At 44.2% G+C, this 121,896-nt stretch overlaps 2 protein-coding genes across 3 annotated transcripts; both read left to right on the top strand.

Annotated features, from left to right (window-relative positions):
- The first annotated feature begins 15,146 nt into the window (after window positions 1–15,146).
- LOC138667030 (oocyte zinc finger protein XlCOF22-like) lies at window positions 15,147–82,016 on the top strand. Its single transcript, XM_069755278.1, has 4 exons — window positions 15,147–15,266; window positions 15,350–15,447; window positions 16,246–16,336; window positions 79,728–82,016. The coding sequence occupies exons 1-4, from the start codon at window positions 15,182–15,184 to the stop codon at window positions 80,894–80,896; spliced, it is 1,443 nt and encodes a 480-aa protein (XP_069611379.1). The 5' UTR covers window positions 15,147–15,181; the 3' UTR covers window positions 80,897–82,016.
- A 24,601-nt stretch (window positions 82,017–106,617) lies between these two features.
- Window positions 106,618–113,873, top strand: LOC138667011 (oocyte zinc finger protein XlCOF22-like). 2 transcript variants are annotated; one of them, XM_069755241.1, is made up of 7 exons: window positions 106,618–106,667; window positions 107,120–107,269; window positions 107,399–107,578; window positions 107,661–107,784; window positions 107,863–107,960; window positions 108,905–108,995; window positions 112,456–113,873. In XM_069755241.1, the coding sequence occupies exons 1-7, from the start codon at window positions 106,641–106,643 to the stop codon at window positions 113,628–113,630; spliced, it is 1,845 nt and encodes a 614-aa protein (XP_069611342.1). In that variant the 5' UTR covers window positions 106,618–106,640; the 3' UTR covers window positions 113,631–113,873. The 2 variants fall into 2 exon arrangements, with proteins under 2 accessions (XP_069611342.1, XP_069611341.1); XM_069755240.1 differs by having other exon boundaries at window positions 106,630–106,667; window positions 107,099–107,269.
- Window positions 113,874–121,896: the final 8,023 nt, after the last annotated feature.

Below are 121,896 nucleotides of genomic sequence, written 5' to 3'. Positions count from 1 at the left end.
ATCTCTTCATCGTAAGACTTGTTTCCCTGGATCTGCTCTGCACTCATCTCCGCTGCTGGACTGTTCCCTGCTAGGAGGCCTGGCCTGGTCTCCAGGTCTCTGGATCTGACATACATGGACTTCCACGGTCTGTGCATGTGCTTACTGCTTATCCAGCTCTGTCTGCTACTAACTTGCTGTGTCATAGCTTTTTACCTGCATACCATCATAAATATTACTGAACTCTTAACCTGTTGTCTCTCGGCCTCTTTTCTGACCCATGATACTGATCTCCACTGCACTTAGCACTAAGTTTACAACAGCATGTTAGGTTAGGCTATGGGTTGAACTAGATGGACTTATAGTCTTCCTTCAACCTTAATAACTATGTAACTATGTAATATACAGTATGATGGTCCCAGTTCCTCCATATATAAAGTATGATGGCCCCAGCCCCCATTTATACAGTATGATGGCCCCAGCCCCCATATTTACAGTATGATGGTCCCAGTTCCTCCATATATAAAGTATGATGGCCCCAGCCCCCATATATACAGTATGATGGCCCCAGACCCCATATATATAGTAGGATGGCCCCACAGACCATTTATATAGCAAATAATGAAGTTTATCCTCAACACATCCTAATTCCTGGCACCGCAACTTCTGTCTTCTCTTCTGGCCTGTAGAGCAGGGTGAGACAATGACGTCATCGCAACCCCTGCATGAGCACGCTGAGGTCTCACAAGCCACGGTCTGCAGCTTATGAGAGACTGATGCGCGTGGCCGTGTCTGCTGCCGGCCACAGCACACACGGCCGCGTGCAGTTTGCTGTGTGCGGCCATCAGGCGGCCAGCCCTGCACAGCTGCTGGGGTAGCAGCCTGGGGGGCATTTGCCTCCCTGCCACCCGGCCCAGCCCTTGCATATACTTTAACTTGCTTTGTTTTACGTTACGATGGTATTAAACTCCAAAAAAAACGCTGAATGCTGCAGATGACCAATTTTTTTGTATTATTAAAAATAAACTTGGTTTCAAGACACCTAGTAATTAGAAAATGCGGAAGGCATGTGGTAAGGGACAGAGAAGTGGAAGTGCTCTGGATGGTGCATACAGACGTGAAGCAGACACCAAACTACACCTGTTGCTGGATCACAAGAAACACTCTCATCCACGACATATAGGTTCCTGTCCCACTTTGCAGGGAGGCACGGTTAATCACTTCTGAAGTCACACCAGTGTGATCAGGTAGGCGGTTGGATAGCAGACATAGCTTCCAGCATGCTTGGCAGCACCACCCAGTATTCCACACGTTCGAGTTCAGTCAAGAGTCTGGGTCACTTAATCCTCACCTTGATCCCCCTTACTCCTACAATGTGGAGTCCCACGAGACTAGTGTTCCCATGCTAGGACACTCCAAGGAGCTATTTGTAACATTTCTTGATTGTGGCCTCTCACTCTGTTTGTTCCAAGAAGGACAGGAGGGAATGCCGTTAAATGATGCACAAAACTTATGGCAGTCACGGCCACAAGAACATGATGGTGAGGAACAGCATATTTGGGATAAGGAGGAGGATTATTATGATCAGACACAGTTGCAGCTAATTATTGTTGTTAAGCCTGTTGCCAAGCCTGCTGGAAGCATTATCTGCTATCTAACCAACTACCAGTTCACACTGCTCTGGTGTCAAAAGTGGTGTACTGTGCCTCCCTTCAAAGTGGGATATGAACCTATGTGTCGTGGATGGGCATGTGGCTTGAGCTCCAGCAACAGCAGTAGTTGCACATGCCCCACGTCCTTGGCACCTGCATGCACCATCATCAGCACTTCCACTTCCTCGTCCCTTATTGCACGCCTTACGCATGTTGTATATGCTAGGTCTCTTTGAAACCAAGTTTATGTTTAATAAAAGGAAAAAACCGATCACCAACAGCAATCAAAGCAGCTTTTGTGAGTTAACTCCACCGTCATGTAACGGCCGGGGTCAGACTTAACGTATAAAAATACGGTCCGTTTTTTATGGCCGAGATACGCAGAAAAGTTCCTGAACAGTGATCTGTATTCAATGCAAGGATACAATTTTTTTCTCCATAAAGTATCCGTGTGGCATCCGTATGGCATCCGTACGGCGAGATTTTCTCGCCGGCTTGCAAAATGGACATATAATGGATCCATGGGCTCAAATATTCGTGAAAACATAAATACAGCCTATATATATATATATATATATATATATATATATATATATATATAAAGCCAACCAGCACTCCCAATGTGAACACATGCAATCTGCGAGCTGTATCATATAGATATGAAAGAACACAGCAGCACATGTACATGAATCTAGGCCATGTGAAAACACAGACAAATGTTTGATATGAATCATACTACTCAAAAATATTTTATCATAAACATTTTTTCTTAAAACTTACAGTTATAGATAAAATGAAGATTCTTAGCGCCTAAATTGGCCAATTCATGTGTGCCCATCAACCACGGCAAGGTGATCTCCCCCTGATGGGTCCTACTCTACTGTACATGCCACTCTTGGGCCACCAGCCTACAGCTTTGGACAAACATGTCACTCTGGGCTAAACCTATTGTAGGTTTAGCCCAGAGTGACATGTTTGTCCAAAGCTGTAGGCTGGTGGCCCAAGAGTGGCATGTACAGTAGAGTAGGACCCATCAGGGGGAGATCACCTTGTCGTGGTTGATGGGCACACATGAATTGGCCAATTTATGCGCTAAGAATCTTCATTTTATCTATAACTGTAAGTTTTAAGAAAAAAAATTTTTTGAACATTTTTTTATGATAAAATATTTTTGAGTAGTATGATTCTTATCAAACATTTGTCTGTGTTTTCACATGGCCTAGATTCATGTACATGTGCTGCTGTGTTATATATATATATATATATATATATATATATATATATATATATATATATATATATATATATATATATATCAGTGAGACACACATATATACAGTGCCTACAAGTAGTATTCAACCCCCTGCAGATTTAGCAGGTTTAATAAGATGCAAATAAGTTAAAGCCTTCAAACTTCAAACAAGAGCAGGATTTATTAACAGGTGCATAAATCTTACAAACCAAAAAGTTTTGTTGCTCAGTTAAATTTTTATAAATTTTAAACATAAAAGTGTGGGTCAATTATTATTCAACCCCTAGGTTTAATATTTTGTGGAATAACCTTTGTTTGCAATTACAGCTAATAATCGTCTTTTATAAGACCTGATCAGGCCGGCACAGGTCTCTGGAGTTATCTTGGCCCACTCCTCCATGCAGATCTTCTCCAAGTTATCTAGGTTCTTTGGGTGTCTCATGTGGACTTTAATCTTGAGCTCCTTCCACAAGTTTTCAATTGGGTTAAGGTCAGGAGACTGACTAGGCCACTGCAACACCTTGATTTTTTGCCTCTTGAACCAGGCCTTGGTTTTCTTGGCTGTGTGCTTTGGGTCGTTGTCTTGTTGGAAGATGAAATGACGACCCATCTTAAGATCCTTGATGGAGGAGCGGAGGTTCTTGGCCAAAATCTCCAGGTAGGCCGTGCTATCCATCTTCCCATGGATGCGGACCAGATGGCCAGGCCCCTTGGCTGAGAAACAGCCCCACAGCATGATGCTGCCACCACCATGCTTGACTGTAGGGATGGTATTCTAGGGGTCGTATGCAGTGCCATCCAGTCTCCAAACGTCACGTGTGTGGTTGGCACCAAAGATCTCGATCTTGGTCTCATCAGACCAGAGAACCTTGAACCAGTCAGTCTCAGAGTCCTCCAAGTGATCATGAGCAAACTGTAGACGAGCCTTGACATGACGCTTTGAAAGTAAAGGTACCTTACGGGCTCGTCTGAAACGGAGACCATTGCGGTGGAGTACGTTACTTATGGTATTGACTGAAACCAATGTCCCCACTGCCATGAGATCTTCCCGGAGCTCCTTCCTTGTTGTCCTTGGGTTAGCCTTGACTCTTCGGACAAGCCTGGCCTCGGCACGGGAGGAAACTTTCAAAGGCTGTCTAGGCCGTGGAAGGCTAACAGTAGTTCCATAAGCCTTCCACTTCGGATGATGCTCCCAACAGTGGAGACAGGTAGGCCCAACTCCTTGGAAAGGGTTTTGTACCCCTTGCCAGCCTTGTGACCCTCCACGATCTTGTCTCTGATGGCCTTGGAATGCTCCTTTGTCTTTCCCATGTTGACCATGTATGAGTGCTGTTCACAAGTTTGGGGAGGGTCTTAAATAGTCAGAAAAGGCTGGAAAGAGAGATAATTAATCCAAACATGTTAAGCTCATTGTTCTTTGTGCCTGAACTACTTCTTAATACTTTAGGGGAACCAAACAGAATTCTGGTGGGTTGAGGGGTTGAATAATAAATGACCCTCTGAAAAGACTTTTCACAATTTAAAAAAAAAATAAACAAAGAAATAACATTCTTTTTTGCTGCAGTGCATTTCACACTTCCAGGCTGATCTACAGTCCAAATGTCACAATGCCAAGTTAATTCCAAATGTGTAAATCTGCAGGGGGTTGAATACTACTTGTAGGCACTGTAAATACATATATATATATATATATATATATATATATATATTTTATACAGAGTTAGACAGCATAAAAGCCGGTAATTCAATTGCCGCTTTTGCTAACTCCTTACTAAACCCGACAGGACATGAGACATGGTTTACATACAGTAAACCATTTCATATCCATTATATTTTTAAATATTCCTCACTAATAATGTTAGTAGTGTGTGTGCAAAATTTTGGGAGCTCTAGGTGGTAAAATAAATGGTTAAATCACGGAAAAACTGGCTTGGGCTCCCGCACAATTTTCTCTGCCAGAGTGGGAAAGCCAGTGACTGAGGGCAGATATTAATAGCCTGGAGAGGGACCATGGTTATTGCCCCCCCCTGGCTAAAACATCTGCCCCCAGCCAACCCAGAAAAAGCACATATGTAAGATGCGCCTATTCTGGCACTTAGCCACTCTCTTCCCACTCCCAAGTAGCGGTGGGATAAGGGGTTAATGTCACCTTGCTAATGTAAGGTGACATTAACTCTGGTTAATAATGGGGAAATGTCAATAAGACACCTATCCAATATTAATCCAATAGTAGTAAAGGGTTAAAACACACACACATTATGAATAAAGTATTTTAATGAACTGAATAAACACATGGGGTTTTAATATCTTTATTGTACGCTCAGTCCACCTGACGACCCTCGTCTTCTGAAAAAAAAAAGGAAAAAAAAAAGAACAATATCCCAAACCTCTGTCCACCGTACAGTTATGTCCCACGCTGTAAATCCATCTGAAGGGGTTAAATATATTTACAACCAGGAGCCTGCTAATGCAGCCGCTCCGGGCTGTAAAAGACCAGGGAATGAATGGAATGTAGGGAAGCTTTGGTGACTAGCAGTGCGGTCACCGAAGCTGTGCCTATTACGGACCTGGTGGTTAGGAGCACCCGGAAAGACCTGATGGGTAAATGAACACAGGACAAGCTCTGGGATGTGGGAACTCTGCTGACCGCAATCCCTAATCCTATCACACACACTAGAAATAGCCGTGGAGCGTACCTAACAGGCCTAGACGCCTCGTCACAGCCTAAGAGCTAGCTACCCCTAAAGATAGAAGGTAAAGCCTACCTTGCCTCAGAGAAATTCCCCAAAGGAAAAGGCAGCCCCCCACAAATAATGATTGTGAGATAAGATGAAATACACAAACACAGGAATGAAAGAGGTTTCAGCAAAGGGAGGCCAGACTACCTAAACAGACAGAGGATAGAAAAGGTAACTTTGCGGTCAGCACAAAAAACTACAAAAGACCACGCAGAGTGTGCAAAAAGACCCCCGCATCGACTCACGGTGCGGAGGTGCCACTCTGCATCCCAGAGCTTCCAGCTAGCCAGACCGAATCATATTAGCAAGCTGGACAAGAGACACAAGAACAACAAAATAAACTAGCAGGGACTTGGCTTCTGCTGGCATAGACAGGTCACCAGAAAGATCCAAGAGCGAACTGAACCAGTACTGGAACATTGACAGGTGGCATGGAGTAATGATCTAGGTGGAGTTAAATAGAGCAGCCAGCCTAAGAATAAACCAGGTCACCTGTGGAAGGAATCTCAGAACCAGCAGCTCCACTCACAGCCACCAGAGGGAGTCCATGGACAGAACTCGCCGAAGTACCATTCATGACCACAGGAGGGAGTTCCAAAACAGGATTCACAACAGTACCCCCCCTTGAGGAGGGGTCACCGAACCCTCACCAGAACCCCCAGGCCGATTAGGACGAGCCAAATGAAAGGCACGAACCAGATCAGCAGCATGAACATCAGAGGCAACAACCCAGGAATTATCTTCCTGACCATAACCCTTCCACTTGACCAGGTACTGGAGTTTCCGTCTCGAAATACGAGAATCTAAAATCTTCTCCACCACATACTCCAACTCCCCCTCGACCAACACCGGGGCAGGAGGGTCAACGGAGGGAACCATAGGCGCCACGTATCTCTGCAACAACGACCTATGGAACACATGGATGGCAAAAGAAGCTGGAAGGGCCAAACGAAATGACACAGGATTAAGAACTTCAGAAATCTTATAAGGACCAATGAAACGAGGCTTAAACTTAGGAGAGGAAACCTTCATAGGAACATAACGAGACGACAACCAAACTAAATCCCCAACACGAAGTCGGGGACCAACACGGCGACGGCGGTTAGCGAAACGTTGAGCCTTCTCCTGGGACAATGTCAAATTGTCCACTACGTGAGTCCAAATTTGCTGCAACCTGTCCACCACAGAATCCACACCAGGACAGTCCGAAGGCTCAACCTGCCCTGAAGAAAAACGAGGATGGAAACCAGAATTACAGAAAAATGGCGAAACCAAAGTAGCCGAGCTGGCCCAATTATTAAGGGTTAACTCAGCCAAAGGCAAGAAAGACACCCAATCATCCTGATCAGCAGAAACGAAGCATCTCAGATATGTTTCCAAAGTCTGATTGGTTCGTTCGGTTTGGCCATTTGTCTGAGGATGGAAAGCCGAAGAAAAAGACAAATCAATGCCCATCTTAGCACAAAAGGACCGCCAAAACCTCGAAACAAACTGGGAACCTCTGTCCGAGACGATGTTCTCCGGAATGCCATGCAAACGAACCACATGCTGGAAAAATAATGGCACCAAATCAGAGGAGGAAGGCAATTTAGGCAAGGGTACCAAATGGACCATCTTAGAAAAGCAATCACAAACCACCCAGATGACCGACATCCTTTGAGAGATAGGGAGGTCTGAAATAAAATCCATGGAAATATGCGTCCAGGGCCTCTTCGGGACCGGCAAGGGCAAAAGCAACCCACTGGCACGAGAACAGCAGGGCTTAGCCCGAGCACAAGTCCCACAGGACTGCACAAAAGAACTCACATCCCGTGACAAGGAAGGCCACCAAAAATATCTAGCCACCAAATCTCTGGTACCAAAGATTCCGGGATGACCAGCCAACACCGAACAATGAACCTCAGAGATAACTCTACTAGTCCATCTATCAGGGACAAAGAGCTTCTCCGCTGGACAACGGTCAGGTCTATCAGCCTGAAACTTCTGCAGCACCCGCCGCAAATCAGGGGAGATGGCAGACAAAATTACCCCCTCCTTGAGAATACCAGCCGGCTCAGGAACATCCGGAGAATCAGGCACAAAACTCCTTGAAAGGGCATCAGCCTTCACATTCTTAGAGCCCGGAAGGTAAGAAACCACAAAATCGAAACGGGAGAAAAACAGCGACCATCGAGCCTGTCTAGGATTCAACTGTTTGGCAGACTCGAGGTAAGTCAAATTCTTGTGATCCGTCAAGACCACCATGCGATGCTTGGCTCCTTCAAGCCAATGTCGCCACTCCTCGAATGCCCACTTCATAGCCAACAACTCTCGGTTGCCAACATCATAATTACGCTCGGCAGTCGAAAACTTTCTAGAAAAGAAAGCACATGGTTTCATCACCGAGCCATCAGAACTTCTCTGAGACAAAACAGCCCCTGCTCCAATCTCAGAAGCATCAACCTCGACCTGAAACGGGAGCGAAACATCTGGCTGGCACAACACAGGGGCAGAAGAAAAAACGACGCTTCAACTCCTGAAAAGCCTCAACGGCCGCAGAAGACCAATTGACCACATCAGCACCTTTCTTGGTCCAATCAGTCAACGGCTTAACAACACTAGAAAAATTAGCGATGAAGCGACGGTAAAAATTAGCAAAGCCCAGGAACTTCTGCAGACTCTTCACAGATGTAGGCTGAGTCCAATCATAAATGGCCTGAACTTTAACAGGGTCCATCTCGATAGTAGAAGGCGAAAAATGAAACCCAAAAATGAAACCTTCTGAACTCCAAAGAGAGATTTAGACCCCTTCACAAACAAGGAATTAGCACGAAGGACCTGGAACACCATTCTGACCTGCTTCGCATGAGACTCCCAATCATCCGAAAAGACCAAAATATCATCCAAATATACAATCATGAATCTATCCAGATACTCTCGGAAGATATCATGCATAAAGGACTGAAACACAGATGGAGCATTAGAAAGCCCGAATGGCATCACCAGGTACTCAAAATGGCCCTCGGGCGTATTAAATGCTGTTTTCCATTCATCGCCCTGTTTAATACGCACAAGATTATACGCCCCTCGAAGATCTATCTTGGTGAACCAACTAGCCCCCTTAATCCGAGCAAACAAATCAGTCAGTAGCGGTAAAAGGTACTGAAATTTGACCGTGATTTTATTAGGAAGGCGGTAATCAATACAAGGTCTCAAAGAACCATCCTTCTTGGCCACAAAAAAGAAGCCTGCTCCCAACGGTGACAACGACGGGCGAATATGCCCTTTCTCCAAGGACTCCTTTATATAACTCCGCATAGCGGCGTGTTCTGGCACAGATAAATTGAACAGTCGGCCCTTAGGAAACTTACTACCAGGAATAAAATTAATAGCACAATCACAATCCCTATGAGGAGGTAGGGCACCGGACTTGGGCTCATCAAATACATCCCGGTAATCCGACAAAAACTCAGGAACTTCAGAAGGAGAGGAAGACGAAATTGACAGCAATGGAACATCACCATGTACCCCTTGACAACCCCAGCTGGACACAGACATAGATTTCCAATCCAATACTGGATTATGGACCTGTAGCCATGGCAACCCCAAAACGACCATATCATGTAGATTATGCAACACCAAAAAGCGAATATCCTCCTGATGTGCAGGAGCCATGCACATGGTCAATTGGGTCCAGTACTGAGGCTTATTCTTGGCCAAAGGGGTGGCATCAATACCTCTCAATGGAATAGGACACTGCAAGGGCTCCAAGAAAAAACCACAGCGCCTGGCAAACTCCAAGTCCATCAAATTCAGGGCAGCGCCTGAATCCACAAACGCCATAACAGAATAGGACGACAAAGAGCAAATCAGAGTAATGGACAAAAGAAATTTAGGCTGTACCGTACCAATGGTGGCAGACCTAGCGAACCGCTTAGTGCGCTTAGGACAATCAGAGATAGCATGAGTGGAGTCACCACAGTAAAAACACAGCCCATTCTGATGTCTGTGTTCTTGCCGTTCAGCTCTGGTCAAAGTCCTATCACATTGCATAGGCTCAGACCTATGCTCAGAGAATACCGCCAAATGGTGCACAGCTTTGCGCTCACGCAAGCGCCGATCGATCTGAATTGCCAAGGACATAGACCCATTCAGACCAGCAGGCATGGGAAATCCCACCATAGCATCCTTAAGGGCTTCAGAAAGACCTTTTCTGAAAATTGCCGCCAGGGCACACTCATTCCACTGAGTAAGCACAGACCACTTTCTAAACTTCTGACAAAATACCTCCGCTTCATCCTGACCCTGACATAAAGCCAGCAAGTTTTTCTCTGCCTGATCCACTAAATTTGGTTCATCATAAAGCAATCCAAGCGCCAGAAAAAACGCATCTACATCACGCAATGCAGGATCTTCTGGCGCAAGGGAAAATGCCCAGTCTTGAGGATCACCACGTAACAAAGAAATAATGATTTTTACTTTTTGAACTGGGTCACCAGAGGAGCGGGGTTTCAAAGCAAGAAACAGTTTGCAATTATTTTTGAAATTCAGGAACTTAGATCTATCCCCAGAAAATGAATCAGGAATAGGAATTCTTGGCTCTAACATCGGATTCTGAACTACAAAATCTTGAATGCTTTGTACCCTTGTAGTGAGATGATCCACACAAGAGGACAGACCTTGAATGTCCATATCTACACCTGTGTCCTGAACCACCCAGAGGTAAAGGGGAAAAGAAAGACAAAACACACTGCAGAGAAAAAAAATGGTCTCAGAACTTCTCTTATCCCTCTATTGAGATGCATTAACACTTTGGGCCACCTGTACTGTTACGGGCCTGGTGGTTAGGAGCACCCGGAAAGACCTGATGGGTAAATGAACACAGGACAAGCTCTGGGATGTGGGAACTCTGCTGACCGCAATCCCTAATCCTATCACACACACTAGAAATAGCCGTGGAGCGTACCTAACAGGCCTAGACGCCTCGTCACAGCCTAAGAGCTAGCTACCCCTAGAGATAGAAAGTAAAGCCTACCTTGCCTCAGAGAAATTCCCCAAAGGAAAAGGCAGCCCCCCACAAATATTGATTGTGAGATAAGATGAAATACACAAACACAGGAATGAAAGAGGTTTCAGCAAAGGGAGGCCAGACTACCTAAACAGACAGAGGATAGAAAAGGTAACTTTGCGGTCAGCACAAAAAACTACAAAAGACCACGCAGAGTGTGCAAAAAGACCCCCGCACCGACTCACGGTGCGGAGGTGCCACTCTGCATCCCAGAGCTTCCAGCTAGCCAGACCGAATCATATTAGCAAGCTGGACAAGAGACACAAGAACAACAAAATAAACTAGCAGGGACTTGGCTTCTGCTGGCATAGACAGGTCACCAGAAAGATCCAAGAGCGAACTGAACCAGTACTGGAACATTGACAGTTGGCATGCAGTAACGATCTAGGTGGAGTTAAATAGAGCAGCCAGCCTAAGAATAAACCAGATCACCTGTGGAAGGAATCTCAGAACCAGCAGCTCCACTCACAGCCACCAGAGGGAGTCCATGGACAGAACTCGCCGAAGTACCATTCATGACCACAGGAGGGAGTTCCAAAACAGAATTCACAACATGTGCTCCCTGGTGGCATAAACTCATTTGAACTGTAGCGTGGGAATTTTTCTGAATATTTTCTCACGCTACAGTTCAAATGAGTTTATGCCACCAGGGGGCGCAGCTTCGGTGACGGCACCACTAGTCACCGAAGCTTCCCTGCATTCCATTCATTCCCTTCTTTTACAGCCCAGAGCATAACAGGTGCCAAATATGCAGGGCAGGGATTCGAGTTTTCACTTGTGAGCTGACAATTGTTCGCCAAGTAACGAGCACATCGGAGCACCGTTATACTCAAGTGATAACCGAGTTTCACCGAGCACATTCGCTCATCTCTAATGTTGATGATGCACAATTATACACATCTCCTGACATCACTGCCACCTTAATATAAAATACCATCTGTCCGCTGTTTCTATATCTGTGACCTTGTCTCCCAGCACCTACCTGCACGCAACCTCCGATCCTCACAAGATCTCCTTCTCTACTCCCCTCTTATTTCCTCTTCCCACAATCGCATACAAGATTTCTCCCACGCATCCCCCCTACTCTGGAACTCTCTACCACAACATATCAGTCTCTCGCCTACCATCGAAACCTTCAAAAAGAACCTGAAGACCCACCTCTTCCGACAAGCCTACAACCTGCAGTAACCACCGCTCGACCAAACCGCTGCACGACCAGCTCTATCCTCACCTATTATATCCTCACCCATCTCTTGTAGATTGTGAGCCCTCATGGGCAGGGTCCTCTCTCCTCCTGTGCCAGTCGTGACCTAGATTGTTTAAGATTATTGTACCTGTTTTTATTATGTATACCCCTCCTCACATGTAAAGCGCCATGGAATAAATGGTGCAATAACAATAAATAATAATAACAATAATCATGTCCTCCCTTTATCTGAAACTGAATTTCTCCAAAACTGAACTTCTCTTGTTTCTGCCCTCTACTAACCTACCTATACCCAATGTTGCAATTTCCTTGGATAGTTCAAGCATTACTCCCAAGCAGTATACTCGTTGTCTTGGGGCCATATTTGACACACAATTTTCCTTTATTCCCTATATCCAATCACTTGCTCGCATATGTCACCTCCACCTCCAAAAAATCTCCAGAATCCTGCCTTTTCTCACCACTGAAACTGCAAAAACTCTTACTATCGCTCTTATTCATTCTCTTCTAGACTACTGCCGCTCTCTTCTGATTGGTCTCCCTTTTAACAAACTTTCTTCTCTCCAATCCATCTTAACTGCAGCAGCCAGAGTCGTGTTTCTGTCCAGCCGCTTCACCGATCCTCCACCTTGTGTCAGTGTTTGCGCTAGTTGCCCATACATTAAAGAGTACAATATAAACATATAATTCTCACCTATACATCTCAGCACCACGATACATCTCCTCCCTCAGCTCCATCTCCCACTCTACCCGTGCTCTCCGTTCTGCGACAGATCTAAAGGTACCGTTACACTAAACGACTTACCAACGATCACGACCAGCGATACGACCTGGCCGTGATCGTTGGTAAGTCGTTGTGTGGTCGCTGGGGAGCTGTCACACAGACAGCTCTCTCCAGCGACCAACAATCAGGGGAACGACTTCGGCATCGTTGAAACTGTCTCCAACGATGCCGAAGTCCCCCTGCAGCACCCGGGTAACCAGGGTAAACATCGGGTTACTAAGTGCAGGGCCGCGCTTAGTAACCCGATATTTACCCTGGTTACCATTGTAAAAGTAAAAAAAAAAAAACAGTACATACTCACATTCCGATGTCTGTCACGTCCCCCGCCGTCAGTTTCCCGCACTGACTGTCAGCGCCGGCCGTAAAGTAGAGCACAGCGGTGATGTCACCGCTGTGCTCTGCTTTACGGCCGGCGCTTACAGTCAGTGCAGGGAAGCTGATGGCGGGGGACGTCACACACGCCGATCCAGCGATGACGGCGGGTGATCAGCGACCAAAAAAAGGTCTCGATCATTCCCCAACAACCAACGATCTCCCAGCAGGGGCCTGATCGTTGGTCGCTGTCACACATAACGAGATCGTTAGCGGGATCGTTGCTACGTCACAAAAAGCGTGACGTTGCAACAATATCTTTAACGAAATCGTTATGTGTGAAGGTACCTTAAGACTAACATCTTACATAATCCGATCCTCATACCTACATCTTGAAGACTTCTCTCATGTTGCGCCAGTTTTCTGGAATGCACTACCACGGATGATGCGACTTATACCTAGTCCCCACATTTTTAAGCGTGCTTTAAAAACATCTCTTTAGACACCTATCACCTCATTTCACTAATCTATCTCTCCCCTGCTCCCTCAGTCTCGTCCCTTCTATCTGTCTCCGTATCCTCCGTGCACCAATAGCACTTGGTGACTGCACATAGACAGATCCTGGCTGATGACCGGATCCTGCAACTTTATGTGAAAACCCCTATTTATCATACTGATGGCTGCACCGTACATGACGGCACGTCCTATGTGTTGTGTCCCCCTATTTCCTTATATTGTAGCCTGTGAGCAGCCGGACCCTCACTCCTCCTGTAACTGCTGAACTATGCGTTACTCTGTATTGTCTTTGTTGTCTGTACACGTCCCCCCTTATTTGTACAGCGCTGCGGAATATGTTGGTGCCATAGAAATAACATTATTATTATTATTATTATTATTATCACAACCAGCACAGCAGAGTTCTGCAGACACTGAGGCCCCTGATCATGTGACCCCTGACTCCTCCCCTCCTGTGACCTCATCACAGGTCCTGTGCGCACAGAACAGCCATATATGTGGTGTGCGGCTCTGCAGGTGGAGGTAGGTGCTGGAGATTCCCCATTACTGGGCGCAGGGGACATTAACCCCCTCAGTGCTGCGGTCACATTCCAGGAGACAGAACGTGTTCCCGTCTGTGTCGCTATATCAGGGTCTCTCTGTATTGGATTACATTGGGTCACTTCCCTCCTGACGCCGCTCGCTGCTCTGTTACTGTACAGTCTCCATTACGGCCCTCACCCGCTCCATGTTGTCACTATCAGGGAACATTAACCCCCTCAGTGCTGCTATATAACTTACTGATGGAGGTTTCTTCTCTTTCTTCTTTGTGTTTCTGCCGGTCTCCATATTTCTGGGGTCCCTGTGACCTGAGCGGCTCCTGTAGTGATAATTTCTACCACTCCCCGTGCAGATTCTGGGGGGACGGACATAAAGCACATGGTGTTCAGGCCTCCCTTCATCTGGTATCGGTGACAGAGCTGCCTTCATATGATATTACATGTTTCCATCCATACAAGAGAGAATACAAAATCTACACATTATATTTCCTCATATGTTTACCCTTATTTTTTCCAGTAATTGTGATATTACATTGGATCTTTATGATGTTACATCGTCATCTTCTCCCCATTCAGGTCTCTACAATATCGGATCCTCTCAGTGGAGATCTTCTATATAAGAGAATTCTCCTGAGTGACCCTACAAGGATGGATCGGGACAGAGACAAGATGGCGGAGAGGATATTACACCTCACCCTAGAGATCCTCTTCCGGCTTACTGGAGAGGTGAGAGATTCTGATGACGTCACATTACATCATTCTTATCTATGGGAATAACAGATGGACAGAACTGGAGAGGTGAGGACTCTGGAAATGTCTGTAGTGAGGTTTATTAATGTGTCTCTCCATAACCAGGATTACACAGTAGTGAAGAAGACCTCTAATGAGCGCTGTCAGACCCCTGTGTCTGAGGGATGGGGAAGACCCCTAAGCCCAATCACGGGGCCTCCACCTCACCCCCTGATACACGAGGAGATCAATGACCAGAAGATCCTAGAACTCGCCTACAAGATGATTGAGCTGCTGACTGGAGAGGTGACACTGCTGGGAATGCTGGGACATTATACAGTAACGCTATGGAGGGATCGGGGATGACGGTATCATTGTATGTGTCAGGTTCCTATAAGGTGTCAGGATGTCACCGTCTATTTCTCCATGGAGGAGTGGGAGTATTTAGAAGGACACAAACATCTGTACAAAGACGTCATGATGGAGGTTCCCCAGCCCCTCACATCACCAGGTAATAGACAGCACTAAATACACACGGCCCATAATTATCTGTATGTAAAGAATGAATTCAGTTCCTGTATGTGTTTCCTCCAGTTCTATCCAGTGAGAGGACAACACCAGAGAGATGTCCCCATCCTCTTCTTCCACGGGACTTTAAAAAAGAAGATCCCAATGTTCCTCAGGATGATCAGGTAGATGGAGAGGTGTCATGTAATCTCCCCTATGATGTGTAGACGACTGTGAAGGTCTCCTGCTCAGTTTTTTTTTTATCCACCAGAATTATACACTGAGTGACCAATTTATTAGAGACATAATTAAAATTTCTGTATATGGTAATTAGACCAATGACAGATTTATATGTATATTGTATCAAGACTCTACAGTGAATATTGCAATTGATAATAAACTTCCATTGAAAGGGGATCATGTGGATATTAAAAACTCATAAAAAAGATATTAACAACCGTTCTCAGGAACAATTGGTACACAACTTATGCAAAATGCAACTGAATCCATAACATAATAGGAAATTCAAGTGAACTGGTCATTTCAGTCTGGAAAAGATGGAGATCTTACCTAAGCATTGTGGACGACCAAGTTCATCATTTCGTGGCAGCTGTTTACCCTGTGGTAGGAGGACAATGCCCCATGCCCCAAAGTAAAAAAAAGTATCCTGGCTTCATTGGCCAACATTTCTACACCAAGTATAATCAACAACAACAACAAATTGCTTAGATTCTGATGGCCATGGTAACGTGACGGGATAAAGCTGACCGTAGAAATTATATGTTCTCTGGATCTTCTCGCAATTTTCTGGTTATAGAAGCTTTTGGTTAGAATTAACAGCCAACAGGTTGGATTTATACAGTCTAGCAGCTCTTGATGTCTTCTGCTGTCGTCATTTGTGGTCATCTTTTGAATTTATAATCTTTTCTATTCTTTCACACAGCTTTTCCATCTGTCTGAGACTTTTCCAATTTTTGTTTCAGAGTAAAGATCTGCCCCATATTAATACCACAGAGACATATGTGAGGGGTGATGAGCGGTGTGAAGAGAAGATTCCTACAGATAACCGAACAGGTTAGTAGTGACCACTAAATGCTGAGAAGTCACAGATTTTATTCTTCCAGATTCTGATACAATTATGTGATTAATTTTTAGGGTGCATTACTCACCATTTTCATACTTGTTTTTTTTTATATTTACTGTACGTTTTTTGCAAAATGTCGTTAGGCAATATTGAAATGATGCTTTTCAGAATAAATAGAGAGAGTAAATCTCTGTACATTGTGTTCTGGATGTGCAGAAATACGATTGTTGCGTCCAATCACTGGTCACAGCAACAATTCATCGGTCACCGCTGAGGTTAGTAAGAGGCTGAAGTGGTCCCAGTTATCAGGTGAGTATGCCTTATTATTTTTTTCCTATCGCCACGACAGCACCCACAACGAGAGAAGGGATCAGCCCACCTTCCGGACAGGAACCTACAGGTTAAGAAGGGGCGGTCCCTCTCGCCCTCCAGTTTGGGTTCCTGTCCGGACGGCGGGAGCCTACAGGTCGTTTTGTCTTACCCGGGTCCGCCAAGCCTCTGTGCGGTGTCCGGGGAGAACGGCAGAGTCGGGGGAAGTCCTGTGTCCAGCTTCCCCCCTCGTCTGGCAAGGAGCGGTGACGTTCCCGGGGGAAGGCACGCCGCCCTGGGTCGTTCACACGCGCGTGACGCTGCAGGAGAAGGTCGGCGCTTATGACCCGGAAGTAGAGTAACAACTTCCGGAGGAGACCGGGAGGAGGAGCGCGGGACTTTTGAAAAGAAGCAGCGCTCAGGTGAGACGTGTGTGCGGCAACATGTCTTCGGCAGGAGACGCCGAACACCGACAGACAGGAGAGCACAGGTCTCATAGCGGTGAACGTGGGCAGCAGGACCCTGGCAAACCAGCGTCACGTCGCACCTCACCCCCTCAAAAACCGGTACTCTACATTTTCCAGCAGTGGTGAGTGTAATATGTAGACCATTGCCTGATACAGCTGTTTTTTCTACACTATGCTTTATTGTAGGGGAAAAAGGTCTCCAAATCTAAGCATAAGCAGTGTGCTGTATGCACAGAGCCTCTACCTGACACCTATGTAAAGAAATTATGCCAATCATGCATATGTCGTATGTTAGAAGAAGAGGCCCCTCTCCGGGTATCGGATTTGAGGGAGGTAATTAGGGAAGAAATAAAATCATCCCTTAAAACCAGACGGCATGGAAAAAGCAGTGTGGAGTTGGTGTCCGATTCCAGCCCATCGGTACAAGAGGGCGAATGTTCGGAAAGTTCTTCGGCATCCTCTTCAGATGAGGAGGGAATGCCTTGCTTTTCCACGGATGGTATGGAGACCTTAATTAAGGCAGTCCGTACAACTATGGGGGTTGCAGACAGTAAAGAACCGAAAACAACCCAGGAGATCATGTTCGCAGGGTTGAGCCAGAGAAGTCGGAAAGCTTTCCCAGTGGTGGATTCAGTTAAAGATCTGGTCAGACGGGAGTGGGACAAGCTGGATAAGGGGTTTTTACCTGCAAAAAGAAGGTACCCCTTTGAAGATGACACTTTATCCCAGTGGATGAAGGTTCCGAAAATAGATGCGGCAGTAGCCTCTACTTCGAAAACAGCCTCACTTCCGTTAGAAGATGTAGGGCTCCTCAAGGATCCTTCAGACAGAAAGGCTGACATACTCCTTAAAAAACTATGGGAGTCATCATCTGGAGCCTTTAAGCCTGCTATCGCAGGCACCTGTACGGCCAGATCAATTATGGTCTGGGTGACTCAGCTGGAGGAGCAGCTTAAAGCGAAGGTACCCAGGGATAAATTGTTGAATTCCCTGTCTCAGGTCAGAGAAGGAGCAGCTTATCTAGCAGATGCCTCGATTGATTCTCTGAAATTGGCCGCAAGATCGGCAGGTCTTTCGAATGCAGCCAGACGGGCACTATGGCTAAAGACATGGAAGGGGGATGCTCAGGCTAAAGTTAAACTTTGCTCCATTCCATGTAGGGGTGAGTACCTATTCGGCCCGGTGCTGGATGACATCCTTGCAAAGGCAGAAGATAGGAAGACGGGATTTCCTAAAACGTTCAGTCCCACTTTTAGGAACGCCTTCTGAAGACGCATGCCCTTCAGAAGATTCCAGGCAGACCAGCAGGGATATAATCGCGACTGGGAAACATCAGATCAAAAGAAGAAAGGTGGATACTATAAGAACCCTTCATCTTTCTCAAGACGTAGGCGTAATTACAGATAAAACAGATCTACCAGTAGGGGGAAGACTAAAGTTCTCAGATAAATGGAAAAAGATTACTTCTAGTGCCTGGATAATGGGGGTGGTTGAGTCCGGATTAAAATCAGAATTTTTGAGAACTCCCCCAGATCATTTTGTGATAACATCACTGGACACTCCGGCCCAACAACAGGCCTTAGAATTAGAGATTCAACAATTGCTTACAAAGCGAGTTATTGAAGAAGTACCAAAACATCAGGAGAAGTCGGGTTTTTATTCTCCGCTATTCTTAATCTCTAAACCTGATGGGTCCTTTAGGACTATCATAAATTTACGTAAATTGAATAAATATCTTCAGTACCACGCTTTTAAGATGGAATCCATTAAGTCAACAACTAAGCTTTTGTTTCCTAGGTGCTACATGTCGGTCTTGGATCTAAAAGATGCGTACTACCATCTTCCAGTTCACAGAAATCACCAGCAATTCCTCAGGATGGCAGTATGGGTAAACCATCAGATTAAACATTTTCAATTTTTGGCAATGCCCTTTGGCCTGTCCATGGCACCTAGAGTTTTTACTAAGGTTGTTTCGGAAGTAATGGCCCATATCAGGGAGAGAGAAACTCTTGTGGTGCCCTATCTAGACGATTTTTTGATAGTAGGAAATTCAATTGACCAGTGTACGTCTAGGGTAAATGCCATAATATCACCCCTAAAGGAACTCGAATGGATAATCAACTGGGAAAAGTCAAAACTGGAACCCACAAGACGTCAAATGTTCCTAGGAGTTCTTCTAGACTCAGAAGATCAGTCATCCTTCCTACCAGAAGAGAAGAAGCGGAAGATCGTTCAAAGGATCACGGCAGTAAGGACAGTTACAAACTTAAGTCTAAGAGACGCAATGTCTCTACTAGGATCTTTGACTGCGTGTATATCGGCGGTAAGATGGGCTCAGGCTCATACCCGAATGCTTCAATACGAAGTTCTTCAAGCAGAAAAAGATCTTCACGGTGCTCTGAGCAGAAGGTTCAAATTATCACCCGCCACTCTTCACGATCTGAGATGGTGGCTCAATCCAGCACATTTGTCAAAAGGAGTTCTCTGGACCATCACTCCGAACAATATAGTTACAACAGATGCCAGCCCGTTCGGTTGGGGAGCCCATATGGGAGACATTCTAACCCAAGGGCGATGGTCGATTCAAGAGTCCCAGAATTCCTCAAATCTAAGAGAGCTTACTGCAGTCAATCAGGCTCTTCTTTCCTTACTACCATCCCTGAGGAATATGCATGTACAGATACAAACAGACAATATGACTGTGGTAGCCTACATCAATCATCAGGGGGGGACAAGGTCTCGATCCCTGATGACCACTACAGCACAGATATTGTCTCTGGCCGAGAAACACTTACAATCCCTGTCGGCAGTTCATATAAAAGGGGAACTCAATATAGAGGCGGACTACCTCAGTCGCCATTCCCTTCGTCAGGGAGAGTGGTCCCTAAACCAACAGATATTCGATCAGATAGTCAATCTGTGGGGGTTGCCGACAATAGATCTGTTTGCTACGAGGAAGAACAGGAAGGTCAGAAGGTTCGCATCTTTACACATAGCAGACCAACCATTTATAGTGGATTCCCTTCGTGTCCGTTGGGACTTCCAGCTGGCATATGCCTTTCCCCCAATGTGTCTGATTCCGATAGTTCTCAGGAAGATCCGGGAGGATAGAGCCAGAGTGATCTTATCGCCCCCTTCTGGCCCAGGAGGCCTTGGTTCTCTCTCCTCAGGACAATGTCTGTGACCGATCCCTGGGTGTTGCCAGTGGTTCCGGAACTCCTCTCTCAAGGTCCATTTCATCATCCAAATTTGGAGACTCTTCACTTAACGGCTTGGAACATGAGAGGGAGCTTCTGAAGGAGAGGGGGTTCTCTTATGCTTTAATAGCTACCTTATTGAAAAGTAGGAAGGAGGTCACTACAAAGATCTACACAAAAATTTGGAAAAAATTCCTTATGTTTTATCAGCAACCATTAGGAGATAAGGCTCCGATTTCAGCTATTTTAGAATTCCTTCAGAAAGGCTGGGAATTGGGCTTAGCAGTCAACACTCTAAGAGTTCATGTTTCAGCCTTGGGGGCTCTGTATAACAGTGATATAGCTGGTAATAGATGGGTTGCTAGATTTATTAAGGCATGTCAGCGTTCTAACCCAATCCATATTGTAAGAATACCCCCTTGGGATTTAAATTTGGTGCTTGAGGCGTTGACTGAACCTCCGTTCGAGCCATTAGACTCTATTTCAATGAAAAATTTAACCTTAAAAACAGCTCTACTCTTAGCATTTACATCTGCCAGGAGGGTCAGTGATATACATGCGTTGTCAGTAGATCCTCCCTATCTAATAATTCTCCAGGATAAGATTGTCTTAAAACCTGATCCCGCATACTTGCCGAAAGTAGCAACTAAATTTCATAGAAGTCAGGAGATTTATTTACCATATTTCTATGAAAATCCAGGTTCAGAAGAGGAGAAAAAATATCATACCCTAGATGTAAAGAGGGCGATATTAGAATACCTGGATAGGACACAAAGCTGGAGACAGAGTAGGGCTCTGTTTGTTTCTTTCCAGAGTCAGAAAAAGGCTTCTGGTGTCACGAAGAACTCTATCGCTAAATGGATTAGAGAAGCGATATGTCTTGCCTATTCTGCCAGGGGAGTAACACCACCAGAAGGCATCAGGGCGCACTCCACTCGGGCCATGGCATCATCCTGGGCGGAGAAGGCAAATGTCCCCATTGAAATGATATGTAAGGCGGCAACTTGGTCATCACCTTCCACCTTTTATAAGCACTATCGCCTTGATCTATCTGCTAATTCCAGCTTACAGTTTGGCCGTTCAGTACTTAGTGCTGTGGTCCCTCCCAGTTAAATAGTCTTTGAAAGTCTCTCGTTGTGGGTGCTGTCGTGGCGATAGGAAAACCGGTTTTTACGTACCGGTAATAGGATTTTACAGAGTCCACGACAGCACCCATACATTCCCCCCCGTATTAGTTACTTATTCCTGCACTCTGTTGGAAGGTGTGCCTTAGAGATCACTCTATAGAGGTGGTGGTATTTAGTATTGTTTAAGATAATATTGTCATGTACTGATGGATTGGCGGTATCCCTTGTACTCTGGAACACAAACTGGAGGGCGAGGGGGACCGCCCCTTTTTAACCTGTAGGTTCCTGTCCGGAAGGTGGGCGGATCCCCTCTCTCGTTGTGGGTGCTGTCGTGGACTCTGTAAAATCCTATTACCGGTACGTAAAAACCGGTATCATACGCAAGACCATAGTTTTTCCAATCCATGAGATATAAAATAATTTTACTCTGGATCTCTTTACATTTATTTTACTCAAACCTGAATTCAGGATAAGGATTACAAAACTGAGATAGCAGGGAGACTCCTATGGAAATGGTTTAGGCCTATTGATTTAAGGTGAGACTCATGAAATATTAGAGACCCTGCAAAGATGCAGCTTGTAGCCCATGGGATCATTTTGATTGATCGTTTGCGTAGATTCAGCCATTGTCTCCAGACTGAAACTGATTTCCTCATTCAACTTTTTTGCATCGAAGGTGAGAGGAAAGTAAATATAGCTGAACCTGCAATAATACACAGAACACACTCCAGGACCTTGCTACAAACGATTTGCAATGGTTGATGCAGATGAAGATGTGCTTAAGTAACTGAGGACAGGCTGGTGGCTGCAGGAAGATCTGACGGAAAATGTAAACCACTTTGAAAAAAATCAGTCCACAGTCAGTCAAATAACTGTACAGTAAAATAAGCTGGGTACTTCTGTTATAAAATCCATAGTGATATGGTTCCTTGAGAAATCGCAAACAGAAAAAGGTAGTAACAAGGCAGCATGACACCACAAAGTCCCTGCCATAGAGGTACTGTTCATGGTCACTTGGCAGAACTTAACTAGCTACAACCCTGTTCAAAGTAGCCCTCTTAACTGCTGTACAGGGATCAGGTCTTACACCTGTCCCCCTAGACTGGGCCCACGGAGCTAGTTGCTGTTAGTGCAAGTTGGTGGAAGGGTTGTCAGGTAGCCAGCTCAGAACCATGAGATACTTGTTGATATAAAATCTTCAGGAAGGAGAAACGTCAGTAAAAAGGCTAAACTCAAAAACAGGAATATCCAATAAGTCAAGATCTGTGATACACAACCAGAGCCATTTAGGTTATAATTAGTGATGACCAAACACTGAAATACTTAGGTGCTTGACTCGAGAAACAAGTATACTGGACGTCAATGGGAAACTCGAGCATTTTTCCGGTAGACCCCACTAGGGGATCTGGGGGCAGTAAAATCACTGAAAGGAATTTAAAAAGTGCTCAAATGGAATGGGAACAGCAAAAGAAAGTCGGCTGGACACATTTCTGACTCCCAGGTCGCTGCTGGGAACAATATTGTTAGAGTATTACTCCACTTTTATGGACTGACAATAAAACATATCAAACTGAAGATAAAATGGATTTTAAAGGAAAAAAAGTAAGAAAGCTTTGTTTCCTGTGTAGTGACTTGTATATACAGCAAAATGAAAAAGAGAGAAAAAACGCCTCCACTACCCCTTAGGTTATGTTCACACACAGCATTTTTGCTGCGTTTTTGCACTTTCTCATTGCTTTCAATGGTGAAAAAATGCAGTAAAAATGCTGAAAGAATTGACATGCTCCTTCTTTCAAAAATACAATAGTTTTCCATTTCATTCATGAAAAATAAGGAATCGTGTGCAAGAGATTTCTGACTCTTGCACGGGTGAAGCCTATGCATGAAGTGCCAGGCCTATCAAAAGGAAGAATTGCAATACACCCTGGAATACATAATAGAGGATGGCCTCAGAAAATATTGTTTCCCCATTTGGAAGCTAATAGCCTCCTAGACTGGTAAAGTGTATGCACTATGTGAAAGGGCTTCCAAAAATTAGAAGGAGGCACTTCAAGACGCCCTGAAACTCACGTAGAGTAGGGCCTCAGAAAACATTTACATTTAGAAGAAGTGGGACTTCTGTGGCCAACAACAAGGAAAGGAGTTCCAGATTCGCTACTCAGGGTGCTACTGGTACAAAAAGGACCTTAAGGTCTCCGACTCCAATTTTGCTCCAGCTAAGGTGGGTGACAGTTCCTCCTGTGCCTGCACAGGGCATCAAACAGACCCGAGCCTTCAAATAGATTGAAGCAGTGGTTTAAAAACATTTTTTCCTTGGAGACCTTTGCCAGTGAAAATTTGTGAACCATGTGGGGGAAACTTCTCTAACTTATTCTGGAAAGTCCTTTGTCCATTTATTCACACAGAAGGTGCATTTGGGCCATACTTACATTGCATAAATGCGTCTTTATTTTTATTTTACATGGAGTTGAGGCAAATCTGAGGCTCGCAGGCCGCAGTCACTGCTCCCTCCTTGCTTAAGTTGATTCTGTGGGTTTTTGGTGCAGCCGGGGGCATAATAACTGAAAATGCTGACAGACTGACTAACAAGGCTTGGATTGGCCCAGACTTCCCAACCACACAGGATGACAGCAGCAGAAAATAAAGGCAATTAAAACTTTCTTTTTTCTTTGCGTAATCCCATCCACCCCTTCCCACCCTAAAAAAAGGTATACAGTCCTTGGTTTATTATTTTTCTTGTCCTAATTTTTTGAGGCCTCAGTCATACATTTTTGAGTGCCATTAGACAACACTCCATTATAAAATTTGGCGAGCCATCAGGCGGCCCTCATGCACAAATTTTGGGGGGGCCAGCTGGCAGCTTATGCCAAATTCATTTTTAGGACCACATATTTTATTTAAAAAAATAATACCATACAGTTTGCAGGTGAGATCACAGCAAACCCGGTCATCCACTAGACCTAGCTTCCTGCTCCACTTTGCAGGGGGCACAGGACAACACTCTTGAAACCAGAACAGTGTGAAAGAGTGGTCGAAACATACTCGAACCATTATCTGCTTCGAGTATGTTTCCAAGCACCACCCTGTGTTCCACACGGTCCAGCCTCACTAGCCAAGAGTCTGGACCACATAATCCTCAACCTGATCCTCCTCCTTCCCACCATGGCAAGTCCCAGGAGACAAGTGAAATCACACTCGGACACTCTGGGAAGCGAATCTTTAGGCTATGTCACACATTACGGATTTACCTGGGGAAATTTCTGCACAAATTCTGCATCTCTTGGCAGAAAATGCAGTGGAAATTCTGTGCTTTTTTTGTGTGGATTTCATGAGGCTTTGATGCGGATTTAGATTTGGCTTTGTCTGCTCATTAAAGATGTACTACTGTAAAAAAAAAAAAAAAAAATCCTTTTTCAAGTCCTACCTCCATTGTGTTTCAATCAAGATTGGCTCTATTTTTGATTCTCCGCACACACACTCTTCCTTCTTCTGATTTATTTGCATTTTAAAAATCTGCTGCGTTTTTTTCAGCCAAATCCGCAAACCTTTTTGCACATGCAGATTTGTTGCGGATTTGAGTGCAATGGAAGTCAATGGGGGGAAAACGCTGCACATCCGCAAAAATAATTGACATGCTGCGAAAAATAAAACTCTGCAAATCAGGATGGAATTTTCCACAGCATGTGCACATCTATTCTGGATTCCTAGTGATTAACCTTGCTTGAGCAATCATTTCCCCAGTATGGTACTTTTTAAAAAAAAATTGCGGACAATAAAAGAACAGTCATTTGCAACCTGTGCCGTACCAAGATGAGCGGGGGCCACACTAATACCAGCCTGACCACCACCAGCATGCTCAGCTCACATGTCATCACAGCACCCAACTTTGTGGACCGAACACCTGGGTCCACAATCAGTGTCTGCTTGTAGCACCACTGCCTCTTCCCCTGTGCTACGTGCTTGCCAATCCTCTGTCCAGAAACTGTTGTTGCACATTCACAAGCACCATCAGCAACCCCGTCCAATTCCTTATCCCACCACAGCGTTTAGCTGTCCCTACCCCAGGCCTTCGAAAGCAAAAAAAATACCCACCCACAAGCCTAAAGACTAAACTGGGACATTGCCAGACTGCTTGCACTGGAAATGTTTCCGTTTAGGCACTGAAGCTTTCCATGACCTCATATCAGTTTCCTCTACCTCCTACACCAGTTTCTGCACCCCCTCCTCATCCTCCATCTCTGAATTGTCATCTTTGAGCGTATTCCATATCAGTCGCAAGCTGGAAGCATTGCCTCGTTGAAGCGACAACAGGCTCTGCTGAAACTAATTTGTTTAGGTGACGAAACAACACACTGATGCACAGTTGTGGAAAGCTATAATAGACCAGACAGATCTCTGGCTCTCACCTACTACTAGGCATGGTTTTGTGTGACAATAGCCATTTCCTGGTGGTGGCTCTGAAACTTGGCAACCTTGCACACGTAAAATGTCTGGCCCATGCGCTCAACTTAGTGGTTCAGCGGATTCAGAAAACCTATCAATATTTGCCTGAGCTACTTGTGAAGCTACGCCATGTGTTTGCCCATTTCTGCAAGTTAGCTACAGCTGTCGCCGGTCTGCCACTGCTTCAGCACCACTTGCAAGTGCCAGCTCACAGGCAGGTATGTGATGACGTGACCACATATTGGAACTCTATATTATACCTATTGGCAAGGCTTTGTAAGCAGCAGAGTGCAGTAGTTGAATACCAGGTACAACATGCCCATTGGTATTGCAGTCAGCTTCTGCCCATCTGAGTAGATTTAGTGATACGGCAGAGTGTGTCATAGAGCCTTACGTGGAATTGATAAACAGTACAGCAGAGACCAGTGAGGTAGCAGAGCTATAAGCTAGGACTCACAGGTTGAGGGCCTGTTTCCACTTGGACGAGTCTCGCACAGCAATACCCGGCCCTGCACCTAGCACAGAGAAGCGGAGCGTGCGGTTGCATGTTTTCCAATGCGGCCGCACACTCCGATCTGAATGCCGGCAGCAGCACGGGGTATTGCTGTGTGAGACTCGTCAGAGTCTCACGCAAGTGGAAACAGACCCTGAGTCAGTGACTCATTGACAGTTTCATGGACTGCAGTACACAAGTATTGCAATGTATGAGACCAGACATCAAAGGAAAAATTATACATTTCCCACAGTGAAACTAAGTGAAAAAGTAAACAAAAAAATAAAATAAAAATATGTAAAAAAGTTTTTAAAAAAACACCCAAAAAAAGTGCACACAAATCACGAAAAGTCGCTTTGCCACTCAAAACTCAGCGTTTGTGATAAAACAAAAAAGTATACACCCTAATTTATCCCACACAAAATCAACCCCCCTCGGGTCTGTCTTTTGTCACTGGAACTATAGGGGGTTCTTGCGTTGTGGCATGTTGATGTGGTATTTGCTGAAGAAGGAGTCATATAGATTCTGAAACGCGTTGATTAAACCACCATTAATTCCTTCACTACGTCTGGCTTCGAATTAGTTAGCAGCGCAGGCATAATCCACAAATCTTCCTTTATTCCTGTTATGGTCGCTTGTCGACCCGAGGATCTGCGGCAGCTGACATGTACATGCTTTCATTACACCATGATCAGGTGAGCAGCTCTTTAATACAACACTTGTAAATCGTGAGATAAGACACTATCTGCGCTTTTCTTTTTCCTGCAAGTTTTTATTACCACTATCCCAAGTATAAATGATTAATTTGGTGCTAAAAAAAAAAAGTGGAATTTTTTTTTTTTTTGCATTTAAATGTTATAAAATTTCATGACTCAACTGTAGGTTAAAATGCTAAACACACTCCTAGATGAATTCCTTTGCAGGTCTAGTTTCCAAAATGGGGTCACTTGTGGGGAGTTTGTTAATGCCATGTTGCATTTGTAGAATCCGTAACATGAAAAAAGAACAATTTCATCCAAACAAATATTGTTCTTTCCTTTCCAAGCCCTGCCATGTGGCCAAACAGAAGTTTTTGAAAACATATGGGGTATTATCGCTTTTTGTAGAAATTGCATAACAAATTATGTGGTACGTTTTCAAGTATTATCCATTGCGAAAATTACAAATTTGGGGCTAGAACAACATTTTCGTGAAGAAAATAATTTTTTTTTAATATAACTACCTAATGTTATCAAATTATGTGGGGTCAAAATGCTCACTATTCCCCCTGGATAAAATCCTTGAGGGGTGTAGTTTCCAAAATGGGGTCACTTGTGGGGGGGGGTTCCACTGTTTGGACACATCAGGGGCTCTCCAAACGTGACATGACGCCAGCATAGCATTCCATCAAAGTTTGCTTCCAAAAAGTCCCTACTTCCCTTCCAAGCACTGCCATGTGCCCAAACAGTGGTTTTCCTCCACATATGGGGTATCGGCATACTCAGGAGAAATGAACAACAAATTATGGGGTTCATTTTCTCCTGTTACCCTTATGAATATAAAAACATGGGGCTAAAAGTAAGCTTTTGCAGGAAAAATTAGATTTTGTTATTTCACGGCTCTGTTATAAACTTCTGTGATGCACCTGGGGGTTCAAAGTGATCAACACACATCTAGATACATTCCTACAGTGGGCTAGATTCCAAAATAGGGTCACTTGTGGAGGGTTTATGGAGTGCCCCTTCATGGCAAGGGGGTACTCGGTACCGGGTCCTGCGGTTCACAGGGGGATGTCACGGTGGCTGCGACCCGGTCCGTGGCCCTGGGATGTCCATATAAAAGGGGAAGGTCTTTAAAGGGATAAAGTTTGTTTGCGACGCTACCTGCGGTATTCGGTCAGGGTGACTGACGCTGCTTTAAGGGGTTCACTGAGGTGATGTTATGGCAGCTAGATGGTATACCTTCCCACAGGTGAAGTATATCCCCAGGGCTTCCCAGTGTGTAGATGGTAGAATGGTGAGAGGTGCAGTGAAGAATGAGGGCACAGGTTTGCAGTTTCTTTACCTCATTTACAGCAGCCACCAGATCACAGGGCAGGTAGGGTTCTGCCGGGTCGGAAAGTCCAGAGTCCCTTTGTCCAGGTGGAAATCAATAGCCTTCCCTTGCACTGTAGTGGTGTAGTCCCTTATTGCATAAGCTTCAAATAAGGGCCTCACAGATGTGGTGTCTCTCTCTGTCTTCCGCAGTCGGATAGGACAAAACCCATATGGCTGGTGGCTTGAGGTGGTTTATAGGGGCTCAAGCATGCCCCAGCCTCTGAGGGGTGCCACCGTGCCTCCTGGGTGTGGGTGCGGACAGGTAACGTGTAGTTAGCTGTCCTGCCAGTCTCTGAAGTAAGGCATAGAGGTCCTTACTACCTCGGTGTTTTGGCTACCGGTTATCTGCGCCTCAGAAGGAGGCAGCCTGTTAGGGGCTGATCTCCTTCTGGTATCCTCTCCTGTGCTTTGCTTTCCTTCACGCTCACTGCAATACAATTCTGCCTTCAAAATGTCTCTGAGATACTTAGAACTCCTAGAGTGAACCCGCAGATCCACGGCAACGAACCTCCCACGGCTGAGCTAGTCAGATAGACCACCCCTTATACAGAAAGCGTTAGGGGCAGACCCGAGGGAGACTATCGCCATGGAAGCTGGCACCTGGGGACAAGCAGTAGGAGATCCCAAAGAAAGGAGCGATGGGTAAGACAGACTAGAGGCAACAGGACGCAGGACGGATTGGTATGGTAGAGACACAAGGAAAACAGGAGAAGTAGGGAGGAAAACAATAACGGGGTAGGAAGGCGACACTAGATAGAGAAGGGATGGAGTGGTAACGGGACGGACTGAGCAGGACGGCGAGGCAAGGAAAGCTAGGAACGGAGGGGAAGCTAGGCTGGCTGGGCTGAAAGAGACACAGAACAGACCGAGCAGAGACAAAGGAGGGCCTGGGTCAAAAACGCATAATTGACAGACAGGCAAGGGATAGAGGAAGGAGTAACCTTAAATACCAGACGTGCAAGGGGACTTCCGGGTCAGGATCCAGGAGTGGAGGCACAGATGCCTGTAAAACAAAAGGAGGAAGTGCGCGTGCGCAGAAGGAGCAGGAGCGTGAGGTGCGCACGCGCACCCGACGTGAACCAAACGGGTACTCAGGAAGAGGGAAGACACGAGGCTGCAGGGAGAGTGCAACGGAGCCGGTGAGTATACCGGCGAGCAGAGACAGAGGCGGCAGGTACAGCGGACGTGACAGTACCCCTCCCCTTACTCCCCTTCTTTTGAAGACCAGAAAGAAACCTAGCTAAGATCTGAGGAGCCTGTATATTCTCACGGGACTCCCAAGACCTCTCCTCGGGACCAAAACCCTTCCAATCAACCAAAAAGAGTTTTACCTCTAGATTTTTTCATGGAAAGAATATCTTTAATCTCAAAGACATCCGAATCGGAAACAGGTAAAGGAGTTTGAGCGGGAGAAACATGGAACTGATTGAAAACGACAGGTTTTAGAAGGGAGACGTGAAAAAAGTTGGGAATGTGAAGTGAGGCGGGCAATTTCAATTTGTAGGCAACATCATTGATATGAGACAAAACCTTGAAAGGACCTACATAGCGTGGACCCAGTTTATACGAGGGGATTTTAAGACGAATAAACTTGGAAGACAACCACACCTTATCACCTGGCTGAAATAACGGAGGATCCAGACGTCTCCTATTGGCATATCTCTTAATCCTGACCTGTGCCTGTTCTAATGCGATTTTGGTCTCCCGCCAGACCCTGGAGAACTCCTCGGACAGAAGATCAGCCACCGGCACACCCGAGACAGGAAGTAACGGCAGAGGAATACCAGAATCTTGCCCGTAGACGATAAAGAAGGGAGACTTGGAAGAAGAAACATTGAGATGGTTATTGTATGCGAACTCGGCCCATGGAAGCAAATCTGACCAGTCATTTTGATGACCGTTGGAAAAATGATGAAGATAAGTCATTAGAATTTGGTTCGTGCGCTCTGCTTGTCCGTTGTCGTGCGCTCTGCTTGTCCGTTACCATCCGTTGTGGATGGTAAGCTGTAGAGAAATCTAGAGTAACATTCATTAGTTTGCAAAGAGCCCGCCAGAATCAAAAGTTGAACTGGACTCCTCTATCAGAGACAGTGTAGCAAGAAACCTTTTTATCCGGAAGATATGAGCAATGAAGATTCTTGCCAATTCTGGAGCAGAAGGTAAGCCTGGTAAAGGGACGAAATGAGCCATCTTGGAGAATTGATCTACGACTACAAATATGACTGTATGACCAGAAGACCGAGGTAAATTGGTAATGAAATCCATTGCAATATGTTGCCAGGGGGCTGAGGGAACTGGAAGCGGATGCAGGAGACCGGAGGGCAGACGTCTAGGAACCTTGTTCCTTGCACTAGAAGAACATGCAGCGACAAAACCTCGGACATCCGGATGAAGAGATGGCCACCAATAGTAGCGCAAGATGAGAGCGAGTGTCTTCTTGTATCCCACATGGCCTGCTAGTTTAGAGGCATGACCCCAATAAAGAACTTGAGTCCTCTCGTTCTCCTGGACAAAGGTTTTACCAGGGGGCAAGGAAGACATGCTAACCAGAGCCACAAGAATGATTTTACTTGGATCCACGATGTGTGAAGGCTCCTCCTCCACATTGGATGCGAGAAAAGATCTGGATAAAGCATCAGCCTTGAGGTTTTTGTCGCCGGGACAGAAATGTAATTCAAAGTCAAAGCGGGCAAAGAATAACGACCATCTGGCTTGTTGGGGTTTAAGTCTTTGCGTTGAGCGGATATATTCCAGATTCTTGTGGTCAGTATAGATCTTGAAAGGATGAACAGCTCCTTCTAACAGATACTGCCACTCCTCCAACGCCCACTTGATGGCTAATAGTTCCTTGTCGCCAATGGCGTAATTTTTCTCTGAGATGGAGAAGATCCTGGAAAAGAAACCACAGGTAGCCAGTTGTCCAGAAGAAGATCTCTAAGAAAGTACTGCGCCGGCGCCAATGGCAGAGGCATCTACTTCTAAAATGAAGGGCTTATTGACCTCAGGACGACGGAGTACAGGAGCTGAGGCAAAGTCATGTTTTAGAGAGCGAAAAGCATCTTCAACCTCCGAAAACCAAACGTGAGGGTTGGATCCTTTACGAGTCAAGGCTGAAATTGAGGTGAGCAGAGAGGAAAAAATGTGGGATAAACTGCTGATAATGATTTGCGAATCCGAGGAAGCATTGAATTGCCTTTTTTCCCTGCGGACGCGGCCAGTTAAGCACAGCAGACACTTTATCCGGGTCCATCCGCAAACCAGAATCAGAAATGATATAGCCAAGAAACGGTAGCGAAGTTTGTTCAAAAACGCACTTTTCGAGTTTGGCGTAAAGATGGTTTTGTCTTAGTAGTTACAGGACTTGGCGGACGTGTCTTCGGTGGGAAGCTAGATCCGAAGAAAGCACAAGAATGTCGTCCAAATATACCACCACATTGGAGTAGAGTAAATCCCGGAAATCATAATTAACAAACTCTTGAAACACCGCTGGAGCATTACACAGACCGAAAGGCATGACTAAATATTCATAGTGGCCATCTCTGGTGTTGAAGGCGGTTCACCAGAGCGAATACGGATGAGGTTGTAGGCTCCACAAAGATCCAAGTTTCATAAAAATACGTGCTCCCCTAAGACGATCAAACAACTCAGGAATGAGTGGAAGTGTATACTTGTTCTTGATCGTGAGATTGTTGAGACCTTGGTAGTCTATACAAGGACGGAGGGTTCCATCCTTCTTCTTAACGAAGAAAAAACCTGCGCCTGCTGGGAAGGAGGATTTGCGGATAAAGCCTTTAGCTAGATTCTCCTGAACATATTCAGTCATGGCTTGTGTCTCGGTAGGAGACAACGGGTTGATTCGACCTCGAGGCGGAGTAGAGCCTGGAACAAGATCGATTGGGCAGTCGTATGGTCGATGCGAAGGCAAGGTCTCTGCTTCCCTCTTATTGAAGACATCCAAAAAAGCCTGATACGAGAAAGGTAAATTAGAGGACTCAGAAATAGGACCAGAAGATTTTCTTGGCTGAGCCGGAAGAAGACAGTTCTTCTGAGAGAAGAGACCCCAACGCAGGATTTCACCAGACCACCAGTCAAGAGTAGGCTCATGGATCCTCAACCAAGGAAGACCAAGCAAAATAGTATGGGACAAGGAAGGCAGCACATAGAAGGCGATCTTTTCCCGGTGCAGAATTCCAATTTGGAGCTCCAATTCTTCGGTTACAAAAGTAACGGACTCCCGCAGAGGTTGACCATCGACCGACGCAATCTGTCGAAGAGTCTCTAGGGATCTGACCGGAATCCGCGATCTCCTAACAGCCTCGAGATAGATGAAATTCCCAGTGGCCCCAGAATCTATATAGGCAAAATCAGAAAAACGCTTATAACCCAAATGCAAAAGAACAGAAAGAGTAAGGGGTTGGGAGGGTTCAGAGATACTCAGGGAAACCTCTCTTACCTGCCCTAGGTGGAGGCGTTTCCCGGCCTGACTGGCCAAGAATGCAAAAGATTTGACGCACTGCCGCAATAGAAACAAAGACCTTGGGTTAGCCTTTCCTTCCGACGCTGTTCTACAGGCTTTAGGCGATCCACCTGCATAGGTTCCGGAGCAGTACTAGCAGAAGTCAAATCTGAACGAAGACGGGAAGAACTAGGAGTAGCCGGAAGAAGACGAGGAGACCTTCTCTCTCTAGCGGATTCCCGAGAACGTTCTTGAAAATGTAAATCGATGTGGGTCACCAAAGAAATAAGATCCTTCAGGGAGGTCGGAGTATCATGACCCACTAACTCGTCCTTGATACGAGGAGAAAGCCCATGCCAGAAAGCTCCCACCAAAGCCTCATTATTCCATCCTAATTTGGATGAAAGAGCACAAAACCGGATGGCGTATTGACCCACTGAAAGCATACCTTGATGGAGGTTAAAGAGACTTAGTGGTAGAGGCCAAACGACCCGTCAAATACCTTGCGGAAAGTATCAAGAAAGATGGAAAGTTGAGAAACAAGAGGATCATCCCGCTCCCAGAGAGGATTAACCCACGCCAAAGCCTCACCCTCCAGGTGTGAGATTACAAAAGCTACCTTAGCATGGTCAGTGGGATACTTCAAGGGAAGTAACTCAAAGTGGAGCTGGCATTGATTTAAAAACCCTCTACACAATTTGGGATCCCCACTATAGCGAGAAGGTTTAGCCAGACGAGGAAGTGGATGAGGGACTGGGGCCGGAGAGGAAACGGGAGCAGAAGCCTGAAGAGCACGAAGGCGATCGTCCACTGAAGCCATAAAATTAAGTATATGGGCTTGAGTGTCTCGCTGTTGAGCTAGCTCCTGTTGGAGAGTTGCCAACTACGAAGCACTACCGGGATCAGAAGCCTGTAGCGCCTAGAGACGGGACTCCATGGACTTCAAAAAGGACATAATCCTGGACTGGTTCTCCTGTAGGAACAATAACTCCTGAGTTGGAGTCGGGGTACCAGCTGGGTCCATGGCCTGTCTGTACTGTGAGATACTTAGAATTCCTAGAGTAAACCCGCAGATCGACCACCCCCTATACAGGGAGCGTTAGGGGCAGACCCGAGGGAGACTATCGCCATGGAAGATGGCACCTGGGGACAAGCAGTAGGAGATCCCAAAGAAAGGAGCGATGGGTAAGACAGAAGAGAGGTAGCAGGACGGATTGGTATGGTAGAGACACGAGGAAAACGGGAGAAGCAGGGAGGAAAGCGATCACTGGGTAGGAAGGCGACACTAGATAAAGAAGGGATGGAGTGGTAACGGGACGGACTGAGCAGGATGGCGAGGCAAGGAAAGCTAGGAACGGAGAGGAAGCTAGGCTGGCTGGGCTGAAAGAGACACAGGACAGACCGAGCAGAGACAAAGGAGGGCCTGGGTCAATAGAGCACAAATGACAGATAGGCAAGGGATAGAGGAAAGAGTAACCTTAAATACCAGACGTGCAAGGGTACTTCCGGGTCAAGATCCTGGAGTGGAGGCACGGAATGCCTGTAAAACAAAAGGAGGAAGTGCGCATGCGCAGAGGGAGCAGGAGCCTGAGGTGGGCACACACACCCGACGTGAACGAACAAGAAGTGGGTACTCAGGAGAAGGGAGGACGTGAGGCTGCAAGAAGAGTGCGACGCAGCCGGTGAGTATACCAACGAGCGGAGACAGAAGCGAGAGGCACGGCGACAGGTACAGCGGACGTCACAGTCTCTTTCTGGGAGCTGCAGCTCTTTCTTAGGGCATGCACAGCTCCGTGGACCCTCTGTCCTCCTCAGACGGCTGTCTGGAACTGACTGTGTCAGGAACTGACTTCTGGCTGGAACTAACTAACTTTCCCTACAGACTACCAGTTATATACAGTCATGGCCAAAAGTATTGACACCCCTGCAATTCTGTCAGATAGTACTCATTTTCTTCTTGAAAATGATTGCAAACGCAAATTATTTGGTATTATTATCTTCATTTAATTTTTCTTAAATGAAAAAACACAAAAAGAATTGTCCTAAAGCCAAAGTGGATATAATTCCACAGCAAACATAAAAAAGGGGGTGGACAAAAGTATTGGCACTGTTCGAAAAATCATGTGATGCTTCTCTAATTTGTGTAATTAACAGCACCTGTAACTTACCTGTGGCACGTAACAGGTGTTGGCAATAACTGAATCACACTTGCAGCCAGTTGACATGGATTAACCCCTTTACCCCCAAGGGTGGTTTGCACGTTAATGACCAGGCCAATTTTTACAATTCTGACCACTGTCCCTTTATGAGGTTATAACTCCGAAACGCTTCAACGGATCCTGGTGATTCTGACATTGTTTTCTCGTGACATATTGTACTTCATGATAGTGGTAAAATTTCTTTGATAGTACCTGCGTTTATTTGTGAAAAAAACGGAAATTTGGCGAAAATTTTGAAAATTTCGCAATTTTCAAACATTGAATTTTTATGCAATTAAATCACAGAGATATGTCACACAAAATACTTAATAAGTAACATTTCCCACATGTCTCCTTTACATCAGCATAATTTTGGAACCAATTTTTTTTTTTGTTAGGGAGTTATAAGGGTTAAAAGTTGACCAGCAATTTCTCATTTTTACAACACCATTTTTTTTTAGGGACCACGTCTCATTTGAAGTCATTTTGAGGGGTCTATATGATAGAAAATGCCCAAGTGTGACACCATTCTAAAAACTGCACCCCTCAAGGTGCTCAAAACCACATTCAAGAAGTTTATTAACCCTTCAGGTGTTTAATAGGAATTTTTGGAATGTTTAAATAAAAATGAACATTTAACTTTTTTACACAAAAAATTTACTTCAGCTCCAATTTGTTTTATTTTACCAAGGGTAACAGGAGAAATTGGACCCAAAAAGTTGTTGTCCAATTTGTCCTGAGTACGCTGATACCCCATATGTGGCAGTAAACCACTGTTTGGGCGCATGGGAGAGCTCGGAAGGGAAGGAGCGCCGTTTGACTTTTCAATGCAAAATTGACAGGAATTGAGATGGGACGCCATGTTGCGTTTGGAGAGCCACTGATGTGCCTAAACATTGAAACCCCCCACAAGTGACACCATTTTGGAAAGTAGACCCCCTAAGGAACTTATCTAGAGGTGTGGTGAGCACTTTGACCCACCAAGTGCTTCACAGAAGTTTATAATGCAGAACCGTAAAAATAAAAAATCATATTTTTTCACAAAAATTATATTTTTGCCCCCAATTTTTTATTTTTCCAAGGGTAAGAGAAGAAATTGGACCTCAAAAGTTGTTGTCCAATTTGTCCCGAGTACGCTGATACCCCATATGTGGCAATAAACCACTGTTTGGGCGCATGGGAGAGCTCGGAAGGGAAGGAGCGCCGTTTGACTTTTCAATGCAAAATTGACAGGAATTGAGATGGGATGCCATGTTGCGTTTGGAGAGCAACTGATGTGCCTAAACATTGAAACCCCCCACAAGTGACACCATTTTGGAAAGTAGACCCCCTAAGGAACTTATCTGGATGTGTGGTGAGCACTTTGACCCACCAAGGGCTTCACAGAAGTTTATAATGCAGAGCCATAAAAATAAAACAAAATTTTTTTCCCACAAAAATTATTTTTTAGCCCCCAGTTTTGTATTTTCCCTAGGGTAACAGGAGAAATTGGACCCCAAAAGTTGTTGTCCAATTTGTCCTGAGTACGCTGATACCCCATATGTGGGGGGGAACCACCGTTTGGGCGCATGGGAGGGTTCGGAAGGGAAGGAGCGCCATTTGGAATGCAGACTTAGATGGAATGGTCTGCAGGCGTCACATTGCGTTTGCAGAGCCCCTAATGTACCTAAACAGTAGAAACCCCCCACAAGTGACACCATTTTGGAAAGTAGACCCCCTAAGGAACTCATCTTGATGTGTTGTGAGAGCTTTGAACCCCCAAGTATTTCACTACAGTTTATAACGCAGAGCCATGCAAATAAAAAATATTTTTTTTTCCACAAAAATTATATTTTAGCCCCCAGTTTTGTATTTTTCCAAGGTTAGCAGGAGAAATTGGACCCTAAATGTTGTTGTCCAATTTGTCCTGAGTACGCTGATACCCGATATGTGGGGGGGAACCACCGTTTGGGCGCATGGGAGGGCTCGGAAGGGAAGGAGCATCATTTGGAATGCAGACTTAGATGGATTGGTCTGCAGGCGTCACATTGCGTTTGCAGAGCCCCTAATGTACCTAAACAGTAGAAACCCCCCACAAGTGACCCCATATTGGAAACTAGACCCCTCAATGAACTTATCTAGATGTGTTGTGAGAACTTTGAACCCCCAAGTGTTTCACTACAGTTTATAACGCAGAGCCGTGAAAATAAAAAATCTTTTTGTTTTCCCACAAAAATTATTTTTTAGCCCCCAGTTTTGTATTTTCCCAAGGGTAACAGGAGAAATTGGTCCACAAAAGTTGTTGTCCAATTTGTCCTGAGTACGCTGATACCCCATATGTTGGGGTAAACCCCTGTTTGGGCACACAGGAGAGCTCGGAAGGGAAGGAGCACTGTTTTACTTTTTCAACGCAGAATTGGCTGGAATTGAGATCGGACGCCATGTCGTGTTTGGAGAGCCCCTGATGTGCCGAAACAGTGGAAACCCCCCAATTATAACTGAAACCCTAATCTAAACACACCCCTAACCCTAATTCCAACGGTAACCCTAACCACACCTCTAACCCTGACACACCCCTAACCCTAATCCCAACCCTATTCCCAACTGTAAATGTAATCTAAACCCTAACCCTAACTTTAGCCCTAACCCTAGCCCTAACCCTAGCCCTAACCCTAGCCCTAGCCCTAACCCTAGCCCTAACCCTAGCCCTAACCCTAACCATAGCCCTAACCCTAGCCCTAACCCTAGCCCTAGCCCTAACCCTAGCCCTAACCCTAGCCCTAACCCTAATCCTAGCCCTAACCCTAGCCCTAATGGGAAAATGGAAATAAATACATTTTTTTTTATTTTTCCCTAACTAAGGGGGTGATGAAGGGGGGTTTGATTTACTTTTATAGCGAGTTTTTTAGCGGATTTTTATGATTGGCAGCCGTCACACACTGAAAGACCCTTTTTATTGCAAAAAATATTTTTTGCAATACCACATTTTGAGAGCTATAATTTTTCCATATTTTGGTCCACAGAGTCATGTGAGGTCTTGTTTTTTGCGGGACGAGTTGACGTTTTTATTGAAAACATTTTTGGGCACGTGACATTTTTTTATCGCTTTTTATTCCGATTTTTGTGAGGAAGAATGACCAAAAGCCAGCTATTCATGAATTTCTATTGGGGGAGGCGTTTATACCGTTCCGCGTTTGGTAAAATTGATAAATCAGTTTTATTCTTCGGGTCAGTACGATTACAGCGATACCTCATTTATATCATTTTTTTATGGTTTGGTGCTTTTATACGATAAAAACTATTTTACAGAAAAAATAATTATTTTTGCATCGCTTTATTCTCAGGACTATAACTTTTTTATTTTTTTGCTGATGATGCTGTATGGCGGCTCTTTTTTTGCGGGACAATATGACGCTTTCAGCGGTACCATGGTTATTTATATCTGTCCTTTTGATCGCGTGTTATTCCACTTTTTGTTCGGCGGTATGATAATAAAGCGTTGTTTTTTGCCTCGTTTTTTTTTTTTTTTTCTTACGGTGTTTACTGAAGGGGTTAACTAGTGGGACAGTTTTATAGGTCGGGTCGTTACGGACGCGGCGATACTAAATATGTGTACTTTTATTGGTTTTTTTTTTTTTATTTAGATGAAGAAATGTATTTATGGGAATAATATATTTTTTTTTTTTTTCATTATTTTGGAATATTTTTTTTTATTTTTTTTACACATTTGGAAAATTTTTTTTTTACTTTTTTACTTTGTCCCAGGGGGGGACATCACAGATCAGTGATCTGACAGTTTGCACAGCACTCTGTCAGATCACTGATCTGACATGCAGCGCTGCAGCCTTCACAGTGCCTGCTCTGAGCAGGCTCTGTGAAGCCACCTCCCTCCCTGCAGGACCCGGATCCGCGGCCATCTTGGATCCGGGGCTCGAGCAGGGAGGGAGGTGAGGAGACCCTCGCAGCAACGCGATCACATCGCGTTGCTGCGGGGGGCTCAGGGAAGCCCGCAGGGAGCCCCCTCCCTGCGCGGTGCTTCCCTGCACCGCCGGCACATCGCGATCATCTTTGATCGCGGTGTGCCAGGGGTTAATGTGCCGGGGGCGGTCCGTGACCGCTCCTGGCACATAGTGCCGGATGTCAGCTGCGATAAGCAGCTGACACCCGGCCGCGATCGGCCGCGCTCCCCCCGTGAGCGCGGCCGATCGGCTATGACGTACTATCCCGTCCAGGGTCAGATAAGCCCAGGGCACCTCGACGGGATAGTACGTATAAGGTCACAGAGGGGTTAAAGTTGACTCAACCTCTGTCCTGTGTCCTTGTGTGTACCACATTGAGCATGGAGAAAAGAAAGAAGACCAAAGAACTGTCTGAGGACTTGAGAAACCAAATTGTGAGGAAGCATGAGCAATCTCAAGGCTACAAGTCCATCTCCAAAGACCTGATTGTTCCTGTGTCTACCGTGCGCAGTGTCATCAAGAAGTTTAAAGCCCATGGCACTGTGGCTAACCTCCCTAGATGTGGACGAAAAAGAAAAATTGACAAGAGATTTGAACGCAAGATTGTGCGGATGTTGGATAAAGAACCTCAACTAACATCCAAACAAGTTCAAGCTGCCCTGCAGTCCGAGGGTACAACAGTGTCAACCTGTACTATCCGTCGGCATCTGAATGAAAAGGGACTGTATGGTAGGAGACCCAGGAAGACCCCACTTCTTACCCCGAGATATAAAAAAGCCAGGCTGGATTTTTCCAAAACTTACCTGAAAAAGCCTAAAACGTTTTGGAAGAATGTTCTCTGGTCAGATGAGACAAAAGTAGAGCTTTTGGGGCAAAGGCATCAACATAGAGCTTACAGGAGAAAAAAGCATTCAAAGAAAAGAACACGGTCCCTACAGTCAAACATGGCGGAGGTTCCCTGATGTTTTGGGGTTGCTTTGCTGCCTCTGGCACTGGACTGCTTGACCGTGTGCATGGCATTATGAAGTCTGAAGACTACCAACAAATTTTGCAGCATAATGTAGGGCCCAGTGTGAGCAAGCTGGGTCTCCCTCAGAGGTCATGGGTCTTCCAGCAGGATAATGACCCAAAACACACTTCAAAAAGCACTAGAAAATGGTTTGAGAGAAAGCACTGGAGACTTCTAAGGTGGCCAGCAATGAGTCCAGACCTGAATCCCATAGAACACCTGTGGAGAGATCTAAAAATGGCAGTTTGGAGAAGGCACCCTTCAAATATCAGGGACCTGGAACAGTTTACCAAAGAAGAATGGTCAAAAATTCAGGCAGAGCATTGTAAGAAACTCATTGATGGTTACCGGAAGCGGTTGGTCGCAGTTATTTTGGCTAAAGGTTGTGCAACCAAGTATTAGGTTGAGGGTGCCAATACTTTTGTCTGGACCATTTTCGGAGTTTTTTGTGAAATGATCTTTTGCTTTTTGCTTCATTCTCTTTTGTGTTTTTTCATTTAAGACAAATTAAATGAAGATAATAATACCAAATCATTTGTGTTTGCAATCATTTTCAGGAAGAAAATGAGTATTATCTGACAATTGCAGGAGTGTCAATACTTTTGGCCATGACTGTGTGTGTATATATATATATATATATATATATATATATATATATATATATATATACATACATACATACATACATACATACATACATACATACATACATACATACATACATACATTCATTATTTATATATATATATATATATATATATACTAGATGGCAGCCCGATTCTAAAGAATCGGGGGTCTAGAATCCATATATACTTGAAATTCGGCAGGAGCTTGAAGAGCAACGTCACTGGGCCCGCCTCCACGCAGTGGAAACTTGCTGTGAGGTAAAAATTAAAAAATCACACCAAAATGGCGGGCGGAGTGTGTCACAGTACGGCACGTTTCTGATTGGTCGCTCGCAGCAGGCGGCAACCAATCAGACACTGGACACTGTTGACGTCACTTATCTCCGGACATTAGCTCCGGACATTAGCTCCGGACAAAGCCACGGCAGTTGGCACAAATTGCAGGAAGTAGTATTCTAGGCAATTATATATAAGATAGAGTCACCTAGTATATCCGGTATCCTCTCCTGTGCTTTGCTTTCCTTCACGCTCACTGCAATACAATTCTGCCTTCAAAATGTGTCTTTCTGGGAGCTGCAGCTCTTAGGGCATGCACAGCTCCGTGGAGCCTCTGTACTCTTGTCTGGAACTAACTAACTCTCCCTACAGACTACTATATATATATATATATATATATATATATATATATATATATATATATATATATATATATATATATATATATATATATATATATATATATATATATATATATATATCTTTATAATAATAATCTTTATTTTTATATAGCGCTAACCTATTCCGCAGCGCTTTACAGTTTGCACACATTATTATCGCTGTCCCTGTTGGGGCTCACAATCGAAATTCCCTATCAGTATGTTTTTGGAATGTGGGAGGAAACCGGAGTACCCGGAGGAAACCCACGCAAACACGGAGAGAACATACAAACTCTTTGCAGATGTTGTCCCTAGTTGGGCTTGAACCCAGTACCCGCTGATCGCCATCTCTTCTTCTGGATCTGCGGCCACACACGCACGCTGCGCCTCTTTCTGTTGGGGGTGGGGCCTCTTCTCCTTGTTCCCGCCATTGCAGATCAGGAGGCGGACCTCTTTGGCAGATGGGCAGGTCCTCATCGTGTAATAGCACTCGTAGGAGGCGTTCATCACTGTTCGCGCCACTTTGGTAGTCTCCTCCCATGATGGCACGCCCTTCTTCTCTGGCACTCCTCGTGGCGCTGTAATGGCGGCGGTTGTGGCGGCAATTTTGGCGGTATTTCACAGTGCACAGTCTCACAGCATAAATTACGGTTAGGCACAACACAGTCTCTAAGGCACACATGACCCGATGTGCTGGGTCAGTCTATCCTGTTCGTGACGCCAAGATGAGTCACCCCGCCTGGGCCGTGGGGTACTCGGAATCGGGTCCTGCGGTTCACAGGGGGATGTCACGATGGCTGTGACCCGGTCCATGGCCCTGGGATGTCCGTACAAAAGAGGAAGGTCTTTAAAGGGAAAAAGTTTATGTTCGTGACGCCACCTGTGGTATTCGGTCAGCGTGACCGACCCTGCTTTAAGGGGTCCGCTGGGGTGATGTTATGGCAGCTAGATGGTATACCTTTCTACAGGTGAAGTATATCCCCAGGGCTTCCCAGTGTGTAGATGGTAGAATGGTGAGAGGTGCAGTGAAGAACGAGTACACAGGTTTGCAGTCTCTTTACCTCATTTACTGAAATCTTCAGCAGCCACAGTCCAGGGCACTAGATCACAGGGCAGGTAGGGTCCTGCCGGGTCGGAGGCAAGTCCAGAGTCCCCTTGTCCAGGTGGAAATCAATAGCCTTCCCTTGCGCTGTAATGGTGTAGTACCTTACTGCATAAGCTTCAAATAAGAGCCTCACAGATGTGGTGTCTCTCTCTCTCTGTCCCCCATAGTTGGATAGGACAAAACCTGTATGGCTGGTGGCTTGAGGTGGTTTATAGGGGCTCTAGCATGCCCCAGCCTCTGCGGGGTGGCACCGTGCCCCCTGGGTGTGGGTGCAGACAGGTAACGTGTAGTTAGCTGTCCTGCCGGTCTCTGAAGTAAGGCATAGAGGTCCTTACTACCTCAGTGTTTTGGCTACCGGTTATCTGCGCCTCAGAAGGAGGCAGCCTGTTCGGGGCTGGTCCCCTTCTGGTATCCTCTCCTGTGCTTTGCTTTCCTTCACACTCACTGCAATACAATTCTGCCTTCAAAATGTCTCTTTCTGGGAGTTGCAGCTCTTAGGGCATGCACAGCTCCATGGAGCCTCTGTCCTCCTCAGACGGCTGTCTGGAACTGACTGTCAGGAGCTGACTCTTGTCTAGAACTAACTTTCCCTACAGACTACTATATATATATGGGGAGTCACCTAGTAAAAAGGATCAAAAGCTCCCCCTGGTGGCCTGGAGTATAAATGTGGTGCATGCTTGTGGTACCTGGATGCAGTTATCCTTCCTTGCCTCCAAATGTAGCATCACTCTCCTATGGAGGAAAGCAATACCACTGTGACGACCAGGACCCTGGGACGCCACACTTAACACTGTTTAGGCACATCACTCCAAACTTGACATGACGTCTGCTCTCGAGTCCAGCCATTTATGCATTCAAAAAGTCAAACGGTGTTCCTTCCCTTCCGAGCACTGCCGTGTGCCCAAGCAGTGGATTTCCCCCACATATGGGGTATTTGCCTTGTCAGAAGAAATTGCACAAAAAATATTGGTTTCCATTTTAGCTTGTTACCCTTATGAAAATAAAAAAAATGTGGGCGAAAAGTACGATTTTGTAGGAAAAATGTTATCTATTATTTTCACGGCTCATAGTTATAAACTTTTGTGAGCACCTGGGGGTTCAGGGTGCTCACCTCACATCTAGATAAGTTCATTGAGGGGTCTAGTTTCCAAAATAGGGTCACTTGTGGGGGATTTCTACTGTTTAGGCACTTGAGGGGCTCTCCAAGGGCAACACAGCTTCCGTTTTCGATTCTAGCTATTTTTGCATTCGAAATGTCAAACGATGCTCTTTCCCTTCAAAGCTCTGCCATGCGCCCAAACAATAGTTTTCTCCCATATATAGGGTATTGCCGTAAAATTGCAAACATATTTTGGGGTCCATTTTATCCTGCTACCCTTGTAAAAATAAAAAATGGGGCTAAATTGAACATTTTGTGAGAAAAAACTAAAATATTTTTTCCTTCCATATTGCTTTAGTTCCTGTGAGGCAACTGAAGGATTAATAAACGTCTTGAATGTGGTTTTGAGCACTTTGAGGGCTGCAGTTTTTAGAATGGTGTCACTTTTGGGTATTTTCTGTCATGCAGGCACCCAAAGTCACCTTAAGTGATGTGGTCCCTGAAAAAAATGGTTTTGTAAATATTGTTGGGAAATTGCTGGTTAACTTTTAATCCTTCTAACTTCCTAAAAAAAAATGTTTAAAAAATGAAACAGATGTAAAGTAGTGTCACGATTCACACCGTGACTGTCAAGATTCCCCTGACCGCTGCCACCAATTCGTCACGATTCACACCGTGACCGTCACCCCTACGTCACGGGTTGGGGTGACTTTAGGCCAACAGACGGCTATCACATGTGCAGGGGGGCTTATCTTAGTTATCCCTCCACTGCTAACAATGTGATGAGAAAACACACACAAGGCTATTGACCTCTTAGTTTATAGCAGGGGCTTATTCTAGGTATCCCACTGCTTTCAATATACCACAAACTGCAGGGATTTATGTATATCCCGCTTACAGTTGCACTTAACACTTGCAGCTCTCTGGCGCCCCCTTACTCTCAGGTCAGATTAGGTACTGCACCCTGGGTAATTAGTCGCCAGAAAGGCTGCCTGCTATGTACTGGCTATTGGGCACGCTGCAGCGACGCGATAACTACTCCCACTCAGGCAGGAACAATAATTATCAACGCCGCAGTCGCTACAGCATCACGCAACAGTCTGCACACTATCGCTGCCACCAGCTTCGATTAAACGGGTCCGAAGCTAACCCAACACAACAGTAGCGTATTTCCCTTCAAGAGACGGGGTGCGTTTAGAGCATGGAGAATGAACTAACATATAATATTATATCCCATAAAAAAATTAGGCAGTGCTTTATCAAAAATATTTTATAAAGATGTTACAAATGAGACAATTGCAAATATGTACAAGGGTAATTATAAAATAAACAGGGATTAAATGAGAAAAAGTAACACTCACATGTTCAAAGCATGGCAGGCAACCAGGCTAGTGCAGTTTTCCATACATCCCAGTTCATGGGATGTGCTCAGCTCTTCCAGGAGAAAAAGGACAAGACAAGAGCTGGGGATCTGGCAGATAGTTATAACTTCAGCCTGTAACATCCCAGAAAGGGGTTGGCTCACCTCGTCCCTCCTACCTCTTCAGTTAACTGATTTTACCCTAACCTATATCTAATTTCTATAATTCTGCTACAAAACATGTCATAGTCCTAACAAACCCATCATTCATCTCGGATTAACGTGAGCATTCTAATGAGATCAAATATGTCTTATCTGGGATACATATTTACAGAGAAAACCCTACTTCTTTACCAGGCGGTGTTAGAAGCCCGTGTTTCGGGGAATGGGTAGGTCCACCGAGTGAGAATACGAATATATATTTTCGTGTTCTTAACGTAAACATGGTGCATAATATCGTACAAAAACCAAACAAAGAATCTTTCATGGATCCTAGAAACTTCTAGACACTTCTAAACAGTTCTCTGCTAGAGGAAAATTTGAGCCTAGTCGTAAATACCTCTCGGCCATAAAACTCCCCAGTACATTGGCAAAGCAGTTCTTGGCTGAATGAAAGGGAAGGGGGGCTTGGGAGTTGAAAGTCAGGAATTTGAAGCTACAAACTGTTGCAGCATCACTCCAAGAAGGGGGGCTTAGCCCACGCAGGCTAGCAAGAGAACTACTTATATTTCATACCATATCGTGACACCTCCCCCTTTTGGTGTGCGCTAGGGAGGCAATACCCCACGGTATGCCTCCATGGGCACCTCAGTAGGTTCAATGGTGAAGTCAAACTGCTGAAGGGCAAGGCTCCAGCGTAGCAACCTGCCGTTGGTTCCACACATGGCGTTTAGCCAGCGCAGAGGGTTGTGGTCGGTCACCACAGTGAAGGGGCGACCGTACAAGTAGGGCTGCAAGCGCTGCAGGGCCCAGACTATGGCCAGGCACTCCTTCTCGATGGTGGAGTAGGCCACTTCCCTCGGCAAAAGCTTCCGGCTCAGGTATAACACGGGGTGCTCTTGGTCCTCCGAGTCAACCTGGCTGAGCACAGCACCAAGGCCAAACTCGCTGGCGTCGGTCTGCACCAAGAATGGTCGACTGCTGTCGACTGCTTTCAACACCGGGGCGTTGCACAGTGCGGTTTTCAACGCCTGGAAGGCCCCCTCACAGCCATCTGTCCAGTTGACGATGTGGGGTAGCTTCTTCCTGGTGAGGTCCGTCAAAGGTTTTGCCAGGCTACTATAGTGCTGTACGAAGCGCCTATAGTACCCTGCAGTGCCCAAGAAGGACATCACCTGTTTCTTGCTCACAGGAGTGGGCCAGTTCACGATCACTCCCACTTTGTCAGGCTCTGGCTTCAGGGTGTTCCCGCCTACCCGGTGCCCCAGGTAGTGAACCTCCCTCATGCCCATCTGACACTTTCCCGGCTTGATAGTCAGTCCTGCTTGGTGAATTCGCCTGAGCACCTCCTTGAGATGCTGCAGGTGTTCCTTCCAGGAGGGACTGAAGATGGCAATGTCATCCAACTACGCAACGGCGTACTTCTCCAGTCCCTGAAGCAGGAGGTTGACCATCCGCTGGAAAGTGGCAGGGGCATTCTTCATGCCGAAGGGCATGACCGTGGACTCGTACAGTCCAAAGGGTGTGATAAAGGTGGACTTCTCCTGTGCCTCAGGGCTCAGGGGAATCTGCCAGTATCCTCGACTCAGATCCATTATTGTTAGGTAATTTGCGCCAGCTAACTTCTCAAGCAGCTCCTCGATGCGCGGCATTGGGTGCGCATCCGAGGCTGTGATGGCGTTGAGCCCCCTGTAGTCCACGCAGAACCGGGTGGTCCGGTCCTTCTTTGGCACGAGAACTACAGGTGATGCCCACGCGCTCTTTAACCGTCGAATCACCCCCAGCTTTCACATCTCATCGATCTCTTGGCGCATAATCTGCTGCACCTGGTCAGAGATTCGATAGGGTGTTCGCCGTAGTGGGGCGTGATTCCCGGTGTCCACCTCGTGGATTGCTAACTGAGTCCTCCCAGGTCGGTTGGAGAACACGACCCGGAAGGGTTCCAGTGTGGTTTGCAACTGCAACCGCTGGGGTTCAGTTAACGAGGCGCTTACCTCCACGTCCTCGATGGACCCATTGGCCTTGGCTTGGGCCAGCATGTCCAGGAGGGTGTCTTCCTCCCCGTCTTCGGGCAAGCTGCAGACCGGTAGGACGAAAGGTTCACGTTCGTGATGAGCCTTCATCATGTTGACGTGAAAGGCCTTTCGCCTACCCCGAGCGTGGTCAAGCGTGACCACGTAAGTGACCGGGTTGAGCTGTTGGTGGACGACGTACGGGCCCTCCCAGGCTGCCTGAAGCTTATCCGTTGGTACGGGGACCAGCACCCACACCTTTTGACCCACATGGTAGGTCCGCTCCCGGGCGTTCTGGTCGTACCAGTGCTTCTGATCAGCCTGAGCCTGCGTCATGTTGTCATGCACCAACTGCGTCAAGGTCTGCATCTTGTCACGGAAGCGCATGACATACTCCACTATGGACACTTCAGAAGGGTTCAGCTCCTCTTCCCAAGATTCTCTTACCAACCCAAGGGGTCCCCGGACTCGCCTGCCGTACAGGAGCTCGAAGGGGGAGAACCCCGTCGAGGCATGCGGAACCTCTCGGTAAGCGAACAGCAGGTGTGGGAGGTACCGCTCCCAGTCGCGCCCTTGAGTCTCAACCAGCATGCGTAGCATCTGTTTGAGGGTACCATTGAAGCGTTCACACAAGCCATTGGTCTGTGGGTGATACGCACTCGATACCAGGTGCTTCACCTGCATTCTCTTACAGAGAGCCTCCATTAGGCGAGACATAAATTGGGTCCCTTGATCAGTAAGCATTTCCCTGGGAAATCCTACACGTGAAAAGATGGCCAACAGGGCATCCGCCACCTTATCTGCCCTAGTTGACGACAGAGCTACTGCCTCTGGGTACCGGGTAGCATAGTCTACCACAGTAAGGATGTATTGCTTTCCAGAGCTGCTGGGGACGGCCAGCGGGCCCACAATGTCCACCGCAATCCTCTGGAAAGGCTCCTCTATCACTGGCAAAGTGATCAGGGGAGCCTTAAGAGCAGGCCCCGCCTTCCCCACTCTTTGACAAGTGATACAGGAGCGGCAGTAGTTTGACACATCTGTCCCCATCTTAGGCCAATAGAAGTGTTGAGACAGCCGGGCCTTAGTTTTGCTGATCCCCAAGTGTCCAGCTAGCGGTATCTCATGGGCAATCCGCAACAACTCACCCCGGAATTGCTGCGGGACGACCAGCTGTCTTTCCCTCAAACACTCCTTTTGTGATTCTCCGGGTACAGTCTCCCGGTACAACCTTCCTCGTTCCCAGAACACCTTCTCCTTATCAGCCTCAGAGAAGTGCGTCCCGGCAAGTTGTCTCAAACTCTCTAGTCTCGCATCTGTGTGCAGAGCGGCCTGAAACTCCTGGCTAGGGGAAGCCAGAAGCGATGTCAGGGTCCCTTCCCCACGGGACCCCTCTTGGACCTGCTCTGGGTCCACCTCTGGTTCATTCACAGTGATGACTGAGGAGGGTCCGGAAGGCAGACAGTTATCTGCGTTCCGGGCACTCTGACTGCGGGTGACAGCAGCTACGTAGGCTGTCTCCCCGGGGATTTCTACAGACCCATCAGCCGGCGCTGCTATGGGCTCTACCTCCCCATCCACCCCCAACACTACAGGGGCAGTGCTACTTATGGGCCAGTTACCTTCCTCGGTGGCACTGGTCACTTTCATGGCGTCACCTTCCTCACGGTTCCCATGCATCTCCCCATTTCCTGTAGCACCGACACTTGCCCCTGTTAGGGGTTCCTCAGCCGTCTTACTCCGCAGAGCGACGTGGCTGGGCACGCCTGTACCTATGGACACATTAACCTTCACAGAAAAATCATTATCAGGTTTAGCTGGCACAGGTACCACATTTTCACCATCAATCCTAGGAAAAAAATGGTTATTAGATGCATCATTACAAGATAAAGCATGGTCAGGTAACACATGCGATTTCCCATCATCATCATCATCATCAGGGTTAACGTTACCCTCATTAGTAGATTGGGGAGGGGTGTCAGGGACGTAGTATGCAACCATCCTCCCCAAATCAGTCCCCAACTAAACATCAGTGGGCAAATTATCAGACAGCCCCACTTTCACCCCGCTCCATGCACCCCAATCAATAAAAACCCGGGCCATCGGTAAGGGACAGCTGATGCCCCCAATCCCAGTGACAGTTAGGGTTTTCCCCGGAATGATTTCTTCAGGGGCCGCCAGTTCGGGTCGGATGAGGGTTCGTTCAGCCCCGGTGTCCTTGAGGCCTGTAGCAACATGGCCTCCCACAGTGACGTGCTGTACGTTGTCACACACCCTCCCAACCACACCACCCACCAAAAGAACTGCTGCATTAGGCCCTGGGGCCTTGGCTGGGGTGTTCTTCTGCTTGGCTGGGTAGTAGGTACTGATATGAACAGTGTGATTGCAGTGGTAACACTTGCGAGGTTTGGTGGTAGGTCTGGTGCTGTTGGCTACGGGGACAGGACCTCTGGTGTGCTGGCTGGCAGGGGTACTGGCGTTGGTTGCAGGCTTACCCCCTATCCAGCTGGTGGTGACTGGCTTCCGCGCTTCCGATCTACGGTTGGCCTCATAGGCATCGGCAATCTGCGCTGCTTTCGTCACGTCTTTTGGTTCTCTGTCCATCACGAACTGTCGCACCTCAGCTGGGCAAAGATGAAAGAACTGGTCTTTGATCATCAGGTCTCGCAGCTGTGCAAAGGTGGTCACTGACAGTCCTTGGGTCCACTGGTCAAAGTGGGTCCCCAGTCCATGCACCACATCACTGTAACTGTCGTGTAGGCCACGTTGTAGGGTCCGGAGCTTTCTACGGTACACCTCGGGTGTAAGCTGGTACTTGGCTATCAGAGCCTGCTTGATGGCCTCATAGTCACCATCTTGTTCTTGAGGGAGGGCAGCAAACGCCTCCAGAGCTTTGCCTCTCAGCCCTGGTGTCAGGTATCGTGCCCATTCATCTGTAGGCAGGCGGTACTGTCTGCAGGCTTTCTCAAAGGCCCGCAGAAAAGTGTCCAAGTCTCCGTCCTTCTCCATAACAGGAAAGTGATCGGGCCGGGGCTTAGGTATCTGAGCGCTGCTGGGCTCACGGTTGGTCTGGGACGACCCCTGCATTTGCAGTTGGGCTAACTGCAGCTGGTACTCCCGCTCCGCTTGCCGCTCGGCTCGCTGGGCCTGAGCCTCTCGCTCGGCTTGCCGCTCGGCTCGGGCCTCTCTCTCAGCTCGCTGGGCCTCCTGCCGGTATTGCTGAATCAGCTGCCGACGTCCCTCATGGTCGTCAGTGGGGAATTCTTTCAGGGCCGCCTGCAGGTGGGGTTTCTTTTTGCCCGGATCGCTAACAGGGCCAGCATTCAGTGGTTGGACCTCTGCTACAGAACCATGTTCGCTGGTGCTGGCTTCTGCGGCCTCTGGGTTCTGTGACCTGGCTTGGTCGGCTTCAAATTGCACCAGGTCAGCGACCATTTGAGCCTTGGACTTGTCCTGGGGGTTCAGGCCATGGTACATGCATATCCCAGCAAGAATGTCCTTCTTCTGCTGGTTGTACCAGGCTTCCCCTTTCGCAGCCATGGTTGCCAAATAAAAGATAGGATAGAAAAACGAAGAGAAAGGGAGGGGATAATTACCAGTACGCAATTGTCTCAAGACTAATAAAACACTGAGTTCGTTCTCCAAACTTATTTGCGCAGAGTCCTCGCAAGAACTTTCTGCAAGTTTTTAGTGAGAGGAATGATTACTCAAACCAAATCACTAATGCTCTAAGATATCCCACCGCCTTGCCACCAATTGTCACGATTCACACCGTGACTGTCAGGATTCCCCTGACCGCTGCCACCAATTCGTCACGATTCACACCGTGACCGTCACCCCTACGTCACGGGTTGGGGTGACTTTAGGCCAACAGACGGCTATCACATGTGCAGGGGGGCTTATCTTAGTTATCCCTCCACTGCTAACAATGTGATGAGAAAACACACACAAGGCTATTGACCTCTTAGTTTACAGCAGGGGCTTATTCTAGGTATCCCACTGCTTTCAATATACCACAAACTGCAGGGATTTATGTATATCCCGCTTACAGTTGCACTTAACACTTGCAGCTCTCTGGCGCCCCCTTACTCTCAGGTCAGATTAGGTACTGCACCCTGGGTAATTAGTCGCCAGAAAGGCTGCCTGCTATGTACTGGCTATTGGGCACGCTGCAGCGACGCGATAACTACTCCCACTCAGGCAGGAACAATAATTATCAACGCCGCAGTCGCCACAGCATCACGCAACAGTCTGCACACTATCGCTGCCACCAGCTTCGATTAAACGGGTCCGAAGCTAACCCAACACAACAGTAGCGTATTTCCCTTCAAGAGACAGGGTGCGTTTAGAGCATGGAGAATGAACTAACATATAATATTATATCCCATAAAAAAAAATTAGGCAGTGCTTTATCAAAAATATTTTATAAAGATGTTACAAATGAGACAACTGCAAATATGTACAAGGGTAATTATAAAAATAAACAGGGATTAAATGAGAAAAAGTAACACTCACATGTTCAAAGCATGGCAGGCAACCAGGCTAGTGCAGTTTTCCATACATCCCAGTTCAGGGGATGTGCTCAGCTCTTCCAGAAGAAACAGGACAAGACAAGAGCTGGGGATCTGGCAGACAGTTATAACTTCAGCCTGTAACATCCCAGAAAGGGGTTGGCTCACCTCGTCCCTCCTACCTCTTCAGTTAACTGATTTTACCCTACCCTATATCTAATTTCTATAATTCTGCTACAAAACATGTCATAGTCCTAACAAACCCATCATTCATCTCGGATTAACGTGAGCATTCTAATGAGATCAAATATGTCCTATCTGGGATACATATTTACAGAGAAAACCCTACTTCTTTACCAGACGGAGTTAGAAGCCCGTGTTTCGGGAAATGGGTAGGTCCACCGAGTGAGAATACGAATATATATTTTCGTGTTCTTAATGTAAACATGGTGCATAATATCGTACAAAAACCAAACAAAGAATCTTTCATGGATCCTAGAAACTTCTAGACACTTCTAAACAGTTCTCTGCTAGAGGAAAATTTGAGCCTAGTCGTAAATACCTCTCGGCCATAAAACTCCCCAGTACATTGGCAAAGCAGTTCTTAGCTGAATGAAAGGGAAGGGGGGCTTGGGAGTTGAAAGTCAGGAATTTGAAGCTACAAACTGTTGCAGCATCACTCCAAGAAGGGGGGCTTAGCCCACGCAGGCTAGCAAAAGAACTACTTATGATATTTCATACCATATCGTGACAAGTAGACATGAGAAATGTTATTTATTAACTACTAGCTGAAGAGCCCGGCGTTGCCTGGGCATTGTAAATATCTGTGGTTAGTTATAGCACCTCACTTTTCTTATTTTCCCATCACGCCTCTCATTTTCCCAATCACATCTTTAATTTTCCCCCTCACATCTCTCATTTTCTCCTTCACACCTCTCATTTTCTCCCTCACTCCTCTCATTCCCCCCTAATACTTGTCATTTCGACCTCACATCTGTCATTTTCCGATCACTCCACTATTTTCCCTCACTCCTCTCATTTTGCACTCACACCTTTTCATTTTCACCTCACACCTCTCATTTTCACCTCAGTATATACATGTTTGTCATCTCCCTTATATATAGTATACACCTGTATACAATAAAAGTCAGTGTGATTCATAGATGAGTTTATTAGGCTACGTTCAGACTAGCGTTGTGCGCCGCTGCGTCGGCGACACAACGCACGCAAAAACTCGGCAAAACGAACGCAAAAACGCTGCGTTTTGCGACGCGTGCGTCGTTTTTTGCCGAAAATCGGACGCAAGAAAAATGCAACTTGTTGCGTTTTCTTGGTCCGACGCTTGCGGCAAAAAAGACGCATTTGTCGCAAAACGCAACAAACAAAAACGCATGCGTCCCCCATGTTAAACATAGGGGCGCATGATGCGTGCGTCGCTGCTGCGTCGCCCGACGCTAACCCGACGCACACTAGCACAACGCTAGTCTGAACGTAGCCTTAGAGATTTCCAAACGTTGTCAATGACGTTTCAAACGCTGTCAGTGACGTTTTAAATAACGTTAATTCACCGCATACGTATTTAGAAAAATGAACCAATAATATTCATCACTCTCCACAGGTAATTTTTCGACGTTTCGGCTTATGAGCCTTTCTCAAGTAAACCTGTACATGTATCTGTAATGATAACAAAAAGATGGATACATTTGAATACATTTGAATACATATAGTGACATAGGAAAAAAATAAAATAAAAATAAAACCTTGGAAAAAACCACCAAAACCTCGGATAATATCCTGAAATCGCATATAGAATAATCCCTTTTAGAAAACAAAAGACCATACATCCGTACTAGGATATGCTACATAGTCGGAACTGAAAGACAAAATATCTACCAGTCAAACTGGAAAACCATCCGAAACAGAGAAAGCAAAAGAAAAACAAGAAAGAAAAAAGAAAAAGAAGGAGGGGAAACGTAAGATCCAAACAAGAAAGAAAAGTATGAAAAGAAATAGAAATATACACACACTAACACACATATAAGCCCATACATATACCTGCATACATACAAACAAACAAACAACTCCCAAACGCATGCATAACTACATATATATGCATGTATACAAACACCCATACATAAATGGAAAGAAAGCACAAGGACACAAATAAGTAAACCTATATAGGAGAGGAAGTGCCCTAAAAAGAATAATATAAGGCAAAGGCCAAAAGGTAGAATGATATTGTATGTTAATACAACAAACGTATAGGGCCCAAGAGTACAGAGTAAGACAAATGCAGACAGCATGTGTCCAAAGAGAACCCCTGGAAGCGGAGCCACAACGGCTAAAGTGAAAGGTAACAGCAGGAGACCCAGAAGGCTACGTAAAAAAGGGAAAACAAAGTATATAAGTACAAGTAAAAGACATTACCAGTGATGGAAGTCCGGCTAAGCGAGGTCCGTAGTGCGGTACGAGAGAAAGCGCAGAGCCGCGCTTATATGTGCCCGCCGACCGTGGTGAATGGAGGAGGAAGAAAGAACTTCCGGGTGCCCAGGAGGTCAGGATCCGTGGTGCGCAGGCGCTGGGAGAAAGTGAAGCGCCGGAGAAAGCCGAGTGGTAAGCGTCCTTAGCGCATGCGCAGTTAGCGCAAATCGGAGCCGACCTATAAAAGAGAAAAATAGATGAATATATGTAACGAAAGAACAAAAATAAGAATACCAGTGGCCATAATAGGAAAAGGAGAACCTAAGGAAAGAAAGAAAAAAGGAAAAGAAAAGAAAAACATATACCAAAAAATAAAACTAATAAGATAAAAATAATATAAAAATAATAATAATAATAATAATGCTCCCAATCGCTCAAAATAGAGATAGAGGGAGAAAACAGACCTCCACATACAAAACGGAGTCCATAGGGGGCAGTATCTGCCAGCAACTAAGAGGGTCAGACAAAATAACAGGTAACAAGATGATTACATATCAATAGATAATGTCATAATCCCTGTTGAGGCCAAGGGGAGAGAGTGTCTGCAGCTTATGAATCCAATAGGATTCACGAGCCTTGAGTTTTTTAATCCTATCTCCGCCTCTCCTGGCTAAAGGAACACAATCAATCACCTGATAACGTAATTGTGCAATGGTGTGTCTATGCTCCAAAAAATGGGCAGGAATGGGTAGCAGGCTGCGTGAACACCTAATGGTAGATTTGTGCTGAGAGATGCGGTCCCGGATATGTTGGGTAGTCTCACCAACATATCCGAGACCTCATGGACATTTAATGAGGTACACCACATACGTGGAGTCACATGTGAAGTGACCCTTAATCTGAAATCTGCGCCCAGTCCGTGGGTGTGAGAAGGAGTCACCCTTTATGATGTTGGAACATTGGCGGCATCCCAGGCAAGGAAAAGTCCCTTTCCGTGGAGTACTCAAAGTTCGTTGTCGTGGTGTGGCTATTGCTGAACTGACATCTGCTCTTACGAGGTGGTTCCTGAGGTTATCGGATCTTTTATTACAGATTAATGGCCGAGAGTTGAATTCAGGGATACCAGGATATGAAGTCTGTAAGATATTCCAATGTCTAAATATACTCTGATGTATGGGCAGCTTAAAGGGATGGAACATATTCACAAAGGCTATCCTGGGAGTCTTACTTCTGTCTCGTGTTGATATGTCAGTACTTTCTGATACCCCTGAAATAAATGAAGGATAACCCCTATCACGGAATTTAAAATCCATCTCGAGATGTCTCCGAGAACGAACTAATGGATTCGAGACTATCCTCCTAATCCTCTCATGCTGGGATTTAGGTAGAGCCTTCTTGACATGACGGGGATGGCTGCTTGTATATAAGAGGAGACTATCTTTGTCTGTTGGTTTTACATACAGATCTGTCTCGACCAAGCCGCCCAGTTTTACCAGTACCAATGTATCCAAAAAGTTCATGGAACCATAATCATATTGGATGGAAAATGCAATATTTGGTGTACATAAATTTAAATCACTGTGAAAGCCAATTAGTGTCTCTACATCTCCTGTCCAAATAAGAAACACGTCATCTATATAACGCTGCCAAAAAAATACGTGAGAAATGAACAGAGGATGACAGTAGACAAACGTGTTTTCAAAAAAGTCCATGAATATATTCGCGTAAGGGGGCGCGACGTTAGATCCCATCGCGGTCCCCTTCTGCTGCATATAGTATTGATCCTCAAACAGGAAAAAGTTTTTAGTTAGAACCAGTCCAAGTAGATCATGACAAAAAGACAATTTATCAGTAGTGAAGGTCGTGTGTTTCTGTAGATACATCATGACAGCCTCAATACCTTGTTGGTGCCCAATGCTGGTATATAAACTTGTCACATCCAGAGTGACCAAGACTGATTGCGGGGGTAGGGGGCCCAGGTCCCTTAATAGCTTAAGGAAATGTGCTGTGTCCTTTAAGAAAGATCTCATATGTGGTACAATCGGAGATAGGATTTTTTCCAATGTGATAGCCAACGGGGACAATAGAGAATTAGTGGATGCGACTATAGGTCTACCGGGAGGTTTCCATAAATTTTTATGCACTTTAGGAAGCGTATAAAAAACCGGTGTGACTGGATGTCTATTGATGAGAAAGTCGCCCAACTTGGAGTCAATAGTCCCCAGCCCCTGATAGTGAGTAACAACTTGTTGGATCTGTTTTGCTATCTCAAAGGTAGGATTATGAGGTATCGGGGTATAGGTCGTAATATCTCTCAATTGTGTCCGGATCTCTTCCATATAATATGTCCTGTCTAGCACCACTATTGCTCCCCCTTTATCAGCGGGCTTGATGATTAAGTCTTTGTTGTTCTTAATCTCGAGGAGAGATCTATACTCCTCCTGAGATAGATTATTTCTGACCTTCATATGTCCCTTATCAATGGAATCCAGGATTGATGTGACATCTTTTTGTACTACCGAAATAAAGGTCTCAACCGGATGGTATGATCGTGGTGGTTGGAAAGTACTACCCACTTTTAGGCCAAGGGACTTCAAGGAAAAACATGTCAATGTAACTGGAGGTTCGACTGCTTAATCATGTGGGCGATCAGCAAAGTGAGCTTATAGTCTGAGGGTCCTAAAAAACCGATGTAACTCTTGGTCAACCTGAAAGGAGTCAGTGGGGAATTGGACAGAATGTGAGGCCTTTTTGTAGGAGTGTCATGTCGGCAGGGGAGAGGATCTGTGACGAGATGTTATATACGGTGTTGGTGGATGCAGTGGTCTCCCTACCTGAGATCTCGTAGTCATCCTTTGTCGATCTGTGTTGCCTCCTTCCTCTCTGCGTCTTCCTCTTTGGGGTCGGGCACGTCGTTGTTCTAAAAAATGCGTTCTTGAGGTTCCAAAGTCGCTGTCCGAGCTGGTAGAAAAAGAGTTGTTGTTTCTCCTGTATGTTCTTGGTCCTCTGTAGGGTCCAGTAGAGTGCCATCGATAGACTGAGTTGTATTTGTAATCGTCTGCGTCACGCAGGAACTTGGTCCTTTTCTTCTCCTGTAAGTTACTACGAAATTCCGAGATGGTATTGTCAAGCTTGGTCTTGAGTGTCTTGAAATCCTCCGGCTTGATGGTATCAACCAACTGTTGTTCCGCAGTAGAAATCTTTTCTTTCAGGTCTGTTATCTCCTTCTGCAAAAAATCAATAGTAAGAATAATAAGGTCCATGGAACACTTGTTCAGAATGGATTCGAATTTGACACAGTAGTCGCTGTTTTCATGGAAAAGTGTAGGTCTAAGTGAAACCCGGAGACCTCTCGGGATACGTTGGACTTTGTGATATTCGGCCAATGTTGTCACATGTAAGTCCAGGGCCGTAAGTCGACGCAGATCCCTTTCAAAATCTCTTGTCCGTATTTGCTCCGAGGGCGTGTGAAGAAAGGTTCCCGGGGTCGTGACTTGAGAAATAATGTTTGATGTCTCGTCCGCGTTGTATGATAATGTCAGGAAAGACATTTGAAAAAAAGATGGGATGTGTAGGAGCAACACCCAAACACAACAATAGTAAATATATAACGAAATGAGGTGCTCTACTACTTTTGATTTGGTGCTCAGGAGAAAAATAGTAACATCCAGAAAAGTAACTCCGGCACACAATAAAAGTCAGTGTGATTCATAGATGAGTTTATTAGAGATTTCCAAACGTTGTCAATGACGTTTCAAACGTTGTCAATGACGTTTTAAATAACGTTAATTCACCGCATACGTATTTAGAAAAATGAACCAATAATATTCATCACTCTCCACAGGTAATTTTTCGACGTTTCGGCTTATGAGCCTTTCTCAAGTAAACCTGTACATGTATCTGTAATGATAACAAAAAGATGGAAACATTTGAATACATTTGAATACATATAGTGACATAGGAAAAAAATAAAATAAAAATAATGTAGATGGGGGCAAAATTGTTTGGTGAATTGGAAAGCGCAGCGTTAAAATTTCATCTCACAACATAGCCTATGATGCTCTCAGGGTCCAGACGTGTGACTGTGCAAAATTTTGTGGCTGTAGCTGCGACGCCTCCAACACTTTTCCTTTCACTTTTTTCCCCATTATGTAGATAGGGGCAAAATTGTTTGGTGAATTGGAACACGCAGGGTTAAAATTTTGTCTCACAACATAGCCTATGACGCTCTCGGGGTCCAGACGTGTGACTGTGCAAAATTTTGTGGCTGTAGCTGCGACGGTGCAGATGCCAATCCCGGACATACACACACACACACACACACACACACACACACACACACACACACACACACACATACACACATTCAGCTTTATATATTAGACTAGCTGAAGAGCCCGGCGTTGCCTGGGCATAGTAAATATCTGTGGTTAGTTATAGCACGTCGCTTCTCTTATTTTCCCATCACGCCTCTCATTTTCCCAATCACATCTTTAATTTTCCCCCTCATATCTCTCATTTTCTCCCTCACACCTCTCATTTTCTCCCTCAGTCCTCTCATTCCCCCGTAACACTTGTCATTTCGACCTCACATCTGTCATTTTCCGATCACTCCACTATTTTCCCTCACTCCTCTCATTTTGCACTCACACCTTTTCATTTTCACCTCACACCTCTCATTTTCACCTCAGTATATACATGTTTGTCATCTCCCTTATATATAGTATACACCTGTATGTCATCTCCTGTATATAGTATATACCTGTATGTCATCTCCCCTGTATATAGTATATACCTGCTGTGTCATCTCCCCTGTATATAGTTTATACCTGTATGTCATCTCCTCCTATATATAGTATATACCTGTATGTCATCTCCTCCTATGTATAGTATATACCTGTATGTCATCTCCTTCTATATATAGTATATACCTGTATGTCATCTCCTCCTGCATATAGTATATACCTGTGTGTCATCTCCCCTGTATATAGTATATACGTGTGTCATCTCCTCCTGTATATAGTATATACCTGTATGTCATCTCCTCCTGTATATAGTATGTACCTGTATGTCATCTCCTCCTCTATGTAGTATATACCTGTGTGTCATCTCTCCTGTATATAGTATATATCTGTGTGTCATCTCCCCTGTATATAGTATATACCTGTGTGATCTCCTGTATTAGACCTCGTTCACACATTATTTGCTCAGTATTTTTACCTCAGTATTTGTAAGATAAATTGGCAGCCTGATAAATCCCCAGCCAACAGGAAGCCCTCCCCCTGGCAGTATATATTAGCTCACACATACACATAATAGACAGGTCATGTGACTGACAGCTGCCGTATTTCCTATATGGTACATTTGTTGCTCTTGTAGTTTGTCTGCTTATTAATCAGATTTTTATTTTTGAAGGATAATACCAGACTTGTGTGTGTTTTAGGGCGAGTTTCGTTTGTCAAATTGTGTGTTTTGAGTTGTGTGTAGCGACTTTTGTGAGATGAGTTTTGTGTGGCAACATGCGTGTAGCAATTATTTGTGTGTCGAGTTGCATGTGACAGGTTAGTGTAGCAAGTTGTGTGCAGCAAGTTTTGCGCATGGTGAGTTTTGCGCATGGCGAGTTTTATGTGTGGTGCCTTTTGAGTATGTGCAAGTTTTGTGTGAGGCAACATTTGCATGTGTTGCAAATTTTGTGCATGTGGCAATTTTTCCGCGTGTGCAAGTTTTGCGTGTGGTGAGTTTTCCATGAGGTGAGTTTTGCACTTGTGGCGAGTTTTGCGTGAGCCTAGTTTTTGCATGTGGCGAGTTTTGCGCGTGGCGAGTTTTGAGCGGCGACTTTTGTGTTTCGACTTTTATGTGGCGAGGTTGGTGCATGTGTGGTGAAATGTGTGCTAAGGGTGGTATATGTGTTCAAGCACGTGGTAGTGTGTGGCGCATTTTGTGTGTGTGTTCATATCCTCGTGTGTGGTGAGTATCTCATGTCGGGGCCCCACCTTAGCAACTGTACGGTATATACTCTTTGGCGCCATCGCTCTCATTCTTTAAGTCCCCCTTGTTCACATCTGGCAGCTGTCAATTTGCCTCCAACACTTTTCCTTTCACTTTTCCCCATTATGTAGATAGGGGCAAAATTGTTTGGTGAATTGGAAAGCGCGGGGTTAAAATTTCACCTCACAACGTAGCGTATGACGCTCTCAGGGTCCAGACGTGTGACTGTGCAAAATTTTGTGGCTGTAGCTGTGACGCCTCCAACACTTTTCCTTTCACTTTTTTCCCCATTATGTAGATAGGGGCAAAATTGTTTGGTGAATTGGAAAGCGCGGGGTTAAAATTTCACCTCACAACGTAGCGTATGACGCTCTCAGGGTCCAGACGTGTGACTGTGCAAAATTTTGTGGCTGTAGCTGTGACGCCTCCAACACTTTTCCTTTCACTTTTTTCCCCATTATGTAGATAGGGGCAAAATTGTTTGGTGAATTGGAACGCGCGGGGTTAAAATTTCGCCTCACAATATAGCCTATGACGCTCTCGGGGTCCAGACGTGTGACTGTGCAAAATTTTGTGGCTGTAGCTGCGACGGTGCAGATGCCAATCCCGGACATACACACATACACACATTCAGCTTTATATAGTAGATTTTGTATTATATAACTCGCTTGTTTATGGGCATAAGAATTAAAAGTTTGAAAATTGCAAAAATGTTCAAAATTTTCATCAAATTGCTGATATTTTCACAAATGCAAATCTTATGAAACAGTTTACTACCATCATGAAATAAAATACGTCACAAAAAACAACCTCACAATTACTGGGGTCTGTTGAAGTGTTACAAATATTACCTCATAAAATGACACTCGTCAGGTTTAAAAACTTTGGCCTGGTAATTAAGATCAAAATTGGCTAAAGGTACCGTCACACTCTGCAACTTTCCAACGATCACGACCAGCGAAACGACCTGGCCGTGGTCGTTGGAAAGTCCTTGTGTGGTCGCTGGAGAGCTGTCACACAGACAGCTCTCCAGCGACCAACGATGCCGAAGTCCCCGGGTAACCAGGGTAAACATCGGGTTACTAAGCGCAGGGCCGCGCTTAGTAACCCGATATTTACCCTGGTTACCATTTTAAATGTAAAAAAAAAACCACTACATACTTACATTCTTACATTCCAGTGTCTGTCACGTCCCTCGCCGTCAGCTTCCCGCACTGACTGTGAGCGCCGGCCGTAAAGCAGAGCACAGCGGTGACGTCACCGCTGTGCTTTACGGCCGGCGCTCACAGTCAATGCGGGAAGCTGACGGCGAGGGACGTGACACACACTGGAATGTAAGTATGTAGTTTTTTTTTTTTTTTACATTTACAATGGTAACCAGGGTAAACATCGGGTTACTAAGCGCGGCCCTGCGCTTAGTAACCCGATATTTACCCTGGTTACCAGTGAACACATCGCTGGATCGGCATCTCACACGCCGATTCAGCGAAGTCAGCGGGTGATCCAGCGACTAAATAAAGTTCTGGACTTTCAGCTCCGACCAGCGATGTAACAGCAGGATCCTGATCGCTGCTGCATGTCAAACACAACAATATCGCTATCCAGGACGCTGCAACCTCACGGATCGCTATAGTTATCGTTGTAATGTTGTTCAGTGTGACGGTACCTTAAGTCACTAAGGGATTAATGCAGTGCCATCATAGGGCCCATTGATAATGAGAATCCCAATATTGACAGTCGGCCTTGTTCCCTCTGTGAATGGAATTCACTAGGACTCCTAAATCTTTTGATTATATTATGTACTATAGATGGGGGAATATTCAAAGTCTTTGCAATTCTACACCAAGGAACATTTTTCTGAAATTATTCCACAATTTGTAGACACAGCTGATCACAAATTGTTGATGTTGAACCTCTGACCATCTTTGCTTCGGAGGGAGTCTGCCCCATAAGTATGATCTCTTTATACACTTCTCAAAAAAATAAAGGAAACACTAAAATACCACATCCTAGATATCACTGAATGAACTATTTCAGTTGCAAATCTTTATTCATTACAGAGTGGAATGTGTTGAGAACAATAAAACATAAAAATTATCAATGTAAATCAAAATTAATAACCCATGAAGGTCTGGATTTGGATTGATACTGAATATCAAAGTGGAAATCAAATTACAGGCTGATCCAACTTCAGTGGAAATGCCTCAAGACAAGGAAATGATGCTCAGTAGTGTGTGTGGCCTCCACGTGCCTGTTTGGCCTCCACGTGCCTGTTTGACATCCCTACAACTCCTGGGCATGCTCCTGATGAGGCAGAGGGTGGTCTCCAGAGGGATCTCCTCCCAGACCTGGACTATAGCGTTCGCCAACTTCTGGACAGTATGTGGTGCAGCGTGACGTTGGTGGATGGTGCGAGACATGATGTCCCAGATGTGTTCAATCGGATCCAGGTCTGGGGAACGGGCGGTCCAGTCCATACCTTCAATGCCTTCATCTTGCAGGAACTGCTGACAAACTCCAGCCACATGAGGTCTGGCATTGTCCTGCATTAGGAGAAACCCAGGGCCAATCGCACCAGCATAAGGTCTCACATGGGGTCTGAGGATCTCATCTCGGTACCTAATGGCAGTCAGGCTACGTCTGGTGAGCATATGCGGGGATGTGCGGCCCTCCAAAGAAATGCCACCCTACATCATTACTGACCCACTGCCAAACCGGTCATGCTGAAAGATGTTGCAGGCGGAAGATCACTCTCCACGGCGTCTCCAGACTCTGTCACATGTGCTTAGTGTGAACCTGCTTTCATCTGTGAAGAGCACAGGGTGCCAGTGGCGAATTTTCCAATCCTGGTGTTCTGTGGCAAATTCCAGTCGTCCTGCATGGTGTTGGGCTGTGAGCACAACCTCCATCTGTGGACGTCGGGCACTCAGACCATCCTCATGGAGTCGGTTTCTAACCATTTGTGCAGAAACATGTGAGTCGCCCACCAGGGCAATGGGGTTCTCGGTACTGGGTCCGGTCACTCTTAAAGGGGATGTCACGGTGACTGCAACCCGGTCCGTGGCCCTGGGACTCAAAGGGGAACGGTCTTTTAAGGGGTATTGTGAAAGTCTATTCTCATTACGCCACCTGTGGTTCTTGGTCAGTAGGGACTGACGCCGCTTAAAGGGGTCCACTGGGGTGATGGTATGGCGGCTGGATGTGGCGCCTACCACAGGTGAAGCGGGGTCCCCAGGGCTCCCAAGGTATATGGCAGGGATTATGTGTTGCCGGTAAATAACAGAGGACTCAGGGTTGCAGTCTTTACCTGGTTTACTGTTGGTAGCAGGCCACAGTCCAGGGCACCGACAACAGGTACAGAAGGAGTCCAGGCAGCCCGGAAGCAAGAAGTCCCCTTGGCAGGTCAGGCTGGGAGCCTTCCATTTTGTGCTATTAATCCCTTGCTGCCTGAAGGATCCTAACAAGGTCCTCTTTCCTTTCCTGGGACAGTACCTGTATGGTAGGCAGCTTGAGCCTTTCCTTCTGGGGTCTCTGCACGGTGACTCCAGGCTCCAGAATGCTGCTGTACCACAGGCTTAATACGGGTAATTTACGTATAGTCCTATGCCCTCCTGTTATGACGTGCGACTTATTGTCTCCCACGGCCTCGGGCTCATAGTGCCCGGCCTCTGCGCTCTGGCGGTGCCAGGTAGCAGTTCCCCTCTGAACCTTCTTCCTTCTCACTGTGCTCCTCTGCTGTCTCTGTCCACTCTCCAACTACACCACTTGACTGACTCTACTCCTCCTTCAGACGAGGATCTTTATTCAAGAAAGCTGTCCTAAAACCGGGTTTTGACCTCCCCCTCCTGGCCTGGATTCAGAGGGTGTTGTGTGTGAGATTACCTGCCAAAGGGATCTCTCTTGTCTCCAGGCATAGCACTACCCTCCCCGAGAGGAAGGCAGCACTACTGTGGTACCCAACCTCCTGGGGTGCCACACATGCACATTTGTGGCCTGCTGGAAGTTGTTTTGCAGGGCTCTGGCAGTTCTCCTCCTGTTCCTCCTTGCACAAAGGTTGAGGTAGCGGTCCTGCTGCTGGGTTGTTGCCCTCCTACGGCCCCCTCCATGTCTCTTGGTAGCGTCTCCAGCCTCCTGACACTACTCTCACAGACACAGCAAACCTTGCCGCATCTCGCATTGATGTGCCATCCTGGATGAGCTGCACTACCTGAGCCACTTGTGTGGGTTGTAGAGTCCGTCTCATGCTACCACGAGTGTGAAAGAACAACCAACATTCAAAAGTGACCAAAACATCAGCCAGAAAGCATTGGTACTGAGATATGGTCTGTGGTCCCCACCTGCAGAACCACTCCTTTGAGTGTGTCTTGATAATTGCCAATAATTTCCATCTGTTGTCTATTCCATTTGCACAACAGCATGTGAAATTGATTGTCAAACAGTGTTGCTTCCTAAGTGGACAGTTTGATTTCACAGAAGTTTGATTTACTTGGAGTAAGGCTATGTGCACACTTTGCAGATTCCACTGCGGATTTTTCCGCAGCGGAATTGCAAAATCCGCAGTGAAAACCCATCGCGGTTTTTACTGCGGATTTATCGCGGTTTTTACTGCGTTTTCTTCTGCGGATTTTCAACTGCAGTTTTCTATTGGAGCAGCTGAAAATCCGCAGAAAAGAAGTGACATGCTGCGGAATGTAATCCGCAGCGTTTCCGCGCGGATTTTTCTGCAGCATGTGCACAGCGTTTTTTGTTTCCCATAGGTTTACATTGAAATGTAAACTCATGGGAAACTGCTGCGGATCCGCAGCGGTCAAATCCGCTGCGGATCCGCAGCAAAATCCGCAAAGTGTGAATATAGCCTTATAGTCTATTGTTTAAGTGTTCCCTTTATTTTTTTGAGCAGTGAATAAAATCACGTGACTTCGTTGAATACTGACCCTCAATCATTATTTCATTAGTAGCACTTACTTTTCCTGCCTTATGTTAACTTTGTCACAACTTTTTTGAGATGTATTGCTGCCATCAATTTTATTTTTCAATAAAATGGAGAAATGATGTTTCATGTTCTGTTGTGAAGAAAATATTAAGTTAACCCCTCTACGCCAGGCCATTTTGTTTATTTTTGTTTTAGTTTTTTTCCCCCATTTTTTCAAAAGCCATACATTTTTTTATAGTTCCGTCAATATAACCATATGAGAGCTTATTTTTTGAGGGATGTGTTGTACTTTTTTAATGACACCATTGATTTTACCACATGATGTACTGGAAAAAAAATCCAAATGCAGTGAAATTGAAAAAAAAAGTGCAATTCCACAATTTCTGGGGCTTTTTATTAGCAATGTTCACTCTATGGTAAAATTAACTTGGCAATATGATTCCCCAAGTCAGTATGAGTGCGCAGATACCAGACATGTATAGTTTAGCTTAAAGGGAAGGTGCCGCATTTTATTTTTTGTATTAAAAATGATTGTTTATGTAAACAATTATTTTTAATACAAATTTACATTTTTTAACTTTAACATTTTTTTTATTATTAATTTTTTTTTTCAGCCACTGGGCGCCGCCATTTTGCTTTGCAGGAGTGTAAAGGTACCGTCACACTAAGCGACGCTGCAGCGATACCGACAACTATGTCGATCGCTGCAGCGTCGCTGTTTGGTCGCTGGAGAGCTGTCACACAAAAAGAAGACACAAAAGAGAATAGTAAAACCAAAAACACTCAGTTTGAAAAAATGTTGCAGTAATCCGCAAGTGCTAGTAAAAGATGTAAAAAACAGGGTATTTGGTTGATACGTTTTTTGCAAAAAATGTATACTAAGCTGCTCTACCAATCTTCACGGTATACCCTTATCAGAGCAGTCCTAACTAATGTATGCAATCCCTATCTGATGTATTTAAAAACCTGATCATCTGTATATAACCTGTGTGAACAGGGTTCAGAGAGGAAAAATCCATGTGTGCATACAGGGTAGAACAGCTTTTGTGCAGATAGCCCAAGAGGAGTGGTGGAACTCCCCAGTCTTGTAGACACAAGAGAACAATTATGGAAACAGGAACACATGGGCTACTTGCACAGTGAACAAGTCTGTATGATCATGTTCACACACCACCAAGAAACCTGAAGACACAAAAGAGAATAGTAAAACCAAAAACACTCAGTTTGAAAAAATGTTGCAGTAATCCGCAAGTGCTAGTAAAAGATGTAAAAAACAGGGTATTTGGTTGATACGTTTTTTGCAAAAAATGTATACTAAGCTGCTCTACCAATCTTCACGGTATACCCTTATCAGAGCAGTCCTAACTAATAGTATGCAATCCCTATCTGATGTATTTAAAAACCTGATCATCTGTATATAACCTGTGTGAACAGGGTTCAGAGAGGAAAAATCCATGTGTGCATACAGGGTAGAACAGCTTTTGTGCAGATAGCCCAAGAGGAGTGGTGGAACTCCCCAGTCTTGTAGACACAAGAGAACAATTATGGAAACAGGAACACATGGGCTACTTGCACAGTGAACAAGTCTGTATGATCATGTTCACACACCACCAAGAAACCTGAAGACACAAAAGAGAATAGTAAAACCAAAAACACTCAGTTTGAAAAAATGTTGCAGTAATCCGCAAGTGCTAGTAAAAGATGTAAAAAACAGGGTATTTGGTTGATACGTTTTTTGCAAAAAATGTATACTAAGCTGCTCTACCAATCTTCACGGTATACCCTTATCAGAGCAGTCCTAACTAATGTATGCAATCCCTATCTGATGTATTTAAAAACCTGATCATCTGTATATAACCTGTGTGAACAGGTTATATACAGATGAGGAGTTCCACCACTCCTCTTGGGCTATCTGCACAAAAGCTGTTCTACCCTGTATGCACACATGGATTTTTCCTCTCTGAACCCTGTTCACACAGGTTATATACAGATGATCAGGTTTTTAAATACATCAGATAGGGATTGCATACATTAGTTAGGACTGCTCTGATAAGGGTATACCGTGAAGATTGGTAGAGCAGCTTAGTATACATTTTTTGCAAAAAACGTATCAACCAAATACCCTGTTTTTTACATCTTTTACTAGCACTTGCGGATTACTGCAACATTTTTTCAAACTGAGTGTTTTTGGTTTTACTATTCTCTTTTGTGTCTTCAGGTTTCTTGGTGGTGTGTGAACATGATCAGACAGACTTGTTCCTGTTTCCAGAGCTGTCACACAGACAGCTCTCCAGCGACCAACGATCCCGAAGTCCCGGTAACCAGGGTAAACATCGGGTTACTAAGCGCAGGGCCGCGCTTAGTAACCAGATGTTTATCCTGGTTACCGTTGTAAATGTAAAAAAAACAAACACTACATACTTACATTCACGGTGTCTGGTCATGTCCCTCGCCTTCAGCTTCCCGCACTGACTGAGCGCCGGCCGTAAAGTACAGCGGTGACGTCACCGCTGTGCTGTGCTTTACGGCTGGCCGGCGCTCACCAGTCAGTGCGGGAAGCTGACGGCGAGGGACATGACCAGACACCGGGAATGTAAGTATGTAGTGTTTGTTTTTTTACATTTACAATGGTAACCAGGGTAAACATCGGGTTACTAAGCGCGGCCCTGCGCTTAGTAACCCGATGTTTACCCTGGTTACCAGTGAAGACATCGCTGGATCGGCGTCACACACGCCGATTCAGCGATGTCAGCGGGAGATCCAGCGACAAAATAAAGTGCTGGACTATCCCCAGCGACCAACGATCTCCCAGCAGGGGCCTGATCGTTGTTCGCTGTCACACATAACGATTTCGTTAACGATATCGTTGCTACGTCACAAAAAGCAACGATATCGTTAACGATATCGTTATGTGTGACGGTACCTTTAGTGTAGTTGCACGACACTTACACTCTGCAAATACGGCAGCCCTGGGCATAGAGATCTGCGGTCGGCGCCCGACCCCATACCTAGCATTATAAGCTGCTCCCTGCTATGGCAGAGGCAGGAGATCAGCGCCATCTTCCTGGAGCTCACAGTGCATCTGTGAGCTCCAGCTTCCCAGTATAATCACAGGAGCCCTGCAGTTATAGGAGGAGGAGGAGGAGACCAAGGATGGGAGGGAGAAAGGACTCAGCAGGGAGCCGTGAAGTAAGTATCAGTGGGGAGGGGGAGAGGTAATCTAATCCTCTCCTTTGTGATGCTGACTCTGAGCAGTTATCTCCTCCTATCACATTACTGTGCTGTGTATCTAATCCTCTCCTGTGTGATACTGTCTGCTTAGCCATGCATCTAATCCTATCCTGTGTGATACTAACTGAGCTGTGTATCTAATCCTCTCCTGGTGATACTGTATGCTGAACCATGCATCTAATCCTATCCTGTGTGTTAAGGTACCTTCACACTCAGCAACTTTACAACGAGAACGACAACGATCCGTGACGTTGCAGCGTCCTGGATAGCGATCTCGTTGTGTTTGACACGCACCAGCGATCTAGATCCTGCTGTGATATCGCTGGTCGTTGCTGAAAGTCCAGAACTTTATTTGGTCGTCAGATCAGCGTGTATCGTTGTTGTTTGACAGCAAAAGCAACGATGCCTGCAATGATTTACATGGAGCTAATGACCTGTGACGACCTGTGAGAACGATAAGTGAGTAACCCTTACGTCACTGGATCGCTCCTGCATCGTTCTGGAGCTGCTGTGTTTGACATCTCTACAGCGACCTAAACAGCGACGCTCCAGCGATCTAGTTTAGGTCGGATCGTTGTCTATATCGCCGGAGCGTCGCTAAATGTGACGGTACCTTTACTGTGCTGACTGTGTATCTAATCCTCTCCTGTGTGATACTTTGCTGAGCTGTATATCTAATCCTCTCCTGTGATACTTTGCTGAGCTGTGTATCTAATCCTCTTCTGTGTGATACTTTGCTGAGCTGTGTATCTACTCTTCTCCTGTGTGATACAGTCTGCTGAGCCCTGCATCTAATCCTCTCCTATGTGATGCTGTCTGCTGAGCCATGTATCTAATCCTACCCTGTGTGATACTGTGCTGAGATGTGTATCTAATCCTCTCCTGTGGGATACTGTGTGCTGAGCCATGTATCTAATCCTATTCTGTGTGTTACTGTGCTGAGATGTGTATCTAATCCTCCCCTGTGTGATATTGACTGCTGAGCTGTGTATCTAATGCTATCCTTTGTGATACTGACGGCTGAGCCATGTATCTAATCCTATCCTGTATGATACTGACTGAGCTGTGTATCTAATACTGTCCTGTGTGATACTGACTGCTGAGCCGTGTATCTAATCCTCTTCTATGCACTCCTCTATCCCGTTATGTGTGATCTATATGGCGGTATTATGTGAGATCTATATGGCGTCGTTATCTGAGAAGTATATGGCGGTATTATGTGATCTATATGGCGGTATTATGTGAACACTGGTGGTATTATGTGAGATCTATATGGCGTCGTTATCTGAGAAGTATATGGCGGTATTATGTGATCTATATGGCGGTATTATGTGAACACTGGTGGTATTATGTGAGATCTATATGGCGGTATTACGTGTGAAGTATATGGCAGTATTATGTGTGCTCTGTATAGCGGTATGTGTGCTCTATATGGTGGTATTATGTGTGCTCTAGTTTGCCCCCCCCAAAACCTCCCCCATTTGAACCTTAACTCTATTGAAACTGTATGACCAAGCCAAGGTACATTCCTGAATCCCCATAATGTTAAAATAGATACCAATAAAAGTAAAATTAATTGAGACATCAGTAGGTTAAGCGTTATTGAATATCCATATTGAATCAGGAGCCCCATATAATCCTGCATAAAGGTTAATAATGGCCCCATAAGATGCTCCATAGACACATTTGCCCAATATAGTGCTGCAGAAACGTTGATTATGGCCCCATAAGATGCTCCATAAAGATATTTGCGCCATATAATGCTGCAGGAACGTTGATTATGGCCCCATAAGATACTTCATACAGACACTTGCCCCATATAATGCTCCACAAACGTTATGGCCCCATAAGATGCTCCATACAGACACTTGCCCATATAGTGCTGCAGAAACGTTGATTATGGCCCCATAAGATGCTCCATACAGACACTTGCCCCGTTATAGTGCTGCACAAACGTTATGGCCCCATAAAATGCTTCTTACAGACACTTGCGCCATATAGTGCTGCACAAGCGTTATGGCCCCATAAGATGCTCCATACAGACACTTGCCCCATATAGTGCTGCACAAATGTTATGGCCCCAAAAGATGCTTCTTACAGACACTTGCGCCATATAGTCCTGCACAAGCGTTATGGCCCCATAAGATGCTCCCTACAGATACTTGCCCCATATAGTGCTGCACAAATGTTATGGCCCCATAAGATGCCTTATACAGACACTTGCCCCATTTGCTGTTGCTGCGATAAAAAAATAAATCACATACTCACCTCTCCGTCGCTCAGGCCCCCGGCACTTTCAATATTCACCTGCACCTCGTCCCAGCCGCCGCTCCATCTTTAGCATCTTATGCACTGATGCTCAGGCAGACGGCGCTCACTAACTACGTCATCGCGCCCTCTGACCTGAGCGTCACTGCAGAAGACCTTGAAGACGGCGCGGCGCGCGGAACGAGGAGCAGGTGAATATCGCGCAGCGCTCCCCCTCCCCATTATACTCACCTGCTCCTGGCACGGTGCAGTCCCTGCTTCACCGGCACCGGCAGCTTCTTCCTGTACTGAGCAGTCACCGTTACCACTCATTACAATAATGAATATGCGGCTCCACCTCTATGGGAGGCTTCCACACTCCATCAAACACTGGCTGCACCGCTGCTTTAAGGGACCAGGGGGCGACCGCAGAGTGACTGTAGAGGACGGATTGGGGATAAGTATATAGCTCTCCCCTATTTGTGTCTTTGGGCTGACAAACCCTGCACTTTATATGGGTATGATTGACTCATAAATGTCGCTGGTATCAATATGAACATCTTTGGAGATCTCACTCCAGATATAGCCACATGCATTACCATCTGTGTATTTGTCTTATCAAAAATCTGGTTTCTTTGCCAGAAAATATGTTTGTATAAATTAGATGTATTTCACATATAATGATGGATTTTGTACCAATGGAGCTATTTACTCTTTGGAGTAATTTTAATTGTGTGTAGTATTACTTTGTGGAAATAAACTTTAATATATTTTTTTGCAACAATTTCTATTTGTGGAGTTCCAACCTTTTTTGGGCATGTGCTTTTCTTCTGAAAATTTGGTATATACAATACATGCTTGGTAGTGAACCCAGTTGTCTTACATATTATAGTATTAGATGGTGCCCACTGAGCCGTTTGTGTTCTTATAGTTGATCATGCACAGTGCATGATCAGTAAAGCTCTCTGTCAGTGCAGAGCTGACAGCTTCTATGGCATGCAGATGCTGCTTCATCTGCATGCTAAAAAACCCCCCACAAAATTGAGCTTAAATTGAGGTGGTACACATGCAGAGGTTAAACGCATGTTCACATTGGAACCTGCAAGAGAAAAAAATATAAACGAAAACCCTGATGTAACTAAGTAAAAAAGCAAAAGTGCATTTAAATAACATAGTTTTTAGTAATACTGTTTTTTGATCAAAAAATAGCACAAAAGCCATCCCACCTCGTCACGGTAACTCTGATCGGGACAGTCCTACACTGCCTAATATTAAAACCTTACATTGTGTCAATGTTGACATCAATGTGAATATGGGCAGACAAAAGGACTGGGCCCAACCAGTGAAACACTAGACTGGGGAAGCCTTAGGCCGGCGTCACACTAGCGAGTTTTACAGACGTATGAGCGCATAAAATACGTCCGTAAAACACGCATTACACACGGCCCAATTATTCTCTATGCCCCTGCTCCTATCTGCCGTATTTTACTGATCTGTATTGTACGGCTTTCTACGGCCGTAGAAAATTGCAGCATGCTGCGTCACCGTATTGCGCAAAAAAATCGCCAATGAAAGTCTATGGAAGCCAGAAAAATACGGATTACACACGGACCAGCAGTGTGACTTGCGAGAAATACGCAGCGGTGTTAGAGAGAGAGGCCGGGAATTCATTGCGGTGTACAGTAAAATCACACTGACAGCTTACAATAGAATAGGTAGAATAAATGTGTACACATATGTATATATATTATTATTTCATACAGCGCTAGATAGCTTTAAAACCGGTAATTCAATTGCCGGCTTTTGCTATCTTCTTCCTAAACCCGACATGATATGAGACATAGTTTACATACAGTAAACCATGTCATATTCCCATTTTTTTTGCATATTCCACACTACTAATGTTAGTAGTGTGTATATGCAAAATTTGGCCGTTCTAGCTATTAAAGGGTTAAATGGCGGAAAAAATTGGCGCGGGGTCCCGCGCAATTTTCTACGCCAGAGTAGTAAAGCCAGTGACTGAGGGCAGATATTAATAGCCTGGAGAGGGTCCATGGTTATTGGCCCCCCCTGGCTAAAACCATCTGCCCCCAGCCACCCCAGTAAAGGCACATCTGGAAGATGCGCCTATTCTGGCACTTGGCCACTCTCTTCCCATTCCCGTGTAGCGGTGGGATATGGGGTAATTAAGGGTTAATGCCACCTTGCTATTGTAAGGTGACATTAAGCCAAATTAATAATGGAAAAGCGTCAATTATGACACCTATCTATTATTAATCCAATAGTAGTAAAGGGTTAAAAAACAAACAAACACATTATTAAAAAGTATTTTAATGAAATAAACACAAAGGTTGTTGTAATATTTTATTCTACGCTCAATCCATCTGAAGACCCTCGCTCTGTAACAAAGAAAAAATAATAAACCAACAATATACATACCTTCCGAAGATCTGTAACGTCCCACGATGTAAATCCATCTGAAGGGGTTAAAATATTTTACAGCCAGGAGCTCTGCTAATGCAGCGGTGCTCGTGGCTGTAAAACCCCGGAGAATGAAGGTAAAGTAGGTCAATGACCTATATTTACCTTCATTTGCGGTGAGGCGCCCTCTGCTGGCACTATATATATATATAGCTAGAACGGCCAAATTTTGCATATACACACTACTAAAATTAGTAGTGTGGAATATGCAAAAAAATGGGGATATGAGATGGTTTACTGTATGTAAACCATGTCTCATATCATGTCGGGTTTAGGAAGGAGATAGCAATAGCCGGCAATTAAATTACTGGCTTTAAAGCTATCTTGCGCTGTATGAAATATTAATATATATACATATGTGTCCACTATATATATATATATATATATATATATATATATATATATATATATATATATATATATATATATATATATATATATATATATATTTAAAAATTGGAACAGCATCTACAAAGTACCTGATAAAGTGCAAAGCTTCCCCAGTCAGTAGTCCAGTGACTTCCAGCAATATGACGAAAAAACGGAGCAGCACCAAGAATATAGAAAAAAGTGGACTTTATTGCCTGGATGGCGTGGCGACGTTTCGGATACCAGATCCTTTTTCAAGGCTTGAAAAAGGATCTGGTATCCGAAACGTCGCCACGCCATCCAGGCAATAAAGTCCACTTTTTTCTATATTCTTGGTGCTGCTCCGTTTTTTCGTTATATATATATATATATATATATATATATATATATATATATATATATATGCAGTATATATGTTTTTATGGTTTTTTTTTTACACATGGATCCCTTGTATATCCGTATGTTGGTTTTGCAAGCCTGCGAGAAAAACACGCAGTACGGATGCCATACGGATTACATACGGAGGATGCCATGCGCAAAATACGCTGACACACCCTGCCTACGGAGGAGCTACGGACCACTATTTTTTGGGGACTTTTCTGCGTATTACGGCCGTAATATACGGACCGTATTGTCTTACGCCGAGTGTGACGCCGGCCTTATATAGTCTCTAGCTCAGAAACAGGGAGGCCACACCCCGGCTTGCACAGAATGCAACAATACAGAGAAAAAAAAAAACATGTGAACATGCGTTTAACCTCTGCATGTGTACCAACTCACTTTAAGCTCAATTTCTCAATTTTGTGTTTGTTTTTTCTCTTTTTTTTTCTCTGTATTGTTGCATTTTGTGCAAGCCGGGGTGTGGCCTCCCTGTTTCTGAGCTAGAGACTATGTAAGGCTTCCCCAGTCTAGTGTTTCACGGGTTGGGCCCAGTCCTTTTGTCTGCCCTTATTCACACTGAGGTCAACATTGACACAATGTAAGGTTTTAATATTAGACAGTGTAGGACTGTCCCGATCAGAGTTACCGTGACGAGGTGGGATGGCTTTTGTGATATTTTTTGATCAAAAAACAGTATTACGAAAAACTTTGTGTTATTTAAATGCACTTTTGCTTTTTTACTTAGTTACATCAGGGTTTTCGTTTATATTTTTTCTCTTGTAGGTTCATCTGCATGCTATAGAAGAAATCAGCCTGCAAAAAATGTTTGTTCCATAGCGGGACAAAGTAAAAAATGATAAAGTAATGAGTGTAAAAATATTTTTTTTAAAATCAAAAATAATAATAAAAAAATCAATATATATTTTATCTCTAAATATTTGAATAAAAAAAAATATAAACAATAAAAGTACACGTTTGGTATCGCCGCATCCGCAACGACCTAACTTATAAAACCTTCCCACTAGTTAACCCCTTTAGTGAACACCATAAAAAAAGTAAACAAACAAGGCAAAAAAAGCCAATGCTTTATCATAATACCACCAACCAAAAAGTGGAATAACATGCAATCTAAAAGACGGATATAAAGAAGCATGGTACTGCTGAAAATGTCATCTTGTCCCGCAAAAAACAAGCCCCCATACAGCTTCATCAGTGGAAAAATAGGAACGTTATAGCTCTCAGCGTAAAGTGATGCAACAATTTTATTTTTTTTCTACTAAATAGTTTTTATTGTATAAAAACGCCAAAACATAAAAAAATATAAATGCGGAATCATTGTAATCATACCGACCCGAAGAATAAAACTGCCTTATCAATCTTGCCACACACGGAACGGCATAACCCCCCTCCACCCCAAAAAATAAATTCATGAATTGCTGGTTATTGTTCATTCTGCCTCTCAAAAATTGGAATAGGAAGCGATCAAAAATTTTCATGTGCCCGAAAATTGTACCAATAAAAACATCAACTCGTCCCACAAAAAGCAATACTTACATGACTCTGTGGGCCAAAATATGGAAAAATTATATCTCTCAAAACGTGGTGATGCAAAAACTATTGTTTGCAATAAAAAGCGTCTTTTAAGGTGTGACCGCAGCCAAACATAAAAACACGCTATATGGCCTCTTTCACACATTTTGATATTTCCGGGATGGGAGATGTCATGTCCATGTTTGATATGCCATATTTTTCGGACCATAAGACGCACCCACAAATTTGGTGAAGAAAAAGAGAAAAATTATTTTTTTATGTTAAATGGGGGTCTGTCTTATAATACCAGTGTCCGTCTTACAAATCATATGTCCCTCATCCTGGTATTTATATAACCCCCATCCTTGTGCTGGCACATGCCCCCCTGTGCTGCTGGCAGGCACATGCCCCCCGGGACACTATATGCTCTCCTGTGCTGGCAGGCACATGCCCCCCTGGTCACAATATGTCCCCTTGTGCTGCTGGCAGGGAAATGCCCCCCAGTCACAATATGTCCCCAGTGCTGCTGGCAGGTACAGGCCCCCCGGTCACTATATGCCCCCTGTGCTGCTGGCAGACACATGCCCCCCCCCCTGTGCTGCTGGCAAACACATCCTCCCCCTGTGCTGCTGGAAGACACATGCCCCCCTGTGCTGCTGGAAGACACATGCTCCCCCTGTGCTGCTGGAAGACACATGCCCCCCCCCTGTGCTGCTGGAAGACACATGCCCCCCCCCCCCCCCGTCCTGCTGGAAGACACATGCCCCCTGTGCTGCTGGAAGACACATGATAAAATAACAAACACTCCACTCACCTTCAGATGATGGCTCCGTGCTCCCAGCTCCTCGGTTGTGCTTCCTGTTTCCCAGGCATCGGATCATGTGACCTGGGGACACAGTGATGTCATCACTATGCTGTGCCGATCACATGATCAGATGTCAGCACAGACACAGGAAGCACAACAAAGGAGCTGTGAGCACGGAGCCATCATCAGAAGGTGAGTTAAGGGTTTGTTATTTTATCATGTGCCTGCCAGCAGCACAGAGGGGGCATATAAGAGTGACGGGGCAATATCCATGATGGGAGGGGGGAGATGCAGGCACATGTAATATTCGCTGCTCCTCTGTGAATCAACTCAGGCAGCTTCAGCACCGAGGTGATGGACAGCAGGTGCAGTGAATATTACATGAGGCTAATGAGCAGGAGCACAGGACCTCCTGCTGTCTCTGCAGCCTATCCACTCCAGCCCCCTGACACCACTCCAGAGCTGCTCCCCCTCCTCTACAGCACAGCACACAGATTTGGATTATAAGACGCACCCCCCACTTTCCCCAAACATTTGGGGGAACAAAAATGCGTCTTCTAGTCAGAAAAATGCGGTACGTGTGGCACACATGTGGCAACCGTGTCCCACATCAGTACCACATGGAAGGGCGCCATTGCCTGCCGGCGATCGGCACGAGTCTTGGTGCACAACAACGGACAGGTATGGTATATTGTTGTTTTTTTTATTTTCGTTTTATTACAGGAGAATGAGGGCTTCGGTGGAATAGGCATTTTGTGAGTATAACTATGTTTATTTTTAAATGAAAAAGTAAAACTGTGTTTTGTTTAATTTATAATAAAACACTTTATTCTGGCTGTATCTTTATTTACCATGTAACTATAGGATTAGTAATGGATAGGTCTTATAGACTCTTCTCCATTACTAAGCCGTGGGCTTGATGTCACCTGACAATACAAAGGTGACATCAACCCCACAAATATAAACCCCGCTTGCCACTTCTACAGGGCAAGTGGGAAAAGCTGGGCAAAGCGCCAGAATTGCTGCATATAATAGATGTGCCTTTTCTGGGCAGCTGCAGGCTGCTATTTTTAGGCTGGAGGGGAGGGTCAATATCCATGGCTCCTTAAAAGCTTGAGAATAACAGCCCCCAGCTGTGAGAGCTTTAGCAAAGCTGGTTGTCAAAAATGGGGGGGACCCCACTCTGCTTTTTGAAATTAATTATTGAAATAATTTAAAAAAAAAAAGGCATATGAACCCCTTAATTCTTGACAACCAGCCTTGCTGAAGATGTCAGCTGAGGATTGCAGTCCCAAGCTATGAGTTTTGCCTGGCTGTTTATAGAAAATACAGGGGAACCCATGCCGTTTTTTTCATGTATTTATAGCGCAATTGGTGGCTGATGAATAATCAGCTACTGCCTGCTGCCTCTTTTATCACTTAAATGTAACTCTCATCATTCTCCCCTGCTCACGCTTATCAGCGGCAGAGCAGGGGAGAATGATGAGAGCTGTGTTCAGCATCTTGCCTTGCGCAGGCGTGTACTTCGGAGGACACAGCATGAACTTCAACCGAATATTGCGGCCAGCATGCAGCCAGCGGGTAAGGAAAGAGTGAATCAAACACCCGAAAACCCCGCCCATATGACCGCAAACCTGTCCCGCCAAATTCAGGTGACAGGTTCCCTTTAATGTCTGCCCTCAGTCACTGGCTTTCTGTTATGATACGGTGGTCTAGGAGCAACATGGAACGAGCTCTAAAGGAAGTGGTAACTGTACTGACCGCAGTCCCTAAGCTCAACACAACACTAGAAGTAGCCGTGGAATGCTTCTAACTCTCCCTAGGCATCTCGTCACAGCCTAAGAGCTAACTACCCCTAAAGAAAGAAGCAGGAAAGCTATCTTGCCTCAGAGAAAATCCCCAAAGGATAGATTAGCCCCCCACAAATAATGACTGTGAGTGGAGAGGGAAAAGACATACACAGAATGAAACCAGGATGAGCACAGGAGGCCAGTCTAGCTAAATAGATAGGACAGGATGGAATACTGTGCGGTCAGTATAAAACACTACAAAAATCCACGCAGAGTTTACAAAAAAATCTCCACACCTGACTAAAGGTGTGGAGGGCAAATCTGCCTCCCAGAGCTTCCAGCAAGACAGAATTAATTCACACTGATAAGCTGGACAAACATAGAAAGCACAGAATGGATAAGTCCACAATCTATGGACAGAAAAGAGCAAGCAAAAACTTAGCTTTGCTGAACTGGTCAGGATAACAGGGAACTCCAAAGAGATGTGAATCCAACCAGGAAACATTTACAAGTGGCACTGGCTGAAGAAAGAGCCAGGCCTAAATAGCCGAGCAGAAGAGACGATAAGTGGAGGCAGCTGATGACAGCTAACTCCAAGGAGCAGCCATACCACTAGAAACCACAAGAGGGAGCCCAAAAGCAGAACTCACAAAAGTGCCACTTACAACCACCGGAGGGAGCCCAAGCCCACTCTGGCTGAGAAAATTGAGCTGGAGCCCACACCAGTTTTTTCCGCGATTTAATCCTTTATTTTAAAAGCTAGAGCTCCCAAATTTTGCACACACACACACTACTAACATTAGTAGTGAGGAATATGCAAAAAAAAAGGGATATGAAAAGGCTTACTGTATGTAAACCACGTCTCATATCATGTCGGGTTTGGGAAGGAGATAGCAAAAGCCGGCAATTGAATTACCGGCTTTTCTGCTATCTAGCACTATATGAAATATAAATATATGTGTATATATATGTATCTCACTGATATATAACTGTATATATGTTTTCACGAATATTTGAGCCCATTGATCCATTCTATGTCCATTTTGCAAGCCAGTGAGAAATCTCGCTGTACGGATGCCATACGGATTACATACGGAGGATGACATGCGTAAAATACGCAGCCACACCCTGCCTACGGATGACATACGGATTACTGTTTTGGGATAATTTCTGCGTATTACGCATGTAAAATACGGACCGTATTTCCCTACGCTGAGTGTGACGCCGGTCACAGTGGTCAGAATTGTAAAAATTGGCCAGGTCATTAACAAGCAAACCACCAACGGGGTAAAGGGGTTAATATTCCCATTAGGAGACATGATGATGGGATCATCCGATCACCTGTGCTATACATAGCAGGGCTTCAGCATTTCTGTGTATAGCAGAAATCATTATCTCCTATGATTATCATTATTGTTATGATTATAAAATCATCTCCTAGGACTATGATACAGGAATATCGTAATGATAGCACAGCTGACCCTTCTGCTGACCCTTTGCTGGGCTATCATGACAATTCATCAGCGCCCTGCGATCATGCCACTGGCATGCTAATGGGAGCGTGTAATGACGAGCGCCCTGCTGACACATGTTAAATCTCGCTGGCTGAGATTGACAGCCAGATTTTAAAGACACATGACAGCTGTTTAAATCAGCTGTCCTGTGCGATGAAAGGTGCGGTCTCCGTTCCAGAGGGAATAAGACAAATGACATAAATATGTGTCATACGATATGTCGTGAGAGAGTTAAGAGGTTTCCAAATCATTGCATTCTTGTTTTCTTACACAGCGTCCCAATGTTTTTTTGGAATTGGGGTTGTTCGAGGTCTTTTGTTAAAGCCAAAATCTAATTTTACTACAAATTGTATAGACACTTTAATAAATAAATGTTACAAAATGTATATGAGAATTAGTAAGCCCAAAAGGCACTGTTATTGAAAAATATCAATTGTTTTATTTTTGACAGATGACCGTACCAGGAGCTCAAAGGAACATATGATATTTTCAGATGTTAAAGCAGATGACCACAGCATCACACCACATACATTTGAAGAGTATGTCATTATCCAAGATATTCCTACAGCCTTTCACAGCATAGATGAATCATCTGATCCCTTTCAACAGGTTCTTTCTACTGATTTGTCACAGACTTTTAAACAAAATAAAAATAACCAAAGGCATGGTAAACATCAAAGATATCACGCAAGAAAGAAGACATGTTCAGAATGTGGTAAACTTTTCAAAGACAAAAGAAATCTTGATATACATCAGAGAATTCACACAGGGGAGGAGACATTTTCATGTTCAGAATGTGGGAAATGTTTTAGAAACAGATCAGCATTTGTTAGACATCAGAGAATCCACAAAGGGGAGAAACCATTCTCTTGTTCAGCATGTGGTAAATGTTTTAACAAGAAAACAAATCTTGTTAGACATCAGAGAATTCACACAGGGGTGAAGCCATTTTCATGTTCAGAATGTGGTAAATGTTTTAGTCAGAAATCATATCTTGTTGAACATCACAGAATTCACACAGGAAAAAAGCCGTATTCATGTTCCGAATGTGAGAAATGTTTTAATAAGAAAGCAAATCTTGTTGCACATCAGAGAATTCACACAGGGGTGAAGCCATTTTCATGTTCAGAATGTGGTAAATGTTTTACAGACAAAGAACCTCTTGTTAGACATCAGAGAATTCACACAGGGGAAAAACCATTTTCATGTTCAGAATGTGGGAAACGTTTTAATCAGAAAACATGTCTTGTTACACATCAGAGAATTCACACAGGGGAAAAACCATTTTCATGTTCAGAATGTGGGAAATGTTTTAATCAAATATCACAATTTATTGCACACCAGAGAAGTCATACAGGGGAGAAGCCATTTTCCTGTTCAGAATGTGTTAAATGTTTTACTCAGAAAATACATCTTATTACACATCAAAGAATTCACACAGGGGAGAAGTTATTTTCGTGTCCAGAATGTGGAAAAAGTTTTAATCAAAGATCACAACTTGTTGCACACCAGAGAAGTCATACAGGGGAGAAGCCATTTTTCTGTTCAGAATGTGGGAAATGTTATGCAAACAAATCGCATCTTGTGAGACATCGAAAAATTCACAAAGGGGAGAAATAATTTTCATGCCCAGAATGAGGGAAATGTGGTTCTCAGAAATATGATTTTGCTAAACATCAGAGAACTCACACAGGGGAGAAGCAATTTTTATGTTCAATGTGTGAGAAATGTTTTTCACAGAAAAGAAATCTTGCGCAGTAGCAGCTATCTGAGACAGCCGAGAGCTGCTACTGCTCAGGAGTTGGCGGCGCCATCTCAGAGGAGGAAATTTTTTTTTTTTCTCCAGCAAGATGGCTCCGCCTGTATAGACACCAATAGCTGCTACTGCCCAGGTGCGGCAGGTTCAATTTTAACCCCTTACCGACACCGGTCATAATAGTACGCCGATGTCGGTATCCCTCCCTTTGATGTGGGCTCTGACGGTGAGCCCACATCTTTCCCGGGACATGTTAGCTGTTTTGAACAGCTGACATATGCCCACAATAACCAGAGGTGGAATTGTGATCCACCCACGGCTATTAACTAGTTAAATGCCGCTGTCAAACTCTGACAGCGGCATTTAACCCCTTAAGCCCCAAGGGTGGTTTGCACGTTAATGACCGGGCCAATTTTTACAATTCTGACCACTGTCCCTTTATGAGGTTATAACTCTGGAACGCTTCAACGGATCCCAGTGATTCTGACATTGTTTTCTCGGGACATATTGTACTTCATGATAGTGGTAAAATTTCTTTGATATTACCTGCGTTTATTTGTGAAAAAAACGGAAATTTGGCGAAAATTTTGAAAATTTCGCAATTTTCCAACTTTGAATTTTTATGCAATTAAATCACAGAGATATGTCACACAAAATGCTTAATAAGTAACATTTCCCACATGTCTACTTTACATCAGCACAATTTTGGAACCAACATTTTTTTTTTGTTAGGGAGTTATAAGGGTTAAAAGTTGACCAGCAATTTCTCATTTTTACAACACCATTTTTTTTTAGCGACCACATCTCATTTGAAGTCATTTTGAGGGGTCTATATGATAGAAAATACCCAAGTGTGACACCATTCTAAAAACTGCACCCCTCAAGGTGCTCAAAACCATATTCAAGAAGTTTATTAACCCTTCTGGTGCTTCACAGGAATTTTTGGAATGTTTAAATAAAAATGAACATTTAACTTTTTTTCACAAAAAATTTACTTCAGCTCCAATTTGTTTTATTTTACCAAGGGTAACAGGAGAAAATGGACCCCAAAAGTTGTTGTACAATTTGTCCTGAGTACGCTGATACCCCATATGTGGGGATAAACCACTGATTGGGCGCATGGGAGACCTCGGAAGGGAAGGAGCGCCGTTTGACTTTTCAATGCAAAATTGACAGGAATTGAGATGGGACGCCATGTTGCGTTTGGAGAGCCACTGATGTGCCTAAACATTGAAACCCCTCACAAGTGACACCATTTTGGAAAGTAGACCCCCTAAGGAACTTATCTAGATGTGTTTTGAGCGCTTTGACCCACCAAGGGCTTCACAGAAGTTTATAATGCAGAGCCGTAAAAATAAAACAAAAATTTTTTCCCACAAAAATTATTTTTTTAGCCCCCAGTTTTGTATTTTCCCGAGGGTAGCAGGAGAAATTGGACCCCAAAAGTTGTTGTCCAATTTTTGTCCTGAGTGCGCTGATACCCCATATGTGGGGGGAACCACCGTTTGGATGCATGGGAGGGCTCGGAAGGGAAGGAGCGCCATTTGGAATGCAGACTTAGATGGAATGGTCTGCAGGCGTCACATTGCGTTTGCAGAGCCCCTAATGTACCTAAACAGTAGAAGCCCCCCACAAGTGACCCCATTTTGGAAACTAGACCCCCCAAGGAACTTATCTAGATGTGTTGTAAGAACTTTGAACCCCCAAGTGTTTCACTACAGTTTACAACGCAGAGCCGTGAAAATAAAAAATCTTTTTTTTTTCCCACAAAAATTATTTTTTAGCCCCCAGTTTTGTATTTTCCCAAGGGTAACAGGAGAAATTGGACCCCAAAGGTTGTTGTCCTATTTGTCCTGAGTACGCTGATACCCCATATGTTGGGGTAAACCCCTGTTTGGGCACACGGGAGAGCTCGGAAGGGAAGGAGCACTGTTTTACTTTTTCAACGCAGAATTGGCTGGAATTGAGATCGGACGCCATGTCGCGTTTGGAGAGCCCCTGATGTGCCTAAACAGTGGAAACCCCCCAATTATAACTGAAACCCTAATCCAAACACACCCCTAACCCTAATCCCAACAGTAACCCTAACCACACCTCTAACCCTGACACACCCCTAACCCCAATCCCAACCCTATTCCCAACCGTAAATGTAATCTAAACCCTAACCGTAACTTTAGCCCCAACCCTAACTTTAGCCCCAACCCTAACTGTAGCCCTAACCCTAGCCCTAACCCTAGCCCTAACCCTAGCCCCAACCCTAGCCCTAACCCTAGACCTAACCCTAATCCTAACCCTAGCCCTAACCCTAGCCCTAACCCTAGCCCTAATGGGAAAATGGAAATAAATACATTTTTTTTTATTTTTCCCTAACTAAGGGGGTGATGAAGGGGGGTTTGATTTACTTTTATAGCGGGTTTTTTAGCGGATTTTTATGATTGGCAGCCGTCACACACTGAAAGACCCTTTTTATTGCAAAAAATATTTTTTGCGTTACCACATTTTGAGAGCTATAAATTTTCCATATTTTGGTCCACAGAGTCATGTGAGGGCTTGTTTTTTGCGGGACGAGTTGACGTTTTTATTGGTAACATTTTTGGGCACGTCACATTTTTTGATCGCTTTTTATTCCGATTTTTGTGAGGCAGAATGACCAAAAACCAGCTATTCATGAATTTCTTTTGGGGTAGGCGTTTATACCGTTCCGCGTTTGGTAAAATTGATAAAGCAGTTTTATTCTTCGGGTCATTATGATTACAGCGTTACCGCATTTATATTATTTTTTTTATGTTTTGGCGCTTTTATACGATAAAAACTATTTTATGGAAAAAATAATTATTTTTGCATCGCTTTATTCTGAGGACTATAACTTTTTTTATTTTTTTGCTGATCATGCTGTATGGCGGCTCGTTTTTTGCGGGACAAGATGACGGTTTCAGCGGTACCATGGTTATTTATATCTGTCTTTTTGATCGCGTGTTATTCCACTTTTTGTTCGGCAGTATGATAATAAAGCGTTGTTTTTTGCCTCGTTTTTTTTTTTTTTTCTTACGGTGTTTACTGAAGGGGTTAACCAGTGGGCCAGTTTTATAGGTCGGGTCGTTACGGACGCGGCGATACTAAATATGTGTACTTTTATTGTTTTTTTTTTTATTTAGATAAATGTATTTATGGGAATAATTTTTTTTTTTTTTTCATTATTTTGGAATATTTTTTTTTATTTTTTTTTTACACATTTGGAAATTTTTTTTTAACTTTTTTACTTTGCCCCAGGGGGGGACATCACAGATCGATGATCTGACAGTTTGCACAGCACTCTGTCAGATCACCGATCTGAGAGAAGTGCAGGCTGCTTCACAGTGCCTGCTCTGAGCAGGCTTCTGTGAAGCCACCTCCCTCCCTGCAGGACCCGGATCCGCGGCCATCTTGGATCCGGGCCTGGAAGAAGCAGGGAGGGAGGTAAGACCCTCGCAGGAACGCGATCACATCGCGTTGCTGCGGGGGGCTCAGGGAAGCCCGCAGGGAGCCCCCTCCCTGCGGGAAGCTTCCCTATACCGCCGGCACATCGCGATCATCTTTGATCGCGGTGTGCCGGGGGTTAATGTGCCGGGAGCGGTCCGTGACCGCTCCTGGCACATAGTGCCGGATGTCAGCTGCGATAGGCAGCTGACACCCGGCCGCGATCGGCCGCGCTCCCCCCGTGAGCGCGGCCGATTGCATATGACGTACTATCCCGTCACTGGGAATTAAGTCCCAGGGCACCTCGACGGGATAGTACGTCATATGGGATTAAGGGGTTAAATGGCGCTTCCGGCAATCGTGCCGGAAATACGCACACTGGTGACCCCGTCACATAATCATGACAACCAGAGGTCTCCTCTATGGTTCTGTGCCTGATTGCTGTGAGCGCCACCCAGTGATCGGCGCTCATAGCAAGTCCGTTATTCAGCTACATATAGGTGATCTGAGCATTGCCTATATGTAGTGGAGCCAATTGGCTTATGGCAGCTTCTAGTCTCCCATGGAGACTGTTGAAGCATGCCAAAAGTAAAAAAAAAAAAAATTTTTGTAAAAATATGAAAAAAGAAAAAAATATAAAGGTTCAAATCACCCCCCTTTCACTTCATTTGAAATAACAATAAAAAATTCCAAACTTTGCTAAAAAAATTTGCACAATTTTCCGATACGTGTAGCATCTTCATTTTTCGTGATCTGGGGTTAGGTGAGGGCTTATTTTTTGCATGCCAAGCTGACGTTTTTAATGATACAATTTTGGTGCAGATACATTCTTTTGATCGCCCGTTATTACATTTTAATGCAATGTCATGGCGACCAAAAAAAGTAATTCTGGCATTTTGAATTTTTTTTCTCGCTACGCCGTTTAGCGATCAAGTTAATCCTTTCTTTTTTATTGATAGATCGGGCGATTCTGAACGCGGCAATTCCAAATGTGTAGGTTTGATTTTTTTCTATTGCTTTATTTTGAATGCGGTGAAAGGGGGGTGATTTAAACTTTTATATTTTTTCCATATTTTTTAAAACCTCAGATCGCCCATATGTAGATTTTCTGCATTGCTATGAGCGCCGACCACAGGGTCTCACGGAGACCTCAGGTTGTCATGCCAACGCATCGCTGACCCCCGATCATGTGACGGGGTCAGCGATGTGCTCATTTCTGGCCCAATGGCTGGAAGCGGTAGTTAAATGCCGCTGTCAGCGTTTGAAAGCGGCATTTAACTAATTGATAGCGGCGGGTGAATCGCGATTTAACCTGCCGCTATTGCGGGCAATTAAGAATGACATAATGAAGGGATTGCCCACAACTGTCCATAAAATAGCCTTGGAGTCAATTGTCCAATTACTTTAGGTCCCTTTAAAAACACGGTGGCACATGTTAAGGAGCTGAAACTCCTAAACCCTTCATCCAATTTTAATGTGGAAACCCTCAAATGAAAGCTGAAAGTCTGAACTTCAACTGCATTAAATTGTTTTGTTTAAAATTCATTGTGGTAATGTCTATAACCAAAATTAGAAAAATGTTGTCTGTCCAAATATATATGGACCTAACTGTTGATGGTCCACTCGCATTCTGTTCTGTCTCCTCCTCCACCGATCATACAGATGTTGTCCATTCAGTGGAAGCTTGTCCTGGCATTGTTTTAACGTTGGTGGTTCTGTCTCAACAGTTAGTGGGTATAGGGAAATACATCTTTGAAAATCCTCGTCTTTGGTCTCTATGGTGGGAGGTCCAGGCTTATTTTCTTTTTCTTGATTAAACCTTTCTTCTTTTTCAATTGCAGCTCTGTAAAAGATATACCTGTATATATTTTTGTAAAAAAAAAAAAAAACACAGAAAAATGCAATACTTGAAAGAATGATCAAACAAAAATATTACACTTTTCAAGTACTTACAATGAGGTGTAAGGCTTCTCTTGCAGTCTGTCAAGAATTAGTGTTGTCATCATGGATGCCTTCACCGTATCTTCCATTGTCTTCTCCCTGTAGACACGTTCTGCTGTGGGATTTGAATGTGCTGGATATTTTGCTAATTTGTCTTTGTCATTAGTGTCCATGCAATTGGAAGCAATGAATGTCTCCACGCTCCTCCTTATCTCTTGGCTTGTCAAAATCTTTAATCCAAATCTGTGCAATAGAATAAATAAATATTACAATAAAAGTTTGTAATGTTGATATATAGAATCTAAGTGTCACTATTCAGAAATACTTACTTTTTTTGAAATCTTGCAATATCACTAGAAACATTGTGGATTTTTTGCCCCGATAAAGAAATGAAGAAATTCTTTATCTCCATTGATTTTTTTCAGGAATGTAGACTGAACTTTTTCAATATAAATTTGAAACCACTAAAAAATAAAGTGAAAATGTTAGATCAATTATAGAGAAGATAGATAGACAGACAGCTAGGAGACTGTCAGATATTTACCCTTTCTTCTTTCTTCAAAATCAATACCGCAATCTGGTTCGCTACTGTCAGTTTGCGGTCAGTATAGTTACCACCTACTCCAGTGAAAGTTTTCATGCTGCTCCAAGGTCACCGGATCAAAACAGTACAACTGGCCAATAATGAGTTAAATGCATCTCCGAAGAAGGGAAGAAAGGTCTTGAGCCATTTTTTTTTCTTCAGTCTACTTTGTCTTCTCCTCCCTCTTTTTATCTCTTGGTGGCTGAAGAGCTTTGTGCTATCATGAATGTTCAGTAATTAGCTTCTCGTGTAGACCAGCTTGCTGCTAGGGTACAGGGTATTTCTGATTATATTGTTCAGACTCCTGTTTTAGAACTGAAGATTCCTACTCCTGATTTGTTTTTTGGTGACCGGTCCAAATTTTTGAGTTTTAAAAACAACTGTAAACTGTTTTTTGCTTTGAGACCTCGATCCTCCGGTGATTCCATTCAGCGGGTTAAAATCGTCATCTCCCTGCTGCGTGGCGACCCGCAGGATTGAGCATTTTTTCTGGAATCTGGGAATCCGGCTTTGCTTAATGTAGACTCCTTTTTTCAGGCTTTGGGATTATTATATGATGAACCTAATTCTCTGGATCAAGCTGAGAAGACCTTGTTGGCCCTGTCTCAGGGTCAAGAGGCGGCAGAATTGTATTGTCAGAAATTCAGAAAATGGTCTGTGTTGACTAAATGGAATAATGATGCTTTGGCGGCAATTTTCAGAAAGGGGCTTTCTGAATCCGTTAAAGATGTTATGGTGGGGTTTCCCACGTCTTCCGGTCTGAGTGATTCTATGTCTCTGGCCATTCAGATTGACCGGCGCTTGCGGGAGCGCAGAACTATGCGCGCTGTGGCGTTATCCTCAGAGCAAATTCCTGAGCCAATGCAGTGTGATAGGATTCTGTCTAGAACGGAACGACAAGGTTTCAGACGTCAGAATAGGTTGTGTAATTATTGTGGCCACGCTTCTCATGTCATTTCTGTCTGCCCTAAGCGGACAAAGAGGATCGCCAGTTCTATTACCATCAGTACTGTACAACCTACATTTTTGTTATCCGTGTCCTTGATCTGCTCATTGTCATCATTTTCTGTCATGGCGTTTGTGGATTCAGGCGCCGCCTTGAACTTAATGGACTTTGAGTTTGCCAGGTGTTGTGGTTTTCCCTTGCAGCCTTTGCAGAACCCTATTCCTTTAAGGGGCATTGATGCTACACCCTTGGCTAAAAATAAGCCCCAGTTTTGGACATAGGTGACCATGCGCATGGCGCCAGCCCATCAGGAAGATTGTCAATTTCTGGTGTTGCATAATTTGCATGATGCTATCGTGCTGGGTTTTCCGTGGTTGCAGGTACATAATCCTGTGTTGGATTGGAAGTCCATGTCTGTGACTAGTTGGGGTTGTCAGGGGGTTCATAATGATGTTCCTTTGATGTCAATCTCCTCTTCTTCCTCTTCTGAAATTCCAGAGTTTTTGTCTGATTTTCAGGATGTATTCGATGAGCCCAAGTCCAGTTTCCTTCCACCGCACAGGGACTGCGATTGTGCTATTGACTTGATTCCAGGCTGTAAATTTCCTAAGAGTCGTCTTTTCAACCTGTCTGTGCCTAAACATACCGCCATGCGGAGCTATATTAAGGAGTCTTTGGAGAAAGGGCATATTCGGCCATCTTCTTCACTGTTGGGAGCGGGGTTCTTTTTTGTTGCTAAAAAAGATGGTTCCTTGAGACCCTGTATTGATTATCGCCTCTTGAATAAGATCACGGTCAAGTTTCAATACCCTTTACCTTTGCTTTCCGATTTGTTTGCTAGGATTAAGGGAGCTAGTTGGTTTACGAGGATTGACCTTCGGGGGGCATATAATCTTGTTCGTATTAAGCAGGGTGATGAATGGAAAACTGCGTTTAACACGCCCGAAGGCCATTTTGAATACCTTGTGATGCCATTCGGACTCTCTAATGCTCCATCTGTTTTTCAGTCCTTCATGCATGATATCTTCCAGAATTATCTTGATAAATTCTTGATTGTATATTTGGACGATATTTTGATTTTTTTCAGATGATTGGGAGTCTCATGTGCAACAGGTCAGGATGGTATTTCAGATCCTTCGTGACAATGCTTTGTTTGTGAAAGGGTCTAAGTGTCTCTTTGGGGTGCAGAAGGTTTCTTTTTTGGGCTTTATTTTTTCTCCCTCGTCTATAGAGATGGATCCGGTTAAGGTCCAGGCCATTCATGATTGGATTCAGCCCACATCCGTGAAGAGCCTTCAGAAATTTTTGCGTTTTGCAAATTTTTATCGCCGTTTCATTGCTAATTTTTCCAGCGTGGTTAAACCCTTGACCGATTTGACCAAGAAAGGCGCTGATGTGGCGAATTGGTCCTCTGCGGCTGTCTCTGCCTTTCAGGAGCTTAAACGTCGATTTACTTCTGCTCCGGTGTTGCGCCAACCGGATGTTTCTCTTCCGTTTCAGGTTGAGGTTGACGCTTCTGAGATTGAGGCAGGGGCCGTTTTGTCTCAGAGGGATCATGTTGGTTCCTTAATGAAACCGTGTGCCTTCTTTTCCCGTAAGTTTTCGCCTGCTGAACGCAATTATGATGTCGGCAATCGGGAGTTGTTGGCTATGAAGTGGGCGTTTGAGGAGTGACGACACTGGCTTGAGGGAGCTAAGCACCGTATTGTGGTCTTGACCGATCATAAGAATTTGATTTACCTCGAGTCTGCCAAACGGCTGAATCCTAGACAGGCTCGATGGTCCTTGTTTTTTCCCATTTTGATTTCGTGGTCTCGTACCTTCCGGGTTCTAAGAATATTAAGGCTGATGCCCTCTCTAGGAGTTTTTTGCCTGATTCTCTTGAGGTCTTAGAACCAGTCGGTATTCTGAAAGAAGGGGTGGTCCTTTCTGCCATTTCCCCTGATTTACGACGGGTTCTTCAGGAATTTCAGGCTGACAAACCTGACCGCTGTCCTGTGGGGAAATTGTTTGTTCCTGACAGATGGACTAGTAGAGTGATTTCTGAGGTTCACTGTTCCGTGTTGGCTGGTCATCCTGGCATTTTTGGTACCAGAGACTTGGTTGGTAGGTCCTTTTGGTGGCCTTCTTTGTCGCATGATGTGCGTTTTTTTGTGCAGTCCTGTGGGACTTGTGCGCGGGCCAAGCCTTGTTGTTCCCGTGCTAGTGGGTTGCTTTCGCCATTGCCCGTCCCTGAGAGGCCCTGGACGCATATTTCGATGGATTTCATTTCTGATCTTCCGGTCTCCCAGAAGATGTCTGTTATCTGGGTTGTTTGTGACCAGTTCTCTAAGATGGTTCATTTGCTGCCTTTGCCTAAATTGCCTTCCTCTTCAGATTTGGTTCCGTTGTTTTTTCAGCATGTGGTTCGTTTGCATGGTATTCCGGACAATATTGTGTCCGACAGAGGTTCCCAGTTTGTTTCTAGGTTTTGGCGGGCCTTTTGTGCTAGGCTGGGCATTGATTTGTCTTTTTCTTCTGCATTTCATCCTCAGACAAATGGCCAGACCGAGTGAAATAATCAGGCTTTGGAGACTTATTTGAGATGCTTTGTGTCTGCTGATGAGGATGATTGGATGGCCTTCTTGCCATTGGCCGAGTTTGCCCTTAATAATCGGGCTAGTTCGGCTACTTTGGTTTCGCCTTTCTTTTGTAATTTTTGTTTTCGTCCTCGTTTTTCTTCTGGGCAGGTTGAGCCTTCTGACTGTCCTGGTGTGGATTCTGTGGTTGACAGGTTGCAGCAGATTTGGGCTCATGTGGTGGACAATTTGGTGTTGTCTCAGGAGGAGGCTCAACGTTTTGCTAACCGTCGTCGGTGTGTTGGTTCCCGGCTTCGGGTTGGGGATCTGGTCTGGTTGTCTTCCCGTCATGTTCCTATGAAGGTTTCTTCCCCTAAGTTTAAGCCTCGGTTTATTGTTCCTTATAAGATTTCTGAGATTATTAATCCGGTGTCTTTTCGTTTGGCGCTTCCGGCCTCTTTTGCTATCCTTAATGTCTTCCATAGATCTTTATTGCGAAAATATGTGGAGCCCGTTGTTCCCTCTGTTTATCCTCCGGCCCCTGTGTTGGTTGATGGAGAGTTGGAGTATGTGGTTGAGAAGATTTTGGATTCTCGTTTTTCGAGGCGGAGGCTTCAGTACCTTGTCAAATGGAAGGGTTATGGCCAGGAGGATAATTCTTGGGTTTTTGCCTCTGATGTCCATGCTGCTGATTTGGTCCGTGCCTTTCATCTGGCTCATCCTGATCGTCCTGGGGGCCCTGGTGAGGGTTTGGTGACCCCTCCACAAGGGGGACGTACTGTTGTGAATTCTGCTTTTGGGTTCCCTCCAGTGGTTGAAGGTGGGAATGCAGTTGTCTCTGAGTCACAGTCCTGGCCAGGTGTATCTGCTGATTGCAGTTCTGACTGGGATATTTAGGTGTGCAGGATTCATTAGTCCTTGCCAGTTGTCAATGTTTCTTGTGAAGTGTTGGATCACTTTCTGGCTTCTCCTGCTTAGCTGCCAATTCAGCAAAGATAAGTGTCTGTTTCTTTTTCTGTGGCACACAAGCTGTGTGCTTATATTCTGTGCTATTAATTTGTTTTTTCTTGTCCAGCTTAGACTGTGTCAGTGTTTTTCCAGTCTGTTGGATTCTCTGGAGTTGCAGATATATGCTCCACATCTTTAGTTAGATGGTGGAGTTTTAGTATTTTCTGCTGTGGATATTTTTGGAAGGATTTTAATACTGACCGCTTAATATCCTGTCCTATACTTTCCTATTTTAGCTAGACTGGCCTCTTTTGCTAAATCCTGTTTCCTGCCTACGTGTGTCTTTTCCTCTACTGCTCACAGTCAATATTTGTGGGGGGCTGCCTATCCTTTGGGGTTCTGCTCAGAGGCAAGGTAGATTTCCTATTTCCATCTATAGGGGTATTTAGTCCTCCGGCTGTGACGAGGTGTCTAGGTTTTGTTAGGCACACCCCACGGCTACTTCTAGTTGCGGTGTTAAGATCAGGATTTGCGGTCAGTATAGTTACCACCTACTCCAGTGAAAGTTTTCATGCTGCTCCAAGGTCACCAGATCATAACAGGTGGAGCCGCATATTCATTCCTGTAATGAGCGGTCCCACGTGACCGCTTACTACATGAAGAAGCTGTGGGCGCCAGAGACCATCTGTCCGGGAGAAGGAGCCAGGGACCGCGCCGGAGCAGGTGAGTATTTCATAGTCAGCTGTCCGCGTTCCACCCACCAGGCGCCGCTCCATCTTCCCATCCTCTTGCTGTGACTGTTCAGGTCAGAGGGCGCGATGATTTATTAGTGTGCGCGGCGCCATCTGCCAGAACAGTCAGTGCGGAGAGACGGGACGCTGAGGAGCAGCAGGCAGCAAGCAAGGAGAGATGAGTATGTCTTTTTTTTTTTATTGCAGCAGCAGCATTACATGTGGCACAGCTATATATGGATCATCTTATGGGGCAATAATGAAATGTATGGAGCATTCTATATGGCACAGCTTTATATGGAGCATCTATGGGGCCATAATGAACTGTATGCAGCATTACATGGGGCATATTTTTATATGGAGCATCTTATAGGGCCATAATGAACTTTAATGCAGCATTACATGGGGCATATTTTTCTATGGAGCATCTTATGGGCACATCATCAACTTTATGGAGCATTATATGGGTCCATCATCAAATTTATGGAGCATTATATTGGTCCATCATCAACTTTATGGAGCATTACATGGGCCCATCATCAGTTGTATGAAGCATTATATGGGCCCATCATCAATTGTATGGAGCATTATATGGGCTCATCATCATCTTTATGGAGCATTATATGGGCCCACCATCAACTGTATGGAGCATTATATGGGCCCATCATGAAGTTTATAGAGCATTATATTATTGAAATTTACCAGTAGCTGCTGCATTTCCTACCCTAGGCTTATACTCGAGTCATTAAGTTTTTCCAGTTTTTTTGTGGCAAAATTAGGGGGGGGGGGTCGGCTTATACTCGACTATATACGGTACTTTGATGAATAAAGTAACGAGGCACATTTTCTTCCTAGTAGCAAGGTACATTTTATTCCTATTAATTCTTTTACACTTCAAGCTATTCCCCCTGGAGATTCCTTTGCTGAGCCTCTTTTGAAATACTCCTAACTGGCTGAGGTATATTCCCGCTGCTCCATATGTCTTCTGGTCTTTATGATGAAGAGATGTTGCATTTATTAGGTAATGTATGAACCGCTTGACATTCTTAATATAATTAAGGACCGTCTGGTGAGTGTTTCCGATTTACAGTAGTTTGCAAAAATAGTCATTGGTCTTCTCGATGTCATACATCTGTCTTCTTCTCACTCCCCTGTAGCGGTGGGATATGGGGTAATAAAGGGTTAATGTCACCTTGCTATTGTAAGGTGACATTAAGCCAGGTTAATATTGAAGAGACGTCAATAAGACACCTATCCATTATTAATCCAATACTAGTAAATGGCTAATAAAACACACATTAGGAAAAAAGTATTTTAATGAAATAAAGACACATGGTGTTGTAATAGTTTATTAAATGCTCAATCCAATTGAAGACCCTTGTCACCTGAAACTAAAGTTAAAATAAAAAATCAACAATATCCCATACCTCTCCAGCGTTACAGTTATGTCCCACGCTGTAAATCCATCTGAAGGGGTTAAAGATTTTTACAGCCAGGAGCCTGCTAATGCAGCTGTGCTCCTGCCTGTAAAAGCTGGAGATTGAATGGGAAGCAGGGGAACATAGCTACTAGACACCTCTCCATTATTAACCTGGCTTAATGTCACCTTACAATAGCAAGGTGACATTAACCCTTCATTACCCCATATCCCACCGCTACAGGGGAGTGGAAAGAGAGAGGCTAAGTGCCAGAATAGGTGCATCTTATAGATGTGCCTTTTCTGGGGTGGCTGGGGGCAGATGTTTTTAGCCAGGGAGGGCCAATATCCATGGTACCTCTCTAGGCTATTAATATCTGCCCTTAGTCACTGGCTTTCCCACTCTGATGGAGAAAATTGCGGGGGAACCCACGCCAATTTTTTTCATGATTTAACCCTTTATTTTTAAAGCTAGACCACCAAATTTTACACAAAGACACTTCTTACATTAGTAGTCAGGAATATGTAAAAAAATAAAGGATATGAAATGGTTTACTGTATGTAAACCATGTCTCATATCCTGTCGGGTTTGGGAAGGAGATAGCAAAAGACGACAATTGAAATACTGGCTTTTTTGCTATCTAGCGCTGCATTAAATATAAATATATATAGGCGTCTCAGTGATAGATATATATATATATATATATATATATATATATACCTATTCCATGTGTATATATCTTTTCTATTCTAATCTGTCAGTGTGATTTTACTGTACACAGCACTGATTTGCCGGCTTTTCAAAGGACACCGGTGTGTAAAAATCGGACAGCAATACGGATGTTGCGATAAAAAATCGCATGATTTACCTCCGTTTTTTCAGTCCGTAAATCGGACTGTTTTTTTTTTTCTCTCAAGTGGAAATGAGCCCTTATAGATAGTTCCGTGTGCCCATATATCATTAACCTCAGTGCATCAACTTCGGTCTGCTCCTCTCTAGTGAGACAACTAAAATGGAGTTGCTGCACAGAGGACGTCCTTATAGACAGCACTGTGTGCCTAAATATCATGAACCTCAGTGCAGCTACTTCGATCTAGTCATCTCTGTAGTGAGACAGCTAAAATACAGTTGCTGTATAGAGAACATCCTCCTTATAGGTTGTACTGTGTGCATTGAAATCATGAACCTCTGTGCAGTAGCTACGATCTAGTCATCTATGTAGTAAGACAGCTGGAATGGAGTTGCTGTATGGAGGACACCCTTATAGATGTAAGGAGGAAGACCGGGCCGCGGGTACCTGTGTCCCGCTGGGTCTGGAACTGTCAAGGCTGCGTCCCAGGTAGTTCGGGAGAAAGAATAGTGAACCGGACTGACCCGGAAACGGGGCATGGCAAAGGAGAAGGCAGTCAGTTTTGGCGCGAACAAACAGCGCAGCAGGGTGAGCAGCGTGCTCCGTCTCCTGAGCACCAGCACTGCGTCTGGCTGTATTTGCCGGCTCCCGTTACCACAAGTGGGACTGAAAGAGAGAGGGGTGCCATGCTCAGTGACCGTGAGGAGGAGAGAAAGTTGAGTACCAGACATATGCTTGCAGCCCTCCTTACTAGTTGCTGTTCGCCAGCCCACGTTTGACTCTAGAAGTGCCGTGACCTTGTTTGATTTGGTCGCACAGGTTTAAGGACTAGGGGCTCAGCGGAAGGTACCGGAGACCGACCGCTGCTACCACCTGAAGATGGACCCTCGCTTAACCCCATTACCCCCAAGGGTGGTTTGCACGTTAATGACCTGGCCAATTTTTACAATTTTGACCACTGTCCCTTTATGAGGTTATATCACTGGAACGCTTCAACGGATCCCAGTAATTTTGACAGTTTTCTTGTGATATAGTGTACTTCATGTTAGTGGTAAAATTTCTTTGATATTATCTACGTTTATTTGTGAAAAAATGGAAGCTTGGCAAAAATTTTGAAAATTTTGCAATTTTCCAACTTTGAATTTTTATGCCCTTAAATCATTATGTCACACAAACTACTTAATAAGTAACATTTCCCTCATGTCTACTTTACATCAGCACAATTTTTGGAACCAAATTTTTTTTTTTGTTAGGGAGTTATAAGGGTTAAAAGTTGACCAGCAATTTCTCATTTTTACATCACCATTTTTTTTTACGGACCACATCACATTTGAAGTCACTTTGAGGGGTCTATATAATAGAAAATACCCAAGTGTGACACAATTCTAAAAACTTTACTCCTCAAGGTGCTCAAAACCACATTCAAGAAGTTTATTAACCCTTCAGGTGTTTCACAGGAATTTTTGGAATGTTTAAATAAAAATGAACATTTAACTTTTTTTCACAATAAATTTACTTGAGCACCAGTTTGTTTTATTTTTCAAGAGTAACAGTAGAAATTGGACCCCAAAAGTTGTACAATTTGTTCTGAGTATGCTGATACCCCATATGTGGGGCTAAACCACTGTTTGGGCGCATGGCATAGCTCAGAAGGGAAGGACCGCCATTTGACTTTTCAATGCAAAATTGACTGGAATTGAGATGGGACGCCATGCCGCGTTTGGAAAGCCCCTGATGTGCCTAAACATTGAAACCCCCCACAAGTGGCACCATTTTGGAAAGTAGATTCCCTAAGGAACTTATCTAGATTTGTGGTGAGCACTTTGAACCCCCAAGTGCTTCACAGAATTTTATAATCTAGAACCGTAAAAATAAAAAATTATATTTTTTTTTACAAAAATGCTCTTTTCGCCCCCAATTTTTTATTTTCCCAAGGGTAACAGGAGAAATTGGACACCAAAAGTTGTGCATTTGCAAAGTCCCTGATGTACCTAAACAGTAGAAACCCCCACAACTGACCCCATGTTGGAAACTAGACCCCCAAATGAACTTATCTAGACGTGTTGTGAGAACTTTGAACCCCCAAGTGTTTCACTACAGCTTATAATGCAGAGCCGATAAAATAAAAAATCTTTTTTCCACAAAAATGATTTTTAGCCCCCAAATTTTTATTTTTCCAAGGGTAACAACAGAAATTGGACCGCAAAAGTTGTTGTCCAATTTGTCCTGAGTACGCTGATACCCCATATGTTGGGGTAAACCCCTGTTTGGGCATACGGGAGAGCTCAGAAAGGGAAGGAGCACTGTTTTACTTTTTCAATGAAGAATTAGCTGGAATTGAAATCGGACGCCATGTTGCATTTGGAGAGCCCCTGATGTGCCTAAACAGTGGAAACCCCCCAATTCTAACTCCAGCCCTAACCCCAACACATCCCTAACCCTAATCTCAACCTTAACCATAACCCTAACCACACCCCTAACCCGAACACTCCCCTAATCCCAACCCTAACCACACCCCTAACCCCAACACACCCCTAATCCCAACCCTAACCACACCACTAACTCCAACACACCCCTAACCCTAATCCCAACCATAACCCTAACCACACCCCTAACCCTGAAACACCCCTAACCCTAATCCCAACCGTAAATGTAATCCTAACCCTAACTTTAGCCCCAACCCTAACCCTAACTGTAGCCCTAGCCCTAACTTTAGCCCTAACCCTAAGGGGAAAATAGAAATAAAAACATTTTTTTTAATTTTATTATTTTTCCCTAACTAAGACGGTGATAAAGGGGGGTTTGACTATAGCAGGTTTTTATGTTTGGCTGCTGTCACACACTAAAAGACACTTTTTACTGCAAAAAATAGTTTTTGCATCACCACATTTTGAGAGCTATAATTTTTCCAGATTTTGGTCCACAGAGTCATGTGAGGTCTTGTTTTTTGTGGGACGAGTTGACGTTTTTATTGGTACCATTTTCGGGCACATGACATTTTTTGATCGCTTTTTATTCAGATTTTTGTGAGGCAGAATGAACAAAAACCAGCAATTCATGAATTTCTTTTTTTTTGGGGGGGGGCCTTTATACCGTTCCGCTTTTGGTAAAATTGATAAAGCAGTGTTATTCTTCAGATCAGTACGATTACCTAATTTATATCATTTTTTTATGTTTTGGCGCTTTTATACAATAAAAACTATTTTAAAGAAAAAATAATTATTTTTGCATCGCTTTTTTCTGAGGGCTGTAACTTTTTTATTTTTTCACTGATGACGCTGTATCGTGGCTCGATTTTTGCGGGACAAGATGGCGTTTTCAGTGGTACCATGTTTATTTATATCCGTCTTTTTAGTCGCGTTTTATTCCACTTTATGTTCGGCTGTATGATGATAAAGCATTGTTTTTTGCCTCGGTTTTTATTTATTTTTTTACGGTGTTCACTGAAGGGGTTAACTAGTGGGACAGTTTTATAGGTTGGGTTGTTACGGACGTGGCGATACTAAATATGTGTACTTTTATTGTTTTTTATTATTTACATAAAGAAATGTATTTATTGGAACAATATTTTTTTTTCTTTATTTAGGAATTATTTTTTTTTTACTTTATAGCGTTGCCCCAGGCGGGGACATGACTATATGACTATATAGTGTCTGGTCGCTGATCTGATACTTTGCAAAGCACTGTGTCAGCGATCTGACAGGCAGTGCAGGAGGCTTGCAGGCGCCTGCTCTCAGTGTGAAAAAGTGTGAAGAAGTGAACAGGCGAGAACCAAGATAAAACAATTGAATCAAGCCCGAGCATGTCAGAGCCATGTTGATGCTGGTTTCATTAGCTCACTCTGAAAGTTCTTTTCTTTGAAAGTTATATTTTTTGGCATTGTATATCTTCAATGCATTGATGTGAATTAATAGTAATTTTGTTTTTCAAAACCCTAAGATAAAAATACCAAAAATTGAGAAAAATATACTAAATTTGAAGAGAATTTTGCATTTAGTGGCAAATCCTGACGTCCAGGATTTTTTTCAATATTTTTTTTTGTTTTCAGCACACCAAAATACATGGAAATTAGATGAAAATAATCAAACAGCTTTTTAGTCACAGACCTGTGTAATTAGCTGACACCCGGCCACGATCGGCCGCTCTCCCCCCGTGAGCGCAGCTGATTGATGATGACGAACTATCCCGTCCCTGGGAATTAAGTCCCAGGTCACCTCGACTGGATAGTACGTCAGATGGCAGAAAGGGGTTAATGTCCCCATTTATAACAAATAATGTCCTGAGTGCCCACACAGCTCTGCCTATACAGAATGATGGTCTTACAGACCCGAATACACAATATGGTGGTCTCCAAAGCCCTTTATTATACAATGAGGACCTCATAGCTCTCCATATAGTAAAATGGCTACATAGCCCCTTTATACAATGTGATGTCCCCATTGCCCCATATATAGAGTATGATGGGCCCCACTGCCCCTGTATATAGTATCATTGTCCCCACTGCCCCTATATATGGCCCCAGTTTTTATCACATATAGTATGATGGCCCTAGATCTCCAAGTTCCCCCATATATATACTAGGATGGTCTCAGTTCTCCCTATATAAGTAACAGAAAAACTGACTGAAACAAAGAGAACTAGTCTGAATAGGTGCACTGCTTAGCAAAAAACTACATATGTCAAAATACGAAAAACGGTTGCACAATAGTGTTAAAGCATGTCAATGTGAAATACATGAAGTGTGAATAGCAAAATGGCTTTTAGAAATTTAGGAAAAGTACACATGAGACGCTTAGCACACAATTTGGACAAATAATTTGAGCCCATCCACCATCGTCAAGGTAATCTCATGAATCGGATGGGTCCCCGACCCAACTGCCTATTGTGAACACTTACCTATGGCTAATCTCTAGTGTGTGTGTGCAAAATTTTGGGAGCACTAGGGGGTAAAATAAAGGGTTAAATCACGGAAAAAACTGGCATGGGCTCCCGCACAATTTTCTCCGCCAGAGTGGGAAAGCCAGTTACTGAGGGCAGATATTAATAGCCTAGAGAGGGACCATGGTTATTGCCCCCTCGGCTAAAACATCTGCCCCCAGCCAACCCAGAAAAAGCACATCTGTAATATGCGCCTATTCTGGCACTTAGCCACTCTCTTCCCACTCCCAAGTAGCGGTGGGATAGGGGTTAATAATGGGGAGATGTCAATAAGACACCTATCCATTATTAATCCAATAGTAGTAAAGGGTTATAAATACACACACATTATGAATAAAGTATTTTAATGAACTGAATAAACACATGGGGTTTTAATATCTTTATTGTACGCTCAGTCCACCTGACGACCCTCGTCTTCTGAAAAAAAAAAGGAAAAAAAAAAGAACAATATCCCAAACCTCTGTCCACCGTACAGTTATGTCCCACGCTGTAAATCCATCTGAAGGGGTTAAATATATTTACAACCAGGAGCCTGCTAATGCAGCCGCTCCGGGCTGTAAAAGACCGGGGAATGAATGGAATGCAGGGAAGCTTCGGTGTCTAGTGGTGCCGTCACCGAAGCTGTGCCCCCTGGTGGCATAAACTCATTTGAACTGTAGCGTGAGAAAATATTCAGAAAAATTCCCACGCTACAGTTCAAATGAGTTTATGCCACCAGGGGGCGCAGCTTCGGTGACGGCACCACTAGTCACTGAAGCTTCCCTGCTTTCCATTCATTCCCGTCCTTTTACAGCCCAGAGCATAAATATGCAGGGCAGGGATTCGAGTTTTTGCTTGTGAGCTGACAATTGTTCGCCAAGTAATGAGCACATCGGAGCACCGTTATACTCAAGTGATAACCGAGTTTCACCGAGCACATTCGCTCATCTCTAATGTTGATGATGCAGAATTATACACATCTTCTCCTGACATCACTGCCACCTTAATATAAAATACCATCTGTCCGCTGTTTCTTGATCTGTTACCTCGTCTCCTGGTACTTACCTACATGCAACCTCCGATCCTCACAAGATCTCCTTCTCTACTCCCCTCTTATCTCCTCTTCTCACAATTGCATACAAGATTTCTCTTGCGCATCCCCCCCTACTCTGGAACTCTCTACCACAACATATCAGACTCTCACCTACCATCGAAACCTTCAAAATGAACCTGAAGACCCACCTCTTCTGACAAGCCTACAACCTGCAGTAACCACCAATCGACCAAACTGCTGCATGACCAGCTCTACCCTCGCCTACTGTATCCTCAGCCATCCCTTGTAGATTCTGAGCCCTCACGGGCAGGGTCCTCTCTCCTCCTGTACCAGTCGTGACCTAGATTGTTTAAGATTATTGTACTTGTTTTTATTATGTATACCCCTCCTCACATGTAAAGCGCCACAGAATAAATGGCGCTATAATAATAAATAATATTAACAATAATCATGTCCTCCCTTTATCTGAAATTGAATTTCTCCAAAACTGAACTTCTCTTGTTTCTGCCCTCTACTAACCTACCTATACCCAATATTGCAATTTTTCTTGGATAGTTCAAGCATTACTCCCAAGCAGTGTGCTCGTTGTCTTGGGGCCATACTTGACACACAATTTTCCTTTATTCCCTATATCCAATCACTTGCTCGCATATGTCACCTCCACCTCCAAAACATCTCCAGAATCCTGCTTTTTCTCACCACTGAAACTGCAAAAACTCTTACTATCGCTCTTATTCATTCTCTTCTAGACTACTGCCGCTCTCTTCTGATTGGTCTCCCTTTTAACAAACTTTCTTCTCTCCAATCCATCTTAACTGCAGCAGCCAGAGTCGTGTTTCTGTCCAGCCGCTTCACCGATCCCCCACCTTGTGTCAGTGTTTGCGCTAGTTGCCCATACATTAACCCCTTTACCCCCAAGGGTGGTTTGCATGTTAATGACCGGGCCAATTTTTACAATTCTGACCACTGTCCCTTTATGAGGTTATAACTCTGGAACGCTTCAATGGATCCTGGTGATTCTGACATTTTCTCGTGACATATTGTACTTCATGACAATGGTAAAAATTCTTTGATAGTACCTGCGTTTATTTGTGAAAAAAACGGAAATTTGGCGAAAATTATGAAAATTTCGCAATTTTCCAACTTTGAATTTTTATGCAATTAAATCACAGAGATATGTCACACAAAATACTTAATAAGTAACATTTCCCACATGTCTACTTTACATCAGCACAATTTTGGAACCAAAATTTTTTTTGTTAGGGAGTTATAAGGGTTAAAAGTTGACCAGCAATTTCTCATTTCTACAACACCATTTTATTTTAGGGACCACATCTCATTTGAAGTCATTTTGAGGGGTCTATATGATAGAAAATACCCAAGTGTGACACCATTCTAAAAACTACACCCCTCAAGGTGCTCAAAACCATATTCAAGAAGTTTATTAACCCTTCTGGTGCTTCACAGGAATTTTTTGAATGTTTAAATAAAAATGAACATTTAACTTTTTTTCACAAAAAATTTAATTCAGCTCCAATTTGTTTTATTTTACCAAGGGTAACAGGAGAAAATGGACCACAAACATTGTTGTACAATTTGTCCTGAGTATGCCAATACCCCACATGTGGGGGAAAACCACTGTTTGGGCGCATGGCAGAGCTCGGAAGCGAAGGAGTGCCATTTGACTTTTCAATGCAAAATTGACTGGAATTGAGATGGGACGCCATGTTTCGTTTGGAGAGCCCCTGATGTGGCTAAACATTGAAACCCCCCACAAGTGACACCATTTTGGAAAGTAGACCCCCTAAGGAACTTATCTAGAGGTGTGGTGAGCACTTTGACCCACCAAGTGCTTCACAGAAGTTTATAATGTAGAACCGTAAAAATAACAAATCATATTTTTTCACAAAAATTATCTTTTCGCCCCCAATTTTTTATTTTCCCAAGGGTAAGAGAAGAAATTGGACCCCAAAAGTTGTTGTACAATTTGTCCTGAGTACGCTGATAGCCCATATGTGGGGGTAAACCACTGTTTGGGCGGATGGGAGAGCTCGGAAGGGAAGGAGCGCCGTTTGACTTTTCAAAGCAAAATTGACAGGAATTGAGATAGAACGCCATGTTGTGTTTGAAGAGCCACTGATGTGCCTAAACATTGAAACCCCCCACAAATGACACCATTTTGGAAAGTAGACCCCCTAAGGAACTTATCTAGAGGTTTGGTGAGCACTTTGACCCACCAAGTGCTTCACAGAAGTTTATAATGCAGAGCCGTAAAAATAAAACAAAATTTTTTTCCCACAAAAATTATTTTTTTAGCCCCCAGTTTTGTATTTTCCTGAGGGTAACAGGAGAAATTGGACCCCAAAATTTGTTGCCCAATTTGTCCTGAGTGCGATGATACACCATATGTGGGGGGAACCACTGTTTGGGCACATGGGAGGGCTCAGAAGGGAAGGAGTGCCATTTGAATGCAGACTTAGATGGAATGGTCTGCAGGTGTCACATTGCGTTTGCAGAGCCCCTAATGTACCTAAACAGTAAAAACCCCCCACAAGTGACACCATTTTGGAAAGTAGACCCCCTTAGGAACTTATCTAGATGTGTGCTGAGCACTTTGACCCACCAAGGGCTTCACAGAAGTTTATAATGGAGAGCCGTAAAAATAAAACAAAAATTTTTTCCCACAAAAATTATTTTTTAGCCCCCAGTTTTGTATTTTCCCGAGGGTAACAGGAGAAATTCGACCCCACAATTTGTTGTCCAATTTGTCCTGAGTGCGCTGATACCCCATATGTGGGGGGGAACCACTGTTTGGGCGCATGGGAGGGCTCGGAAGGGAAGGAGCTCCATTTGGAATGAGGACTTAGATGGAATGGTCTGCAGGTGTCACATTGCATTTGCAGAGCCCCTAATGTACCTAAACAGTAGAAACCTCCCACAAGTGACATCATTTTGGAAACTAGACCCCCTAAGGAACTCCTCTAGATGTGTTGTGATAGCTTTGAACCCCCAAGTGTTTCACTACAGTTTGTAACGCAGAGCCGTGAAAATTAAAAAAAAAAATCTTTCCCCCCAAAATTATTTTTTAGCCCCCAGTTTTGTATTTTCCCGAGGGTAAGAGGAGAAATTCGACCCCAAAAGTTGTTGTCCAATTTGTCCTGAGTACGCTGATACCCCGTATGTTGGGGGAAACCACCGTTTGAGCGCATGGCAGAGCTCGGAAGGGAAGGAGCGCCATTTGGAATGCAGACTTAGATGGAATGGTCTGCAGACGTCACATTGCGTTTGCAGAACCCCTAATGTACCTAAACAGTAGAAACCCCCCACAAGTGACCGCATATTGGAAACTAGACCCCCCAGGGAACTAATCTAGATGTGTTGTGAGAACTTTGAACCCCCAAGTGTTTCACTACAGTTTATAACGCAGAGCCGTGAAAATAAAAAATCTTTTTTTTTCCCACAAAAAATATGTTTTAGCCCCGAGTTTTGTATTTTCCCAAGGGTAACAGGAGAAATTGGACCCCAAAAGTTGTTGTCCTATTTGTCCTGAGTACGCTGATACCCCATATGTTGGGGTAAACCCCTGTTTGGGCACACGGGAGAGCTCGGAAGGGAAGAAGCACTGTTTTACTTTTTCAACGCAGAATTGGCTGGAATTGAGATCGGACGCCATGTCGCGTTTGGAGAGCCCCTGATGTGCCTAAACAGTGGAAACCCCACAATTATAACTGAAACCCTAATCCAAACACACCCCTAACCCTAATCCCAACAGTAACCCTAACCACACCTCTAACCCAGACACACCCCTAACCCTAATCCCAACCCCATTCCCAACTGTAAATGTAATCTAAACCCTAACTGTAACTTTAGCCCCAACCCAAACTGTAGCCCTAATCCTAACCCTAGCCCTAACCCTAACCCTAGCCCTAACCCTAACCCTAGCCCTAACCCTAGCCCTAACCCTAACCTTAGCCCTAACCCTAGCCCTAACCCTAGCCCTATCCCTAGCCCTAACTCTAACCCTAGCCCTAATGGGAAAATGGAAATAAATACATTTTTTTAATTTTTCCCTAATTAAGGGGGTGATGAAGGGGGGTTTGATTTACTTTTATAGCGGGTTTTTTAGCGGATTTTTATGATTGGCAGCCGTCACACACTGAAAGACGCTTTTTATTGCAAAAAATATTTTTTGCGTTACCACATTTTGAGAGCTATAATTTTTCTATATTTTGGTCCACAGAGTCATGTGAGGTCTTGTTTTTTGCGGGACGAGTTGACGTTTTTATTGGTAACATTTTCGGGCACGTGACATTTTTTGATCGCTTTTTATTCCGATTTTTGTGAGGCAGAATGACCAAAAACCAGCTATTTATGAATTTCTTTTGGGGGAGGCGTTTATACCGTTCCGCGTTTGGTAAAATTGATAAAGCAGTTTTATTCTTTGGGTCAGTACGATTACAGCGATACCTCATTTATATCATTTTTTTATGTTTTGGCGCTTTTATACGATAAAAACTATTTTATAGAAAAAATAATTATTTTGGCATCGCTTTATTCTCAGGACTATAACTTTTTTATTTTTTTGCTGATGATGCTGTATGGCGGCTCGTTTTTTGCGGGACAAGATGACGTTTTCAGCGGTACCATGGTTATTTATATCTGTCTTTTTGATCGCGTGTTATTCCACTTTTTGTTCGGCGGTATGATAATAAAGCGTTGTTTTTTGCCTCGTTTTTTTTTTTTTTTTTTCTTACGGTGTTTACTGAAGGGGTTAACTAGTGGGCCAGTTTTATAGGTCGGGTCGTTACGGACACGGCGATACTAAATATGTGTACTTTTATTGTTTTTTTTTTTTTATTTAGATAAAGAAATGTATTTATGGGAATATTATATATTTTTTTTTTCATTATTTTGGAATATTTTTTTTTATTTTTTTTTACACATTTGAAAAAATTTTTTTTTACTTTTTTACTTTGTCCCAGGGGGGGACATCACAGATCGGTGATCTGACAGTTTGCACAGCACTCTGTCAGATCACCGATCTGAGAGCAGTGCAGGCTGCTTCACAGTGCCTGCTCTGAGCAGGCTCTGTGAAGCCACCTCCCTCCCTGCAGGACCCGGATCCGCGGCCATCTTGGATCCGGGGCTCGAGCAGGGAGGGAGGGAGGTAAGACCCTCGCAGCAACGCGATCACATCGCGTTGCTGCGGGGGGCTCAGGGACGCCCGCAGGGAGCCCCCTCCCTGCGCGGTGCTTCCCTGCACCGCCGGCACATCGCGATCATCTTTGATCGCGGTGTGCCAGGGGTTAATGTGCCGGGGGCGGTCCGTGACCGCTCCTGGCACATAGTGTCGGATGTCAGCTGCGACGTACTATCCTGTCCATGGTCATAGGGGCCCACACCACATGGACGGGATAGTACGTCCGATGTCAGAAAGGGGTTAAAGAGTACAATATAAACATATAATTCTCACCTATACATCTCAGCACCACGATACATCTCCTCCCTCAGCTCCATCTCCCACTCTACCCGTGCTCTCCGTTCTGCAACAGATCTAAGACTAACATCTTACATAATCCGATCCTCATACCTACATCTTGAAGACTTCTCTCATGTTGCGCCAGTTTTCTGGAATGCACTACCACGGATGATGCGACTTATACCTAGTCCCCACATTTTTAAGCGTGCTTTAAAAACATCTCTTTAGACACCTATCACCTCATTTCACTAATCTATCTCTCCCCTGCTCCCTCAGTCTCGTCCCTTCTATCTGTCTCCGTATCCTCCGTGCACCAATAGCACTTGGTGACTGCACATGACAGATCCTGGCTGATGACCGGATCCTGCAACTTTATGTGAAAACCCCTATTTATCATACTGATGGCTGCACCGTACATGACGGCACGTCCTATGTGTTGTGTCCCCCTATTTCCTTATATTGTAGCCTGTGAGCAGCCGGACCCTCACGCCTCCTGTAACTGCTGAACTATGCGTTACTCTGTATTGTCTTTGTTGTCTGTACACGTCCCCCCTTATTTGTACAGCGCTGCGGAATATGTTGGTGCCATAGAAATAACATTATTATTATTATTATCACAACCAGCACAGCAGAGTCCTGCAGACACTGAGGCCCCTGATCATGTGACCCCTGACTCCTCCCCTCCTGTGACCTCATCACAGGTCCTGTGCGCACAGAACAGCCATATATGTGGTGTGCGGCTCTGCAGGTGGAGGTAGGTGCTGGAGATTCCCCATTACTGGGCGCAGGGGACATTAACCCCCTCAGTGCTGCTATATAACTTACTGATGGAGGTTTCTTCTCTTTATCTTTGTGTTTCTGCCGGTCTCCATATTTCTTGGGTCCCTGTGACCTGAGCGGCTCTTGTAGTGATAATTTCCACCACTCCCTGTGCAGATTCTGGGGGGACGGACATAAAGCACATGGTGTTCAGGCCTCCCTTCATCTTTATTACATGGATCCCAATTTGAGTGTCTCCACCATCTTCATTTTCTGGTATCGCCGGTGACAGAGCTGCCTTCATATATTACATGCTCCCATCCATACAAGAGAGAATACTAAATCTACACATTATATTTCCTCATATGTTTACCCTTATTTTTTCCAGTAATTGTGATATTACATGGGATCTTTATTCTGTTACAGCGTCATCTTCTCCCCATTCAGGTCTCTACAATATCGGATCCTCTCAGTGGAGATCTTCTATATAAGAGAATTCTCCTGAGTGACCCTACAAGGACGGATAGGGACAGGGACAAGATGGCGGAGAGGATATTACCCCTCACCCTAGAGATTCTCTTCCGGCTTACTGGAGAGGTGAGAGATTCTGATGACGTCACATTACATCATTCTTATCTATGGGAATAACAGATGGACAGAACTGGAGAGGTGAGGACTCTGGATATGTCTGTAGTGAGGTTTATTAACGTGTCTCTCCATAACCAGGATTACACAGTAGTGAAGAAGACCTCTAGGGAGCACTGTCAGGCCCCTGTGTCTGAGGGATGGGGAAGACCCCTCAGCCCGATCACGGGGCCTCCACCTCACCCCCTGATACACGAGGAGATCAATGACCAGAAGATCCTAGAACTCATCTACAAGATGATTGAGCTGCTGACTGGAGAGGTGACACTGCTGGGAATGCTGGGACATTATACAGTAACGCTATGGAGGGATCGGGGGATGACGGTATCATTGTATGTGTCAGGTTCCTATAAGGTGTCAGGATGTCACCGTCTATTTCTCCATGGAGGAGTGGGAGTATTTAGAAGGACACAAAGATCTCTACAAGGACGTCATGATGGAGGTTCCCCAGCCCCTCACATTACAAGGTAATAGATTAAATACACACGGCCTATAATTATCTGTATGTAAAGAATGAATTCTGTCCCTGTATGTGTTTCCTCCAGTTCTATCCAGTAAGAGGACAACACCAGAGAGATGTCCCCGTCCTCTTCTCCCACAGGACTGTAAACAAGAAGATCCCAACGTTCCTCAGGATCATCAGGTAGATGGAGAGAAGGTGTCATGAGATCTCCCCTATGATGTGTAGAAGGCTGTGAAGGTCTTGTGCTCAGTTTTTTTTTATCCACCAGAATTATACACTGAGTGACCAATTTATTAGAGACATAATTAAAATTTCTGTATATGGTAATTAGACCAATGACACCAGAGTTCAGCAAAAAATGAAGTGATAATTTTTCAGTGTGAATTCACATTAGATTGAAAAACAAGAGTGATCTGAGCAACTTTGAATGAGGCACAATCATCGGTGCTAGGGTCAGGACCAGTATTTCAGAAACTGCCAACTTTGTGAGATTTATATGTATATTGTATCAAGACTCTACAGTGAATATTGCAATTGATAATAAACTTCCATTGAAAGGGGATCATGTGGATATTAAAAACTCATAAAAAAGATATTAACAACCGTTCTCAGGAACAATTGGTACACAACTTATGCAAAATGCAACTGAATCATAAAATAATAGGAAATTCAAGTGAACTGATCGTTTCAGTCTGGAAAAGATGGAGATCTTACCTAAGCATTGTGGACGACCAAGTTCATAATTTCGTGGCAGCTGTTTACCCTGTGGTAGGAGGACAATGCCCCATGCCCCAAAGTAAAAAAAAAGTATCCTGGCTTCATTGGCCAACATTTCTACACCAAGTATAATCAACAACAAATTGCTTAGATTCTGATGGCCATGGTAACGTGACGGGATAAAGCTGACCGTAGAAATTATATGTTGTCAGAATCTTCTCGCAATTTTCTGGTTATAGAAGCTTTAGGTTAGAATTAACAGCCAACAGGTTGGATTTATACAGTCTAGCAGCTCTTGATAACTTCTGCTGTCATGTCATTTGTGGTCATCTTTTGAATTTATAACCTTTTCTATTCTTTCACACAACTTTCCCATCTGTCTGAGACTTTTCCAATTTTTGTTTCAGAGTAAAGATCTGCCCCATATTAATACTACAGAGACATATGTGAGGGGTGATGAGCGGTGTGAAGAGAAGATTCCTACAGATAACCGAACAGGTTAGTAGTGACCACTAAATGCTGAGAAGTCACAGATTTTATTCTTCCAGATTCTGATACAATTATGTGATTAATTTTTAGGGTGCATTACTCACCATTTTCATACTTGTTTTTTTTTATATTTACTGTATGTTTTTTTGCAAAATGTCGTTAGGCAATATTGAAATGATGCTTTTCAGAATAAATAGAGAGAGTAAATCTCTGTACATTGTGTTCTGGATGTGCAGAAATACGATTGTTGCGTCCAATCACTGGTCACAGCAACAATTCATCGGTCACCGCTGAGATTAGTAAGCGGCTGAAGTGGTCCCAGTTATCAGGTAAGTATGCCTTATTATTTTATCATACGCAAGACCACAGTTTTTCCAATCAATGAGATATATAATATAATAATTTTACTCTGGATCTCTTTACATTTATTTTACTCAAACCTGAATTCAGGATAAGGATTACAAAACTGAGATAGCAGGGAGACTCCTATGGAAATGGTTTAGGCCTATTGATTTAACCCCTTTACCGCCAAGGGTGGTTTGCACGTCAATGACCGGGCCAATTTTTACAATTCTGACCACTGTCCCTTTATGAGGTTATAACTCTGGAACGCTTCAACGGATCCCAGTGATTCTGACAAAGTTTTCTCGTGACATATTTTACTTCATGATAGTGGTAAAATTTCTTTGATATTACCTGCGTTTATTTGTGAAAAAAAACGGAAATTTGGCGAAAATTTTGAAAATTAAATCACAGAGATCTGTTACACAAAATACTTAATAAGTAACATTTCCCACATGTCTACTTTACATAAGCACAATTTTGGAACCAATTTTTTTTTTGTTAGGGAGTTATAAGGGTTAAAAGTTGACCAGCAATTTCTCATTTTTACAACAACATTTTTTTTTAGGGACCACATCACATTTGAAGTCATTTTGAGGGGTCTATATGATAGAAAATACCCAAGTGTGACACCATTCTAAAAACTGCACCCCTCAAGGTGCTCAAAACCACATTCAAGAAGTTTATTAACCCTTCAGGTGTTTCACAGGAATTTTTGGAATGTTTAAATAAAAATGAACATTTTAACTTTTTTTCACAAAAAATTTACTTCAGCTCCAATTTGTTTTGTTTTACCAAGGGTAACAGGAGAAAATGGACCCCAAACGTTGTTGTACAATTTGTCTTGAGTACGCTGATACCCCATATGTGGGAGTAAACCACTGTTTGGGTGCATGGGAGAGCTCGGAAGGGAAGGAGCGCCGTTTGACTTTTCAATGCAAAATTGACAGGAATTGAGATGGGACGCCATGTTGCGTTTGGAGAGCCACTGATGTGCCTAAACATTGAAACCTCCCACAAGTGACACCATTTTGGAAAGTAGACCCACTAAGGAACTTATCTAGATGTGTGGTGAGCACTTTGACCCACCAAGGGCTTCACAGAAGTTTATAATGCAGAGCCGTAAAAATAAAACAAAAATTTTTTCCCACAAAAATTATTTTTTAGCCCCCAGTTTTGTATTTTCCTGAGGGTAACAGGAGAAATTGGACCCCGAACGTTGTTGTCCAATTTGTCCTGAGTACGCTGATACCCCATATGTTGGGGTAAACCCCTGTTTGAGCACACGGGAGAGCTCGGAAGGGAAGGAGCACTGTTTTACTTTTTCAACGCAGAATTGGCTGGAATTGAGATCGGACGCCATGTCGCGTTTGGAGAGCCCCTGATGTGCCTAAACAGTGGAAACCCCCCAATTATAACTGAAACCCTAATCCAAACACACCCCTAACCCTAATCCCAACGGTAACCCTAAACACACCCCTAACCCTGACACACCCCTAACCCTAATCCCAACAGTAACCCTAACCACACCTCTAACCCAGACACACCCCTAACCCTAATCCCAACCCTATTCTCTAACCCTAACTTTAGCCCCAACCCTAACTGTAGCCTTAACCCTAGCCCTAACCTTAGCCCTACCCCTAATGTAAAAATGGAAATAAATACATTTTTTTTAAATTTTAATTTTTCCTTAACTAAAGGGGTGATGAAGGGGGGTTTGATTTACATTTATAGCGGGGTTTTTTTAGCGGATTTTTGTGATTAGCAGCCGTCACACACTAAAAGACGCTTTTTATTGCAAAAAATATTTTTTGCGTTACCACATTTTGAGAGCTATAATTTTTCCATGTTTTAGTCCACAGAGTCATGTGAGGTCTTGTTTTTTGCGGGACGAGTTGACGTTTTTATTGGTAACATTTTCGGGCACGTGACATTTTTTGATCGCTTTTTATTCCGATTTTTGTGAGGCAGAATGACCAAAAACCAGCTATTCATGAATTTCTTTTGGGGGAGACGTTTATACCGTTCCGCGTTTGGTAAAATTGATAAAGCAGTTTTATTCTTCGGGTCAGTACGATTACAGCGATACCTCATTTATATCATTTTTTTATGTTTTGGCGCTTTTATACGATAAAAATTATTTTATAGAAAAAATAATTATTTTTGCATCACTTTATTCTGAGGACTATAACTTTTTTATTTTTTTGCTGATGATGCTGTATGGCGGCTCGTTTTTTGCGGGACAAGATGATTGCGTGTTATTCTACTTTTTGTTCGGCGTTATGATAAAGCGTTGTTTTTTGCCTGTTTTTTTTTTTTTTCTTACGGTGTTTACTGAAGGGGTTAACTAGTGTGACAGTTTTATAGGTTGGGTTGTTACGGACGCGGCGATACTAAATACGTGTACTTTTGTTTGTTTTTTTATTTAGATAAAGAAATTAATTTATGGGAATTTTTTTTTTTTTTTTTACACGTGTGGAAAATTTTTTTTTTAACTTTTTTACTTTGTCCCAGGGGGGGGGGGGGACATCACAGATCGGTTATCTGACAGTTTCACCGATCTGTCTGAGAGCACTGCAGGCTTCACAGTACCTGCTCTGAGCAGGCGCTGTGAAGCCACCTCCCTCCCTGCAGGACCCGGATGCCGCGGCCATCTTGGATCCGGGCCTGGAGCAGGGAGGGAGGTAAGGAGACCCTCGCAGCAACGCGGGGGTCTCAGGGAAGCCCGCAGAGAGCCCCCTCCCTACGTGATGCTTCCCTGTACCGCCGGCACACCGCGATCATGTTTGATCACGGTATGCCGGGGGTTAATGTGTCGGGGGCGGTCCGTGACCGCTCCTGGCACATAGTGCCGGATGTCAGCTGCGATAGGCAGCTGACACCCGGCCGCGCTTCCCCCGTGAGCGCGGCCGACAGCGCTGGACGTACTATTCCGTCCTTGGGAAGTAGGGCCCACCCCACATGGATGGAATAGTACGTCCATTGGCACAAAGGGGTTAAAGCCAAAATCTAATTTTACTACAAATTGTATAGACACTAATAAATAAATGTTATAAAATGTATATGAGAATTAGTAAGCCCAAAAGGCACTGTTATTGAAAAATATCAATTGTTTTATTTTTGACAGATGACTGTAGCAGGAGCTCAAAGGAACATATGATATTTTCAGATGTTAAAGTAGATGACCCTAGCATCACACCACATACATTTGAAGAGTATGTCATTATCCAAGATATTCCTGCAGCCTTTCACAGCATAGATGTATCATCTGATCCCTTTCAACAGGTTCTTTCTACTGATTTGTCACAGACTTTTAAACAAAATAAAAATAACCAAAGGCATGGTAAACGTCAAAGATATCACGCAAGAATGAAGACATGTTCATTTTCAGAATGTGGTAAACTTTTTAAAGACAAAAGAAATCTTGATATACATCAGAGAATTCACACAGGGGAGGAGACATTTTCATGTTCAGAATGTGGGAAATGTTTTAGAAACAGATCAGCATTTGTTAGACATCAGAGAATCCACAAAGGGGAGAAACCATTCTCTTGTTCAGCATGTGGTAAATGTTTTAACAAGAAAACAAATCTTGTTAGACATCAGAAAAGTCACACAGGGGAAAAGCCATATTCATGTTCAGAATGTGAGAAATGTTTTAGTCAGAAATCATCTCTTGTTGAACATCAGAGAATTCACACAGGAAAAAAGCCGTATTCATGTTCAGAATGTGGGAAATGTTTTAATAAGAAAGCAAATCTTGTTGAACATCAGAGAATTCACACAGGGGTGAAGCCATTTTCATGTTCAGAATATGGTAAATGTTTTACAGACAAAACACCTTTTGTTAGACATCAGAGAATTCACACAGGGGAAAAACCATTTTCATGTTCAGAATGTGGGAAATGTTTTAATCAGAAAACATGTCTTGTTACACATCAGAGAATTCACACAGGGGAAAAACCATTTTCATGTTCAGAATGTGGAAAATGTTTTAATCAGAAAACAGGTCTTGTTACACATCTGAAAATGCACGTTGGGGAGAAGCCATTTTCATGTTCAGAATGTGGTAAATGTTTTACTCAGAAAATACATCTTATTACACATCAAAGAATTCACACAGGGGAGAAGTTATTTTCATGTCCAGAATGTGGGAAAAGTTTTAATCAAATATCACAACTTGTTACACACCAGAGAAGCCATACAGGGGAGAAGCCATTTTCCTGTTCAGGATGTGGGAAATGTTATGCAAACAAATCGCATCTTGTGAGACATCGAAAAATTCACAAAGGGGAGAAATAATTTTCATGCCCAGAATGAGGGAAATGTGGTTCTCAGAAATATGATTTTGCTAAACATCAGAGAACTCACACAGGGGAGAAGCAATTTTTATGTTCAAAGTGTGGGAAATGTTTTTCACAGAAAAGAAATCTTGCGCATTAGCAGCTATCTGAGACAGCCGAGAGCTGCTACTGCTCAGGAGTTGGCGGCGCCATCTCAGAGGAGGAAATTTTTTTTCTTCTCCAGCAAGATGGCTCCGCCTGTATAGACACCAATAGCTGCTACTGCGCAGGCGCGGCAGGTAGGGTTGAGCGAAACGGATCGTTCATTTTCAAAAGTCGCCGACTTTTGCCACAGTCGGGTTTCATGAAACCCGACCCGATCCCTGTGTGGGGTCGGCCATGCGGTACGCGACTTTCGCGCCAAAGTCGCGTTTTAGTGACGCGAAAAGCGCCATTTCTCAGCCAATGAAGGTGGACGCAGAGTGTGGGCAGCGTGATGACATAGGTCCTGGTCCCCACCATCTTAGAGAAGGGCATTGCAGTGATTGGCTTGCTGTCTGTGGCGTCACAGGGGCTATAAAGGGGCGTTACCGCCGACCGCCATGTTACTCCTGCTGATCTGAGCATAGGGAGAGGTTGCTGCCGCTTCGTCAGAAGCAGGGATAGCGTTAGGCAGGGTCCATTAACCCCCAAACCGCTTGTGCTGTAGCGATTTCCACTGTCCAACACCACCTTTTGTTTGCAGGGACAGTGGAAGCTACATTTTTTTTTCCTCAGCGCTGTAGCTCATTGGGCTGCCCTAGAAGGCTCCTTGATAGCTGTATTGCTGTGTGTACGCCGCTGTGCAAACCAACTGCTTTTTTCAAAGCACAAATCCTGTTGTTCCTTCCTTTCTGCACAGCTATCTTGTTTGTTTGTCCACACTTTTGATGTAATTTGTGCAGCAGTCCACTCCTTGTTATTGCTCCCTGCCATACCTGGCTGAGATTACTGCAGGGAGATAGTAATTGTAGGACAGTCCCTGTTTTTTTTTTTTTTTTTTTTTTTTTTTTTAAATTCTCCCTGAAAAAAAATAAATAGTGGGAGATTAATCTTGGCATTCGTGCTTGAGTGCTAGTCGTGTGTGCTATCTCTCTACAATTGTGGGACACAGAAAGCCTAGTGTCTATAATCCTTTTTTTTTTTTTTTAATTCTCCCTAATAACAAAAAACAGTGGGAGATTAAGATTTGCATTTCTGCTAGAGTGCCAGTCCTGTGTGTGCCATCTCTCTCCAATTTTGGGGCACAGAAAGCCTAGTGTGTAATACTGGCCCTGATTTCTTGGCAATTCTCCCTAACAAAAAAAGTAGTGGGAGATTAAGATTGGCATTTCTGCTAGAGTGCCAGTCCTGTGTGTGCCATCTCTCACCAATTTTGGGGCACAGAAAGCCTAGTGTCATGATTCCAATGGCAGGGAATCACAAAAGGACAAGCACCAACGAGCTCCAGGGTGATGGAACCTGAGCTGACCGCGACCCTAAACCTGAACACACAAATAACAATAGCCGGGGAACGTGCCTACGTTGATCCTAGACGTCTCGCACCAGTCGAAGATCTAACTTCCCCTATTAGAAGAAACACAGACCTCTCTTGCCTCCAGAGAAATACCCCACAGAAATAGCAGCCCCCCACATATAATGACGGTGAAATGAGAGGAAGGCACATACACAGTATGAAAACAGATTCAGCAAAATGAGGCCCGCTAAAACTAGATAGCAGAGGATACAAAAGTAAACTGCGCGGTCAGCAAAAAAACCTTCAAAAAAACCATCCTGCAATTACTTGAACTCATGTTCCAACTCATGGAACATGAGGAGCAATTACAGCCCACTAGAGCAACCAGCAGCAAAGAAACAATTATATGCAAGCTGGACAAGACAAAAATAAAGCAAAACGTGGAACAAGAAAATCAAAAACTTAGCTTGTCCTGAAGATTACTGAAGCCAGAAGCTGAGGTAACAAAACACTCTGATAACCTTGATAGCCGGCGGGGAAATGACAAGAAAGCCCGGTTAAATAGGAAACTCCCAAATCCTAATAAAACAGGTGGACACCAGAGACAGCAGAACACAAATCACCCAGTACCACCAGTAACCACCAGAGGGAGCCCAAAAACAGAACTCACAACAGTACCCCCCCCTTGAGGAGGGGTCACCGAACCCTCACGAGAACCACCAGGGCGACCAGGATGAGCCCTATGAAAAACGCGGACCAAATCATCAGCATGAACATCAGAGGCAACCACCTAAGAATTATCCTCCTGACCATAACCCTTCCACTTGACCAAATATTGGAGTTTCCGTCTGGAAACACGAGAATCCAAGATCTTCTCTACAACATACTCCAATTCTCCCTCCACCAGCACCGGAGCAGGAGGCTCAAGCGAAGGAACAGGTACCTCATACCTCCGCAACAACGACCGATGGAACACATTATGAATAGCAAACGATGCCGGGAGATCCAAACGAAACGACACAGGGTTAAGAATTTCCAAGATCCTATAAGGACCGATGAACCGAGGCTTGAACTTAGGAGAAGAGACCTTCATAGGAACAAAACGAGAAGACAACCACACCAAGTCCCCAACACGAAGTCGAGGACCCACGCGGCGACGGCGATTAGCAAACTGCTGAGCCTTCTCCTGGGACAACTTCAAATTGTCCACCACATGACTCCAAATCCGATGCAACCCATCCACCACCATGTCCACTCCAGGACAATCAGAAGGCTCCACCTGACCAGAGGAAAAACGAGGATGAAACCCCGAATTACAAAAGAAAGGAGAAACCAAGGTAGCAGAACTAGCCCGATTATTAAGGGCAAACTCGGCCAGCGGCAAAAAGGTAACCCAGTCATCCTGATCAGCAGAAACAAAACACCTCAAATAAGTTTCCAAGGTCTGATTAGTTCGCTCCGTCTGGCCATTCGTCTGAGGATGGAATGCAGACGAAAAGGACAAATCAATGCCCATCTTAGCACAGAACGTCCGCCAAAATCTAGACACAAACTGGGATCCCCTGTCAGAAACGATGTTCTCCGGAATCCCATGCAAACGAACCACGTTCTGGAAAAACAGAGGGACCAACTCAGAGGAGGAAGGCAACTTAGGCAAGGGTACAAGATGAACCATTTTAGAAAAGCGGTCACACACAACCCAGATGACAGACATTTTTTGAGAGACAGGGAGATCCGAAATAAAGTCCATGGAAATGTGCGTCCAAGGCCTCTTCGGGATAGGCAAAGGTGACAACAATCCACTGGCTCGAGAACAGCAAGGCTTAGCCCGAGCACAAACCTCACAAGACTGCACAAAAGAACGCACATCCCTCGACAAGGAAGGCCACCAAAAAGACCTGGCCACCAAGTCTCTAGTACCAAATATTCCAGGATGACCTGCCAACGCAGAAGAATGGACCTCGGAGATGACTCTACTGGTCCAACTATCCGGAACAAACAGTCTCTCAGGCGGACAACGATCAGGTTTACCCGCCTGAAACTCCTGCAAAGCACGTCGCAAGTCTGGGAAGACGGCCGACAAAATCACCCCATCCCTAAGGATACCAGTGGGCTCAGAATTTACAGGGGAGTCAGGCACAAAACTCCTAGAAAGAGCATCCGCCTTCACATTCTTTGAACCTGGCAGGTATGAAACCACAAAATTGAAACGAGAGAAAAACAGTGACCAACGAGCCTGTCTAGGATTCAGACGCCTGGCAGACTCAAGGTAAATCAGATTTTTGTGATCAGTCAAGACCACCACACGATGTCTAGCACCCTCCAGCCAATGACGCCACTCCTCAAATGCCCACTTCATGGCCAAAAGTTCCCGATTACCCACATCATAATTCCGCTCAGCGGGCGAAAATTTTCTAGAAAAGAACGCACATGGCTTCATCACCGAGCAATCGGAGCTTCTCTGTGACAAAACCGCCCCCGCTCCAATCTCGGAAGCATCAACCTCAACTTGGAAAGGAAGCGAAACATCAGGCTGACGCAACACAGGAGCAGAAGAAAACCGGCGTTTAAGTTCCTGAAAGGCCTCCACAGTCGCAGGAGACCAATCAGCAACATCAGCACCCTTCTTAGTCAAATCCGTCAAAGGCTTAACAACACTAGAAAAATTAGTTATAAAACGACGATAGAAATTAGCAAAGCCCAAGAACTTCTGCAGACTCTTAAGAGATGCAGGCTGCGTCCAGTCACAAATAGCCCGAACCTTGACGGGATCCATCTCAATAGTAGAAGGGGAAAAAATATACCCCAAGAAAGAAATCTTCTGGACTCCAAAGAGACACTTTGAACCTTTTACAAACAAGGAATTAGCCCGCAGGACTTGAAACACCTTCCTGACCTGCTGAACATGAGACTCCCAGTCATCAGAAAAAACCAAAATATCATCCAAATACACAATCATAAATTTATCCAGATATTCACGGAAAATATCGTGCATAAAGGACTGGAAGACTGAAGGAGCATTAGAAAGTCCGAAAGGCATTACCAAATACTCAAAATGGCCCTCAGGCGTATTAAATGCGGTTTTCCACTCATCACCTTGCTTTATTCGTATAAGATTATACGCACCCCGAAGATCAATCTTAGTGAACCATTTAGCCCCCTTAATGCGAGCAAACAAATCAGTCAACAAAGGCAAAGGATACTGATATTTTACGGTAATCTTATTCAAAAGACGATAATCTATACAAGGCCTCAAGGACCCATCTTTTTTGGCCACGAAAAAAAAACCTGCTCCCAAAGGGGACGAAGATGGACGGATATGTCCCTTTTCCAAGGACTCCTTAACATAATCCCACATAGCAGTATGCTCTGGCACTGACAGATTGAACAAATGACCTTTAGGAAATTTACTACCAGGAATTAAATCTATAGCACAATCGCAATCCCTGTGAGGAGGAAGCGAACTGAGCTTAGGCTCCTCAAAAACATCCCGATAATCCGACAAAAATACAGGAACCTCAGAAGGAGTAGATGAAGCGATAGAAATCGGAGGTGCATCATCATGAACCCCCTGACATCCCCAGCTTAACACAGACATTGTTTTCCAGTCCAGGACTGGGTTATGAGTTTGTAACCATGGCAGACCAAGTACTAGAACATCATGTAAATTATACAGTACCAGGAAGCGAATCACCTCCTGATGAACGGGAGTCATACGCATGGTCACTTGTGTCCAGTACTGAGGTTTATTCATAGCTAAAGGTGTAGTCAATTCCCTTCAAAGGAATAGGGACTTCCAGAGGCTCAAGACTAAACCCACATCGCTTGGCAAATGACCCATCCATAAGACTCAGGGCAGCGCCTGAATCTACATAGGCATCGACGGAAATGGATAATAATGAGCAAATCAGAGTCACAGACAGAATGAACTTAGACTGTAACGTACTAATGGCAACAGACTTATCAACCTTTTTTGTGCGTTTAGAGCATGCTGATATAACATGAGCTGAATCACCACAATAAAAGCACAACCCATTTTTCCGCCTATAGTTTTGCCGTTCACTTCTAGACTGAACTCTATCACATTGCATTGTCTCAAGTGCCTGTTCAGAAGACACCGCCAAATGGTGCACAGGTTTGCGCTCCCGTAAATGCCGATCAATCTGAATAGCCATAGTCATAGACTCATTCAGACCCGTAGGCGCAGGGAACCCCACCATAACATCTTTAATGGCCTCAGAAAGGCCATCTCTGAACTTTGCAGCCAGGGCGCACTCATTCCACTGAGTAAGCACTGACCATTTCCGAAATTTTTGACAATATATTTCTGCTTCATCTTGCCCCTGAGAGAGAGCTAATAAAGCTTTTTCAGCCTGAATCTCCTGGTTAGGTTCCTCATAGAGCAAACCCAATGCCAGAAAAAACGCATCCACATTAAGCAACGCAGGATCCCCTGGTGCCAATGCAAATGCCCAATTTTGAGGGTCACCCCGCAGGAAAGATATAATAATCTTAACCTGCTGAGCAGGGTCTCCAGAAGAGCGAGATTTCAAAGAAAGGAACAGCTTGCAATTGTTCCTAAAATTCAGAAAACTAGATCTATCTCCAGCAAAAAACTCTGGAATAGGAATTCTAGGTTCAGACATAGGAGCATGTACAACAAAATCTTGTATATTTTGAACCTTAGCAGCAAGATTATTCAAGCTGGAAGCTAAACTCTGGACGTCCATGATAAACAGCTAAGGTCAGAGCCATTCAAGGATTAAGAGGAGGAAAAAAAAAAAAAAATCAGCCAGGCTGCAATTAATGCTAAGCAGCAACCTCAGAGGAGAAAAAAAAAAAAAACTTCCTCAGACTACTTTTCCTCCTACTTCAGCCCAAACATTTTGGCCGGCTATACTGTCATGATTCCAATGGCAGGGAATCACAAAAGGACAAGCACCAACGAGCTCTAGGGTGATGGAACCTGAGCTGACCGCGACCCTAAACCTGAACACACAAATAACAATAGCCGGGGAACGTGCCTACGTTGATCCTAGACGTCTCGCACCAGCCGAAGATCTAACTTCCCCTATTAGAAGAAACACAGATCTCTCTTGCCTCCAGAGAAATACCCCACAGAAATAGCAGCCCCCCACATATAATGACGGTGAAATGAGAGGAAGGCACATACACAGTATGAAAACAGCAAAATGAGGCCCGCTAAAACTAGATAGCAGAGGATACAAAAGTAAACTGCGCGGTCAGCAAAAAACCCTTCAAAAAAACCATCCTGCAATTACTTGAACTCATGTTCCAACTCATGGAACATGAGGAGCAATTACAGCCCACTAGAGCAACCAGCAGCAAAGAAACAATTATATGCAAGCTGGACAAGACAAAAATAAAGCAAAACGTGGAACAAGAAAATCAAAAACTTAGCTTGTCCTGAAGATTACTGAAGCCAGAAGCTGAGGTAACAAAACACTCTGATAACCTTGATAGCCGGCGGGGAAATGACAAGAAAGCCCGGTTAAATAGGAAACTCCCAAATCCTAATAAAACAGGTGGACACCAGAGACAGCAGAACACAAATCACCCAGTACCACCAGTAACCACCAGAGGGAGCCCAAAAACAGAACTCACAACAGCCTAGTGTCTGTTTTTTTTTTATTTTGGTTTTTAAATTCTCCCTGAAAAAAATAAAATAATGGGAGATTAATATTCGCCTTTGTGCTTCTGTGCCAGTCCTGTGTGCCATCTCTCTCAAATTGTGGGCCACAGAAAGCCTAGTGTCTTTTTTTTTATTTTGGTTTTTAAATTCTCCCTGAAAAAAAAAATAGTGGGAGATTAATATTGGCCTTTGTGCTTCTGTGCCAGTCCTGTCTGTGCCATCTCTCTCAAATTGTGGGCCACAGAAAGCCTAGTTTTTTTTTTTTTATTTTGTTTTTTACATTCTCCCTGAAAAAAAAAAATAGTGGGAGATTAATATTGGCCTTTGTGCTTCTGTGCCAGTCCTGTCTGTGCCATCTCTCTCAAATTGTGGGCCACAGAAAGCCTAGTGTCTTTTTTTTATTTTGGTATTCAAATTCTGCCTGAAAAAAAAATTAAATAGTGGGAGATTAATAATGGCATTTGTGCTTCTGTGCCAGTCCTGTCTGTGCCATCTCTCTCAAATTGTGGGCCACAGAAAGCCTAGTGTCTTTTTTTTATTTTGGTATTTAAATTCTCCCTGAAAAAAAAAATAAATAGTGGGAGATTAATATTGGCCTTTGTGCTTCTGTGCCAGTCCTGTCTGTGCCATCTCTTTCAAATTGTGGGCCACAGAAAGCCTAGTGTCTTTTTTTATTTTGGTATTTAAATTCTCCCTGAAAAAAAAAAAAAAAAATAGTGGGAGATTGATATTGGCCTTTGTGCTTCTGTGCCAGTCCTGTCTGTGCCATCTCTCTCAAATTGTGGGCCACAGAAAGCCTAGTTTTTTTGTTTGTTTTTTTATTTTGGTTTTTAAATTCTCCCTGAAAAAAAAATAGTGGGAGATTAATATTGGCCTTTGTGCTTCTGTGCCAGTCCTGTCTGTGCCATCTCTCTCAAATTGTGGGCCACAGAAAGCCTAGTGTCTTTTTTTTTATTTTGGTATTTAAATTCTCCATGAAAAAAAAAATAGTGGGAGATTAATATTGGCCTTTGTGCTTCTGTGCCAGTCCTGCCTGTGCCATCTCTCTCAAATTGTGGGCCACAGAAAGCCTAGTTTTTTTTTGTTTGTTTTTTATTTTGGTTTTTAAATTCTCCCTGAAAAAAAAAAAATAGTGGG

Source organism: Ranitomeya imitator, chromosome 2, assembly GCF_032444005.1.
Source record: "Ranitomeya imitator isolate aRanImi1 chromosome 2, aRanImi1.pri, whole genome shotgun sequence".
NCBI lineage: Eukaryota > Metazoa > Chordata > Amphibia > Anura > Dendrobatidae > Ranitomeya > Ranitomeya imitator.
The sequence above is the reverse complement of the archived record's forward strand: the minus strand, read 5'-3'. Positions and strand labels throughout refer to the sequence as shown.

Bases quoted from the DNA above. Each gene is read 5' to 3' on its own strand.
- LOC138667030 (XM_069755278.1), top strand. From the start codon at position 15,182: ATGGAGGAGTGGGAGTATTTAGAAGGACACAAACATCTGTACAAAGAC. The intron at 15,267-15,349 runs GTAATAGACAGC...TGTTTCCTCCAG, and splicing joins CCAGCCCCTCACATCACCAG to TTCTATCCAGTGAGAGGACA. The intron at 15,448-16,245 runs GTAGATGGAGAG...TTTTTGTTTCAG, and splicing joins ATGTTCCTCAGGATGATCAG to AGTAAAGATCTGCCCCATAT.
- LOC138667011 (XM_069755240.1), top strand. From the start codon at position 106,641: ATGTGGTGTGCGGCTCTGCAGGTGGAG. The intron at 107,270-107,398 runs GTGAGAGATTCT...CTCCATAACCAG, and splicing joins TCTTCCGGCTTACTGGAGAG to GATTACACAGTAGTGAAGAA. The intron at 108,996-112,455 runs GTTAGTAGTGAC...TATTTTTGACAG, and splicing joins TCCTACAGATAACCGAACAG to ATGACTGTAGCAGGAGCTCA.